General features: G+C 43.8%; 1 protein-coding gene and 2 non-coding genes across 8 annotated transcripts; all 3 read left to right on the top strand.

Moving 5' to 3' along the window:
• The first annotated feature begins 33,564 nt into the window (after positions 1 to 33,564).
• CKAP5 (cytoskeleton associated protein 5) lies at positions 33,565 to 115,397 on the top strand. 6 transcript variants are annotated; one of them, XM_073604315.1, is made up of 46 exons: positions 33,565 to 33,748; positions 62,023 to 62,119; positions 65,789 to 65,982; positions 69,424 to 69,630; positions 69,711 to 69,882; positions 69,990 to 70,116; positions 71,040 to 71,140; positions 74,554 to 74,667; positions 74,751 to 74,855; positions 75,060 to 75,149; positions 75,234 to 75,398; positions 75,769 to 75,897; positions 76,009 to 76,188; positions 76,299 to 76,403; positions 77,704 to 77,814; positions 77,907 to 77,999; positions 78,618 to 78,803; positions 79,126 to 79,220; positions 80,332 to 80,389; positions 80,468 to 80,593; positions 81,067 to 81,206; positions 81,535 to 81,709; positions 81,869 to 81,982; positions 83,315 to 83,443; positions 83,542 to 83,736; positions 88,629 to 88,764; positions 88,915 to 89,000; positions 89,681 to 89,770; positions 90,153 to 90,278; positions 90,952 to 91,101; positions 91,185 to 91,388; positions 92,313 to 92,448; positions 92,550 to 92,743; positions 92,842 to 93,008; positions 93,265 to 93,288; positions 96,014 to 96,190; positions 104,862 to 104,982; positions 105,065 to 105,244; positions 105,633 to 105,820; positions 105,895 to 105,970; positions 107,166 to 107,354; positions 108,006 to 108,143; positions 111,646 to 111,726; positions 112,543 to 112,699; positions 112,782 to 112,939; positions 114,687 to 115,397. In XM_073604315.1, the coding sequence occupies exons 2-46, from the start codon at positions 62,063 to 62,065 to the stop codon at positions 114,936 to 114,938; spliced, it is 6,198 nt and encodes a 2,065-aa protein (XP_073460416.1). In that variant the 5' UTR covers positions 33,565 to 33,748; positions 62,023 to 62,062; the 3' UTR covers positions 114,939 to 115,397. The 6 variants fall into 6 exon arrangements, with proteins under 6 accessions (XP_073460416.1, XP_073460413.1, XP_073460417.1 ...); XM_073604312.1 differs by having other exon boundaries at positions 33,566 to 33,748; positions 114,684 to 115,397; XM_073604313.1 differs by lacking the exon at positions 33,565 to 33,748 and adding an exon at positions 45,363 to 45,649 and having other exon boundaries at positions 114,684 to 115,397.
• On the top strand, positions 89,879 to 89,986 carry LOC141113108 (small nucleolar RNA SNORD67). Its single transcript, XR_012236735.1, has one exon. It is a non-coding gene; the product is annotated as a small nucleolar RNA SNORD67 (small nucleolar RNA).
• LOC141113109 (small nucleolar RNA SNORD67) lies at positions 91,425 to 91,531 on the top strand. Its single transcript, XR_012236736.1, has one exon. It is a non-coding gene; the product is annotated as a small nucleolar RNA SNORD67 (small nucleolar RNA).
• Positions 115,398 to 117,844: the final 2,447 nt, after the last annotated feature.

The raw sequence follows: 117,844 nt of genomic DNA, 5'->3' as shown, positions 1-117,844 counted from the left end.
GACGGGCGGGCGCCATATTGCCTCTACCCGTCCGGAACATCTCGGGGATATTCTGCCCCTGTGTACCGACAAGGTCTCTCGGGGACCTCGAGCGGGATGCAGATGAGGTCCGGGATGCTGTCCCCATGTTCTGTCGTGAGTACGGATCGAAATTACCTCACAGTATTGGTGGCTTTCTCCTGTGGCGGACGGAGCTCAGGAATTAAGCGACTGTCTCCATGCCAGGTTAGGCCACGCCCCCCAGGGCATAAGTGTTATAACCTAAAGCTCAAACAGCAATAATCTATCTCATGAATGTTTACAGCAACCACACTGGGAAACAGTGCCATCTTGTGGTACATACAAATATGACTAAAACTACTACAAATTTATTTAAAAATTCACAACACTTTCACTAGCAATTGAAATACCATATGTAAAAGGGAAGAAAACATCAATTTGGGTGTATTAAATGGAGGAGACAGACACGGGGTGTAGTGAATTCCCCACACCAATTAACTATTATTAATGAAGGAATTGATATCCCACTCGATGTTCATTCCATGTGGAGCATAACACTTAACCTGATATATCCACTTGGTTTCTAGACGTGATACTTCTCTTATCGTATTACTACCTTTCCAGTTAGTAGTAAATCTATCGATCCCAAGAAACACAGTACCTTTCGGATCTCGATTGTGGCATAAATCATAGTGTTTCGATAAACTGTGCTTCGGAAACCCTTTCTTTATGTTGGCCACATGTTCACTTAATCTCACATGAAGCATCCGTGTTGTGCGGCCAATATACTGGAGCTCACATGGACAACAAACAACGTAAACAACGTTCTTAGATGTACATGTAATGAAGGATTTTATGGGAAACTGCTCATTGGTGGAACATGACTCAAATGACTCGGTCCTTCTACTCATATGTGCATTGATTTAGCATATGGGGCACTTCCTTCAAGGGAAGAAGCCTTCCATATTTTGAAAAAAATAGGGTTTCTTAGGGGATTCAATGATATTCGGTGCTATCTGTAACCTCAATGGAGGAACGCCTCTAAATACCACACTGTTCCTGTGTGCTGTGTGTGTGTGTGTGTGTGTGTGTGTGTGTGTGTGTGTGTGTGTGTGTGTGTGTGTGGGGGGGGGTTGTCCATTTCCTCCAGTCAGCCCTCAGATCTCTCCTCACTGAGCTCTGCAGTGTGTAATTTCAGCTCTCCGCCCCCTTTTTTTCTGAATTCTCAGATACGATTTTTTTTTAATTCAGAACTTTGAACAGATGTAGAGAAGACTGCAGATAAACAAGTACAACTTATGTAGGATTTGTTTCATCTTTGTGTATCACCTGTGGTCGGTCACTTCACTGAGTATATGTAAGGGTTTACAACCACTTTAACCACTTCAATACTGGGCACTTTCACCCCCTTTCTGTCCAGGCCCATTTTCAGTCGCATTTTGATCGACAATTGCACGCTCATGCAACAAATTCAATTTTTATCTTTTTTTTTTTTAATTAGACCTTTTTTTGATGGTATTTAATCACCACTGTGTTTTGATTTTATTTGCTAAACAAATGAAAAAAAAAATTGAAGGGAAAAAAAACGTTTTCTTAGTGTCTGTTATATCATGTTGCAAATAAGTCATTTTTCTTCTTCACTGATGGCCGCTGATGGGGCAGTACTGATAATCAGGGCACTGATGGTCAGTGTTAACATTGTACTGACAGCCTTGCAGTTATCGGCTCTCCTTTCCTTACACAGGACTGCCGATAACCAGCAAGTCTGTTTACATGTGATCAGCTGCGATTGGAGACAGCTGATCACATGGTAAAGGGCCGCTGTGATTGGCAATGTACCCCGATTTGTAATCAGTTGTGTCTAAAGGACAGCTCCAATTCCAATTCTCAGCTCACTTACCAGCCAGCCTGCAACAAACTGAATTACCCTGTCTAACAGTTTTGTTTGCACACATTTGCTAATATAAGCATAAGATGGGCTGAGGGCTCATTCAGAGGGGTGCTGGGACCTCTCCTCTGTGCTAATTTGCTCCTGTGTGTCCATCCACCTTGAAGCTGCGTGCAGGCAGTCTGTATAGAAGTGGATGCAGCGGCTGCATGGACAGAGTCACATGTCAAAATTTGAGGTGCACAGATCCAAACGCAGAGTGCCTGCATTCAGATCCATGCACCCATTTCTACTTTCACTACACACTCTGACAGGGGCCTCTGTTGATCAGAACACTTACAGGCTTTTTGTCTTTCTCCACCTGCTTGACAGCCCCCCAGAGGACTCAGGATCGGGACCCCCCAGGGCACTGAGAGGGACCAAGCACATCCTGTGTGAAGATAGAAATTATCCCCACCAGCGATCAGAGGGTTTCGTGCCTTACATCTAGTGAGATTGCAGTCACCCCATGGAGTAAGTTATCTTGTTGTTTCTTTTTCTTTTTAAAAGAGAAGTATGTTTTGTTTTTGTTTTTTTTAAACCATACCCGGTCCAATGCTGCACTTGTCCCCCCCAAGCTCTAAGCCTGGGAACTGAGCAATCACTCAGTTCTCACTGTTTTGTTAACAGAGAGCTGGTGACTGTCAGTCACTGGCTCTCTGCTCTGCCCCTCCAGTTCTCTCTGGAGTGCTGGCCTGTTGGAGGGGATAAAAGTGGCTGGTTCAGGCTCCCAGCATGCACGTCGGACAGAAGCTGGCCGAACGCCCAGCTTCTGTTGGGCAGACCGACCTACACAAGGGCAGAATGCCAGCATTTTTTTTTTAACCGGAAAATGTCTCCCCACATTCTGCCTGTTTGTATGGGGCTTTAGAGTGTACACAGACTCCAGCCACAGGCCTTTTTAAAGTGGTTGTAAACTCAAAAAAACCTGCAAGACAAAGGCATAATGAGCTAGTATGCATTGCATACTAGCAGCTCATTATGAAATACTTACCTTAGATCAACGATGTTGCAGCGGTCCTGGCACACCACTGTGACGGGCGACATGTCTCTCGGAGTTATTTCCGGGTTTGCGGGCTCCGATGCTGTGATTGGCCGGAGCCGCGATGATGTCACTCCCATGCATTGGGTGCGGGAGCCGACGAGCACGGCACAGGCCCTCAAGAAACGGCCTGCTCGTGCTGTTTCTTCAGGGCCTGTGCCACGGTCGGCGGCTCCCGCGTGCAATGCGCGGGAGCGACATCATCGCGGCTCTGGCCAATCACAGCACCGGAGCCCGCGAACCCGGAACCCGGATGATGTCGGCGCAAGCGAATACAGTGAATATCTCCTAAACTGTGCAAGTTTAGGAGATATTCAGGGTACCTACAGGTAAGACTTATTATAGGCTTACCTGTAGGTAAAAGTGGTTTAACTAGGTTTACAACTGCTTTAATTGAGGCAATATAAAGAAAGCTGATTGCATGTCCAGGCACCCATTAACAGGAAATGCCTATACTTATCAGTCCAAGTCTTGCTCCACACCCTGAGAAAGCAAACAACCCATAAGGGTCAAAGGTTGCCTGATCAGCCACTGGCCAAGCTGGCTGCATCAGAGGCAGTATAGCAGGGCATAGCCTTTTCCTTTCTCATCTGACCGTACCTCAATGGAGTTTGAATTATGCACGGACTTCAATGATACCACTTTTCCCTTTGATGGGATTTACAGCTAATATGCCTGAGGTGGGACTTGTTAAGTACGTGTGTATATAACATATGTGGCTGAAGCACCCATTCTATAAGTACTCCATAAACGGCACTGTGATTCTGTCTTGGTCCTGTAGTGCATGGATCTTTGGGTGAATCTTCTGGTTTCTTCACTGACAGCATGTAATGCTTTTGGGATGAATTTTGAGTATATACCCGAAAATGGGGAATGGAACATATGCCATTTGATCCTTCATATACTGGGGTCCAGCATAGGGTATATACACAAACATTTCTAGAAGGTTGGCTATATAGGTCCCAGTCTTTACACGTATAAAGACCCATAGCACGAGAGCAGGGGCTGTGCCAAGTTGTTTTAACATTTGTTGACCAAGTAGTTTTATTTGACTTGTGTATGTTCCTCTGTGGATTCTATGTTTAAGAATTAAAGTGGTTCTAAAGGCTGAAGTTTTTTTTACCTTCATGCCTTCCATGAAGGTATAAAATCTACTGTGTGTATTCCTTACTAAACTTTCTGTATTATACTTTTGAGGAGGTATTGTTGAGTAGTCTTATGCCGTGTACACACGACCGGTTTTGCCGTCGGAATAAACTCCGAAGGTTTCTCCAACGGAACTCCGACGGAATTCCGCTCAAGCTGTCTTGCATACACACGGTCACACCAAAGTCCGACCGTCCAGAACGAGGTGACGTACAACACGTACGACGGGACTAGAAAAAGGAAGTTCAATAGCCAGTAGCCAATAGCTTCCGTCTCGTACTTGCTTCAGAGCATGCGTCGTTTTTGATCCGTCGGAACAGCATACAGACGAGCGGTTTTCCCGATAGGAATTGGTTCCGTCGGAAATATTTAGAACATGTTCCATTTCTAGGTCCGTCAGAATTTAAAAAAAAAAAAAAGTCCGATGAGGCATACACACGATCGGAATAGATGATGAAAAGCTTCCGTCGGACTTTTTCTGTCGGACATTCCGCTCGTGTGTACGCGGCATTACAGCATTACCTTATGCCTCACTACTAATGATGAAGGAATTGGTTGGGTTCCTGCAATACTTTTGGTGATTTCAGGTGTGACTTGCTAGATATCTGTGCATGAAGCCAAACAGATGTCTTCCAAGTCGCACTGACGTGCGGCTTTGAAAACGTGCGATTTCAGATGAAGTCGCACGATTTCAAAGCCGCAGTCAATGTGAATGAGGGGTGAACATAGCACCCCAATCCTATTAAAGTCTTTGGGAGCCTTGTGATTTTTTTTCTGCCCCTTTTTCAAGACCAATTTGCAAACTTTTGGAAAAAAACGGTATGGGTGGCTGGGTACTTACACAGGGGAAATTTGTCCGTGTAAAAATATTGTTCAACAGGGGCTTAAATTGCAGCATTAAAAATACATAATACATATAATTTCCTTAGAGAGGAAGTAAACTCTACTACTGCCTTTTACCTATAGCAGTGATGGCGAACCTTGGCACCCCAGATGTTTTGGAACTACATTTCCCATGATGCTCCACTACACTGCAGAGTGCATGAGCATCATGGGAAATGTAGTTCCAAAACATCTGGGGTGCCAAAGTTCGCCATCATTGACCTGTAGGTAAGCCTATAATAAGGCTTACTTACCTATAGGTAGTGTAAATATCTCCTAAACGTGTGCCGTTTAGGAGATACTTTACTGTACATGCAGCTAGTGACATCACTTGCACATGTGCTCTAAAGGAACGGCTGGCTGTGCCGTTTCTTCAGAGCCCAGTGCCGTGATGGCGGCTCCCACGCGTGAGAGTGACGTCATCACAGCTCCGGCCACTCACAGCGCCGGAGCCCGCAAACCCGGAGGAAACACTGGGGAAGATGTTAGCCGTCTCAGCGGTGTGCAGGCGCCGCTGGAGGGCTTTGTTCTAAGGTAAGTATTTCATAATAAGCTATTATGACTTTGTTTTACTGTTTTGTTTTTTTTCCAAGAGTTTACAACCTGTGGTTGTAAAGGCTGAAGGTTTTTTACCTTCATGCATTCTAGGAGAGTTCAGGAGCACCAGCAGGGGACCCGAGAAGAGAAGGATCTGGGCTGCTCTGTGCAAAACCACTGCACAGAGCAGATAAGTATGGCATGTTTGTTTTTGTGTTTTTTTTTTTTGTTTTGTTTTTTAAATCCGAACCATTAATGTAATTTTAAATAACATGCTTCTCTCTGCAGCAGCTGAAAGCTGGCTTTTCGTCTCCCTTCTGCCAGCTTTTAGCTGCTGCAGAGAGAGCCAAACAGGAGGTCAGATTTAGTAATTGCCCCCTCCTTGCTGATCAACCTCCCTGTGCACCATATGTTTTCCCCTGCTGCCCCCCTACCCTCACAGTGCTGCTAGCTCCTTCCTACTGGCAGCTACAGGCACACAATAGGTAGAGGGTCCAGTAAATATGTCACATTTACCAGCACCTTCCTTTCCTGAATGAACACAATGAGTTATCTGTACTAATCACTCACTGTGTGCATTCATATCTGAAGCATAGTAAACTGTGTATATTTGGGGGGGGGCCTGTCAGGTTGGCTGTATGGGGCCCCGTGGTTTCTAACAGCCGCCCTGGCTGTTCCTACCTGAGTGTGATAACGCTTTAAGCTTGTCGCTCAAAAAAATACATGAGCTTCTTCGAGCAGAGTCATGCACTTTTTGGTCCCTATGTGCTTCAATGGCAGCCCTGAAAAATGCCTAAATACGCCTCTCCTTCTAGTAAATAGCTTTCCATTGGCCAAAATAAAAACACTCAAACCGGAAAACACCTAAAATACAAGTGTACAAATGGGCATTAAAAAAAAGCTCCAAAAATACTTGAAGAAGCTCAAGCTCAAATGGGAACCTAGCCTTAAAGGAGCAACCAAGCAAGATGACTGCACATTGAATCGGCTTCATACCACCCAAGTGTGTGACTGTCAAAATGTTTGGGAACAGACACAACGTGCCTTCTCTCTTTTACAATGAGATACCGAATAGGACAAATGGGGAGAAAGTCAGCCACCACCAGCAACAACTCGTGAATCTCTTCCTTCATGGACAAAGCGGGCAATATAGCAACTCCACCACATGCTTTGGAGGCCCCACTCTCTTCACAAGAGTCTTAATGCAGCTTTGATTGCTCTTTCAGTGACAGTGCCCTATCATTTCCATGAGGTCAGCAGATGGAGGTCACCTGCAAAGATGCCATTCTGTGGAAAAATGTAAATTGCTATTACAGAAGGAACAGCAGCTACTGAAAAAAACTGATTTACTGGGTCTAAAGAAATTAGAGAGCTCCGGGTGTCTGCCTAGATGTTGTGGAGCACAAGATAGATGATGTAATAACAGTGGTTGATTCACTCGAGCAAGACATAGGGGGAGATTTATTAATACTGGTGCACACAGAATCTGGTGCGGCTGTGCATGGTAACCATGTTTTAGTAAATCTCCCCCATAGGCTCCCATCAAATTGGATCTGCTACACTGTCCAAATTAGAGGACTTGAAGAATAGAAACCTTAAGTGATACTAAAGACACACTGTTTCATTTACACCGTCCCTTCTATTTCTGTATGTGGATGATGGCACTGTAATTATTTTAATTAAAAAACAAAAAAAAAAACTTTTTTTTATTCGATATACAGCTGTCACATGACCAAGATCTTTCCCAGCCTGTCTGCGGGGAAACATAAGCAGGAGAATCTTCTAGTCTTCTATTCATCTGCTGCTGGTCACAAGTATAAAAAAAAAAAAAAAAAACAGCCTTTTATATAGAGAGTAAAAATGAATAAATAATAGCAATACACTGTTTTAACCACTTGAGCACTGGGCACTTAAACCCCCTTAATAACCAGACCAATTTTCAGCTTTTGGTGCTCTCACATTTTGAATGACAATTACTCAGTCATGCAACACTGTATCTATATGAATTTTTTGTCCTTTTTTTCACACAAATAGAGCTTTCTTTTGGTGGTATTTAATCACCGCTGGGTTCTTTATTTTTTGCGCTATAAAAGAAAAAAGACCGAAAAATCTGTAAAAAAATAAATTTTTCTTCATTTCTGTTATAAAATTTTGAAAATTAGTAATTTTTCTTCATATATTTTGGCCAAAATTTATACCGCTACATATCTTTGGTAAAAATAACCCAAATTAGTGTATATTATTTGGTCTTTGTGAAAGTTATAGCGTCCACAAGCTATGGTACCAATATCTGAAAATTGATCACACCTGAAGTACTGACGGCCTATCTCATTTCTTGAGACCCTAACATGCCAGAAAAGTACAAATACCCCCCAAATGACCCCTTTTTGGAAAGAAGACATTTCAAGGTATTTAGAAAGATGCATGATGAGTTTTTTGAAGTTGTCATTTTTTCCCACAATTCTTTGCAAAATCAAGTTTTTTTTTTTTCTTTTTTTTTTTTTTCACAAAATTGTCATATTAGCAGGTTATTTCTCACACACAGCATATGCATACCACAAATTACACCCCAAAACACATTCTGCTATTACTCCCGAGTATGGCGATACCACATGTGTGAGACTTTTACACAGCGTGGCCACATACAGAGGCCCAACATGCAGGGGAGCACCTTCAGGCGTTCTGGAGCACCCAGGCCAATTCTGACATTTCTCTCCTACATGTAAAAATCATCATTTATTTGCTAGAAAATTACATAGAACCCCAAAACATTATATATGTTTTTTTAGCAAAGACCCTAGAGAATACAATAGCGGTCATTGCAACTTTTTATCTCGCACGATATTTGCGCAGCAATTTTTGGAACGCGTTTTTTTTGGAAAAAAAACTGTTTTTTGCTTTAAAAAAAAACAAAACAGTAAGGTTAGCCCAATGTTTTTGCATAATATGAAAGATGAAGTTACGCCGAGTTAATAGATACCTAACATGTCACCTTTCAAAATTGCACACGCTTGTGGAATGGCGCCAAACTTCACCACTTAAAAATCCCCATAGGCGACGCTTTAAAATTTTTTACTGGTTACAAATTTTGAGTTACAGAGGAGGTCTAGGGCCAAAATTATTTCTCTCGCTCTACCGATCGCAGCGATACCTCACATGTGTTGTTTGAACACCGTTTTCATATGTGGGCGGGACTTACGTATGCGTTCGCTTCTGCATGCGAGCACACGGACAGGGGCGCTTTAAAAAATTTTTATTTTTTTTTTATTGTTCATTTTACTTTATTTATTTTAGTTTGACACTTTTTTCCAAAAAAAAAATTTTTTTGATCACTTTTATTCCTATTACAAGGAATGTAAACATCCCTTGTAATAGGAATATGGCATGACAGGTCCTCTTTACAGTGAGATATGGGGTCAATAAGACCCCACATCTCACCTCTAGGCTGTTCCTGAAATAAAAAAAAAAAAAAAAAAAAAAAGATCCTGGCTTCGATCATAGCGGTGAGTCGGTAGAAGCACCGGAGGACGGCGGGAGGGGGGGGCGTCCCCTCTTGCCTCCCGTAAGAACGATCAAGCAGTGTAACAGCCACTACGATCATTCTTATGGTGTAGGGAATCGCCGGCTGAAAAAGATGATATCTGAATGATGCCTGTAGCTGCACCCATCATTCAGATATCCCCGCACAAAGTCAAGGACGTCGTATGACGGAAGGCGGGAAGTGGTTAAAACGCTTTTTTTTTTTTTTAACACAAAGTTGTCCATTTATACAATATTTCTAACACATAGCATGTATATACCAAAAATGACCCCCCAAAATAGATTCTCCTACTATTCCTGAGTACGGCGATACCACATGTGTGAGACTTCCACAGCCTGGCCACATACAGAGGCTGGGTACGGCTGAGCATGGCTGGGTATTGCAGAGTATCGCCGAGTATGACTGGGTATGGCAGAGTATGGCTGGGTATCACCGAGTATTGCAGAGTATGGCTGGGTATCACCGAGTATTGCAGAGTATGGCTGGGTATTGCAGAGTATGGCTGGGTATTGCAGAGTATGGCTAGGTATGGCAGAGTATGGCTGGGTATGGCAGAGTATTGCGGGTTATGACAGAGTATTGCAGATTTTTGTGGGGTATTGCAGAGCATGGCTGGGTATGGCAGAGTATGGCTGGGTATCACTGAGTATTGCAGAGTATGGCTGGGCATCACTGAGTATTGCAGAGTATGGCTGGGTATCACTGAGTATTGCAGAGTATGGCTGGGTATTGCGGGATATTTCAGGGTATTTCAGGGTATTGCAGGGTATGGCAGAGTATTGCGGGGTATTCCAGGGTATTGCGGGGTATTGCGGGGTATTGCAGGGTATGGCAGAGTATTGCGGGGTATTCCAGGGTATGGCAGAGTATTGCGGGGTATTGCAGGGTATGGCAGAGTATTGCGGGGTATGGCAGAGTGTCGCAGGGTATGGCAGAGTATTGCGGGGTATGGCAGAGTATTGCGGGGTATGGCAGAGTATTGCGGGGTATGGCAGAGTATTGCGGGGTATTTCAGGGTATTGCAGGGTATGGCAGAGTATTTCGGGGTATTGCAGGGTATGGCAGAGTATTGCGGGGTATTGCAGGGTATGGCAGAGTATTGTGGGGTATTCCAGGGTATGGCAGAGTATTGCGGGGTATGGCAGAGTATTGCGGGGTATTCCAGGGTATGGCAGAGTATTGCGGGGTATTCCAGGGTATGGCAGAGTATTGCGGGGTATGGCAGAGTATTTTGGGGTATTGCAGGGTATGGCAGAGTATTGCGAGGTATTGCAGGGTATGGCAGAGTATTGCGGGGTATGGCAGAGTATTGCGGGGTATTGCAGGGTATGGCAGAGTATTGCGGGGTATTGCAGGGTATGGCAGAGTATTGCGGGGTATTGCAGGGTATGGCAGAGTATTGCGGGGTATTCCAGGGTATGGCAGAGTATTGCGGGGTATTGCAGAGGGAATTGCAGAGTATTGCACAGCATTGCAGGGCATGCAGAGTAGTGGGGATGGCTGAGCATGGATGGATGGATGGCTGGATGTCTCTGTGCAGCGCTGTGGGCACTACACATGTAGCCCACAACACTGCAGCCATCCATCCATCCGCCTCTTCGGTCACTGTGTACCGATCGGTACACAGGAGGGGAGGAGAGGGGGAGGAGAGGAACCGGCGTCATCAGATGACGCCGGTTTGTTTACATGTGATCGCTCCGTCATTTGACGGAGCGATCACATGGTAAACGGCCGCGATCAGCGGCCATTTACCGGGATCTGTGATGCGCCGGGTCCTGTGGACCCGGCGATCACGGATGCTCTCGAGTGCGCGCCCTAGGGGGCGCGCGAGAGCAGAATTCTGGGAGGACGTCCCTGGACGTCCTCCCAGAGTTAAACAACCACCCTGTGGCCGTCATTTGGCTATGGGCCGGTTGTTAAGTGGTTAATTAGCATACACAAATATATTTGAAATTAACTCTTTAATATTTTGTGGAAATACCATGGTGTGGGTAGATTTCTGCCAGTCACATGCTGTCATGTCCCTCCAGCCTTTTTCTTAGAATAAGAGGGAGGTGAAGCTTCCATCAATCTACATGTAATATCCCATCCCCATTGTGTTTAGCTGTTTCATGGGCGTGGAGGAGGAGGGATGGAAGTGTCATTTACCATTGTGTATACACCCACATGTGTGACTCTATAGTCACATGGGCTGCTCAGATGTGGTAGGGAGGAAATGCTTAGCATAGAAACTCACTGAAAACTGAGCATGTGCAGAGTTGCCACCACATCTGCAAAATCCCTAGCTGAATTGGGAACATGAACAGAAGGGGGAGAGAGCAGCAGGATCAACCAGGTTTTTAGCAGAATACAGAAAATTAATCTTGTAGTGATTGAGTATGAACAGCTTGTAATACACCATTTATTGATAGTTTTTTATGATGTGAGTTTAATGACATTTTAACGCTGGGTTCACACATGTGCAGCTGAGGTTTGCAGTCCTAAGCCTGATGCGTTTCTGTTCACCAATCCAGGTGCAAATTTTTTCCCTGAATTTGCACCTGAACTGGACCCAAAAATGCTCAGGAGCTTTTCAAAACCACATCGCGGCCGACCCACACATGTGTGAACTGGCTCAATCGAAAGCCAGTCACATTCACATGTTAGGTGAATGGGATGCAGTTAAAAATGCATCCAATTCGCATATATGTGAACCCAGCCTAAAGGTAATATTCACATTTGAGGCTCACCTGAGTTTATGAAGAACCTAAACTCTACTGTCATCGTTCTTTTACAGGAGCTCCTTCCATACTATTTAAATGGCTCAAATGTGACATCGCTTTATGGGTCCTAAGAAAGCTGATGGACCTTTAAGGGACACTATTACTAAGCTTACCTTCTATAAAACTAAAGAGGTGATAATGCAGGTGGCAAGTACCAAATTTATGCCAACCTGGCCCCGCAGACCATTCAAGAGTGCAAAACTTTAATTGTTCAGCCTAATAAATTACAATATTGTTTACAAATGGTGGTTTCTTTGGAAATTGATTTTAAACCACAACCGCCACTTGAAGAAGCCAAGGACCTTCTGAAGCAACTTTAATTGAGGTTGCCGACTAGGTTTGCACCGATACTGATACTAGTATCGGTATTGGTGCCAATGCCGAGCATTTGCACGAGTACTAGTACTCGTGCAAATTCTCCGATGCCTAATCTGATACCTGAGCAGTCAGGGGATGATCGGTGCAGCGGTGGGGGAGTTACAAGCACCGATCTCCCTGTATAGATTTCAGTAAAGCAGCTGACAGCCGCTTCTCCTCCTCTCCCTCTCTGTGGCTTTCAGCTGCTTTATTGAAATCTATACTGGGAGATCGGTGCTGTAACTGGCCTCACCGCTGGCACCGATCGTCCCCTGTGTCCTCCTTCGGTCTCCCTCCGGTCCTCCAAAGGTTTGTACTGCATGGAGAAGAGGAACTGGAGGCAAGGTAAGGCACAGATTTTCCTACTATGTAATATATACATATAGATATATTCTGTTGGAATGGACTTTCTTTATGTAAGCAGCAAAGGTTTTGTTAAGCAGTAAGACGCATTGATATGCATCAGTGCACTGTTTCATCTCTGACATCTTTGGAAATAAGGAAAACATTATCCCTTGTTTGTATAGGCATTGGGGTCCTTTGGGATTGGGGTGTTTTTTTGTCATCTTCTATAGACTAATCTTTTAGGTCCCTACATCTTATGGTATTTCCTCCCATTATATGTTGTGCAGGCTCTGCAATCTCTCACGTGGCATGTGGTGTACAAAGGCCTGACAGCAGCCGAGCAGATACTGTCCGTATTCCCGAATGAAAAGTGGGCATTGATTTAAGTGCCCACAACATGGGATTGTGGCAGGCAAAAGGATTTAAAAAAAAAAAAAAATTTGAATGGCATGTGGCTCCCGAGCGGGAAAAACGTGACTTGAAGCGGGAAAAACACGTGTATGGCAGGGGAATACACGTGTTTTAGGGTTATATAAGACCCTCGCATCAAGCCCCTGTCACAGTTGACCCCACAGCGGCTTGACGAGCTCCCCATCCCTCCCATCCTGTCGCAGCACCTGTTATGTGGTTTGTCACCCTTGGATCAAGGGGGGACTTTGATGAATGTTTTATTTATGGTACTCGCTCGAGTTCTATAACTGAGCGAGATATTGATATATGTTTTAAATAATTTAATAAATTAATAAAATGAATAAATAAAAAAGAAAAAGAAAATTTAAAAAATATTTAATTTATTGATGAATTACTTATAAGTTTATGTTTATACCAATAAAGATGCCGCTGCCATTTTATCGCCAATTTTAATTGAGTTTGAGTGTGAATTATTTCCTTTTCTTTGAATAATCTTTTGTACGGCCTACATTCCCATGACTTCCATCAGAACCTCAAAAACCTGCTGACCAAAATGATCCTGGACAATGTGTGAGCGTGGCTTCTTTTTCTGGGTGATATCTGGGCCATATTTGTTGCTTATTTCAGGTAGATGTAAACCCAAGCTTGTATAAGCTTTAATGTCATTTCAAAAGTTGTTGTCATAGATAGGGGTCCATATACACCGAAAAAAGGACAGTTTGGTTGACTGCAGGAGCATATCCCAGGGTAGAGAGGCAGCAGAGGGTACTGATGGTGGAACACAGCAAGTCAGAGAACTGTGTGGAGAAACTGGTGTCACGGAGGTGCACAGCACGCATTAGGAGTCATTAGAAGACACAGGATGCTCTGAGGTCCCCTGAAGTCACAGGGTGCACAGTGGCGCTCTGGGTTCACTAGATGAAACAAGATGCTCTGGGGTGCACTGGAGTCATGGGATACAACAGGGTCACCAGATAACACAGGACTTTGTGGGGTGCACTGGAGTCATTGAGTACACTGGAATCACCAGATGACGCAGGGTGCACTGGAGTGACAGGGTCCAGAGCAGTCACAAGGTGACACAGGGTGCTTTGGGATGCATTGGATTGACGGGGTGCACTGGAGTAACCAGAAGTCAGAGCATGCTCTGAGGTGCACTGAACTCACAGGGTGTACTAGGATCACAAGATGACACAGGATGCTCAGAGGTACACTGCCATCACTGGGCATTCTGGGGTCACCAAATGTCACTGGATGCTCTGGGATGCACTCTAGTCACAGAGCCTCCAGTGGCGGACTGACGTCACTAGATACCTCAGAATACTCTGAGATGCACTGAAGTCATGGGGTGCACTGAGAGTGACTGGGCTCACAGTAGCGCACTAGGGTCACAAGTTGACACAGGATGCTCAGGGTTGCATTGAAACCCAAAGTGCACTGGGGTTTCTAGATGACAAGAGTGCACTGGAGTGACAGTGCGCAGTAGGATCACAAGATGACAGAGAGCGCTCTGGGGTGCATTGGAGTCAAGGATTCACTGAAGTCACCAGATGTTACAGAATTCGCTGGAGTGTACTGTATTCACAGGGTGCACTAGGGTCACCAGATGACACAGGATGCTCTGGGGCACACAGGAGTCACGAAGGGCACAATTGGGTCACTAGATGCCAGAGGCCACACCAAGTGCATTGGAGTCTAAGGACACACTGGGGTCACAAGAAATAGAGTGCATTGAAAGAGAGGAGGTACTGTGGACACTGACAGCGGAGGAAGCACGGTGGAAAACACTGATCTGGAGGCAGGCATGGATGAATCACAAAAACTCTGGAGCACAGTGGGGACTCATGAGTTACAGAGGAAACTGAAACTGTAGGCACAGAAGACAGTGGGACATGAGGATGCAGGTAAGACTCTGGCAACACAGGGGCTTGGCTTAGATTTAGAAAAGTGTTTCTTGAACACTGAGCCACATGCCACTTCACAGCTTTTCTGAGTGGCCACGGTGCTGGAGCCACAGGTGAAAACCAAAACTGCCAGAGAGGAGACCCGCCACTGGATCAGAGAACAGGTGAGTGTAATGTCCCGTACACATGAGCGGAATTTCCTTCGGAAAAATCTTGGATGGTTTTTCCGACGAAATTCCACTCAAGCTTGGCTTGCATACACACGGTCACACAAAAGTTCTCTGAACTTTCGACCGCCAAGAACGCGGTGATGTACAACACTACGACAAGCCGAGAAAATGAAGTTCAATGCTTTCGAGAATGCTTCGAATTGTTTCCGAGCATGCGTGGTTTTTTTCGCGTCGGAATAGTATACAGACGAACGGAATTTCCGTCAAGAACTTTTTACTTTGGAAAAATAGAGAACCAGCTCTCAATCTTTTGCTGGCGGACATTCAGACAGAAAAAGTTGGATGGAGCATACACACGGTCAGAATATCCGACCAAAAGCTCCCATCACACTTTTTTTTGACGGAAATTCCAACCGTGTGTATGCAGCATTACTGCTATTTTCAATATCTCTAAATCTTCAGTATTCATTAAAATAAAATATCTGCTGCTCCTGCAATGAAGGTTCTTGTTAAGGTTTTTTTTTTTGTAGGGTGACAATACTCCCCTTGTCCCTATTTGCCAGTTGTGCCTCTGTTTACATCCACTGCATGTAGTAACAAGGTGACAATGCAAGAAACAAATAGAGAGACGGGGCAGACCATTGTGACCCTTTAAAGTGGTAGTAAACTCCCTTTTTTTTTCATTTTAAATAATTTAAAAGAAAATGTTATAATAAAGCTTACCTGTAGGTGAAATGAATATCTCCTAAATGTACACTGTTTGGGAGATATTCTTGTGAGCAGCAGCTGGTGACGTCACCGGCCCATGCCATTCCTTTAGAGCTGTGCGCCACGGTCAAAACTCCTGCACGCATGTGTGGGAGTGACATCATCCTGACTTAGCCAATCAGACGCCCGGAGTCACCCGGAAGGAAGACCAGGTGAAGATGGGAGCCTCTGCAGCTGTGACAGCGCACCACTGGAGGGCTTTGTTTTAAGGTAAGTCTTTCATAATGTGCTAGTATGAGGTGCATACTAGCACATTATGATATTGCCTTGCTGGTGGAAACTTTTTTTTTTCTTACAGTTTTCTACCACTTTAATAAGACGTGCCTGAACAAGGATCTTCATGACAGGACCACCAGGTCTTCTTGTAATAAAAGCTGCAGATTTTAAAATATTTGAAATTACATCAACATCTTAAAGCTTATATGAGTATTTCGTGTTTGGGTTTACATATGGCTTAATTTGAGATGTATAAAACTCAGTGTAGGTAGATTTAGGGCTCATCCACACTAGCTTTGCTTTCTGAAGAGTTATCTGTGTTCGATTGCCTTTCAGAGAGCATCTAATAGGTGGTCAGTAGGTGTTGTATCATCTCCCCGCTCTCTGCTTAATCCCCTGAAACCCTGCACCAGTGCACCACAACAATGTGCATTACATGCTGTTGCAGGGCGCTTTCGGAGCAGCCCCATTCACTGGAATGGTTTGTGTTTGGTGGGGTCAATTCCAATTTCATGTGTACACTCCTGGCCGCAGCCCTGCAGCTAAAGGGGTTGGCAGTTGAAGGGTGGTAAAAGTGTGGCTTTACCTCATAAACTAGAGGTACAGACAGGGAAATAAATAGGACATCCCAAATCGTTATAGTAGTAGGAAATACAAATCCCCCTAGGGATTGGGCCCAATTAGCCATTTCACCTCCCCGGTGTCATGTTCCAACTCGCTAAGTCTTCTTCAGGGAGTTATTTTAAACAATCTAGTAGATAGATTAATGTATCGGGTGGAAACCAAATGTATGCAGACACCACCAGGACATTTCCAGATAGTCTAGAGGCCAGGATGTGAAGGGACAATGGCTTGATGGATCAAGTAGACCACATGTGCCCAGACGGACAGGATGTTACATTATGTATAACATGGCTGAAGACAGATTGTGAAGGGAAAGGCAGTAGGTGAAGCCAGAAAGAATGTGGCAGATTTATCCCACTATACCATTCCAACCAAATATATTGAACGCACTGGTAAAAGGTTGCTGGAGAAAAGTTGTAGAAAAAAGGGAAATAGGGGAAGCCAGAGAAGATGTAGCAAGTTTATCCCAATATAACATAACAACTAAACATCCTGAACACACTGGAAAATCCCAAGGTGCTTAGCCCCCCTGATACAATTATCACCAGGACAGGTGTCCCCATTGGAAGATTTTCCCTCACCTTCTGTTGCTTTGACAGCCAGTCAGTTTTTATTTACCATCATTCCCATGTTTTGGATAGAGATGCACCTTAAAGTATATAAAAAAATATTCTGTTCAAGTATGTATTTATTTTTTTTAAACATCAACTAACCAAGTTTATTGGTAAAGGGGGCATACAATAGGTAAAATCATGGTACAAATACAAGCATATAAGATATCAATCAAGAAATGATGGCAAAGTAAGGGTACATCTTGGGTAAAGTGGTATATCTGAACAGTACAAAGTTCACAAGTGTATCACAGCAGATAAAATATGGGGGAAGTGCTAATAGCATGAACCAATTTCTTGTATGAGAGTGTAGCATTTATTTCTGAGATCCAAGCCTGGGTGGTCAGGGGAACCGCCTGCATCCAGTGACGCCCCACAAGTTTACGGGCACTAAACAGAGTTTCATGGAAGAAGGTGTCAGGAAGCAGTCCCACTATACATGGCCTGGGGTCTAGTTGTAGAGGGGAGCCCATGTTGTCATGAAGGAACTTGATTATTTGCCCCCAGTAAGCCTGAATAACAGGACAGCTCCATATTAGATGAAAGAAAGTACCGGGTTCAGTAGAGCATCTGGGGCACATCGGGCTCTGACTTGAGATGTATCTTGCTACTGTGATTGGGTTTAAATAGGCTTTGTGTACAATGTACAGTTGCTTCAAACGGTCAGAGAGTTTAGGGTAAACTAGTTTTGTACCTTCCAGCACCTCATCTCATTCTGATTCTTTCTAGAGGTCCAACATCTCTCATCCAGCGAGATTTGGCCCTGTCGGTTACTTGAGCAGAGGTGTGGGAATGCAGAGCAGTATACAGTGCTGATATTAGTATGGAGGGTTAGAAACTAGTGATGATGTCCAGCAGGGATAGAGTGCACATAGTGGGGATGGTCTCCGGGAATTGTGTCTGAAGGACATGACGTAATTGCAGGAACCTAAATAACATATGATTAGGGAGCTCAAATTACTCCTTCAGGGATTGGAAAAGTCTTACCCCTGTAAAGCCTCGTACACACGATCGGACTTTAAACAAACTTTTCCGTGGATTTCTGTCCAAAGGGCGTTGGCCGTAAACTTGGTATGCATACACACGGCAGGATTTTTTAGGCAACAAACACGAACATAGTGACATTTCAATGTACTGACGACACTTCAAAAGAGGACGTTCAATTCTCCGACGCCACCCTTTGGTCAACTTCTGTATTGTTGTCTGATCTTTTGCATTGGTTCTGAGCATGTGTGTTTGTACTTTGTAGTAAAGTCCGATGGTTTTGTGTACACACGATCGGACTTGCCGACGTAGGACTTTTGTTGCTGCCAAGTTTGTCTGTTCACACAGCCAACATTTGTCTGATGAAAACCAAAAAAGTTTGTCCATTGGAGCGTACACACTGTCGGATGTTGCCTTAAAACAGGTAATTTGCATGTTTGTTGTCAAAAAGTCCGATCGTTTGTATGGGCCTTTAGGGTGAGCACCTAATAAAGGTATACCATGCCCTTGGAAGCCCACAGGTCAATATCTGGAATAGAGGCAAGTTCCTGCAATTGGGAGTTATGCCACAGGTGTGTGTGTGTGTGTGTGTGTGTGTGTGTGTGTGTGTGTGTGTGTGTGTGTGTGTGTGTGTGTGTGTGTGTGTGTGTGTGTGTGTGTGTGTGTGTGTGTGTGTGTGTGTGTGTGTGTGTGTGTGGTAGGGTGGTGCATTAATTTTCCTAAAAGCTAATTCCCAAATGTGTCTGTGGTGTCTCAATAAGGGAACATGGGTAATAGCTGTCCCTGTTAAATATGTATTCTTAATTCAAAAAATCCTTTTCAACCTCCTCCAAATCTCCCAATTCCTTTTGTTTTGGTTGCTGTGATGTGACTTCCTGTTAGAGGGTGGCTACGTTCATTCTCCATGGTCCCAATGTATGTAATGGGGTGTACACATGGTCGGACTTTTCGGCTACAAAAGTCCGACGGACCAAATCCGGCGGACAATCCAATCATGTGTGGGCTTCCCCGGACTTTCAGCTGACTTTTCCAGTCGCAAATATGATGGACTTTAGATTTGGAACATGCTTCAAATCTTTACGTCGTAACTCCGCCGGACCCAGAAATTCGTTCGCCTGTATGCTAGTCCGATGGACAAAAACCCACACTAGGGCAGCTATTGGCTACTGGCTATCAACTTCCTTATTTTAGTCCGGTGTACGTCATCACGTACAAATCCGTCGGACTTTTGTGTGATCGTATGTAGGCAAGTCCGTTCCTTAGAAAGTCCGCCGCAAGTCCGCCAAAAGTCCGTCGAAAGTTTGTCGGATGGGCTGTCGGACTTTTGTAGTCGAAAAGTCCGACCGTGTGTACGCCCCATAAGAGCACAGACACCTTCTCTTGCTCTCTCCTGAGGTTCGCTATGGGATGTGTAGTGTGCCTAGAACAGTGCACATGACCACAACCAACTTGTCAAAATTGTGCTTCAAAATATTCCATATGTGGTAATGTTTTTATCTCAAAGATAGTTTGATTACAACATCCATTGTCTTCTCCCAGGTCCATCATCATGAAGAGGTGAAATGCGTGATAGTAGAACCCATGCAGCTGGCGCAGGAATTCTGAAAGTTTGATCTTGACAACCTGCCAGAATGTTTATACTGAAATATTAAAACAATATTATATTTATAGCATTATGCAAAATCTGTGGTTTAGGGAGATTTTCACATTTTTCCACAAATACAACCAATTAATTCAAGTTCGTTTATCCATGCTTTTTTGAAGACAAGTGGAATTAATTTTGCTTTCACATTTTAACCACATCAATACCGGGCATTTTTACCCCCTTCCTGCCGAGGTCATGGAACACTGGACTCAAACTAAATTTTTATCATTTTGTATACACAACCAGAGCTTTCCTTTGCTGATATTTAATCACCGCTGTGTTTTTTATTTTTTGCTAAATAAAGAAAAAAAATTAACTTTTGAACAAAAACATGTTTTTCTGTCTTTCTGTTATACAATTTTGCAAATAAATATATGTTCTTCATAAATTTACACCAAAATGTATTCTGCTACATTTTTTTGTGAAAATAACCCAAATCTGTGTATATTATTTAGTCTGTAGGAAAGTTATAGAGTCCACAATCTATTGTATATATCTGAAAAATTACCAATCCTGATGTACTACTGGACTAATCTAATTTCATGAGGCCCTAAAAGGCCAGGACAGTACAGATATCCCCCAAATGACCCCTTTTTTGAAAAGTAGACAGTCCAATGTATTTAGTAAGAGGCATGGAGGGTTTTTTGAAGTTGTAATTTGTTTCGAAAATGAGAAAACTTTCACAATTTTGTTTTTTCACATACTGTCACCAGTGCAGTACAACGTCATCAAATAACTGGTGTGATGTTGATCAGAGACACTGGTGATTGTACAAAAAAAAAAAAAATTATATATATATTATATTTTTTATACACACTGTGACCAGAGCAATATAATGTTATCATAGTAACATTGTACTACTCTGGGGAAGTGATCAGGATGTTTTTTTTTTACATGTTATGAGTGCTTATAGCAGTGAATTACATTGCTATAAGCAAGCATTTTACTGAATGAAACTGATTCATTCAGTTTGTTTTGTTGTGATTAGCTGTGATTGGCCAAAGCTAATCACATGGTACAGATGGGCTGTGATTGGTCCTGCCTGTACCGTGTGATCATATTGAGCAATCACAGCTAGCAACACAATTGTACACAATGAATGGCATGAAAGGAAGCCATCCGTTGTTTACAATTGGTCATACTGGTCACATGGTACCGCAGAAAGCCAGTACACTGATCAGTCATCGGCTGTATCCTGTGGACAGAGCCGGTGACAGATTGCGAAGCTTTCTGAGAGCACGTCATATGACATCCACTCAGAACAGTAAAGCCACCGCCTGGCCATCATTCTGCTATAGGCCTGGCAGGAAGGTATTAAAAAGCCTAAGGTATCAATACTAAAAATTATCCCTCTCCCAACAATAAGCTTGAACCTGCCATTGGAAGTTAACATTGCAGTGATTCATGAAATAACCCGGTGCCATGGCCCCTACATTGGTTTACTTATTTATAGTTTGGGATTCACCTCTAAAGAGTGACCAGATGTCTATAATCTCAGGGGTGACACCCTGAGCTGTCGAAGACTAAAATATCTTTCCGGGGAAAATAAAAGGCCTGTTCTTGGTTGCTTGGCTATTGATGGTGCAGACAGGGAACTTTTTTTATTTTTATTTTTTTATTTTAACTGGCTAATGAAGAAGGCTAATATATGAAAGTGGGGAGGCTGGAAGCAGAGACGAGATATAAGAGAGCTAGTACAACAGACAGATTGGGGTGCCCGAGAACAGGGAGCAGAGATAAGTGGTTGTATTTTTAAAATGGCTGCGAATGCCAATGCTGCCCATACACATGACATTTTTTGGGCAACTTCAACTAGCTTTTGCATTTTAAATAATTTAATGGATCAAGGCATCCTGCCACCGACAAGTGATTCCTTCACAATTTCCATGGAAACTGTTGCTAGTAGGCTGCCTTCATCCCTTTGGTTGTTTTTGAAAGTTGCAGAGAAGTATACCTGGAAGAATGGGAAAAATGCTCCTTACACTGGTGTTCAGTAGGAACAATGCATTTTATGATGGTGGCCAGTGGAAAGAATGCTCCTTACATTGGTGGCCAGTGGGAGAATGCTCCTTACATTGTTGGTTAGAGGAAATAATGTTCCTTACATTGGTGGTCAGTGGGAGAATGTTCCTTACATTGGTGGTCAGTGGGAGAATGTTCTTTACATTGGTGGTCAGTGAGAGAATGTTCTTTACATTGGTGGTCAGTGGGAGAATGTTCTTTACATTGGTGGTCAGTGGGAGAATGGTTCTTTACATTGGTGGTCAGTGGAAAGAAAACTCCTTACATTGGTGGTCAGTGGAAAGAATTCTCCCTACGTTGGTCAGTAGGAAGAATGTTCCTTACATTGGTGGTCAATTGGAAAACGTTCACCTTACACATAGCTAAAAAGATCAGTGGTTACATATCTAATGCCCTGTACACACGATCGGACTTTCCGACGGAATATGTGTGATCGGAGCTTGTTGTCGGAAATTCTGACCATGTGTGGCCTCCATTGGACTTTTTCCATCGGAATTTCCAACACACAAAGTTTGAGAGTATGCTATAAAATTTTCCGACAACAAAATCCGATCCTTTAAATTCCGATCGTGTGTAGACAAATCCGACGGACAAAGTGCCACGCATGCTCAGAATAAATTAAGAGACGAAAGCTATTGGCTATTGCCCCGTTTTTAGTCCCGACGTACGTGTTTTACGTCACCGCATTCAGAACGATTGGATTTTCCGACAACTTTGTGTGACCGTGTGTATGCAAGACAAGTTTGAGCCAAAATCCGTCGGAAAAAATCCATGGATTTTGTTGTCGGAATGTCCGATCAATGTCCGACCAGGTGGAGTCATATATATATATATATATATATATATATATGGAGTCAGGTGGACCATAAGAGTCATATATTTTGTCATTGTTCAAGGAACACTTAAAAACCTCTGGAGGAATCCTGGTTGAGAAAAGGTGATAAGGCAGAGGGATGTATAGCAAAAAGTGAGTGTGTGTAAATTGTTTAAAGTGGACCTTGAAATGCATGCAAGGTCCACTTTCCTAGTGTGACCTCAGCATAAAAAGTAAAAAAAGATAACACGGGGCAGGTGGGTTTGAAATTAGAGAATATCCTTACCTTTTCCTGGCTTCTATAGAGCATAGGGCGATGACGCTATCTTGCAAAGGAGATCCGAGAAAATTCTGCATATTCCGAATCCCATGAAAGGCTGATGCCGTCCAGAATAGTCTTCTTTTAAAACTTGAAGGTTGATTTACTAAAATTGGAGAGTACCCAATCTGGTGCAGTTCTGCGTAGAAACCAATCAGCTTCCAGGTTTTATTGTCAAAGCTTAATTGAACAAGCTGAAATTAGAAGCTGATTGGCTACCATGCGCAGCTGCACCAGATTTTGCACTCTCCAGTTTTAGTAAATCAACCCCACGGGCTACTCAAAATCCCCCATGGTCTTGCCAGAAGGAGGATGATGTCGCTTTCCTCTAGACTCAGTGAGCAGAAGCCAGGAGAAAGGTAAGTATATTATCTAACTTCCCCCCACATTTATTTTTAATAAGTGTTTATTTTTACATTTTAAAGGGGTTGTAAACCCTCGTGTCTTTTCACCTTAAAAAACACCTGGCAGTCACTGCCCCCACCCCCCCATTTTACTTACCTGAGCCCTGTAATTTCACTAATTTCACGTGGTGGAGACGCGCTCTTCCTTTGCCTGGGGTTCTCGGCTCTTGATTGGATAGATTGATAGCAGCGCAGCCATTGGCTCCTGCTGCTGTCAATCAAATCCAATGACGCGGGCGCCGAGGGGTGGGGCCGAGTCCGACATTCATGTCTATGGACACAAATGCTGGACTCGGGAGCGTGCCCGCAAGGTAAAGGAGAGCGCTTTTGCTAGGGGGTTATCTGATAAGAGGAGGAGCTGCGAGAGCCGTGGAGGGACCCCAGAAGTCGGTGTCCAGGGCCACTCTGTGCAAAACGATCTGCACAGTGGATAACATGTATGTTTAAAAAAAAAAAAAAAACACAAACCTTTACAATCACTTTAAGCAAGAGGAAGGGAGGCCTTATTAGAAAAGCTTTGCTTTAACATATAGTAAAAAAAAAAAAGGGACATATGAATGTGCACAGTAAAATATATGTTAAGCAGACATAGGAAAATGTGGAATACACTTGGCAAATAAGAACATTACAAGAATTACTTCCAAGATCCAAGAGAAGTGGTACCATGTAATGTCCATGCAGACTTTATACCATATAATGAGCATTATATCCAACATGGAATATAAGAGAAGTGCTATACAGCTACAACTGTGCACAGAATTTATTAGCAGATACTGAGAATTACACCCAGCGTACAGAACAAGAGAAGTGGTACTGTGTAGAATATATATATATATATATATATATATATATATATATATATATATATATATATTTTAAGAACAAATACTGAAAATTACACCCAGCATACAGGGCAAGAGAAGTGCTACTGTGCTGAGTCCATATATACAGAATAGGAACAGATACTGAGAGTTACACCCAGCATATAGGACAAAAGGAGTACTGAGCAGAGTCCATACATACAGAATAAGAAAAGATACTGAGAATTACACCCAGCATACAGAAGAAGAGAAGTACTACTGTGCAGAGTCTATAATGCCATGTACACACGGGCGGACTTTTCGACCAGACTGGTCCGACGGAACGAATCCGGCAGACAATCCGATCGTGTGTGGGCTTTATTGGACCTTCAGCTGACTTTTTCTGTCGAAAATCAGACGGACTTTAGATTTAGAACATGTTTCAAATCTTTCCGACGGACTTGAGTCCGATTGAAAAATTTGTTCGTCTGTATGCTAGTCCGACAGACAAAAAAGGACACTAGGGCAGCTATTGGCTACTGGCTATGAACTTCCTTATTCTAGTACCTTCGTACGTCATCATTTTGAACGGACTTTAGTCCGTTCGTGTGTGGCTAAGTCCAGTCGTTCGCAAGTCCGTCGAAAGACCGTCAGACGTTTGATGCTGAAAAGTCCGCCCGTGTGTACACGGCATTAGGTTTACATACTAACACAGCCTGTAATGCAAACACATCTCCAGTATGACACGTGTTCAGAGAAACAACTCAAATCACATGTTGGTGAAAAAACTGTTATCCACACTGTACTATTGGGGTTAACTGGAATCTACTGACCTGCACTGAACATGTATTTAGAACACAGGTAAACAAAGCCCATGTACACAAGTCCTAACTGAGGTTGCAGCAAAAATAACCCTCATCCTGTTTTCTGCGGTGGCTGCTGAAAATGGCACATACACAATTTTTGGTCCATTAGGGTATATTAGGCAGCCTATTCATATGAACGGGCTGCCCTAACACAGAGGACACAATGCATAATGTAACACGCGTGCATTTTATGCACCACAGCGGACCTGTCTGGCTACTTTAATGCGACATGCGTCAATGTATAACACAACATGTACTGAACCCACCGCAGTGAACCGGGCTGGTGTAAACCATAAACTGATGGGTTGCCTTCATGCAACATGCGCCAATGCATAACACAACATGCACTGAATGCGCTGCGGCGGACTGTGTTGGTGGTAATGGGTCAAGTATTGCAATGCTGAAAGATAATCGCATCGTACGTGTCCAGTGTATACTGGGGAGGTGCAGTGTGTTGATTTAAGAAGATATTGACTTGGAATTTATAGCCATTAATGAAACACAAATAGGAGTGCCATGAGTTCTACAGTCAGAGTACACTTTGTTTGTGTAGCTATCTTTGTTGTTAGAAGCGTTTGCTTTGTCTCAGTAAGTCGCTGGGCCATTTTCAACCACTGTTCCCAGTAGCAACACATTGGGTTTTGTGCCATGGTTATGCAAAGTTCAGTGCGGACTAATGACAAAGCCATTGTAATCCCAGCGCAGATATTATTTATTGGGTGCAGGTAATTATTGACTTTACACAGTTCCTGCCAAATCCCGGAATTATTGGGGACCCCAGAATCTACATAACAGGCACAAAATCTGACAGGTAATCACGGCTGAAAAGCGACTGGTGTGTGTGTGTGTGTATATATATATATATATATATATATATATATATCAGTTGTGCTCATAAGTTTACATACCCTGGCAGAATTTATGATTTCTTTGCCATTTTTCAGAGGATATGAATGATAACACAAAAACTTTTCATTCACTCATGGTTAGTGTTTGGCTGAAGCCATTTATTATCAATCAACTGTTTACATCATAATGACAACAGAAACTACCCAAATGATCCTGATCAAAAGTTTACATACCCCAGTTCTTAATATCTTTGTATTGCCCCCTTTAACATCAATGACAGCTTAAAGTCTTTTGTGGTATTTGTGGATAAGGCTCTTTATTTTCTCAGATGGTAAAGCTGCCCATTCCTCCTGGCAAAAAGCCTCCAGTTCCTGTAAATTCTTGGGCTGTCTTGCATGAACTGCACATTTGAGATCTCCCCAGAGTGGCTCAATGATATTGAGGTCAAGAGACTGAGATGGCCACTCCAGAACCCTCACTATATTCTGTTGTAGCCAATGACAGGTCGACTTGGCCTTGTGTTTTGGATCATTGTCATGTTGGAATGTCCAAGTACATCAAATGCACAGCTTCCTGGCTGATGAATGCAAATGTTCCTCCAGTATTTTTTGATAACATACTGCATCCATCTTGTCATCAATTTTGACCAAATTTCCTGTGCTGTTGTAGCTCACACATTCCCAAAACATCAGCGATCCACCTCCGTGTTTCACAGTAGGAATGATGTACCTTTCATCATAGGCCTTGTTGACTCCTCTACAAATGTAGCGTTTATGGTTGTGGCCAAAAAGCTTAATTTTGGTCTCATCACTCCAAATGACTTTGTGCCAGAAGGTTTGAGGCTTGTCTCTGTGCTGTTTGGCGTATTGTAAGCTGGATAATTTGCATAGTAATGGCTTTCTTCTGGCAACTCTACCATCTTTCTTATTGTGCATCTTGAAACAGCCCCACTACATGTTTTCAGTGTCCTGTATTTCACCTAAAGTTATTTGTGGGTTTTTCTTTGCATCGCAAACAATTTTTTCTGCCAGTGGTGGCTAAAATTTTAGTCGGTCTACCTGACCGTGGTTTGGTTTCAACAGAACCCCTAATTTTCCACTTCTTGATTAGAGTTTGAACGCTGCTGACTGGCATTCTCAATTCCTTGGATATCTTTTTATATCCCTTTCCTGTTTTATACAGTTCAACTACCTTTTCCCACAGATCCTTTGACAATTCTTTTGCTTTCCCCATGACTCAGAATCCAGAAATGTCAGTGCAGCACTGGATGAAAGATGCAAGGGTCTGTCAGGAGTCCAGAAACTCATTGACCTTTTATACACACACACTGATTACAAGCAAACAGATCACAGGTGAGGATGGTTACCTTTAATAGCCATTCAAACCCCTTTGTGTCATGTGTGCATGTTATCAGGCCAAAATCACCAGGGTATGTAAACTTTTGATCGGGGTCATTTGGGTAGTTTCTGTTGTCATCATGGTTTAAAAAGAGTAAACACAGCTGATTGATAATAAATGGCTTCAACCAAACACTAACCATGAGTGAAAGAAACATTTTTGTGTTATTATTCATATTCTCTGAAAAATGGCCAAGAAATCATAAATTCTGCTAGGGTATGTAAACGTATGAGCACAACCACAACTTTATATATATATATATATATATATATATATATATATATATATATATATATATAGTTTTGTAGAGGAGAACCGCACCCAGCTTTGAATTTAGTGCTAGCAAACAGGTCTTCCTACTGATCTTATATATAAAGAAGAAAATCCAAGAGGTTGCTGCACTTAAAAATCTTTGTTGCTTTATTTCATCAAGTCTTGAAAGAAGATTACAAAGCAGGTATAATCATTGCAGACAGTGTAGATATAAATCGATATGAATGGATTACGTTTCGGGCTATCTCGCTTACGCCCTTCCTAAGATCCATCAAGAGCACATCACAGCACATGTTACACGCTGCAGCACACAGTAGTGCAGCACACTTTATTATACACAGGACACAGTAATGGCTCATTTACACTTGAGGCAGCCTTCTGAAAAGTAATCAGCGGTGGATCACTTTTGCAGAGGGTGTTGAACACGTGGCTGGGAGGCGACATGTTGCTTCCTCGTCTCCAGCCACGTGTTCAACACCCTCTGCAAAAGTGTGCAGTTGTGATGCTGTGCAGTTCCTGTGTGATTCACGTGCAGTTCTGTGTGGTGCAAGTTCAGCCCATTGGATGGGCTGAAATCGCACCACACAACACCAAAGATAGTGCATGCAGTACTTTTAAAAACATACCATATCTGTACCATGCAATCTGGTGTGGGCCAACGCACTGCAATTTCAACTTGTCATTAACTTAATATTGACACCTGCTGCAGATCGCAACTGTAGTGCGTTTTGAACATGATATGGGAAACTTGCATGGAACACAGGTTTCCTGCACTACGTTGTTTTGTGAACCAGTCCTTACAGCTAAAGAACCTGAACCATCAAATGGCAACCTTGTGCACAACCTCGTTAACTTGAATGGGTGACGTTTGGTGGCATTAAAGCCCTCCTGAATGCAAAAAGGGGTATACTTTTTGCTACCCCAGTGAAAATGGACATGCAGCATTTTTTTTTGCAGCACACCATAACACATGGTAGTGCGTTAGGCTCTTTTCACGGATGGCATTGCACACTATTGCATTGGTGCATATATATATATATATATATATATATATATATATATATATATATATATATATACACATGTGTGTGTGTGGTGCGTTACTCTCAAGCTATCACTGTGTGTAAATATATATCAGACTGCTGCTAGCACTCTTTAGCCTATCCATGGCTAATGTGGTGAGTATGGCAAATGGTGAATGGTGCTGTGCTGTCAAAAAACAATTGTGTCAACTCTAGATTTGTAATACGGATATTAATAATAACATTGTATCCTGTGCAATTGCACTAGTACATATAACATGTGTCTTAAGGGTAGACCCAAATGTGTAATAGGTCCACAAAAAACTTGAATAAAGTGCCTAAATAAACAAATGCCATGAAGAATGAAACACATAAAAAAACTTCAATATTATGCATCCTTAATAAAGTCCTTAATAAATATTCGTGGTGTATCCCTTCACCATTGGCTGTAAGTGTCTATAATAAATGAATGACTTCTTTCTTCACGTGTCACCTCTGTGCTCTCTGGCCTCTCACCTGAAATTTTCTTTATATACAGCATATAATGGGATCTCTCAGATGGTGCTGTTATACTGTCAGGTCGCCCCTGGGGGTCCTCTGTATACTCTCCCAGGTCTTTGCTCTCTGTGATGGAAGTGTCGATTCTGTGGTGTTCCTAAAGAGTCCTTTCACTGTATCCTTCAGGTAAGGGTGTATAGAAAGATACTTCCGTAGTGCAATATCATTTAAACAAGTTTATTAAAATAAAACAGCAAAAACTCACATTTAAAAGCTGAAAACTGGTGGAAATCCACGAGTGGTGAACTCATATCTGTACTGACGTCACTTCCGGTATATCTTCGCTCACGCCCTACGCGTTTCATCCCACGTGACTTCTTCCCCTGAAGAATATAAATATATATAAATTATTATTTTTTTATTATTTTTTTTTATTGTAGAACTATTGTTCAGCAAAACTGCTTGTATATTTATTCTGTGTGAATGGGGGCAAAAACAAATGTTATTATTTTTCTCCGGGTTGAGTGTTATTCATTCATAAAGCGTAGAATTATTTAGGAAAGCACTGCATTATAGCCACTAGATGGAGCCAATGATCATAGGAAATAAATAATTATTTACTATGACTCTCAGTTCCCCCTAATGGTCATGGGGTATATTCCTGATTTACTCTTGTAAATTAGGAACATTTAACCTGGAAAGAAAATAGCCTAGTAACATTCGATTTTGTCCCATTCTTATAACAAGAATGTACATGCAGTTTGGCAGGATGAATAGCGCAGCAAATATTTTATTAATACACCCCTATAGGGTGTATAGGGAAGAAGGACTTTTGAGGGACAAAGAAATTTTGTTCAAATATAGGGACAGTCTCTACAAATTAGGAACAGTAGGGAGGTATGAATACCTAATTGTGCTTGCAGTCAGCAGTGGCTCCCAGTAATTAAATATAAGTTCCGAGACAGGTCAGCACCAGGGGCCGGGGATAGAGAGGGGATCAGTATCAAGTGAAGTAATATTCCATGCTGTGGCTCCCAACAGTTAAAGCAGAACTAAGCTGTCATCTTAGCTTCTCTTTGATTTACAACTGCCATAATGCTGCACATGTGATCCGTTATGATTCCAGCCATTTAATGGTTTGACAGTTTGGTTGGGAGCACAAGCAAATGTGACAGTTAGGCCCCTTTCACTCTGGGGCGGTGGGTGCGTCGGCGGTAAAGCGCCGCTATTTTTAGCGGCGCTTTATCGTCAATTTCGCTGCGCTATTCCGCCGCTAGCGGGGCGCTTTTACCCCCCCCGCTAGCGGCCGAGAAAGGGTTAAAAGCACTTGGGGCTTTTACATTGGAGAGACAGCAGTGGCTCTTTCAGGGCGCTTTGCAGACGCTGTTTTTAGCGCTGTGGCACCTGCAAAGTACCCCAGTGTGAAAGGGATCTTAGCATTTCCCGCGATGCCAGGAATATAACTATTTTTTGAAACTGTTAAGTCGATAGGTTTAGTTCCTCTTTAAGGGCTCGTTCACAACATACGTGCAAAAAAAAAGTGATGGGAACTGATGGGAAAACCGCACAGATTTCACTTGCAGAGACATCAGTTTACCTCAGTTTTCATGCACATGGACATCAGTTTTCATGTGCCCTTGTAGAACACTTGCAGAATAACTGATGTCTCTGCACCATGGTGTGAACCCCTATCTATGCGTCCAGCCCCCTGATCTACATGCAGGGCGCTGGACTATGGATTCCAATGGGGGAGGGGGTGTGTTTTATTGAAGCACGTGATTAGAGCCAGAGGCTCTAATAGGCTTAAGAAAAGGGTTGGCTCAAGGCGCAGAGCACTGCGCTCTGATCCCACCCACTTGTGTGACAATAGCGAATGAATATTCGCTATTTTCACACTAAACCTCCTCCCCGCCAATCAGGAAGCAGGACGTGAGACCCGTTTCCCGATTGGCCAAAACATGAGGCGATCCTATTGGACGCCTAGTGCCTAGGAGAAGGAGAGAGGAGACGCACTATGGAAGCCGCCATGCTGGGGAAGAGGACACCGGAGCTGCTGCGTGCCACCCGCCACCTAGATGGGGTCCGCCGTGCTGTTTCCCCATTGGCCAAAACAACAGGCAATTCTATTGGATGCCTAGTGCCTAGGAAGAGGAGAGAGGAAATGCACGATGGAAGCAGCCATGGTGCCATGCTGGAGGAGAGGACACTGGAGTCGCTGCCCGCCATCCGCCAACTAGATGGGGTCAGCCGTGCTGGAGGAAAGGATACCGGAGACGCTGCCCGCAGCCTGCCACCCACTACCTAGATGGGGTAAGTGCTGGACTGACCGGCAGACAGCGAACGGAGGGGTGTGGTTGTTTGCCGCCCCCCCCAGAAAAAACACAAGCCGCCACTGGTGTGAACGTGGCCTAAATTTCTTATAAGTTATGATCTGCCTTGGTGGATTGATTAGGAAAAATAAGCCGGAACTTTAAAGTAATATGAAAGCCAATGGCTTCCGCTGCTGAGATTCTTGTGCACATCGCTGGATCGCAATGAGGCTCAGGTAAGTATTAGGGGGGAGCTGGGGGGACTGCTACACAGAGATTTTCTTACTTCCATGCATAGAATGCATGAAGACAAAAAAAATTTTGAGCCTTTACAACCACTTTAATTGTTGGGAGCTGCGACCCAAGGGATTAATCCACCCGCTCCCAAAAATGAGTAAATAGTCCCCTCTCTGTTCCTGGTGGCCCCTGCTGCTGAACTGATGGATCCCAGGGAACTTTCATCAATCTGCTTTGAGCAACGGCCTGTGGGATTATCGTGCATGCACCCAAAGTTATTTAAAGTGTAAGTTCACCTTTACAGAAAACCTAACCTACACTGACACACACTGACCTACCTGACCTTCACTGACCTACATGACATAAACTGACATACCTGACCAGACTTCAGGTGTCCTCCTGCAGCTCAGCGGCGTGCCCATCACACAGTAGAGTAGACTCCAGAGTCCAGGCAGCCAGAGAGAGCCATGAGAAGGAGAGGAGAGCCGCCCGCCCGAGCGCCGAGTGGGGTCGGGATCTTCTGACAGTGGCGTGGCGGCCGCATTGTAATTCCCGCCTTCTGGAGCCTGCAGCACCTATGATGGACGTCACGTCCCACGGTCCCGGCATTTGACCAGTGGGATGTCCATCAGCACTGCAGGCTCCTGAAGGCGGGACCTGCTATTACACTTGGCCGCGCTCGGGATCAGATCGGTCCCCGCTCAGGGCTAATAATAAAACCGCGCCCACCCGAGACCCGGGGCTTTTTTGGGACCCACTCGGGGCTTCAGCCACTGTGAGCCCCCCTGCCGACGCCACTGGTTGTACCATCATCTGATCGTGTGTATGAGGCATTAGACTGGGTTCACACCTATGCAAATTGAATGTGGGTTTCTCCGCATTCAGTTCACATGACAGGAGATTGTGACTGGCTCTCTATGGAGCCGGTTTACATATCTCCATTGCGGCCGCAGAGTGGCTTGCACAGGAACGCTGTGGCTCCATTTAATGGCCAAATTCAGGCAAAAATTCGGCCCCAATTCACCCCTGAAATGGAGAACGGGGACGCACCCTGCCGTGGGCCGCATGTGTCGGAGGTGCGAACCCGGCCTGAATGTGTGTTGAAACCAAAGCAAGTGTAAATGAGCCCTTTGTGTATTGTGGTACAACCTGGGGCAGGACTGACCATTGAGCCACTCGGGCACTGCCCGAGGGCCCTGGGCCACTAGGGGGCCCCATCAGGGTTGCCAGCCTCAATAAAACGAGGGACAGTATGTATAAATCTGTTTTTTTTACATCTGTCTGTGTATACTGTGTGTACATGTATGTGTATACTGTGTGATTGTATACTGTGTGTGTGTATACTGTGTGGCCCCATAATCTCTGATTGCCTGGGGGCCCCATAATCTTCTATTGCCCGGGGGCCCCATGAGTTATCAGTCCACCCCTGGGTACAACGCATGTGCAACATCAAGTGCCATTCACAATAAGTGGCATTGCATTGTGCCGATGCACAGAATATGGATTTATATTAAAATGTGTTCTTGTGATTGAAAAAGTAAAATGGCTGACATCTTCCCAATATACTGTATATCAATAATAAAAATAATGGCTCGGCAGCCTTTGCCTTTTAGAACGCACACATAGGATTGTGTAATAATAATGGGTCACAGAGACATTTCGGGTGGAACTATTCAGAATCTTTAATTTTCAAATAATATAAGGACCATAACTGCAACCATCCTTCTCCTCACACACATTTCTGTTCATCGCCTCAAAGGCTAAATATATATACCGCCGGAGGAGAGGCCCCGCCCTGTTACCACTCATGCCCGCCCCGCCCTGTTACCACTCATGCCCGCCCCGCCGTCGCCCAGCGCACTCCGGGAGGAGGGGGCCCCGCCCATTGCCTTCAAACTATCCAACCAGCTGACAGCCGTAGCTGTTACTCTGGGAACCAATCAGGTTGAAGGATACTGCGCTGTTAGCCAGTTCAAACAAGGGTGCAGGAGCGGCTGGGAGCCCGGATTTGCCGGGTGTATCGCGATTCATCGCCGTTCTGCAGGAGGGTGCGGTGCGGGGACAGGTGAGAGGAGCGCGCTGTGTGCTGAGGAGGGGGAGGCTGGGGAGGCTGGGGACGTGCTGACTGCAGGGTGATGGGGAGCCCGGGGCCTGTACAGGCCGGGTGTCCATGGTAGTGTGTGAGCCGAGGGCTGTTATAGAGACACCGAGCTCACTCCCCTCTGTGCCTGCATTCCTATACTCACTGGGCTATATATACACCTTCATATCACACCAATGGCTATCACTACTCCAAATTAACTGGGATATACACATACACACATAATAAATACATTTTATTTATATATTCATCTATCTTTCTCTCTAATTATGTCTCTATCTGACTGGCATGTATACACCGATCAGCTATAACTTTATGACCACCTACTACTGAGTAGGTTCCCCTTTTGCTCCCAAAACAGCCCTTAGCAGGCACGGCCACATTGGTGAAGGTATTCTGTGGTATGTGGCACCAAGCTGTCAGTAGCAGATCCTTAAAGGGTAAGTTCACCTTTTTTACAGATAAATCTGTAAGTGGAACTTGCACAGGACACCCTCCGGCCCCTTTATCCTGGATTCCGCCGATCACCCACACTGACGCATTGGGTCGCCGCTGAACCGGTCCGGGGATTAGTAATCCGATGGGGCTCAAACTCCTAGACGTACCTAGGAGGCATACTATTGTTTGGCGCCGTCACATGGGTGGCGCCGACCAATCAGAACCTGCGCTACGTGAGTTCTGACTGGTCGGCGCCGCCCATGTGACATCCTGTCGCTGAAGAGGAGATAAAGCCGCTGGGATTTCAAATCTCCAGATCGTTAATGCAGCCTCCCACCCCCCTGGTTTTACTTGCCTGAGTCCTGTCTTTCTCACCCCACCCAGGGATGAGCACACCAGCTATGGCTGGTGTCTCGTGTCCTGATTGGATAGATCGATAGCAGTGCAGCCATTGGCTCCCGTGCTGTCAATCAAATCCAATGACTCGGGGGGCGGGGCTGAGTCCTGCTTTCTGTGTGAATAGAAGCAGGACACAGGTGCGCGCCCGCACAGGTGTCCCATAGGAGAGCGCTTCTCCGACGGGGCGCTCGAAAAGAGGAGACACCAGCACTGCTGAGGCCCCAGAAGAGGAGGATCGGGGCCACTCTGTGCAAAGCAAACTGCACAGTGGGGGTAAGTATGACACGTTTGTTTATTTAAAAAAACAAAACAAGGGTTTAGTAACCCTTTATAGCAGGGTTCACATTCCGACAACGCATGTGATTCGCACCGCACTGATATGTACAGATCACATGCGATGTCTGTGTGACACAAATTCATCCATACAGATTGTATGGCTGAAATGGCATTTGGACCAAAATCGTGCAGGACCCCCTTTTTCTTTTTTTTTTTTTTTTTTTGTCCGCACCAGAATTGGATCCACCTAGGCAGGTATGATTTATTTATTTATTTATTTCTGCAAAAATTAAAATCTCCCTCTACTCCAGGAAGGCCCAAATCACAAAAAACCCCAATTACCCCAGCGAACCCTCTTCGTCCATTAAAACGATTACCAGACCTCAGAGCGATGTCTGGCAGAGGGAGGTCCTCTTGAGTGTCCTTTTTGTCTTTTATTTATTTTTTATTTTTTTTGTGTGCCACAAGAGATTAGTAAAGCTTTCGTCATCAAAAATAAAATTAAAAAAAAAAAAAAAAAAAAAAAAAAAAAAACTTTCCTCAACTTTATGCTGCTTCTTTCAAAAGTATGAGAGGACTGCAAAAATCCCTGCCATCTGTTTTGATAGGTTTTTCTGACGTGCGACAGATTCTCAGTAGCAGCACTTTTACTGCACCAAATTAAAGTATTGCCTTCAATTCTTGGCCAAATAAACTGGGGTTAGATGGGACCAAGTGTTAGTTGGTGTACAGACAGGCAGTGTGCCTGTCTCTGCACGCTGTGTAGCCACTATGTCCTCCCTTCCCACCTGTCACTGGTCAAGGCCGCTGTTGCCTTCACAGCCTCCTAGAGCAGTGATGGCGAACCTTGGCACCACAGATGTTTTGTAACTGCATTTCCCATGATGCTCTTGCACTGTGCAGTGTAGGTGAGCATCATGGGAAATGTAGTTTCAAAACATCTGGGGTGCCAAAGTTTGCCATCACTGACCTAGAGATGCTGACAGTGGGCGGAATCTGATGGGGATGTTGATATATTGGTTCCCCATCAGGTCCCCTCTTTCCCTGCGATTGACAGCAGGGAGTAAGTGGTTTTTAAAGCCAATAGCAATTGGCTATGTGTGCTCCCACTGCCTGCTATCAGTCTCAGGGGGTGTGGACCTGATGGGGAACTAGTGTATATGACTCTCCGTCAGACTCCATCCACTTGGCTTTACAGCTTCTCACCTGTGGCACTGTCTGACAGTGGCGGGAGGAAGGTCAGCTGTGCCGAGGAATGAGGGTCTGCATGCTTCCAGTGCATGCCCCAAATTTTATATAGTGGTCTACAACCAGTACCAAAATTTGTCACCTGCATAGTAGAGCTGGGCGATTTTTCAAAAAAAAAATAAAAATCTGCGATTTAAAAAAAAAAACTCGATTTGACGATTCGGCGTCCGGCCTTGGGGACTAGGCTGAAGCTGCGGCCTCGCCTAAAAACTCCTGCCCGCAGCTCCTCAGGACCAGCGCGGTGAAAGAAATCTAAAAAAAATCAATTTGTTTAAATTTTGAATCGATTTGACCTCTCAACTCGATTCAGGATTTAAATTTTTTTTTTTTTCCCCAGCCCTACTGTATAGGCACTTGTCATGTGGTGGGACAGAGCAGTTCTAATGGGAGAACTAGATTCTTTAAGAATTCTCCCTGAGAATGATTTGGGGGGGGGGGGGGGGGGTGTTTAAGTCATTTTCAAGCTATAAATCTAGATTTTGAATGTGTGCAGAAAATATTAAAATTGGTGTGGCAGTGAAAGGGTTAAACTTTTTGTCTTCTAATATTGTACCCCTTTAACCAGATAGCTGCTAGCATACAAAGGACTCCACACAGACAGTAATGTAGCTCTTCTGTGAAAATACAGTCTAAAGTTGCATCTTTGTATCTTCTATGTTATCATCATGACTTGGTAAGAGGATGTCAAGAGACATTATACTGCAACTTCCACCATGTAGTTAGTTATAAGTAACACTTGCCAGGCGCTCAGACCCCACAATGGAGAAGAGGTCGGAGCACATTTAGTTAACCCTTCTGGTTCCTCATTTGCACCCTTTACATGTATTTATTTTTATTACAGGTACCTATATAGTGCCAACTGTTTATCAGCACTTGTATATATTGTACATTCACATCAGTCCCTGCCCTCAAGGAGCTTACAATCTAAGGTCCCTAACTCGCATTCATATGTACTAGGGCCAGTTATCCTACCAGCATGTCTTTGTACATATGACCGCATTAAAGTATTCACCTTCAGGAACATGTTGCATGTTCCACCAGTTTTTAGGATGTAACATGTCGTTCTAAGCCGCCGCCCCCCCCCCCCCCCTGCTACACAGGGATTGGCAAATACATACTTGCATTGGTCCAGCTTGAGTGAAATAAAATCCATACCTGCAGCTCAACTTTAAGCCCAACACCAACCGGAACACTTAGTTTTGGGTATATCAGAGAATGGTTGTCATGTTTTTATTGCTGTCCCTCCTAGTGAGATTCCTTCCACGCCTGTTGGGAAATGCTGGGAGACCTCTACAACTGTGATGGAGACATTACACATTAGTAGAGTGATGAAGGGTTATTATTCTGACAATGGCTTTATTATTGACCATGCCTTCTCTTTAGTAATGACTTAAACCCATTTTAAGGTGGCATAGGGAGGGGGTTCTGATGGGGGTCAGAACAAAAAACTTTTGTTTGAACACCAACCTTCCCTTCAGTCTTGCGTAGTTGTACAGGTTCTGAAATGGCTTACTTATTCACTGCATACTGTGAGATTCACAGTGTGCATTAGAGGCTGCAGAAAGTCAGCCTGGCTCATTTCCTTGCTGTGGGTTGTCAAGCATTCTCTAATCCTTTCCTCCTCAACTTGACAGTCCCTGCCCCCCCCCCCCCCCCCCCCCCATCCGGGTTTCATTTGACTTTTTAGTTCTTTCAATAACGGAGGCTTGAAAACTACCTAGAGTGATCTGCATGCAAATATAGTCTGTCTCCCAACTGGCCCTCAACCCATGAAGACGTTTTTATTATTTACATAAATCCTTCCACATGCTGGGGGCTCTTCACATTAGTGTTACCTTCATGCTGTCTTCAGGAAACTATGTACAGTACCCTGTCTGCCCTTCCCACCAGACATCTGCATATATTGCATAGAGAAGCACAGGGACCGATTTGATGTCAGTGCCAAATGACTTCTTTTGGAAAGAGGTTTTGTTAATTTAAAAAAATAAATTAGCATGTTGATGAAGGGGGAGATTAACCAGGGAAGGAACAATATAAACAGAATATATTTCAGCTTTTATGTAAAAAAATTAATATTTTTAGTTTGAAATCCGTGTGTGTGGGTTTTTTTTTTTTTTTTTATATAATATTGGTCTTAATATGATTAGCGTTTTGTTCTCTATTTTCAGTGGATTAGGGACATTGCAGGTTATGTCACTGACCATGTATACAAGAAAGTAATGTGCTGTGTGGAATGCTGTTCCAATACCTCCTGAATTCCTGTGTTTCTCGGGTTTGTTGTGCTTTGCTTTCATGTGTATTACTATAGCTTCTAACTGCCATTCATCCCTCATGGTGGCTGTTATGTTTGCAGAAATAATTGATTTCCGGTCTCTCCCCCCTGGAATGTGTGATGTAGCTGTGTGCCTGGGGAATGTTGTACATGATACACAGTGATTCTGTTTCATTGTTAACTTCTTCATAAACTGTGCATCATGGGATGTCGCATAAGAATTTGGGGGAGAGGCACCGCTGCCCAAACAGAAAATGAAACTCTGGTTGCCATAGGTTCTTTACTTTTGCGTCTCTTCCATGAGTTTTTCATTGATGGCAGGGCTGATATCAGGGGTCTTATTATAGACATGTTAAAGTGGTTGTAAAGGAAAAATGTTTAATAAAAAAAAAAATCAAAACAAACGTCTCTATACTTGCCAGTTCTGTGCAATGGAACTGCTCTGAGCCGCCCCAAAACCTCCTTTTCGGGTCCCCCCTGCTGTCCCTATTGACACACTTGGCCCGCCCCCAACTCCCTCTTTGGTTGACCACAGCGAAAGCCAATGGCTCCCAGTGCCCCATCAAAGTTAGTGAGACATGGAAGTGAGGGGAGAGAAGTGCTGCAGACGGGCACAGCGCTGGATCGAATGAGGGCTCAGGTAAGTAAGAGGGGGGTGAAGGGCCCAAAAACGATGCCTAAACATTTTTTTTTACCTTAACCGCTTGCGAACCAGCCGCCGCAGTTTTACTGCGGCAGGTTGGCTCAGCTGTGCGAGGTCATGTTATTGTACGTGTTCTTGCGAAGCATGGATAGCACACGCGTGAGCTCCGTGGGTCCCGCGGACTCGGTGTCTGCGGGGATACCCGCGGTCGTCTGATGGAGAGGAAGAACGGGGAAATGCCAATGTAAACAAGCATCTCCCCGTTCTGCCTAGTGACAGGACACTGATCACAGCTCCCTGTAATCGGGAGCGGTGATCAGTGTCGTGTCACACACACCCACACCCAGTTAAAATCACTCCTTAGGACATACTTAACCCCTGCAGCGCCCCCTCCTGGTTAACACCTTCACTGCCAGTCACATTCACACAGTAATCAGTGCATTTTTAATCGCAGTGATCGCTGTATAAATGTGAATGGTCCCAAAATGGCGCCAAAAGTGTCCGCTGTGTCGGCCATAATGTCAGTCAGGATAAAAATTGCTGATTGCCGCCATTACTAGTAAAAATGGCATAAATCTATCCCCTATTTTTAGACGCTATAACTTTTGTGCAAACCAATCAATATACACTTATTGCGATATTTTTTGGGGAAAAAAAAAATGTAGAATACGTATCGGCCTAAACTGAGGGGAAAAAAAAATTTATATATTTTTTGGGGCTATTTATTATAGTAAAAAATAATGCAAAAAAATAAAAACCACAGAGGTGATCAAATACCACCAAAAGAAAGCTCTATTTGTGGGGGGAAAAAAGGACGCCAAATTTGTTTGGGAGCCACGTTGCACGACCGCGCAATTGTCAGTTAAAGCGACGCAGTGCCAAATTGCAAAAAGTGCTCTGGTCTTTAGCCAGCCAAATGCTCCGGGGCTGAACATGTTCCTGACCTGGGAACAGCTGCCCGCTCCATCTCTCTATAGCAAGAGATTCTCCCCCTCCACTAGCTATTTAGAAAAAAGTCACACAGGGCTCAACCCACCTGGCCGTGTCATTAATTTACTGAAATCTGTGAATGGAAAAACTACAAGTAACGTCCTCCTTTGTGGCTGGCGGTTCTCTATGAACTACCAGGGTACAATTGAGCGCTGTGGTAGTGTATTGTCTCTTCCAGTGTGTAACTGCCTGCTAGTATGACATACAAGCAGAAAACTTACAAATCTGCAGGAGTCATGCATGGCACTCATCTGCTAATTTTGAGTGCAGTGCTTTCTAAGGGTGTTTCTATGGGGTGGGTGTGTGGGTGGGGAGGGGGGGGTTTCTTTTTTTTTTTTTTTCTCTCCTGCACTTATAAAGGTGAATGTATGCGTTGGGGGCACCTAACTTATAATTGGAACTACTATAATTTTTATTGGGTTCGTAGTTTCAGATGATTGGGGTTATTTAAAGTGGTAGTAAACTGTGGCATGGGGGGGGGGGGGGGGGGGGGCACCTGCACGGTAATTGCATAATGTGCTAGTAGGCATCACATACTAGCACACTATGAAATGCTTACCTTTTTAGAACAGAGATATGCAATTAGCGGACCTCCCAGCTGTTATAGAACTACAAGCCCCATAAGGCATAGCAAGCCTCTGACAGCCACAAGCATGACACCCAGGGGCAGAGGAATGATGGGACCACAGCTGGAGGTCCGCTAATTGCATGTCCCTGTTTTAGAATGAAGCCCTCCAGCATGTGTGGGAGTCATGGCACAGGTATGCCATTCCTTCAGAGTGCATATGTCTGTGGCATCACTGGCTGCTGCTTGCTTGAATATCTCCTCAACAGTACATGTTTAGGAGATATTAATTTTACCTATAGGTAAGCTTTATTATATGCTTACCCGTAGGTAAAAGGCAATAGGAGGATTTACTACTTCTTTTAATCTTCAGGCCTAAACATACGCATTTTAACTTGTGTAAAATGGTTTTGGCTGCAAGAGTTAGGACACACAGCACAGGGAGCGTAATTTATTGCTTATAAAAAGTCAGCAACATTTCAGGCCTTCCTGACCTTTGTCAGGCTTTTTTCATTGTGAATCCTATAATATACAAGGCAGGATACTCGAAATGATGAGAAATGGATACAGAGAAAGCATTGGATAATCCAACAAATACATTGTAACAATCCTTATAGCCTTCTTCACATGGCTGTTTAGCTGCATTGGATAAATTTACAAGTTATGCGCTGCGCTTGGGTGACCCCAAAAAACAAAGTTAATAACCAACTCTGCTTACTAGCACGATAACATAAAATACAAATAATATGAATGTTGAATAAATAAACAAGGTGTGAAAAAACAAGTGCTTGTTACACCATAAATTAGTGCTTGTTACACCATACATAGTGTCTTAATCAACATCAAAAGTGCTTAGTGCTCAATATAAAGTATCCTGCTTGTCTAAATGAATAAATAATGAAAAAAGTTCTCTTTAGCACTCTAAATAGTGCGTGCAAATAATGTCCAGCAGTGATAATAAAACAATGCGTGCAGGTGGTGTTCAGCTGTGAACATCCAACATCATGCCGAAGATATCCTGAGTGCTGCAAAACATGCTCCGGTGCACCTTTGTGACCCCCTTAAGCTAATGTGCTCACCTAAGCGTGCGACTCAGCTGCTACCCTGAGTCCAAATACGCTTTGGAGCCACCTCTGGGCTCAGTCTCAGTGTCTGCTGCACTCCTCCATCTGGAAACAGACACTGAGACTGAGCCCAGGGGTGGCTCCAAAGCGTATTTGGACTCAGGGTAGCAGCTGAGTCACACGCTCTGAGGTGAGCACATTAGCTTAAGGGGGTCACGAAGGTGCACCGGAGCATGTTTTGCAGCACTCAGGATATCTTCGGCATGATGTTGGATTGTTGTCACAGCTGCATGCATTGTTTTATTATCACTGCTGGACATTATTTCCACGCACTATTTAGAGTGCTAAAGAGAACTTTTTCATTATTATTTATTCATTTAGACAAGCAGGATACTTTATATTGAGCACTAAGCACGTTTGATGTTGATTAAGACACTTTGTATGGTGTAACAAGCACTAATAAATGGTGTAACAAGCACTTGTTTTTTCACACCTTGTTTATTCAACATTCACATTATTTGTATTTAATGTTATAGCACTAGTAAGCACAGAGTTGGTTATTATTTTTTTTGTTTTTTGGGGTCACCCAAGCGCAGCGCATAACTTGTAAATTTATCCTATGCACGTTATATGAAGCGTGATTAGCGCATGCAGCTGGAGGTAGCACAAGCAAGGCATAAGATTATTGTGGCTCACAGAATTTTTCCAATTTGATTTGTTTAGCTGCATTCACTGGATTCCAGCAGGAAGAATCAGTGGATCTTGTGGCTGGAATGACAAATGCATGAGAATGGCGGCTGCTGCTCAGCCTGTACAGAGTATTGACCAGCTGACAGCGGCTGTCGCTGTTCACATGTAGCCGTACATCAAGTGGTTGCTTGCAGTTAGGGACGGGTTTTTACAGCAACGGCCGCTGAGCAGCTGCCACTATTACCCATGCACTTGTCATTCCAGCCACTAGAATCCACCCATTCTTGCCACTGGAATCCATTGAATGTGGCTAAATGTAAACAAGGCCTTAGCTGCAAGTGTGACTAGTGAGCTAATTCTAATCAGTCAGTGGAATCTCTCCTACTCTGTCCATAGGTTTTAATTACAAACCTTCCCCAAATATGCAGCAGTCATCCTAGAGGGGGGCAGAGAGTTTATTTTAACCCATTATCGGAGAGTGTATAACTAAAGGCAAAACTTTTCTTTTTAAATGGAGAGGTGTTAGAACTTGGATTTTATTGCTGTCTGGGTCCCAATTAGGGAGAGTTGCCGTTTTGTACTGGTGACTGTAAATCAGTGAAAGAATATAAAATTTTGGGTTGGCGCTGGAATAGGAAGAGAGAAGGGGAAGCTTTCATATGGGACACTAGTAATGACAATAGATGACCTCATTTTGAGGAGATTTCCTGTCCCATAACAAAAAATGGGAAGAGGGGATCCATACAAATGGGACACATGGCAAAAATCCATGATGGATTATAAAATTCCCTTAGGCCGGCTACACACGGTTTGAATCTCATCTGGTTCAGCAGGCATCGGCCGAGATTTGAAACATTAATGGGCAGGCTGAATGTACCAAGTTGATGGTACAACCAGTCTGCTTAATTCTTAGATTATTGCTGTCTTCTCCTGGTGGGGGGTGGCTCAGGTTCCATTTATTTATTTTTTCTTGTGGCTGTCCAGAGATCCAACTTGGGTCCGTAAAGCTTTGTTTTTTTTTTTTTTTTTTTAAATGCAGAAAAAAGCTGAATTGGCAATGATGACCCTCTTATTCTGATCAGCAAGGGAATCCGCAAGCAGATCCCCCGTTGAGACCCAGATTGGAGGGTGCTTGTGTAAAAGAGGCTTTGGGGGACCCTCCACACAGATGCAGGGGGGCTTCTAGAGCAAGAAACCAGCTATTCTAGCTTGTCCCTAAGCTCTTATGTCTCCTCGGTCACATAGACATACTTAAGCATATCCCTGTGTGAGTGCAGAGGTTGCCTTCCTGTGTAGGCAGTCCCATTCATGTCAATTGGGATGTGGCCGCTGTGTTTTAGCTGACATGGATAGGATTTCCTGTATGAGGATGCATAGAACACCTGTGCATCCCCATAGGGGCAAACACTGCCCTCAAACAGGCATATGCATAAGTACCCCTGTGTAAATGAGGCCTTGCACTCAAACAGAAACTTCACTCAACCCCCAAACCACCATGGGCTGAGCTTCAATGGCTCTTTCTGCCCATGTGAATCTAGCGTTCTGCTGTGATCAGTCAATCCTGTGCATATTCCTTTTCTGACACCAATGAGAGTTGGTCTTTGCAGACAGCCCCCCCCCCCCCCCCCCCCCCAGATGACACCCTATGTGCAGTGTGGTGTACTGGCCTATACCAAAACTAATATGGGGAAGTATAGTCAAATAACTTTTGGCTGTACTTCTAAGGATTACAGGATAGCAGTTCGTTCTGCACTCCTGTGACCTGTTTTCAGCAGACAGTCGGGCTCATGTCACCTGGTTTAGGCTCTGAAAAGTTCCTGGCAAAATGGTTGGGATCCACCCAATTGCCTGGACTGGCAGCTGGCTCAGCGCCCCAGCAATTCGCTAACTGCCTGAGCCGGTGTTCTGTTGAATAGTGCCCTCTATCGAAAAATTCCCACTCCAGGCTGCGCATGCGCAGTATGAAATGGCACAGCAGCTTATTTCCCGATCAGGTGTTGTGATGGCGCATGCGCATTGTGCTGGAGACATTAGCCGACAAGGGACAGAATTATTCTCTGATTCTGCCTCGCACTTGTGGGGTGTGTTCAGTGTTGTAAAGGGCGGGGTTTTTTGTGTTGATGGGCGGGTTCAGTGCTGCAAAGGGATAATGTTCTCCCATTCTGCACACTGGACACGCCCAGTAAGTGCGAGGCAGAATTGGAGAATAACATTGTCCTTTTGCAGCACTTAAACCCACCAATCAACACACAAATAAAAAACCCCGCCCTTCACAACACTGAACACACCCCGCTAGTACAAGGCAGAATTGGAGAATAATTCTGTCGCACTGCACATGCGCCGTGACGCATTGGTTGGAAAATCGCCTGTTGTGCCGGAACGTACTACACGTGCGCAGCCTGGAGTGGGCATTTTTCGATAGAGGGCACTATTTGTGCAGGGAGCTGGTGATTGATCGTCACCAGCAGGCTAAAGACAGAGCTGAGCGACCAGCAGCATTTGATTGCTCAGTTCTCGGTCTTTAAATTGGCAGATGACTGATGCAGCTGGGCTCAGTGCTAGAGACCTCAATTTTTTTATTTTATTTTTTATAATCCCATTCAAGCTAATTGTTAAGTCAAAATGTATTCAAACTGTTTTGCTTGTCTTGCAAAACACTCAAACCAAGAATTTTTTTTTTTTTTTTTTTTTTTTATTCTCCTGCAATCTACCTGATCTCTCTGTATCCAATCAAGACAGGCACTTGCACTACATAGTTGTTGGTAGATTGTATAACCACGTTAGGTTGTACAATCTGGTTGTATATGTAGTCGGCTGATTTTGGGGATGCAGGGCTCAGGTGATTGCTGTCTTTGCTCCAATGTCACACGCTGCCTCCTATGATTGTAGTGGAACAATGACTGGGGGGGTTGCCATGGGAAACGGTCATCTTCCAGATCTCTGCAGTGATGAGTGGATGGGGTCATGTGCTGCTTTTGTTGGGTGGGTGTGTCGCCTAGCGATGTGCTGCCATCTCCACTAGTGGGCGGGGCCGGTAGGACATCTGCGGTCCAGCTCTGTGAATGGCCGCTGCCCGGGGACTGGGTACCCGCTCTGGGTGCGCTTTATGCTGATGTCCGGCAGCTCCCATTGGCCCGTGGCTGCGGAAGGGGCGGGCTGCGGATTTGGGCCGTGACCTCATTGGCTGCGCCGGAGTGGTTTGAGAGCTGCGATCTGACGGAGGATGCGGCCGAGTCTATTGTGACAGCTGGGCTTCCCGGGCCGCCCCGCCCGCCTACAGGTACCGCTGTGATCGGACGAGCTGTGCGGGATTAATGGGAGGGGAGGGGGGCTCCCCGGCCTTCATCCGGTGATGTCTGTCTGTCTGGCCTGTATTGCACTGTGTGTGTATTGCACACTGTATAACTGTATTGCACTGTGTGTGTATTGCACACTGTATAACTGTATTGCACTGTGTGTATTGCACACTGTATAACTGTATTGCACTGTATGCAGTGTGTGTGTCTCCCAGTGATCACTGCTGCTAGAAATCCTCCTGTGCCCTCCAACTCCATAGAGAATGGGATGTATTTCTATCAGATGACACTCTCTGCCATAGTGCTGTGTGCAGGGATGAGATGGTGGGAGGCTCCATCTATTCCTCTACAGTATCCATCAGACACAGCAGGAAATGTATCTGAAATGTAACATTGATTGCAACCACAAACTCCGACCCCTCACATATCTGTGGACACTTCCCATTCCTCCTGGGTGTCGGGTTCTGTTCTGCACATTCATTACTTGCAAGGATGTCTCTGCTGACCTTCTAAAAGTTGCGATGTGCCTGGCTGTCCTATCAGATCTCACTAGAGGTCTGTTTTCCTGAGGATTGGCATAACTGGCAACTAAATACTTTCAGCAGTCATAGAACCTTCACTTGTACCAATAGTGACCACATGCCTTACAATCTCATTGTACAATCTTCTTTAGGCCCCTTTCACACTGTCGGACCGTTCAGGTCCGCCTGTCAGTTTTGACAGGCGAACCTGAATGGGCGCTCCATGCTAGTCTATGGAGCGACGGATGTCAGCAGTGACATGTCCGATCCGCTAAAAGCAGACGGACGCCCCTACGTTCGCATCTGTCCCTATCGGATCGGCTGAGATCTGATGAAAATGGACATGCTGTCCATTTTCGTCAGATCTCTCCATAGGAAGGAGCGGCGCTCGACAGGCCCCTCCCTGCTCAGTGAACAGAGAGGGACCTGTCATGCGCTGGCTCAGCGGAGATCAACGGAGAGATCTCCAGCTGAGCTGGCGGACTCCGCGGCAGCAGATCCGCCTCGTGAGAATGATGCCGAATGAATGAGTGACATGTATAGCACTACCTATGCAAACTGAATCGCCTCTGGGCACTTTTTGCCGCCGGTGTCCATCTGCGGTATAGTGCGCTCCTTTGCCTCATGGGGTCCCGACACGCTTACAAACACTTACACATACAACATACACATTTGGCCAATTTTTTTTCCGACAGGATCTAATTAACCTACCAGCATGTCTTTGGAGTGTGGGAGGAAACCGGAGTACCTTAGGAAACCCACGCAGGCACAGGGAGAATATGCAAACTCCAGGCAGATGGTGTCATGGTCAGGATTTGAACCAGCGACCCTATTGCTGCTAGGTGAGAGTGCGAACCACTACACCACTGCCTTAGATCTTTCAACAGCTTTGTAAATATGAATATGAACTGGATTGCTTGGGGGGGGGGGGGGTTTCTATTTTGGTAAGTCTGAAGATTGCACACTCTGCCTGAAGTTAAGGACTTTAAAGTGGAGTTCGACCCATTTTATACACTTCCTCTCTGGTATCCCCTGTGAGCATCCTTTTCACAATGGAATTTTTTTTTTTTTTAAAGGAAATGCCTTTTTTATTTATCTTCTTTCTCCTGCACTTCTGGCAGTCCCCGCCTAGGCGATTCGCAAGGGCTCCTGGGATAGCGGCATCATTTATCCCAGGAGTCCTTGCAAATGGCCTAGTGATGTAATCACTAGGCCATGGGCGGGAGTGACATCGCACGGCTCCATCCAGTCACAGAGCCGGAGTCCGTGGCCCCCTGGAAGGAAGAGGGGCGAAGATGGACGCAGCCTGCACAGGGGACAGCGATGGACTAGTTTGCAGGTAAGTGTCACAAAATGGGCTAGTATACTATGCATACTAGCCCATTATGCTTTTAATTTGCAGGCAGCAAAAGAGGAAGTAAAACCCATCAGGGTTTACTTTCTCTTTAAGGGCCCTTTCACACGGGCAGACTGTTCAGGTCTGCCTGTCAGTTTTTTAGGCGGACCTGAACGGACGCTCCATACAGGTCTGTGGAGCAACGGATGTCAGCGGTGACATGTCCGCTGACATCCGACCCGCTCTGATCTGCTAAAGTGTGACGGATGGAAACCCTACTTCTCCATCCGTCTGGCGGAACGGATGAAAACTGACTCTACAGTCTGTCTTCAATCTTCGTCTTCGTCTTCAGTGTGCAGAGACGGGCCTGTCATCTGCCTGCTCAGCGGTCGGAGCGATCCCCTGCGGAGCAAAGTGGAGCCCGGACACGTCCGTGTGAAAGGGCCTAAAGTGTGACATGTTGCGTATCTATTTACTTGGCATAACATTTCACATTTATACAAAAAAATTGGGTTAACTATTTATTTTTACCGCTGTGCAAATACCGTGTGACATAAATTGCAACAATCACCATTTTTTTTTTTTTTTTTTCCCCTAGGATCTCTTAAATATATATATATATATATATATATATATATATATATATATATATATATATATAGTTTCTAGCAAAAACTGATTTAAACTTGTAATCAAAGTACCAGAAAAAGCTTCTATACAGTGGGGATCGAAAGTTTGGGCACCCCAGGTAAAAATGTGTATTAATGTGCATAACGAAGCCAAGGAAAGATGGAAAAATCTCCAAATGGCATCAAATTACAGATTAGACATTCTTATAATACATGTCAAAAAAGTTCGATTTTATTTCCATCATTTACACTTTCAAAATTACAGAAAACAAAAAAAATGGCGTCTGCAAAAGTTTGGGCACCCTGCAGAGTTAATATCTTGTACTGCCTCCTTTGGCAAGTATCACTGCTTGTAAGCGCTTTTTGTAGCCAGCCAAGAGTCTTTCAATTCTTGTTTGAGGTATCTTTGCCCATTCTTCCTTACAAAAGTCTTCCAGTTCTTTGAGATTTCTGGGCTGTCTGTCACGCACTGCTCTTTTTTAAGGTCTATCCATAGATTTTTCAATAATGTTGAGGTCAGGAGATTGTGAAGGCCATGGCAAAACCTTCAGTATACACCTCTTGATGTAATTCCCCGTGGATTTTGAGGTGTGTTTAGGATCATTATCTATTTGTAGAAGCCATCCTCTCTTAAACTTCAGCTTTTTCACAGATGGCATCAAGTTACCATCCAAAATTTGCTGAAATTTTATTGAATCCATTTTTCCTTCTACTCGTGAAATGTTCCCTGTGCCACTGGCTGCAATACGACCCCAAAGCATGATTGATCCACCCCCATGCTTAACAGTTGGACAGAGGTTCTTTTAATTAAATTCTGTTCCCTTTTTTCTCCAAACGTACCTTTGCTCATTCCGGCCAAAAAAGTTCTATTTTAAACTCATCGGTCCACAGAACTTATTTCCAAAATGCCTCAGGCTTGTCTATATGTTCATTTGCAAAGTTCAAACGCTGATTTTTGTGGTGAGGACGTTGAAGAGGTTTTCTTCTGATGACTCTTCCATGAAGACCATATTTGTACAAGTATCTCTTTATAGTGGAATAGTGTACCACAACTCCAGTGTCTGCCAGATCTTTCTGGAGGGATCGTGCAGTCAAACGTGGGTTTTGAATTGCTTTTCTCACAATCCTGCGAGCTGTTCTGTCTGATATTTTTCTTGGTCTTCCAGATCTTGCTTTAACTTGCACTGTTCCTGATGACTGCCATTTCTTAATTACATTCTGAACAGCGGATATTGACATCTGAAAATGCTTTGCTATCTTATAGCCTTCTCCAGCTTTGTGAGCGTCAGCTATTTTCAGTTTTCTAGACAACTGCTTAGAAGAACCCATGGTGCTGATTGTTGGGGCAAGGTCAGATGAGTCTGGCCATTTAAAACCTTTGAGATTGACATCACCTGGTCTTCCCAGACGATGATTGAGAACAATCCATGACACTGGCAGGTCTCAGCTTTGCAAAGGGGGCAGTGCATGCTATAAATTCTGCAGGGTGCCCAAACTTTTGCAGATGCCATTTTTTTGTTTTCTGTAATTTTGAAAGTGTAAATGATGGAAATAAAATCTAACTTTTTTTGACATGTATTATAAGAATGTCTAATCTGTAATTTGATGCCATTTGGAGATTTTTCCATCTTTCCTTGGCTTCGTTATGCACATTAATACACATTTTTACCTGGGGTGCCCAAACTTTCGAACCCCACTGTAATCACTTTGACCACTGGAAAGGTTTTACCCTCTTCTTTACCAGGGAATTTTTTTACTGTTCAGCTACCTTGACTGGCAATTGCTCGGTCGTGCAATACTGTACACAAACAAACAATTTTTTAATCTTTTTTTTTTTTTTTTTTTTTTCTTTACCCCACACAAATAGAGGTTTTTTGGTGGTATTTATTTTTTGCTATATAAATGAAAAAGTACCCAAAAATTCTGAAAAAAGAAAAAAAAGTTCTTGGTTCTACAATTTTGCAAACAAATCTTTATAAACGTAGGTCAAAATGTATGCTGCCACATTTCTGTGGTAAAAATAACCAGAGTATATTTAGTCTGAACTGTGAATGTTAGTCTACAAACTATTGTATGTTTATTTGAAATTCAAACACTTCTTGTAGCGGTGTTACTTGAATTTTTAGTAGCAGATGTTGGCTTTTAAATGGATCAAATGTGGGACACCCTTGCATTTGAAAGCCGACATCTGATTCTACTAGAAATCCAGGTGCCACCGCAGAGCCCACCCATCTCTATTTGCACGTACCAACAGCCCTAAAGAAGCAGAATAAAATTCTCCCCAAAACGCGGTGGCTTGATTTTTTTTTTTTTTTTTTTTTTTACACTCTAAAGTGTGGCATTACTCCAGAAACTGGGCGCTCCTCTTCTGCTGAAGCAACCTTAATCATACCAGTTAGGTAGCAGCCCATACCACCAAAAGGAAATTTCAACATCACCACTTATCTGTGGAACCATATATATTTGATCAAGAACCGTTTTTAACCAGCCCAGCACAGTCTTTAAACATACAGGTTTGTTTGAGCTAATGTCATGAAAAAAACTTCACGTTTGCTTCCTTTTTTTTTTTTTTTTTTTTTTTTTTTTTTTATGAATCTAAAAAACATAAATCTTACTATCCATAGGCAATGCTTTAAATTGCGTTACTGGTACTAGAATTACTGCCCATGATCAGTTTGCGGTGATGCCTCACTTGTGTGAAACGATTGATGTTGCGTGGGTGCGAGACCACCATGCACGTTTGCCTTTGCACGTGGGGGGGGGGGGGGGGTATAAACCTCTTGTGATGGGTACTCTTTATAGAGAGATCTTGGGTCTAGAAGACCTCAAATCTCTCCTGCCCATAAAAGCTTTCAAAACGCCAAGATCAGTGTTTTTGAACGCTTTAATTTTTTAAAAATGGCGCTTTTGATGCAAGCTAATCATTTGAGTTGCCAAGAGCCGATCAAAGCTGATCTGGGCTTTGTTAGGCTCTACTACCAGCTGGCGAAAGCACTGGCTGGTCGCTCGGGTCTCCTGGTGGGACAGGAGAACCTGAGAAAGCCACAGGGGGACATCCCCCTTCTGCTGCTTGTAAAAGCAATTCAGTGGCTAGTTGGCCTGTAGGATTGCTTTTACAAGGGAGTAGATTGCTTGCTTTGCAAAGCTCTAGCTGCTGGCGGCATCCCCATACAACCACTTGGAGTGGGTATGTTGCTGGTCCGTCGTATGCTCCCCTGTAGGTGGTAAATGGTTTGTCTGAACCTTCTAACTTGTTTTTTCTCAACTTTTTTTTTTTTTTACCTCTGGACCCTTAAATCAGTGTTTAAAGTGGTGTTCCAGTCCTTAAGTTTAAAGTCAGCAGCTACAAAAAGTGTAGCTGCTGACTTTTAATAAACAGACACTCGCCTGTTCCACAGTGCAGTGATGCTGCTGTTCAAAGCTTCGCTCCTCTCCCTCTCCGCGGCACCAGCATTGCAACTGTGGGCACCCAGCTGTGACCGCTTGCGGCTTCACAGCCAGGTGCGCTTGCGCGAGTCGTATTGTGCTGCCTTAGTGGCCGGGCAATCTTCTGGAACCTGTGACCAATCCCAGAAGATTGGAGAGGAGTTGTATAGGCGGCGAGTGCGGAAGTGGGAGCTGGGTACCTGTCAAAACTAGGTACCAGCCCCCCTCCCAAAAAAATTGCATGCCAAATGTGGCATGTAAGGGGGCGAGGAGCGCTTAAAGCTAAGTTCCACTTTTGGTTGGCACTTTGCTTTAAGGTCTCAGGAACTCCTGGTAAAATCAATTATTTTTATGTAGTCCTTGGGGAAAACACCCCCTACATTGATGGTCAGTGTTAAAGGCCATCCTTACAGGGATGTTCTCATAATGCCACCTTTACAGACAGCGGTGGCGTTGGCCCTGAAACTATGCAGGCGTCATCAGGTGGGAGCTCAGTTGGCAGACCTCAAGGAACCTCTAGCAAGTTCTGAAGGAACCCTTGGGTTCAATAGATCCCTGGTTGTGATTGGATGCTACAACTGCAGGACAGCTTCTGTTCAAATGCAAGACATACTGGCCAGATCACTACATGATGATATTGGAAAGAGAGCGCGGGGGAGAAAAAAAAACGAATGCAGCCATCGCATCTAAGGATTGATGAGCTGCAATATGTTTGCTTTTGGGCCACATACTGTTTTAGGTATCGGTGGGTCAGTTTTCTTTTACACAGACTGTCACTTTGCCGTATAGGTAAAGCAAGTGTCTAACACACCAGTTTTGTAGCCATTGGGTATGGGGCAGAGAAAATGAAAATCATTTATTGGCTGTTTCTGTCTGTCTGCAGACTGTCTAGGGATTGTGCTTTGTGTTGAATGTCTCCCAGGGCTGCAGGGTATCTCCCATCTCTGCATTATCCCTGCTGACATATAACTCATGACTGATGCTAATAGATGGTTTGCTTAATCTACCTACCATCCACCCTTCAGAAGTGCATGTCAGCATGTTTTTCAGAGTGCTGCTTAAATGCTCCTACAACAGAAGTATGCAATCATAAACCAGTTCTGCTGTGTGTAAGTGATAGCAGGTTTACAGACAGTCACACCCTTGGTAGCCAATGTTGGCTTAGAGTAGCTGTAACCCTTTTTTTTTTTTTTTTTTTTTTTTTTTTTTTATGCATAATTGTGAATTTTGCACCTGATATTATGTTGCGTTTGGATCTGCCGCTTCTGATAATTGCAGCTGGCTGTTAGATGTATCTGTGCACCTGGGCGACTTTCTGAGAACTGTTTTTTCAATTATTTAGCACTGCTGGCTTCCAGGTTCTTGGTACTGGTGAGTGTCTTTCTCAAGGCAGCCAATTGAATGTTTGTTTTCAGAGCAAACTTTTGTGAACTATTATGGACATACGCTGTATTGTCAAAAGTATTGGGGCGCCTGTCTGCACATGGGCTTTAATGGTGTCTTAGTCCGTAGGGTTCAATATTGAGTTGGTCCACCCTTTGCCGCTATAACAGCTTCAGATGTCAGGCACTGATGTCTGCATTTGATTTCATTTTTGCAATGAAATCAATGGGAGGTGTTTTTTTTTGTATCGAAGTCAGCGGGAGGCAGTTGCGGAGAGCCAAAATTGCACTTGTACTGAAATTGCACATAAACCTGAATGATATTGCAATTTCTGTACATATAGGGATGAACCCAGGCGCCAGGACACCATTTCTATTTGCCATGGCGACCTGGCTCCTGGGATTTGTCGAGCCCTGATATCGGGGTCTTTTTGGTCCCTCCTATGTGATGGATAAAGTTTTAGTGTTAGTGAAATAAAATAATAAGTTACACCCAAATATGAAGGAAAAATCTCAAACCTCCAGCATCATCTTGGGTCATGAAGGAAACCTACACTATATTACCAAAAGTATTGGGACACCTGCGTTTACACGCACATGAACTTTGATGACATCGCAGTCGTAGTCTGTAGGGTTTAATATTGAGTTGGCCCACCCTTTGCAGCTATAACGGCTTCAACTCTTCTGGGCTGTCCACAAGGTTTAGGAGTGTGGTCAAACATTTCAATAGACATTCTTCCAGAAGCGCACTTGTGAGGTCAGGCACTGATGTTGGACGAGAAGGCCTGTCTCGCAGTCTCCACTCTAATTCATCCCAAAAGCATTCTATTGGGTTGAGGTCAGGACTCTGTGCATACCAGTCAAGTGCCTCCACCCCACATGTGCTCATCAATATCTTTATGGACCTTGCTTTATGCGCTGGTCCAAATCATTTGGAGGAGGGATTATTGTGTTGGGTTGTTTTCTTTATCATACATCACGGGACACAGAGCCACAGTAATAACTGTATCGGTTATATGGCACCTTCAGGTGATGGGCACTGGCACACCCTAAACAGGAAGTTCAATTCCCGGTATAACCCCTCCCCTTACCGCGTGTACCTCAGTTTTTTTATTTTTTTTTGCCAGCTTCTTAGGTGTTGGTCACAAGTAAAGATGTGTTGTTGCGCTCTGCTCGAATATTCCTTGCTGAGGCAAGCCATGCAACCGGGTCCATTCAAAGTGTCTTTTACAGGCCAAATTGAATGGTACCCGGGCCTCGTGTCCGAAGAAACAAGGTTTTACCTGTAACGCTTCTCTTTTTAGAGAGCTGGACCCCGGGATCTAGTAGGTTTTTTTTGTGGGGTTTTTTTTTTTTTTTTTTTTTTTTTTTTTTTTTTTTTCTGCCATATTCCTGGCAGGGTGCTTTACAGGCCCAGGGCTGTGGATCCCCCTATTTAAAAAGGGGGCCCCAGTCCCTGAAGGTTTAACAGAGCCCACCGTGAGTGGTGAAGATTGGGTCTGTTATCACAGAACCCTGCAGCTGGATAAAGTAAGGGGGATTGCTAAGGAATTTTTCTAATTCTTGTGGGTTTTCTCCTTTTATGTAAATGTTATGCCTATAGTCCCCACTGGGCGCTGTCGAGAGCACGTACCTGTTCCATGCTTGTCAGTCTGTGTAACAAGCTGCACGCTTCCTCCGGCCCAAGCTGCAGGTAAAGACATGGGAAGGGGGGTTATTCTCCTAGGAATATCCCCCCACCTGGATAGCTTTACTCCAGGCAGAGGAAGCATGGCGTCAGTCGGCGGTGTGCCGCGCCGCTCCTGCCGCCATTACAGCGGTTCCAATCGGCAGCTCTCCTCCACCCCATGTGATCCGGTCAGGATCAGAGCCCACTCACGCGGGAAAACAATCTATCCTGAAATGGGGGGGCGCGGTGGGTGGTTGGGGGAGGGGGGGGGGCTTAGCGGGCTTGGCGTGCTTCAGCGTCCACAACGCGGGCTTTATAGCTAACCTTTTTTTCAGGTGCATACAGCTGAAGGAAGGACACAGAGCGGACAGGTGGCCTGTGAGTGTGGTAGTACCTCTGCGTTTTGTTCTCAGCACTATGACCAGAGGGGGTGGTACAAAAACCAAGGGCACAAAGGTGTCGTCTCTCCCCCCCCATCAGGCCCTAAGGACCCTTCCTGTGCAACACCATTCCCAACGGAAAGAACTATGGAGGCTGGTCAGGGTGAGCCATCGGGGTCATCAGGGGCTGCATTTGCTTCTAACAATTCAGCCCCTGTCTATATAACTTAGCAGGTTTTCTCCTCGGCTATGAGTGGATTGGAGGAAAGATTAGTGGCATAAATCACATCATCACAAAGTGGAAGAAAACGCATTAGGTCCCCTTCTACCACCCAGGATCCTCAAACAGAAGAACAGTGGGAGGGGGAAGATGAATCTCCCTCAGGGGACCGTGAAGAGGCTGATGATTCCTCTTCCGAGTGTTTAAGTGGGGAAGGACCTTCTTCAGCTTCACATGCTGAGAAGTTGCTGGTGCATTCGCTTACTGAAATGGTCCGCTCCACATTTAAGCTACCCTTAACAGAGGAGGTTGAAGAGCCCACTTCCTGTTTGGGTTCACTAAAGCCTCCTCAAGCCTTGCGTGCCTTTCCTGTCCATTCATTACTAGAAAAGCTTACGTATTCTGAGTGGGATCACTTTTTTTAGGAGGGAAAAAGTGCTTAACACTTTATCCTATGGAGGAAAAATTTACTAAGATGTGGAGTATACCAAGCAATTGACGCTGCTATATCCTCTGAATAAAAGTTTGACTTGTCCGGTTGACAATGCGCAAATGCTTAGGGATCCAACTGATAAAAAAATTGGCATTCCTGTTAAACATTTTTCTCCTTGGCAGGTTCAGTGGCTCAACCTGCAGTGGTGGCAATTGGGGTATGTCAGTACTTGAGAGACCATTTGAAACACGTGCTCAAGGTATTCCCTGAACAGCAGGCCCAGGAATTAGCTGAGCTGCCAGCGGCTTTGTGGTTTGCAATTGACGCAATCAGAGTTTATTCTTCAAAACTCTCGCCTTACGCTTGGGTTGGTACATATGCGTAGAATCTTATGGTTGAAAAGTTGGTCAGCCGAAGCAGCCATGCTAAAAGCTCCTGGCTGGTTTTCCTTTCCACTGTGAAAAGCTGTTTGGGGAGGATTTGGACAAAAACATCCAAAAAATATATCAAGTGGAAAAAGTACCCTTTTGCCAGTTAAGAAAAAGAGTAAACGTCCCTAACTCAAACGGGCTCTTTCTCCAGTGCCAGGGGCATTGGCCTCCACCTTCATGTTCAAGAGGTAAACCTCAGGGTCAACCCCCAGGGATAAAAAGTCCTGGGGGGGAAACCTGCAAGACAGAACGCTAAAGCCTCTTTATGAAGGGGTGCCTCTGCTCGCTTGAGTGGGGGGGAAGACTTTTGCAGTTCTCAGAGGTCTGTCAGGAAGAATTTTGGGACAGATGGGTTGTCTCCACAATAGCTCTAGGTTACAAACTAGAGTTCTGAGAATTCCAGTCTTCTCGTTTCCTCAGGTCAAATGTCCCCAAAGATCCAGAGAAAAAGGTCTCTTTCTAGCATTAGACCAACTTTTGTCGAAAAAGTGATCATGGTGGTCCCTGTGGAAGAGCAGGGGTTGGGGTTTTATTCAAACCTTTTCATGGTACCAAAACCAAATGGGGATGTCAGACCCATTCTAGATCTCAAAGATCTAAACCGGTTCCTGAAAATTCACTCTTTTTGCATGGAATCAATCCGATCAGGAGGAGAACTTCTGGCATCATTCGACATCAAGGATGCATACCTGCATGTCCCTATTATCCCCGCTCACCAGAAGTATCTGCGTTTCAAAGTAGAAAAACTTCATTTTCAGTTTGTAGCCTTGCCTTTCGGTTTAGCTACTGCACCTCGGGTGTTTACAAAACTTCTGGCCCTTCCTCTTGTCAGATTAAGGACTCAAGGTATAACAATAGCATACCTGGGCGACCTGCTCTTAATAGACCGGTCGGTAGTCCGCTTGGACCAAAGCATGGTCACCACAGTCAACTACCTGGAATACCTAGGTTCGGTCCTCAGCATAGAGAAGTCTTCTTTAAAGCCAGTAAGAAGATTAGAGTACTTGGGTCTGGTCATAGATACAGCCCAGAAGAAGGTGTTTTTACCCCAGGCAAAGATCAGCGCCATAATGGAGCTGGTTCAGGTTGGGGCAAAGAAGGGTCCTTCCATTCGCTTTTTGTATATGGTTGTTGGGGAAGATGGTGGCTTCATTCGAAGCGGTTCCCTATGCTCAGTTTCATTCGAGACTGCCGCAAAACAGTATCCTATGGGCCTTGAACAAGAAGATTCAAGCACTAGATTTTCCGATGTGTTTGTTGCCAAAAGTGTGCCAGAGCCTTAGTTGGTGGAGGATAGCCGAGAATCTGCAGAAGAGGCAATCGTTACTGGTTACCTGGAAGGGCGGTAACAGATGCCAGCCTTTCAGGTTGGGGAGCAATCCTTGAAGCGTCTGTCCAGGGGAAATGGTCCAGAACCAAAAGGACCTTGCCCATCAACATTCTAGAGATTCGGGCGGTGCGTCTAGCCCCAAGGGCCTGGACATTCAGGTTGCAGAATTCTCCTGTCGGGATTCAATCCAACAATGCTACAGCTGTGGATTATATCAATCACCAAGGGGGCACCAGAAGTCAGGCAGCCCAGGGAGAAGTAAACCATATCCTAACCTGGGCAGAAAAACATGTGCCGTGCATATCTGCAATCTTCATTTCAGGGGTAGAGAACTGGCAGGCAGACTACTTAAGTCGCCAGCAGTTGTTCCCGGGGGAATGGTCCCTTCACCCTGATATCTTCCTGGATATATTTCAAAGATGGGGGATCCCGGATGTAGATCTGTTTGTGTCCAGGTTCATCAACAAAGTTGACAACTTTGTCAAGAACAAGGGATCCACTCGCATGCGGTACAGATGCGTTGGTGACCCCGTAGGATCGGTTCTCACTGATTTATACATTCCCTCCTATTCTGCTGCTACCTCGACTTCTTCGCAGGATCAAGCGGGAAAGGAAGTCTGTAGTTCTTGTGGCCCATAAGATCTTGGTATGCAGAAATAGTAAATATGGTGGTAGGGGCCCCATGGCCCCTATCACCACGTCCAGACCTGCTATCGCAGGGACCAGTGTTCCAGCCTACTTTACAAATGCTAAATTTAACGGTTTGGCTATTGAAACCCACATTCTGAAGAATCATGGGCTTTCAGGCTCAGTGATATCTACCTTGATTAATGCAAGAAAGCCAGCTTCCAGATTCCTTTATTAGAGTCTGGAAGGCATATGTTTCCTGGTGTGAATCCAGGGGTTGGCATCCCAGGAAGTATGTCATAGGTAGAATTCTTGCCTTTCTGCAAATGGGGCTAGAGCTGAATCTGGCCTTGAGTACTATCAAGGGCCAAGTCTCAGCCTTATCAGTATTATTTCAACTTCTGCTTGCTTCGCATTCTTTGGCCCGAAGCTTTATAAAGGGGGTAACCCGGCTTAATCCACCTGTTAGAGCACCCCGAACCCTTGGGACTTGAATTTAGTTCTGTCGGCATTACAGAAACAGCCTTTTGAGCCGATACAACATATTCCTTTGGTCCTTTTGACAAGGAAGCTAGTTTTTCTGGTAGCCATTTCTTCTGCAAGAAGGGAATCTGAGTTGGCGGCTCTTTCTTGTAAAGAGCCATATTTAATCGTTAATAAGGATAGAGTAGTATTGCATCCTCATCCTAGCTTTTTGCCAAAGGTGGTTTCAGGTTTTCACCTAAACCAGGATATTTTACCTTCATTTCTTTCAGAACCCTGTTCTTCGGAAGAAAAGTCACTACGTTCTTTAAATGTAGTGAGGGCAGTCAAAATCTATTTGAAGGTGACGCCTCAGATTCGGAAAACAGATGTTTTGTTCATGTTGCCTGAAGGTCCTAGGAAAGAACAGGCAGCATCGAAATCCACTATTGCCAGATGGATTCGGCAAGTAGTTAGTCAAGCTTATGGCTTGAAGAGGAAGGTTCCACCTTTTCAAATCAAAGTGCACTCCACCAGGGCTGTTAGTGCTTTGTGGGCAGTGCATCACCAAGCCTCCATGGCTCAAATCTGTAAGGCCGCAACCTGGTCTTCAGTCCATACATTCTCCAGATTCTATCAGGTGGATGTAAGAAGGCATGAGATTATCGCCTTCGGGCGCAGTGTCTTACAGCCAGCAGTATAGGTCCTCATGTCTTAATTGCACCCAACTTTTGTTTGTCCCTTCCCTCAGGTGGCATTGCTCTGGGACATCCCATACAGTTATTACTGTGGCTCTGTGTCCCGTGATGTACGATAAAGAAAATAGGATTTTTATAACAGCTTACCTGTAAAATCCTTTTCTTGGAGTACATCACAGGACACAGAGGTCCCTCCCCTCTGGTTACACGTGCATTGCTTTGCTACAAAACTGAGGATCTCCTGGTAAGGGGAGGGGTTATATGGGGAATTTAACTTCCTGTTTAGGGTGTGCCCAGTGTCTATCACCTGAAGGTGCCATATAACCCATAGTTATTACTGTGACTGTGTCCTGTGATGTACTCCAGGAAAAAGGATTTTACAGGTAAGCTGTTTATAAAAATCCTATTTTTCAGGGGTTGGCCTTGGCCCCTTTAGTTCCAGTAAAGGGAGCTCTTAAGGCATCAGCAGACCAAGACATTTTGGACAATTTCATGCTCCCAACTTTGTGGGAAACGTTTTGGGGATGGTCCCTTCCTGTTCCAACATGACTGCGCACCAGTGCACAAAGCAAGGTCATAAAGACATGGATGAGCCAGTTTGGGGTGGAGGAACTTGACTGGCTTGCAGAGTCCTGACCACAACCCGATAGAACGCCTTTTGGGATGAATTGCAGTGGAGACTGCGAACTAGGCCTTCTAGTGTAACATCAGTGCCTGGCCTCACAAACATGCTTCTAGAAGAATGGTCAAACATTCCCATAGACACACTCCTAAACCTTGTGGACAGCCTTCCCAGAAGATGTGAAGCTGTTATTGCAATTTTATAACTCTATATTAAACCATACGGACAAAGACTGGGATGCCATTAAAGTTCATGTACATGTAAAGGCAGGCGCCCCAATACTTTTAACAATATAGTGTATTCATGTTTCTTTTTATATTCAGGTTCAATATAGGTTTATGCTGTTATGTCTAGCGCTTTGTGATTAGAAGTACTTTATGCTATTGGAGCTTCCTGTGCTTAGGCGTTTCTTGCATCTAATGTGTGCTTCCTGACTGGAATAGGGTTGCCACCATTCTTCAAGCCAAACCTCAATATTTTGGCAGCACACAGCATTTATTTTGTACTATACACTATAGGCTTGTGAAAGAGACCCTGGACTGCTGGGAGAGTAGTAATGTAGCATGCCATGGCGAACAGTGGGCATAGCCAGGTTGTGTTAATAGTGGGTGGGGCTTATGGTGCATAGTTAGTGATTGGTGTGTGTTTTTTGTTTTTTTGTTTTTTTTATATTAATATTATATTTTTTGTAAGGCTTTTTGGACATGTTGCAGCAATAAAGTCCCCACCACACACTGAGGCTCCTATGTATAGAGTGCTTGAAGTGGAGGTACATGCAGAGACCTTAATGCCTAATTAAGTTATCAGTTTAAATTGGCTACCTACGTTAGAGGGGCATCAAAACAAAAGGGGGGGGGGGAAGAGTCTTATCTTATGGATTTTCTCCTCTACAAAAGCAGCCACAGCCTACATAGAAAAGACTGTCTTCTGCCAACATGCTGCAGAGACTGACTGTTGCTCTTGTGTGAAAGCAGTGGTCTCTCTGCACAGTTCTGTAACATTCCCTCTTGAGTCAGATGAAGCTCTCCAAACGGAGCATGAGCTGTGCTGATTGTAGAGACATAAGTTTGACTAAACAGGGGGCACGTCTGACTTGTGTAGAGACCTCTGCTTCAACACAGTGAGTGTCCTTCTCTACAGCCTGCTGGCAAGGAACAGGCATTTTTACTCAAGCCATGGCTATTTTCGAAAGTAGATAGACTTTGCAAATTCCTTTCTTCCTGGAATATGTTTTGATTTTAAACCTAAAGAACTCCAGGATTGAGATTAAACATTTACCTTGGCCAATTTGGCTCAAACATGTGTATTTCAGACATCACCTGTGTGTGACTGATAGTGGAGCTGTAATTCACTGTTGTATCCCAAGCTACATACTGTCCCTTTTTCTGGTGGGTGCATAAGATTCCTCTGCATACTAAAGTCACTTGCTTCTCCACCGTTCAAGAAAAGCCTTTTATTTGGGGAGGGGGGGCTTTTTGTAATGTCCCCCCCCCCCCCCCCCACCACCACCACCTCTAATCTATCAGATTACTGCTGCTCGTCAAATCGTGAATTGTTTGAAGCGCGTGCTCAGTATTTTTTTGTTCAGAACTTCACTTCCGTTGCACAATCTGGGTAGCTTTAATCTGATAGAACACTGGATCGATGGACTGAACAAGTAATGTCCGGCGCACCCAGAAATGACAGCTGCAGTCAGGGCTTGTCACCGCCGGCCAGGGAGAAAACGCCAGGAGCAGGCCAAAGTACTCCACTAGAGCTAACGGATTAAGCATCGGAGCATTTGCACGAGTACAACTACTCGTGCAAATGCTCGGTATCGCCCTATTTAACATCCAACCCCGAAATAAAGATTTTGGCTAAATATTTTTAAATGGTGGTAGTTGGATGTAGATGGAAGGGTTGGAAATGTTACCCATTCCTATACTTAAACGGGTAATTCAGAATAAAGTCAGTCGTTTACGCCTGGAACTGAATGTATATAGATGACTGTCCTCTCTAAAAACCGCCACAAAAAGTCTGAAATGTTTATGGCTTTTGATAGATGTGAAGATCTGTTGACTATTTGAACCTCCTAATATGATTTCTGCCTTGTTTTTTGCGCATTTTTAAAAAAAAAATTTTTTTTTTTTTTTTTTTTTTTGAGATCTAAATCTAATAACCCATTACCTGCTGATGATCTTGGTTTTTCTAGCTCACCACTTTAGCACTGAAGAAGAGAAAAGGAAACTAACATGGCGGACGACAGCGAATGGATGAAACTTCCTGTTGACCAGAAGTGTGAACACAAGGCAAGTAGTGACTGACGCTGATTAAATATGATCCACTTCGACGTGCATGCTTAATGGAGTACTTGAACCCCCTTAACGCGAACCACCTGGTTAATGCCTTTTAGAGGTGGCGCGGCTTCACTCTTGTGACCATTGTAGGTTGCCCTCAGAGCTGTTGTGTGATCGGGAGCCCATCCTGATGACTTCCAGTCAAAAGCTGTGATCGAAAGCTGTCTTTGACAGCTAGATTAGTTTGCATGCTGTCGGCACACAACCTCATGCTGTTGTGGATGCATGTGCAGCAGTTGAGTGTTAAGGCCCACTTGACACTGTACATATGCGTAATGTGGTTAGCAAGAGGTGAAAGGGAGTTCCACCCAAAAATGGAACTTCTGCTTATCCGGTTCCTTAAATAATTAATTTTTTTTTTTTTTTTTGCACGTGAAATTCCGCTTTAAGTGAAGGGAGGATAATTTACAGCACATCCTCCATGTCGCTACCAATGTGACACGTCTTCAGCCGACTCTAGAGATAGGGCTACACACAGTTTCAATCTGGCGCTGCATACCCTTTACCTGTGTTTACTTGGCTCAAAAAGAGGAGTGGGCTTTAAAACCCATGTGTGGGTTTTTTTTTTTTTTTTCTCAGCAGGATTTTCCTGCACTGAGATGTCTTTTTATTCATATTTCAAAGGTTGTCTTCCAATAATCATATGAACAATAAAAGCCCTCCTGTATAAAACTCCTCCCTGAGGAATGGTCTGTTTGTTCCCATCAAGCAGCCTCTGTTTATTTCCTGTTGCCAAACAAGGTTTGTAGCGCAGCGGCAATCGAATTGGTTAGTAATTTTGATCTCTAGGCACACTTCTGAAGACCAAGGTGAAATGTGTATGGGAGCTGTTTTTACCTGGTCAAAGAACTTTTTTTCTGTCATTCACGTTCTAAGATCTGCACACTCTGTTAATAAAGAGAGGATACCAATGCATCCCTTCTATGGTCTATCAGCCTACTGAACACGAACACAAAAAAGCAAGAGATTGGTGGGATCATCCCTTTGTTCAACCCTATATGCATTTTCCTTGTTGCTGCATTTTCTAGCTCCACACCTGAATAGCTCCAGCAATGTCCACGAGTGTCTCAGCCATCTAAGATTCTCCTTCCTGACTGGCTGAGACACAGCAGTGGCGCAATTGTCACCCGCTGCTGTCAATCAGGGGAGAGAGAGGGTGGGGCCAGGTCGGGGCTCCGTGTTTTGATGGACTGAAGGAGCTGTGACTCAGCTCGGGTGCCCCCACAGCAAGCTGCTTGCTGTGGGGGCACTGAAGAGGGAGGGTCCAGGATCACAGAAGAGGGACCTGAGAAGAGGATCAGGGCTGCTCTGTGTAAATCCACTGCAACAGCAGGTAAGTATAACATGTTTGTAAAGGCTCTTTGTTTTTTTTTATGGGGGGGGGGGGGGGGGAATCGAATGCATTTTCTGCTTTTTTTTTTTTTTTTTTGTTAAAATCTTCTGCGCACAGGATCCATCACCCCCAAATATACTTGCCTGATCTCAATACAGCACTGTGCTTCCTACAGGACAAAGGCAGGAGCCATTGACTCCTGCTGCTGTCAATTAAATCCTGTCTGTGTCTATGTGCAGGCAGCGCGCCTTTAGGATTTTACCAGCTTAAGTGCACCCATAGCAAGCAGCTTCCTATGGAGGCACTCTTTGAAGAGGAACCAGGTGGGCTGGTGGGGGACCCCAGAAGAGGAGGCTAAGGGCTGCTCTGCATAAAACCATTGCTCAGAGCAGGTAAGTATGACATGTATTTTTTTTTTTTTTTTTTTTCACATTAGCAGAGTAAACTGACCTACTTTAAAACTCCATTCTTCTGTACTTGAGCTGACTTGATGCATGAAGTATAAGAGATGTGAAATTTGTAGCTATCACGGACAAACTGATAAATACTGTAGTCTTTTACCCTCTTATGGCTTGCAAACGACTGCCACACTGTACAGACATGCCTGAAACACATTTATTTTCTTGGTTCGTCTTCTTGGGTGTTCTTTGTGCCAAGCGTTTTTTTTTTCATTGTGCAAAGAATAAACATTCTCACGTGTCCACTTGGCAGACTGGTGATGAAGGCATTGATAAAGCTGGATCGGGACATAGATGGATGCACAGAGTGTCAAACTCTATAAATCACATTAATAGATTTAGGCCTCATGCACACGAGATGCTGGTGCAAACTCTGCTGAACACATGTTTTTAAAAGCTGAAACCGGCGTTTAGAAACGCCCGTTTTGCTGTGTTTTACCGCGTTTGTGTCTAGAAGCGTCTGCAGAGCAGAGAATGACATTTTGCATATCTCGGGGCCACTTGGTGCTAGGCACCCCAAATTTGGTGTGCTAACACAATGGAACTAGCACTACAGCATATCCAATTTGGGGTTCCTAGCACCAAGTGGCCCTGAGGTACGGGGCCCCAAAGTCGGGTCGCAAAATTCATTCTCTGCTGCAGAAAAGTGCTTGACATTTTGCGACCCGACTTTGGGGCCCCATATCTCAGGGCCACTTGGTGCTAGAAACCCCAAATTTGGTGTGCTAACAGACTAACACTATAACATATCCAAATTTGGGGTTCCTAGCACCAAGTGGCCCCAAGATATGGGGCCCCAAAGTCAGGTCGGAAAATGTCATTCTCTGCTGCAGAAAAGTGCTTGACATTTTGCGACCCGACTTTGGAGCCCCATATCTCCGGGGCCACTTGGTGCTAGGAACTCCAAATTTGGATATGTTAGTGTTGGGGTTCCTAGCACCAAGTGACCCCGAGATACGCGGCCCCAAAGTCGGGTCACAAAATGTCAAGCACTTTTCTGCAGCAGAGAAATTACATTTTGTGACCCGAATTTGGGGCCGCGTATCTCGGGGCCACTTGGTACTAGGAACCCCTAATTTGGATATGTTGTAGTGCTCGGTCCACCAAATTTGGGGTTCCTAGCACCAAGTGTCCCCGAGATATGGGGCCCCAAATTCGGGTTGTGAAATGTTCCTTTAAAAACGCTTCTAAACGCGGTACCAGCGTTTAGCCGAGTTTGGCGTCTGAAACGTGGAAAACTTTTGCGTCTGAACCCATTTTTTTTGCTTCTGGAAAAACGAGTTTAAATGCAACTGCCTAAATGCCAAAAAAATGAGACTGTGTACATGAACACATAGGTTAACATTGAATGGGTTCAGGGGCAGTTGAAAAAAGTGTCCTACTGCCTATGAACGTGAGTTTAACAGCGTCTCGTGTGCATGAGGCCTTATCTGGATGGTAGGATGGTGATTCTGTACATGGGTTTAAACTTTAAGGCCTCATGTACACTGCGAGTGGTAAACGGACGTTTAGGAGCAGTTGGGCATTTTTTCAACTGCTCCTAAACTCTCCTGTTATCTTAGCAGTACATGTACACAGGGTCATTTATAGTTGTTTCTAAGCAGTTGAGTGTGTGGGTGTTTTTTTTTTTTTTTTTTTTTTTTTTTAAAACGCGGGCTACTATCTGTCACGTTAAATCATTCAGGCGAGGCAGTAAAAATGTCCCATGTACATGAAGCCTTAATCCAGCTGTTTGCATGGTGTAATTTTAAACCAGTGGCTTGAGAATGGAATAGTTAGGTGTTTGTTTTTTTTTTCTCTGCTCAAAGTTTGCCTTTTCTCCTTTTGCAGTTATGGAAAGCCAGATTAAACGGTTATGAGGAAGCGATAAAATTGTATCAGAAAATCGTAGATGAGAAAAGTCCAGAATGGTCCAAATACCTGGGCTTGATCAAGAAGTTTGTCACAGACTCCAATGCTGTTGCCCAGCTAAAAGGATTAGAAGCTGCCCTGGTGTTTGTAGAAAATGCTCATGTTGCTGGGAAGTAAGTGCAATGTTTATCTGTACTGTGTGTGTGTGCACAACTAACACCTTATCCTTATTGATGCTAAAGTTATACGATTTGTTATCGTATTGGCCAGTTATTCAGACCATGTTCTAATCATTTTATGCTGGGTATCCTATGAGAATGGAGAATTGAGTGCTCCCTAGCTCCCTAGGCTGACTTGGTTCATGAAGGCTCTGGGACTGTCATTCTGTTCCAGGCTACGCTCCTTATCTGCCTCTGACCAGGAACAAGTATTCAAGATGGAGTTGTTTTTTTGTTTTTAAGGCTGCATGTCTGACCTAGATCAGTGTCTTAATGGGTAGTAAAGCTTCTGTCAGTGACAACTTTAGATCCTCCACTTTTAAGGGCCAAAACTATTAAATGTATTCGATATTTAAAGTGTTGTCTGGGCAATATATGTACATTCCTAATTATGTGGGGGTCTTGTGAGCCAAAGATGGACTGACGCCTCTGTGAGGTGAAACAAATATAGATAAGCTGCAAACACTAACCACGTTTCATTGCGTGCATAAACCAAAAAGTATATAAATAAACGTGCCTGCGCTGAAAAAACATATATATCCCAATAGTTGGGAGGTGCATATATAGTGTAAACCTATACTACAATATTTCAATAAAAAAAAAAAAAATGCTAGTAATATATAAATTATAAAATAAATACAATCCTTATATAAAAATATCCCATAAAGTGCAACATGCAAGAAAACAAAACCATATATATGTGGTTATAAATATAAGATCAAAGTGCAAAATCAAGTGTCCACATTTAAAAAGTTCAATTCATTGATATTAACACATAAAGTGCAAGTAAGTAGTGTCCACAGAAAACAGTGTTCCTCATGCTCCTCCTTAATGGTGTTCAAAATCCAGCATGCTTCAGTGCTCTCCTGTGACCCCCCCCCCCCACTTGTGCTTGCGCTCACCTCTGAGCGTGTGACACGGTAATTAAACGGTGTCTAAACACGCATTGGAGCCACCCCTTGGGCTCATATAGGGTATGCTGGTATAAACTCCACCACTCTCAGATGTCATCAGATAATTTCACATACAAGAAAGAAAAAGCTCCATAGTGTGATACAGTAGGGATTTATTTAAAATATATTAAAACTTCCCTCCAGAAGGGTACTCACAATATGTAGGTGCATGAGTGCACCAATCTTTCCAGAGAGTGTTTGTATAAAACAAGCGTTTGTATGGCGTGCGGTGTGTCGTTCCTCATCTACCTCTGTTGCTGTCAGCTCCGTCCTACCCCTCCCCGACGCGTATTCGGCACAGGGATCACGTGCCTTCCTCTAGGTGATCTAATTGCATTCTAAATGCACTCTCTGGAAAGATTGGTGCACTCACGCACCTACATATTGCGAGTACCCTTCTGGAGGGAAGTTTTAATATATTTTAAATAAATCCCTACTGTATCACACTATGGAGCTTTTTCTTTCTTGTATGTGAAACTATCTGATGACATCTGAGAGTGGTGGAGTTTATACCAGCATACCCTGTATGAGCCCAAGGGGTGGCTCCAATGCGTGTTTAGACACAGTTTAATTACCGTGTCACACGCTCAGAGGTGAGCGCAAGCACAAGTGGGGGGTCACAGGAGAGCACTGAAGCATGCTGGATTGTGAACACCATTAAGGAGGAGCATGAGGAACACTGTTTTCTGTGGACACTACTTACTTGCACTTTATGTGTTAATATCAATGAATTGAACTTTTTAAATGTGGACACTTGATTTTGCACTTTGATCTTATATTTATAACCACATATATGTTTTGTTTTCTTGCATGTTGCACTTTATGGGATATTTTTATATAAGGATTGTATTTATTTTATAATTTATATATTACTAGCATTTTTTTTTTTTTAATTGAAATATTGTAGTATAGGTTTACACTATACATGTACATTCCTGTTTTTATCCTACAAAACGTTACAGTACAGAGTTCCAGGTGATACTGTCAGGTCTGTTAAGTTCCTAACTTTCTGAACCCCCTACATCTGCTGCACTGATATCCCAAGCAGCATTAATCAGCCTTGCCCAAGTTCTCTCCTGCCGACCATTTCCTTTCTCCATTCCTCTTCACAAGCATACATTTAATAGAATTCCCAGCAAGTCAATGCACATGACTTGACTCCTATGAGCCTACTTGCCCACTGTGTAGGGAAAGGTTTCTTATGAGATTCAAGTTCTAGGAGGAATTGTCTACATCAGTAAGAACTGACCCAGGGCAGCACCCTGTTATTGCTCAGCATCTACCCGTGCAAGAAATTTGCAACCCTGTGTCCACCCCAGCTAGAATCTTACAGCCCTAATGATGCTATGGCAGGATGTAATAGGTTTTCTTGCTACAAGAATAAGGTAAAAGGAAATGAATACTAGGACATGCACTTGAGGTGAAGAAAAAGTGAGCTCAACCTAGAACAATAAACCTCATTAAAACTGACATAATGCACTCTCATAATTCCAAGCAAGTATGCATCTGTAACAGACTCCTCCATAGGATGTAGGAGCCCATCTCAAACAGTCCTAGCGCCAGCTGAGACACTTTTATGTGCAGCTTATCTTCCCACAGCTGTCCCAATGTATAACAGAGGAACAGAAGAGGTACACTGCCAGCAGCTAGCACTTGACTGGCAAAGGAGACCGGTAAGGTTCTACCTTTTTTGAAGTGGAGAATTGTACAGGTTACCGTGATCACATGACATTCAATTGCTCGCTGCGGATTCATTTGTATATGCATAATTCCTGGGAATTATGTGAGTGCAACATAGTTGTATTTTATGTCAGTTTCCGTCGATCCCTGCTGAGCAGGCAGATGACAGGTCCATCGCTGCACACTGTGCAGCGACGGACCTGTCGGAGTGCCGCTCTCCCCTATGAGGGATCGGATGACGACGGACTGTAGAGTCCGTCGACACCCGATCCGCAGACGGATGGAAAAGTAGGTTTTTCCTCCGTCACACTTTTTCGGATCGGAGCGGGTCAGATGTCAGCGGACATGTCATCGCTGACATCCGACGCTCCATAGAGGTCTATGGAGCGTCCGTTCAGGTCTGCCTAAACTGACAGGTGGACCTGAACGGATCGGCCGTGTGAAAGAGGCCAAAAGGTTTATTGTGCTACGTGTAGCTTCCCTTTTTTGTGCGGCTTGTCCACAATATCTTGTTCAGATAGTTGAATGGATAGCTGCACAGATCTTGGCTTTTTACATTGACATCGAAGTCTTTCTGGGCTGGATACACCTTAGTGTGCAAGTGGACGGTTGGCTTTATTGTAATAACCGATGTGGCTCAGCTGTTACAAGTAGCAGGAGGGAACATCTAAAATTTGGGTCATGTCTGAAGATCACCGTTAAAGTCATCCTCCTATTTGTAATGCAAGTAAATACTCTAATACAAAGGTTTCTTTACTTGCAGAACTGCAGGGGAAGTAACGTCCGGAGTAGTAAGCAAAGTGTTTAATCAGCCAAAAGCTAGAGCCAAGGAATTTGGATCTGATATCTGCCTAATGTACATAGAGATTGAGAAAGGTGAAGCTGTACAGGAAGAGCTGCTGAAAGGTCTGGACAACAAGAACCCAAAGATTGTGGTGGCCTGTGTTGAGACATTAAGAAGAGGACTGAGGTGAGGGGGCTCTTTGTGGTGTGTCTTTGTTTTTGGTTTTTTTTTTTTTGTCTATATAAATCCTATTTATTTTTATGCAGTGAGTTTGGTTCGAAAATTGTGCCCCTGAAGCCAATTATTAAAGTATTGCCAAAACTGTTTGAGTCTCGAGAGAAGGCCGTTCGAGATGAGGCCAAGTTGCTGGCTGTGGAGATTTACCGTTGGATCAGAGATGCCCTGAGGCCTCCTTTACAGAACATAAATCCCGTGCAGGTGAACGAAGTCTGGTGTATGGAGGATTGCAGATCAGTCCAGTTCATTTACATGTTGAAACCTTTCATGAAGGGCCATCCATAAGATTTTCTTCTATTACTCTGTAGCTTAAAGAGTTGGAGGAGGAATGGGTGAAGGTACCCCAGTCGGCTCCCAAGCAGACCCGTTTCTTGCGCTCCCAGCAGGACCTCAAAGCCAAGTTCCAGCAACAGCAAGCAGCTGGAGATGATGGAGGTGTGTTTTCAAAGTTTTATATATTTAAGTACTTGCTTAAGTGGGGGAGCTGGGGGATGTCGGAGTGCTTTCTAGGTTCCAGTTAGATTAATTGACTGAAAAGGATAATCCAAAGTTGCAAATTGAACAGGAACTTGGTGTGATTCCTGTCCAAATCGCATGCGGTTTCCCCCACCACGCCTGTGTGATCCCAGTATAGAAAACCGGGGAAGCTTCATTTAAGTGCAGAAATGGGCAAACAACTCGCATTTAAAAAGTACATAATATATCTTGCTTGTCAAATTCAAAACCACGGCCGCTTGTGGTGCTCACAGGGAGGAGATACATAGGCGATCCGCCCCCAGGCTGATGACATATATGCCCTATATCCACTGGGATCCCGGAACTTCCTGCATTTCCTCCAGCCCTGTGAGCACCACAAGCGGCTGTGGTTTTGTTTGACATGCAAGATATATTGTGTACTTTTTAACATCTGAGTTGTGATAAAATTTTATTTAATGGTTTGCCCATTGCTGCACTTCTTAGATGGCCCTTTATCTTTCTATACTGGGATCACACAGGAGCAGTGGGGTGAAACTGCTTGCGTTTTTAGACAGGAATTGCACTACATTCCTGTTCCAACCTCATATGATTCTTTGCAGTGCGATTTTGAGCCCATTAATTTTGTTTGGGCTCAAATTGCATGGCAAAGGTATTGGTAACCTGTATCGGCAAGTACATGACCGCTATCCCTACTCGCCGGTAGAAAACCGGTATCGTGGCAACCCTAGTGTATAGAAGTGAGGATAATTTAGGTCTTTTCAGTGAGACAGATGATTAGTTTTAAACATTCTCCACTGTATTCAGTGTTTTAAAATCTGTCTTCAAATGTAGGTTGGGGATGTGTCTGACCCATTAATTCTTTAACTTTTTTTCCTTTTCAGATGAAGATGAAGAGGAAGCTGCACCTCAGGTGGATGCCTACGAGCTACTGGAAGCTGTTGAGATTCTCTCCAAACTGCCAAAGGATTTTTATGAGAAAATAGTGAGTGACCTTCTAGATGAATCTGGTTTCAACTGAAAAAAGACCGTTATTGAGCAGAACATGCTTAAAGCGGAGCTAAACCCTCCTAAACCTTTCACCCAAGGAAGCTACCATCTTGTAATAGTTTGAGGGCACAAGCAAGTGTGACAGTTAGTCCCACCATGCCGGTAATAACTTTATTTTTAATTTTTTTTTAATTTATATCATTAAAATGATAGGTTTAGTTCATCTTTAAAGCTGAACTCCTGGATCAGCAAGTATTATCTATATACAAGAAGCATGTGTATTCCTATCTGCATATTGGTGTGCTTTTTGTTTCTTTCAGATCTGTGCAGTGATATAGCATGAAGCTTTGCCTCTATAGGAGCTTCCTATAATGCAGCACAGTGCTAACGCCAAATGTTTGCCTCGAGGCCCAATGTGATCTATAGTTCTATATAGTCATAGCAGCAAAGTCTCCGTCATGCAGCTTCTGCGCATGCACAAAAATCTCCATTCCTATGAAAGAAGCTGCCTGGTTGGGAGAGTGGTGGTGGTGCTGCTTCCTGTGGAGTGCACAGCAAATAACCTGGCAAACATGAGGACAAATGTGTCTGAAGGCAGTAGATTTCAATTAAAGTTCAGTTTCAACACTTAAAGTGATTGTAAAGGCTTGTGGGTTTTATTTTTTCCCCTATAAAAGTAACAAACTTGTTATACTTGCCTGCTCTGTTGCAGTGGATTTACACAGAGCAGCCTGGATCCTCTTCTTGGGTCCTTCTTCTGTAATTCTATCCCCTCCCTCCTGTTCAGTGCCCCCACAACAAGCAGCTTGCTATGGGGGCACCCGATCTGAGTCACAGCTTCCTGTGTCCATTCAGACATGGCGTCCTGACCCAGCCCCACCCCCCTCTCTCCCCTGATTGGCTAGCTGATGCTGATTGCAGCGGGAGCTAATGGTGCCACCGCTGTGTCTCACCCAGTCGGGAAGGAAAATCTCAGATGGCTGAGACGCTTGTGGACATTGCTGCACAGAGAGGGGCACAGAAGGCATTTTATCTTAATGCATAGAATGCATTAAGATGAGCCTTCTGCCTTTACAACCCCTTTAAATGTCCTGGACTTCCAAGTTATTAAGGCAAGACTAGAACTGCGTGATTGCTTTTATGGTACTGTGAAGGTGTCGCTGCTACCAGCCGTGGTTTTGGTGAGCCTGTGACCATGGTAAATGTTGTCAGGCTAGAAAGCGGGTCAGGCAGCATACATTCCCCTTTCTGCTGTTATCAGTGATTCTTGAAGTGTAACAGGTTTAGAGCTGTCAAACTCCTGGTTGAAAAGCTGGGTTAAAGGCCAATTAAGCACAATCCTGTGCTTAACCAAAGGGGAGGGCAGGGGAGACTTTAAAGCGGTTGTATGTAAACTGCTGAAGAATTAAAAAAAACCCTGTAAAATGATGCATCCTAGCACATTATGAAATGCTTACCTTGGAATTAAGCCCTTACAGCGGCGCCCGCTCGCTGCGGAGTTGGCTGACCTCTTCCCCCGGTGTTCCAGGTTCGCAGGCTCTGGCGCTGTGAGTGGCCGAAGCCATTCTGTAAACCGGACATTCAGAGTGTGTGTGTGTCGATAATGTCATTGGCTGCATGCACTCTGAATATTTCCTAAACTGCACGTTTAGGAGATATTCACAGTACCTAGAGGTAAGCCTTATTATTTATTAAGGCTCCATTCACACCATGGCGTTACATTTTGCGGCACAATCGTGGCCAATGATATACACTGTATGAAAGATGCGGTCATTGTATAGTGGCTGTTCATTCTTTCCACCCATGGGCAACAAACCTTTTTATTTGAAAAGCTTATCCAAAACTTTGGTACTTGGCTTTTGTCTTCCCAAATGTGTTATTGGCTTGTACCTTTTTGATCCCTGCTTCAGTTTCCTGACTTTTTGTCCCTTGGAGGATAGCCACAAAGCAAAAATGTAGAGGCTTTGTTCCTTCATGGTCTATACCTCCACTCAGGGAAAAGCCTTTTTACATGGTGCTCTAAGAGGGAGCAAACACTTAGTACTCACGTCGGTGGGTGAATGTTGCTTGCTTTCATGTGCATTTTGAGATCATTTTGACACGCTCTGAGATCATTCAGAGTTCCCTCTCGCGTGCTTTTGATCTATAGTTGTCCTGGCCTGCATCCACCTCCCAAAACTTATTGGACGACTTTTGCATTCCCTGTGGTTTGTATGGAAGCAAAGCTATTCTGACATTGAAAGCTTATATACACAGGCCTTTATACTTTTACATTAAGTTAAACCAAGTGTTTTTTGTATTTTTGACTCTCATGTAGTTAATGGCCTAGAGATTTGAGGTTTTATGATCTGTTCTTGTGGTTAATTTCAGCCACAAGCTGCAGAAGTCCGAACAAAAATGTTTTAATACTTGGTGCAAGTCTGCCAATTGCTGCAAATGGGGGGGCAGATTGTGTGCCGGGGGGTTACAGGTGGGATTCTCCTTAACCCCCCAGGCGGTATTCCCGAGTCTGGCTCGGGGTGGATTTTCAATACCAAAAGCGGTATCCCTGAGCCAGACTCGGGATCGCATTGCAGGATCCAGGAAGAGTTTACTTACCTTGTCCCCTGGATCCTGCGATGTCTCTCCGCTGTGATCGGCGAGCCGCCGCGTCTCGCTCGATTCACAGTGCCGAGCTCCGTTCCCTGCGAGCGTTGCGACGCACGGGGACGGAGTTCGGCGGCAAATTCAAAAAGTGAAACACACAGTATAGATACAGTAATCTTACAGATTACAGTACTGTATCAAATAATTACACATCCCCTTTGTCCCTAGTGGTCTGTCCAGTGTGCTGCATGCAGTTTTATATTATAAATACTGTTCTTTCTGCCTGGATACTGGAGATTGTCCATAGCAACCAAAACTGTCCCTTTACATCAAAAGTGGCTTTAGAGCAGCTAGAAAACAGCGATAATAAATTAGAATCACTTGCAGAATTGAGTGATAGTGATTTGTGGGAAAATCCGTCATCAAACACTAAAAGTAACGAAAGCGACAATTCTGCAACTGAGCAAATTTCAGTGTTTTTGATTTGATTACAATATTGAATAATTTTTATTATAATATTTGTTATAATTATTTATAGTTATTATATTATAATTTTTTATTTCGTTTTTCAAACTTCATCATACCCGGGATGTCTACTAGACTCTTGTTTGGACAGATTTAAGTGAGTTATTCCTAAGAATTACAGACCCACAATATAAAACGCCAAATTTCTGTGCAAAATAATTGTACTGCTTTCAGCACCTAAAATCTGAAATAATCATACCGCCAGGGAGGTTAAAAGCTACTACATAAAATGGTCCAAAGTGAGCAGCAGGTTTCACTTGAAATCACACTGACCTCTTTCCTTGTAACCTCACATAGGAGGCCAAAAAGTGGCAGGAGAGAAAAGAGGCTTTGGAAGCTGTGGAAGTCCTTGTTAAAAACCCCAAGCTGGAGGCAGGTGACTATGGAGATCTTGTCAGAGCTTTAAAGAAGGTAATATTCAGTAGCACACGAGAAGGATTTTATAGATATGTAAGGTCTTCTAAAAAAAAAAAGATGGTTCCTTTATCTTACAGGTTGTTGGAAAAGACACCAATGTCATGCTTGTAGCCCTGGCTGCCAAATGTCTGGCAGGGCTGGCTGCTGGTCTAAGGAAGAAGTTTGGTTCATACGCTGGACTTGTAAGTATTAATTGTACTACCTGTCAAAGCAATGGTCTTCTATGACATGTAAGATGATTTTTGGTATGTAAAGACCTGAGCTCCGGCTCTTTACTATAGTGGGTGGCCCTATCTTTAAGAGTTCATGTGTGTTTTTGCTTTTGTCAGTCATTTGTATAATAAGTAATTTTATTTTTTCTCTAAGTTCTTAACTTTCTTTTACAGGCTGTGCCAACTATTTTGGAGAAATTCAAAGAGAAGAAACCTCAGGTAGTCCAAGCCCTGCAGGAGGCCATCGATGCCATTTTCCTCACAGTGAGTGTCCATTAAGCATTACTCTAAAAGCTCCTCTATCATGATATTGTGTACATTGGTGTCATGCTTCCCATTTTGTTTCAGACCACTCTGCAGAATATCAGTGAAGATGTCCTGGCTGTTATGGATAACAAGAACCCAGCAATAAAACAACAAACCTCCCTGTTCCTTGCAAGGAGTTTCCGTCACTGCACTCCAGCTACACTACCCAAAAGTTTACTGAAACCTTTCTGTGCTGCTCTCCTCAAGGTATACTTTCTGATTTTCATGGCATAGCATCCAAGTCTTTATAGCTGTCTTAAAGCGTTACGAAAACCACAACCGTCAAATCAGTCTGTATATGCAGTAAAGCATGCTTGTTATACTCACTGTGGAACCTAAGACGTTCATCTTCTGCATGTTTGATAAACTCGCCAGTGCTGGATCCAGGCGTAGTAAATCTTTTCTCGGTTTTCTTTTAAAAAAAAAAAAAAAACATATCTGCCTGCAGTGTGTTTGCCCGTGTTATGGATCTGCTCCAAGAAAAGTGGTGTTAATACTTTTGTCGCCCTCCTAAAATATTAAACTAGACATCCCGGTTATTTTGCATTTATATGCAGTTTGTGTTGCTTCTTTACAGCATATCAATGACTCTGCTCCTGAAGTCAGAGATGCAGCCTTTGAAGCGCTGGGCACAGCACAGAAAGTTGTTGGAGAGAAAGCTGTTAATCCTTTTCTTGCGGATGTCGATAAACTTAAGCTTGACCGGGTATGACTGAGCTGCTGCCTGTTTATCCACAATATATGGAGAACTAGGTCTACTTTATGGAGGTTTATTAAAATTTTTTTTTTTTTTTTTTTTTTTTTTTTGATTATACAGCTCAAAGAGTGTGCAGAGAAAGTGGAGCTGGCCTATGGTAAAAAGGGAGGTGCTGCTTCTGGAGAGAAGAAGGAAACAAAACCTGCTTCCGCTCCTGGGAAGGCTGCTCCACCTTCAACGGCTCCTGAGCGAGATTCTGCCAAACCTGGCATGGCTCCCAAAAAGCCACCTGCAGCCAAGGTATGTTTAGTCTGTTTTCTGCAGTGAATTCAATACCTGACATCTCTCTGCTGCAATGTCTGCCCTGACTTATTATTAATTTTTTTTTTTTTTTTTCCCTCATTTTAAAGCCTGGAGGACCTGTCAAAAAAGCCAAACAACCCGCAGCTGGTGGTGGTGCTGCAAAGGGCAAGAAGGCAGCTGAAAGCAAAGAAGTTTTTGAGCAGGAGCTCTCAGTAAGTGTATTTGGAAGACCTTTTATTCAGCAGTTTGAGTGTGTAACTGACCTTCCTAGATATTTTATATTGAGATTGTTAGAAATTGCAATCTCAAGTGCTCTTTCTCTCTTGAAGACCAAATTTGTTTCCATGTGCTTTTTAACTGCTTCAATACTGGACTTTTACCCCCTTCCTGCCCAGGCCAATTTTCAACTGTCAGCACTGTCACTTTGGATTACAAATGAGCGGTCATGCAACACTGTACCCGTATGAATTTAATTTTTTTCACACGCATAGAGCTTGCTGTCTGGGGTATTAACTGCTGGGTTTTTTATTCTTTACAAAACAAATTTCAATTTTTTTTGAAGGAAAAACAGTTTTTCTTCATCTGTTATAAAATTTTGCAAAGAGAATAATTTTTTTGATTTAGGCCTAATGTATACTGCTACATTCAAAAAAAGTATTTATTTTTTAGTCTGTAGCAAATGAGTCCACAAACGTGGTGTGTGTGTGTGTGTGTGTGTGTGTGTGTGTGTGTGTGTGTGTGTGTGTGTGTGTGTGTATATATATATATATATTTATTTATTTTTTTTAACCAAACCATCCTCCTAAATGCAAGACTCAAAACAGCACACAAAACACATCACTTACCTTTAAACCCTTCTCTTCCTTTACCCTCTGTTCCTTTCCATTAGGAACAATGATAAAAATGGGTCCAGACCTGTCTTCCTCATCCTTCACTGCCGGCTTGCTTGGCACTTTCTTAGCAGACACAGCCTGAGGGGGAGGAGGTAGTAAAATTAAATCCAGTTATAGTGTAAACATGGGCAACGAATATATATAATTTTTCACAGCCTTATTACAAAATGAATTATATTCTACAAACCATACCCTATAATGACAATGTGAAAGAAGTTTTATATGAAATCTTTGCAAATTAAGAAAAAAATCCCATGTATTCGCAGCCTTTGCTCAATACAGAGATCTTCAATCGGGCTCTGACTGGGGCCACTCAAGGACATTCACAGAATTGTCCTGTAGCCACTCCTTTTATCTTGGCTGTGTGCTTGGGGTCATTGTCCTGTTGGAAGATGAACCTTTGCCCCAGTCTAAAGTCCAGAGTGCTCTGGAGCAGGTTTTCAAGCCAGAACTGAGTGGTGGCCGAATATGAAACTTCCTTTTTATAAGTTAAAATAAAACTGTTTTTTTACAGTGATATGCTCAGTCGCATCTAAGTCAAAGTGAATTTAGAGATGTTGGATGTTTAGAAGACTGGGTGATTTTTGCCCAGTTCTGAGACTTCTCATTACTCTTATAGCCTGAGGCCTGTGAAGAGAAAGCGGCAGCAGTTCTTCCTGCTTCATGTATGCAGCTGCTGGATAGCGGTAACTGGAAGGAAAGACTGGCAAGCATGGAAGAGTTCCAGAAGGTGTGTGTGATTTTTTTTTTTTTTTTTTTGGTGTATGCTTTTGAATGTTTTAACTTTTTTTGATTTAAAGGACTAAAACATTTTCTATTTAGGCTGTGGAGACTATGGAAAGAAATGATATACCATGCCAAGCTTTGGTCAAAATGCTGGCAAAGAAACCTGGATTTAAAGAAACGAACTTCCAGGTATGCCACCTCTTCTGTTTGGAGTAAAGGGGCTAGGGTTTTATCCTAACTAGTTATTAGCATGAGCAATATATAACTCTTAAATCCAACGTATGAAATGTTTGCAAAAACCCTCAACATGTAAGATCCTGACACAACCCCCATTTTCCCCCCCACCCCCTGGCTAATCACCTGAAGGTGACAGCATAACCCTATCCTCGTGGATATTAAGATATATTTTGTGTACTGTGATGTACTCCAAAAAAAGGATTTTACAGGTAAACCAAAATGCCAGGATCTCCATGAACTGTCCCCCCTGGGAGGATGCCTTGTTTTCTGTGAGAAAAATACAGGGTGTGTTGTCTGGCGCTTGTGCTTGGCTAATGTGAGCCAAGTTAGAGGAACAAATGGAGTATGTGCCCTCTCCCCAATTTCAATAATGTAATATGTGGATGTTTGTCATGAAGTAACTGGCTCATCCCTTAACTGTAAACTACATTATAATTGGTCTGGAATCCTTCAGCAAAGTCTCTATTTTTAGTCATTTTGCTTGTGAGTTTGGTTTCTAGTAGTTTTCTTTTTGCGGCAGTTTGATACAAGTTGTGTGTTTTTTGTTTTTTTTTTTTTTTTTTTTTTTAGGTGATGCAGATGAAGCTACGCATTGTGGCTCTTATTGCCCAGAAAGGCAATTTCTCCAAAACCTCTGCCAATGTGGTCCTTGATGGCCTAGTAGACAAAGTGGGAGATGTGAAATGTGGCGGTAATGCCAAAGAAGCACTTAGCGCTATTGCAGAGGCCTGTAGCCTGCCTTGGACTGCCGAGCAGGTAAGATGGCAATTGGTCACCTTTTTGTTGGATGTAGTAAATCGACCCACTTCAGTATTTTGAAGATGGGGACTGTACCAAAGAATGAACACGAGCAGGTATTCCTTTAGACTTTCTAAAGCGTTGCCTGTCCTTGTGTTTCACTCTATTCAGGAGCTCCCGCCTCACAGCAAAATCTTTGTTTGCCATGTTGTGGTTCATGCTGCTGGTCACTACAGGACTAAGCACTGTATTAGCCAACATGTACAAGGATCTAAAAAATGTTTTATTCTTTAATAATTGAGGTTGGCAGTAAAGCACAACTGCTGCTTTTCTCTTGCAGGTTGTATCATTGACTTTTGCACAGAAAAACCCCAAGAACCAATCTGAAACTCTAAACTGGCTATCAAATGCTATTAAAGAATTTGGGTTTTCAGGGTATGTATTAGATCTGCTCAGTATTAAACTAAACCTCAATTGAAAGCATCACTAAGACCTATAGACACGCAAAAATCTAATTCAATACCATTGTTTTTGTATTTGTTTTTTTGTTTTTTTTTTAATACTAGCATCTGTCAGCACATCCAAAAATCTGGTTTTAAAAGCTGCTGTGCTTTAAAGCAGAGCTGCACCCAAAAGGGGAAGCTCTACTTGCCTGACCCCCCCCCCACGTTTGCCACCTTTTTGGGGGGAGCGTGTACCTGGTTTTGGCAGGTACCCGCTTTCACTTCTGGCTGCTGCAGAGAACTAAGCCGGAAGTTCCAACCCTCCACCCCTCCCCATTCACAGCGCTTTGTGCATGTGCAGAAGCAAACGGCTGTAAAGCTTCAAGGCTTCCCTTAGTCAAGATGGTGGTGCCAGCAACCAATAGCCAATTACCGATAGCTGCTGACTGCCCCCCCCCCCCCCCTTTAATTTCTACATTATTTTATGTGCTATAAACAAAACCAAAAATTTTGCTAAACTATTTTTTACTTTCTACTGTAAACATGTCTAAATAAAAAAAATGTTAAAGTTTAAAAATTAAATGTCTTCATAAATTTAGGCCAATGTGTATTCTGCTACATAGTTTTGATAAAAAAAAGTGTGTGCCTAAGCAGTGTTTGCGTATACTATGTGAGGTTCTTTCACTAAGGAATGTGATGCTTTGCAGGGACAGAATCCATCACATCCCCACTGTCAGGACGAAGCTCTGCCTTGTTTACGTAGGCAGAGCTCCGTCTTCTATCTCTGCTTGAAGATCAGCGATTGCCGGCGGACATCATTGGCCAGTATCTGCTGATTAGCTTCTGCTGTGACCAATCACAGCAGAAGAGGTGTGCCCCTTACCAGGAAGTGCAAAGATATATATATTTCTGCACAGGACGGCTGCACTGTAGCTGTAAACCTACTATGGTGCAGTCAGCAACTGGATACGTTTCAAAGGTGGTTAAAAAGGTTGCAGCATGCAATGAGGTAACCTTGTCTTCCAGGAGCCCTTATTAATGTTTTATATGAATTCTTCACACCAACATACTGCTTACAGTAACTGATGCCAATTCCTTTTCAGGCTCAATGTCAAGGCTTTCATCACCAATGTAAAGACAGCCCTTGCTGCCACAAACCCAGTAAGTAAGCTGTAAGAGCGAGAATAAACTTCTAATGTTGGAACTACTTTTGCTAACTGTGTGATAACATCCTTACAGGCTATTAGGACATCTGCCATCACCTTGCTGGGTGTGATGTATCTTTACATGGGGGCGCCACTGAGAATGTTTTTTGAAGAGGAGAAACCTGCTCTTTTATCCCAAATTGATGCAGAATTTGAGAAGGTATGTTGTGTACCCACTTTGAAACTGGGCAGATCCACTGTCTCTAGTAATTGATGCAGAGCTTCTGGGTTACCTGTACTTCCCACACGCAGACGTGTTATATGTTTTATGTTCTGATTTAAGGCTTCTCATATTAAAAATATCTTGTGCTGCCATTGTTCGGGGAGCACAGCTGAACTTTTGATATAAGCCGTACCTTAAACAAATCAAAACTACTAACAATATTTTGCTGAATAGGAGGAGTTAAATGATACATTTTAAAAGCGATTATGCAGCAAGCAGAAGGATGACCTTATCGTAGGCTGGAGTTGTGGTGTACTTTAAACTGTTGCATTCAAAGTCAATGATTTGGTAATTTGATCAGCTGGGAAGTTTAAATCGTATTACTTCCAGTACAGAATGAGGAGTGCTTGCAGTAAAGTTACATGTGTCTGAATTTGTGTCAGATATTGGTATGATTTTGAAATTGATAGATGAAAGGACAGACCCCACCACCTTCAACCCGAGGATCTTCCAAATCTGGTGCAGGGGGAGACGAGGGTGATGAGGGAGAGGCGCAAGAAGAGGACTCGCCTGCTGACGTCATGGATCTGCTGCCCCGGACAGATATCAGGTGAAAAGCGCTCTTAAAATATGCATGTTTTACTGTAGGTTATCTTTTAATATATGTATGTATCTAACATTTTTCTTTTTAGAAATACACCTACAAAGCAAAAACTTTTGAATATATTGCCATGCGTTCTTCCTACTAGGCATACGGTTTTAAATTTGTTAATTGTGTAATGTCAAGCGTAAAACATACTTTTACAATTCGGCATTGGTTTCTTGTGTATTTTAGTATGTTGGGTAAAGCATAGCATTATATAAAGTACCTCACAGTACATTCCAGTAGGATTGCAGACTAAAAGTGTTCATATACCCCTTTTTTTGTTTTTCTTTAGTGACAAAATCACTATGGATCTCGTATCAAAGATTGGTGATAAAAATTGGAAAATACGCAAGGAGGGACTCGATGAAACGGCAGCCATTGTGAACGAGGCCAAGTTTATCCTTCCAAATATTGGAGAGCTTCCAGTTGCACTAAAGGGCCGTCTTAATGACTCAAACAAGATCCTGGTAAGTGTTTTATGTAACATTTGCATCGGTTTCAACTTGAAGAGCAGCATTTGTTGCTGCAAATCTGGAAGGATTTCTTGGTATGCCAAGTTTTTTTTTTTTTTTTTTTTTTTTTTTTTTTTTAATCTTTTTTTTTTTTTTTTTGTCTTTTTCTGACAGGTTCAGCAGACATTGAGTATCCTTCAACAGCTGGCCACTGCCATAGGTCCAAACCTTAAACAGCATGTTAAGAACTTGGGTATACCGATCGTAACTGTCCTTGGGGATAGCAAGGTGGGTAACCTGTGCTTAATTCTATAGCTCTCAGCAGCCTGCTGACCTTCAAATGTGAAGACTTTGTGGCAAGACCAGCTATTTCTTGGGATTTTGCAATACTGCAAATAAGATTTGTTGCTTCTATGGAATAGCTTCCTTGCTGGCTTAAAACACTGTAGTTTTTCTTGCTAGCAAGGAAATGGACGCAAAACAAGTGCCTTGTTAAAGTTGTTAGCAGCTGGATTGCTTGCGTGACATAGCTGCTGTCAGCCACGAACCAAATCTAGCACAGGTAATGCTGTATACCTTTTTATTGGGTGCAAAACTTTCACAATCCTCGTTTTAACTCTAAAGGTTCCAGTGATGGCAATCCTGTCTCTAGCTCTCATGTGATCACGTGACCCATAGGCTTGGTTCACACCTATGCAGTTTGCTTTTGATCTGTTTTTGCGGTACAGTCAACTTCTTTTTTTTTTTTTTTTTTTTCCTCAGACTAAAAACTGCAAATCGCTGCAAAAACAAACTACATGCTTTTCTGATGCTTATTCGTTGAAGTATATTGAACCACAAATGCACAGTTTTGCTTTTTAAAAAAAGCCCCTTACTCCTTCCAAAAAATACAGCGGCTGGAAAAAGCATAGATGTGAATTTGTCCCTTAGGAAACCTTGTTAAATGGACTGTAGTACATTTCTGCAATAAACGCATTGGTGTGAACCAGGCCATAAAAGCAGCTCAGCAGTATTCTCGGTCTTATGAGTGGAGAGGAAATGTATGCTGTTACCACTATTCTGACTGTTTTTGTAGCAAGTTCAGTCTTTAAAGAGGAACTGCTGTTTGCTCAAATAATTTGTAATAAAAACTTCTTTGCTTTTTTGAAGCTTTCCTCCAACCACTTTGCATATTATTTATAAAATGGTTGGAGGGAAATATACTGTGATTCTATACTTGCCAAATATGCTGCAGAAATCTCCCTCCACTGAGTCTGGCTGCATCCATTTTAACACTGGGCAGCTGAAGCTGCTGCCTGTTTACTTCCTGGATTTACACAAAGCGGCACACCACCAGCTCTGCAGCTCTCATTGGCCCCTTTGTGACTCAGCCCCCTCCTTCCTGGCAAACTCCCATGAGAGAGCTGTGGACGGTGTCATAAGCCTAGGCTTTTTTACCAGATAAGAAACAGGAAGTGGGCTGTATAAGGTATTTACTGACAGAAAAAAATGTTTTACTATCCAAAGTTAAAACAAGGGCAGAAGATTTAATAGATGGAAAGATGAAAAAAATGACTGAAGTTCCACTTTAAGTTTTAGATTTGTATGAGATTGAAACTAATCCGCTTTCCCTTTTTTTAGGCAAATGTTCGGGCGGCAGCAATGGCGACTCTTAATTCTTGGGTGGAACAGACTGGTATGAAAGAGTGGCTGGAGGGAGAGGATTTGTCTGAAGAGCTGAAAAAGGAGAATCCTTTCCTGAGGCAGGAGGTAGGATATTTGTAAATGTGTTTTATATATACAGGCAGAATTTTTTTTTTTTTTTCAAAACAATGTTACTAATGTATTTTCTCTTGTTTTTTTTGTAGTTGCTAGGGTGGCTGGCTGAGAAACTGCCTACATTGCGAACTGTCCCTTCAGATCTTCAGTTTTGTCTTCCGTATCTGTATGGCTGCTTGGAGGACCGCAATGGGGATGTACGAAAGAAAGCCCAAGAGGCCCTGCCCATGTTCATGATGCATATAGGATTTGAGAAGATGTCCAAAGCTACTGGAAAGCTCAAGGTATTTTGTTTTATCACCTATGACCAGCAGGCTTCTAGGTCACCTTTGCGATAGCTAATCCGTTTTCTAATCTGTAGTAGGTGGATGCTGTACAGATTTATCCCTCTGTTTCAAGCCAAGCTTCTCAGCCTAGGTTCACATATGTGCGATCTCAGACATCGCATGTGATTCGCACCCGCACTGCAGGTGTCAATCACGTGTGATGTCTGTGCAGTGCGAGTTCAGCCATACAGTTGTATGGCTGAACTCTCATTGGATTTGCACGAAAATAGTGCAGGGACTTTTTTCCCCTGCACTAGAATCGGATCGCATGGGTGTTTTCACCTATGCGATCTGATTCATGTGCGAGTTCGCACTGCGATCTGTGTTCCGATCTGGGGGTGTCATTAACAATATATTGACACCTGCAGCAGTTTGAGGAGGGCAGTGTGAACTGCCTGCGGGAGAGATGCGGGAAACCAGTGCTGTAATCGCGCTGATTCACGCATTGTACATATGTGAACCTAGGCTCAAAACTGTGAAATGGAATTCCTTCTTGGTCACTTTTCATTGATATTAGCGATCACTGGTAACCCAATCACCTCAGATGGGTACAACCAGTGTGTTTGCCAAAACGATGCAGCCCTGTTTATCAACTTGTGTTAGAGTTGTCACTTTTTGTACACTGCCACCATTAAAGTGGAAGGCAAGTCACTGCCACCAATAAATCATTTTTGGCTTGCATTCCAAGCTAAGCTTAAAGCGGTTGTATGCCCCGCTTTCACGTTTTTACCTACAGGTAAGCCTATAGGTTTAGGAGATATTCACCTTGCTTGCAGCTGCTGACGTCAGCGGCGCATGCACTCTGAAGGTCCGGCGGATGCTGCTGGAAAATCAGAGCTCCTTGCCGGAAAGAGGACTCCCGCATGGCTCCAGCCACTCACAGCGTCGGAGCCGTGAACCTGGAAGAAACGCCATGGGGAACATGTCTGCGGTGACCGGGAGGCGGTGCCGGCGCTTCATTCTTAGGTATTTCATGAGCTAGTATGCGGTGTCTCAGTGTCAGCTCTTGATTGGATAGATTGATAGCAGCGCAGCCATTGGCTCCCACTGCTGTCAATCAAATCCAATGATGTGGGGGGCGTCCTACTTTCTAGACTCAGGAGCGCTCCTGCAAGGTAAAAATTTTCAATAAACAAATTTTCGGCCGTGAGCACAAACGATAATGCCATCATGTAATGACCGATAAATCATTCAGCGAACATGATTGCATTTTTTGTTTTGTTTTTTTACATATACCTAGTGCAGACAGTTCGGATGGGAAACACATTAACTGTTTCAATTTATCGTTCAGCAGAAAATTTCCAAACTTGTCCTTTGTTTTTTCGGCTCAAACGTCCCAACGATTATCGATTTTGTGCCCATTAACTGGCCGAAAAACAAACGAACTGTCTAAATGACCGAATTTCGGCCTATTCTTCGTAGTGTATGGCCAGCATTAGTCTCTGGGTGCCGTTTTTCACTGTTTCTGCAGGGTTTTCTGCAAAAGGGGTTCAAATTATAGGACTGAGTGCAGCTGTCTTCTGCGTGGAACATGATGCGCTTTGCTTTTCCCACCATCTCTTGCCATCCATGGCTCAACTGTTACCAGCTGTCTAAGTATTGCACATCGGAGGCCCTGCCTCTTAGCCCGAGCCTGTATGTTGCCTTGCCCCCCACATGGATGCAACATATCTGTTTCTAGTCAAGTGTAGAAACAGTCCTGTTGTCCTGAGTGCCCCTAACTATACCCGATCTGTTCTGGGGCTGCTTGCAGCTTTTTAACTGACGGGACCAATATCTGCTTCCTCCAGTTCTCTGCTCAAAGTCCTCTGGCTCAGTCGAAATGTAGCTGGATCCTGTCCCCTTTTTAGCTGGGGTTTTGACCCCAGATTATTGGCTTCTGAACTGATGGCCACAGTTTGATTGTGAGTTGCTCCAGTCCTTGATGGATGAACTCATTCCAGAGGAGTCTGTCTACTGCTGTTTTATGCTGAATCTAGAGGATCAGCATGTGCATAGGACAGTGGAACCCCCTGTGTTTGTGTTTCATTAAAAAAAAAAAAATGATCCACATGGTTTTTGAGATGAAAAGTAATATCAAGGATGCTACTAGTGGCAAGAGTACCCATCTTCCTCAGCAGAAAAAGCCTAAAGAACAGACTGCGAGTTCTTCTCATCCCTTTGTTTCTCCATGTGCTGTACTTCCACTTGGGACCTTCAAGCTTGGCTCCCTGTCCATTGGAAATGTCTCCCATTTTGTTAACGTGTGGATGGCTTGCATCTCAGACAAGGTGTAGAAGGTGGTGTCCCAGGGCCACAAATGGCTATTTTGCCCCCTCCTTGGTCCCGCACCTCAAAGTCCGACGTGATTTAGTCTGTCGAAAGTCCGGCCGTGTGTACACGACATTAGGAGTACTCTGCTGTGTGTTCCTACCTCTCTTCTTGATAGTACTGACCCCTTCTTCCTTTTTTTTTTTTTTTTTTTTTTTTTTTTTTGGATATCTTTCTTCCTTACCCTCTGCCTCTTCTGAATCCTTTATTGGTCCTTATCGGTGAACTCCATCCTCACTTGAGTTGGAACTCTTACCATCAACCTGCCCAGTTGACACTTTGGCCAAAAGGTCCATGTCCTTCCCTTACCCCCTTTCCCAATACGTCATCATTCCCTCTACCTTGACTAAGGCCTCTGTTCCAGCTGAAGAAAAACCATGCCACCACCATGCTTTACTGTGGGTTTGGTGTTCTTTTGGTGATGTGCAGTGTTTTCTCGCCAAACATATCTTTTTTGGAAATATGGCCTAAAAGTTCAGCCTTGATTTCATCAGACCAGAACACATTTTCCAACATGCTTTTGGGAGACTTCAGATGTGTTTTTGCAAAATTTAGCCATGCTTGTATGGCTTTTCTTAAAGGGCTTCTTAAGCGTCTTGCCACTCTACCCCATAGCCCAGTTGCTGTAGGCCTCTTGGCAGCCTCTGTGACCAGTTTTTCTTATCTTAAAATCAATTTTGGAGAGCATTCAGTACTTTGTAATGTCACTGTTGTGCCATATTTTCTCCACTTGATGACTGTCTTCATTGTGTTCCATGGTATATCTAATGCCTCGGAAATTCTTTTGTACCCTTCTCCTGACTGATACCTTTTTAATGAGATCCCTCTGATGCTTTGGAAGCTCTCTACGGACCATGGCTTTTGCTGTAGGGTGCGACTAAGAAAATGTCTACATCACAGAAACAGGATAATATATATATATATATATATATATATATATATATATATATATATATATATATATATATATATATATATATATATATTCTCCTCCTATATATATCTATCTCTCAGATGTTGGTCTGGGAGTAGTACTGGGTACCTTCTTGGTGCAGGGGATTAGGTTGACATCAGTCTTGTGGTCATCTCATAGGAACACAAAGGTAGCTCTGATCCTTTTCTAGGCAGAGCTTATAGCCTTGTTCACTCCATTCCAGATGTGGGCAATTGTCAGGCAGACTTCACCTGCACCTGGGAGTGGTCCCTACTTCTTGGTGTTCCAGGATCGGTCAGTTGAGGGACCGCGATGTAGACCCTCCAGGTTCAACAAACTGGACAGGTTTCTCTCCAGGCACAGTTCTTCTCTAGCAGCAGTGGATGTGCTAGTGGCTCTGTAGGATCAGTACACCCTGATATGCCTTTTTCTCCCCTGGAACTTCCTGTCAGTTTCAGATGATGGAGCTGTGTAGGGCATTTCAGTGATCCTAGTATCTCTGGACTGGCCAGGGTAGATGTCTTGCATCAAACTGGTTTCTCCTGGCATATCTTTTATGGGCTCTGCTGGATTACCCAGAATTGAAATGGTATCCTGAGTGGCTGACTTTTTAATGGTGTGGCTGTTGAAGCCCAGCTTCTGCTGGACAGGGGCATCTGAGTTTGTAGTTCCTTAAAGGCTAATTTCACCTTTTTAGGACCGTATTGCATGTTTATGCTATAACATGCTTGTAGTGACCCGCCTCCAGTGCTCTCTGTTATCACATTTTAAAAGCTATGCGGTACTCAGTGCACACCGCCGCTTCAGTCATTCGGTTTCCTGTGAATGAATTGGACTACAATTGCCGTTGGCATCTGCTGCTGATGGCTTGTAGTTCTCAGTGAACTGCGGGGTGCTGGTGAGCATCCTCTTATTCCATTGATTTCTTCCTGCCATTCAGTAACTGCCTGCCCAATACGGAGGTACAGGCAGACAGGATCCATGCATTGCACCTGCGATCTACTGATCATGGATGCAATGCTTTTAAAGGCTACAATGTAAAAATTCACTTTTTGCAGAAGAGAAAAAAAATGTGCATTTTTATTTTTTTTCAAAAGGGAACTTATCCTTTTTTAAAAATGCTTAAAACGAGGGCATGGTGGATTAATTGTTGGATACCTGCCTAGTTTATGAACTGTGCAGGGTTTTGGCTTTGTTTAAAGAGTGTGGTGCTGAGCAGCGCTGCAGGTATTTACTCAAAGATTTCGCTGCGGAAGGAGGTTCATAATCAATTTCACTGAAAAAAGGATGTCTTTTTAACCATGTGCCTGGATGTAGAGCTAGAAATGTGTTTACAGGATTGAAATGTTACACCATTGGCCCCATGCATCACAAACTGTTTGCCCAATTCAAATATATATATCTATATCTCTCTCGCCTTGTTCCAGCTATTGAGTCAAATGAGGGAGATAAAAATGATGCCTCTGTTTGAAGTAACTAACACCGGCTACTGTTAATTGTTGTTTTAAAGTATGTAGAAGATGTACTTGGTCACTGTAGACAGATGTGCTAGACTTTGAAAGAAATATCTGCCCAGCTTCAGCATGTGATATACTTGACATTACAGCCAGCATCCAAGGACCAAGTTGTTGCCATGTTGGAGAAGGCTAAAGCCAGCATGCCAGCCAAACCTGCTCCTCCTGCAGGCAAGACCAGCACCAAACAGGCAGCTGCACCACCTTCAGCTCCTGCCTCAGCTGCAGGTAAGTGTGTAATATTGCAGTAGTTGACTCGCTGTAGTGTGTGTGTCTTCTACTTTTTGTAAAAAAAAAAAAAAATTTTGGTTCCTGTATAGGAATTAAAGGAACTGCATTGCCACTAACATATTTTTTTTTTTTTTTTTTCTGGACTAGCTGCATATGACGCCGGACCACCAGCGCCTGAGGGTAAGCCAGACCCCAAAAAAGGCAAACCAGGTGCCCCACTAGCTAAAGGAAAAGTAAGTTGCTTTAATGTTACGAGTTTTGTTGTCTAAATGTGCAATGTATTTAAGCGATTAGTGTTGCTTCATTTTATTTTTATATATTAAACAGGTTACGGACTTGTCAGATTTTTTTTTTTTTTTTTTTCTTTCCCCCGTGGTTGGCCAGGAAATATTAGATAGGACACATAACAATAAAACGCTGATAATGCTCTTAAAATTTCCTTGGTCTACCCAGAATTATGTTTGTGCTGTAGTGTTTAAAGTTTTTGGCTGGAGTTTGCCTTTCTTCAAAACCCTAAGACTTCCTCCTAAACAGAAGCAGTTTTATAACTCTTCTCCTTCCCGAAATCACCCCCATCTCCCTCCTTGTGGGTAGAACTACTATAGCTAAGAGTCTATGGACTTGGCTTCAGCTGTTGGAACTTAAATATAGCGACCATTGTAGGAGGCCTAGGCTACAGAGTCACTGGGCCTTCTGTTTGGATCCCAGGAAAGTAGAGAAACTAAAATTGCACGAAGAATGTGTTCCTGTACAGTGCTGGAAACCTTTTTTGCTTAATTTTGGGCTCCTCCGCATTTCCAGGTTCCCATGAGAAGGCCCAGTGACACCATAATTGTTAGAAGCTCTTTTTCAGGCTTGGACAGCAGTTTTGTGCATAATATCTTTGTGTAAATGTGGAGTCCTTTCTCTGTAGACCCAGTCTGTGTCATCAGAGGGTAATACCAGCATGACCCCAACGAAAGTAAACACCAGCATGTCCAAAGCCAAGACAGCTAAACAGGCGGTAAATAAAATGTCACTGGAAAGGATTGGATTCTATTATTGCACGTGTGTGTCTTCTGTCCTGCACTCTAGCTGTATTGGCGCACACACTCTGTATAGGTCTCTTTGGATGGAGGATGATGAGTTGCACTTATGGGTGCTGCGGTGCTGAGCATTGCACACCTTGCAGAGCCAGGCTGCTGACATAAGCATGTGCACAGGGGCCAGCTGACTCCATATTGTATCATATCACTTTCTCTAACTGATCTCAGTGCTGTACTAGGCATGACTGAGACCTAATCCACACATTTTCCTTGAGGCACCACTAATGAGAACTTTCCAGTCATTAGTTGCCCATGTTTACACTATAACTGGATTTAATTTTACTACCTCCTCCCCCCCAGGCTGTGTCTGCTAAGAAAGTGCCAAGCAAGCCGGCAGTGAAGGATGAGGAAGACAGGTCTGGACCCATTTTTATCATTGTTCCTAATGGAAAGGAACAGAGGGTAAAGGAAGAGAAGGGTTTAAAGGTAAGTGATGTGTTATTTTGTGTGCTGTTTTGAGTCTTGCATTTAGGAGTATGGTTTGGTAAGAGGAAAAGAAAAGTTACTGCGAGTACCCTGATGACTTTATTTTGTTCATCTGTGCAATGTCTCCTTGTCTAATACCAGTTGTGTGGGAGGGGGACTGCTCACACGAGGAATCAAATGAAATGCAGCTGGGCCAAATGGCAAGCAAGCATCTTGCAATAAACTGAAACCTAGACCCCTTGTACACGGGGGTGTCTAGCTGCTTTGTGTCTGTGTCCCTCCTGGTGTTTTAATTTGCCTAGGAGGGACAGATGTAGGATCCTGCTGCCTGCAACATGTCAGGCTGTGGTTGGACATGGCTAAGCATTTTACCAAGTGGAAGTTTTTATTTTTATCTTTTTTTTGGGGCTCTGTGTTCAGGAATTAATGCCTGGAACATGGGTCTTTGTTCCAGGCTTTTATCCCTGAATGTATAGACCTCTAAACATGCGTAAGATTTATGGTGGATTGCCCAGTTGGAACGATCAAAGTGTGTGTGTGTGTTTGTCGTCTCCCTACCAAACCCCCCCCCCATTCTCTTCCAGCAGTTTCAAGAACCCACTAACTATAGCAGGCTTAAATTTACTGTTGTACTGTGTTTCACATAGTCATTGAAAGTTGGCTTTTATTACAGGTCTTGAAATGGAACTTCCCGACCCCTCGTGATGAGTACATCGAACAGCTCAAAACTCAGATGTCAATGTGTTTTGCAAAATGGCTCCAAGATGAGCTTTTCCATGCAGATTTCCAGCACCACATAAAGGGCATAGCTGTGATGACGGAGGTGAGCAGAAATGCTTTGGTACAGAAACATATCATTATACTTGCAAATATACAAGCTTATTTTGGTTCTTGGTGTCATTTTAGCATTTGGAGAGTGAAAAGGAAGGTGTTATGAGTTGCTTGGACCTCATCCTAAAATGGTTCACTTTGCGTTTCTTTGACACAAACACCAGCGTTTTGATGAAGGCCTTGGAGTATCTGAAGTTAGTTTTTGCTATGCTTAGCCAAGAGGAGTACCACTTAACAGAGTTGGAGGCCACCTCTTTCATACCATACCTGCTGCTGAAGGTGAGTGATTTTCAGCAATTTGTCTGGTGGCTGCTTGTGGAGGATGATGAGTTGCACCAAGGGCTCCATGGTGCTGTGTAACTGTGGAGCTCCAGAGCCATGGTGTTGACAAAATCATGTGCACAGGGGCCAGCTGACTCCATAATGCTTCCACCAAAGTTCAGCCTTTCTGAAAAACTAAGAATTTTGAGGGTAATCAGTTTGAGCTCTGTATGATCTCTTGCCAGTTTATCAGGATGGCTTGGTACTCTAAGAAATGTTCTGGACATTTTGTGTGTTCAGTTTATGATGGTTCATAGTTAACATCAGTTTCTAGACAAAAAATTGTTAGTTTTTGTAATAGTTAAGCCAACAATGCTTTAGCTCCCTTTAAGTAGTGCTATCAATTTGGGCCCTTGTATGGGCACACAGATGGCAATTTATTAGCAGTAGGGATTTTGTTTTCATATGCCATATGAATAGGTGTTCTCCTTTATAACCTCACAGATGGTGCTTGGTAAAAAAAAAAAGCCAAAATACCGCTTGCTAATATGGTTTCCAATAGGACCATCTAGGTGACCCTATAAATTTTACAAGATGAAGCTTGGATCTGCCTTTCCCCAAACAGAAGTCCCAACCTTTCTTAGTCTGCAGTTACTTTACGTTCCTGCTACTTGCTAGGGAAATGGGTGTTGCCTCTTTTAGGCTCAATTTAAAGCGAGCGCCGGGATTAGGACCGTTCAAGTGTATTAGCTTGAACATTGGTCCATGTCTGAAAGCAAAGTTCATAACCTGTTAAAGAATTGTGCCCTTTATCACTACATGCAAGGTTCCCCTTAAAGTAATCTATAGTATTCTTGGGAGAGTTTTAGGTGTTTTTTTGTTTTGCTGTAATATGGTACAGGGTTATTGTAAGCTATACCTGACATATTATTCCACACTTAGGTGGGTGAGCCAAAGGATCTTGTGCGGAAGGATGTGCGTGCCATACTGACTAAGATGTGCCAGGTGTACCCAGCTAGCAAGATGTTTAATTTTGTAATGGAGGGGATCAAATCCAAGAACTCCAAGCAGCGGGCAGGTAATAAGGAGCAAACTTTTTTTTTTTTTTTTTTTTTTTTTTTAAATGTTGGGAGGAATATTCTATGCGCCACGTCTGCAATTGTTTTACCTCCTCTATAGAATGCCTAGAGGAGCTGGGCTGCTTGGTGGAATCCTATGGTATGAATGTTTGCCAGCCGACGCCTGCCAAAGCTCTTAAGGAGATAGCTACCCAGATTGGAGACCGTGACACGTCTGTACGCAATGCAGCACTCAACACCATCGTGGCTGTTTATAATGTGCATGGGGAGCAAATCTTCAAGCTCATTGGAAATGTGAGTTTATCTTTATGGATTGGTGTATGTGATGGTAGTTGCTAAATACCTAGCTGTGGATAGGTGTCCTTATTGATTATTTTTTATTCTCCCTGCAGCTCTCGGAGAAGGATATGAGCATGTTGGAGGAGCGAATAAAGCGTGCTGGGAAGAAGACAGTGGCTGCCCCAGCTAAACCAGTGGAAGAGAAGCCTCAGCGTGTTCAGAGCGCCAATGCCAGCCTGTCCAGGAAAGCACCACCTGAAGACATGTCTTCAAAACTCAAGTAGGTTCAGCTTTTGGCTTGCAGTACTTCCCTCTAGTTTGTTGTGATTGTATAGTAGTCTCTTCCAGTTTTTGATGTGCATTAAACCCAGTTTGTTCAGTTTATCTACATAAATTGTAGTGTAGTAATTGGGCAACTTTATTGGTTGTAGTGGTTTACTGTACTTGTCTGCATCCTATGTTTTGCTAAGCCATTGGGTTTTTAGTTGCATGCCTCTAAATACTCTGTTCTTCTATCACTGCTTCTCTTGGGACAGAATTATGTATCGCACTTATAGAATGTAAGTAACCTTTTCTACTTTTCCTTTTTCATCTATCTCTTCTATTTCACTAGTCATTTTTGCACTATGAAATTGGAGCACCTGTCTGTTTTCAGTGATCTACAGTTACGCCTGGATATTTTGTAGCGCTCACAAAAGTCATATTTTTCTTGTATAACAGTGTGCTATTTGCACAAAAAGATCGGTTAAATAGCCATCCTTAGAACAATGAGCCAATACGTTTGAAAATGCAGGGGTGAACCTGTTAGCAGATCTTCATCCTGCCCATTTACTAACAGTAGTTTTATTGTGAATGCCATCCCAATGTGTTGTGCAGTAGAAAAAAAAATGCATTGTAAAAAAAAAAAAAAAAATCCTGTGTGAGAGAGAGATAGAATATTAAAAAAATAAATATCTATTGTGCAAGCAAGCTTTTTATGAAACTTTCATAAAGCTTCAAGCAGCTTTCTCTCAGACTTAAAACCCCCCTTCAGCGCCCACTTTGAAACTTTATACACAGATCTTAAGTGCTAATTGTCACTTTAAACAAGCTGCTAGCAGTCTTCATCGGGTTTTCAACCAGCTTCAGGTAGTGCCTGTTAATGGCTTGCTTTGAAGTGGGCAATCGGCACTCCCATTAGGATCTGTAGGGTTTATTTTACCAAAGCTGGAAGCATAGAAACCTCAGCTTGTTCAATTAACCACTTCCGGACCGACTCATGCCGATATACGTCGGCACTTTGAAGAGAAATATCGTTATAGCTGCAGCTAGCTGCCATAACCCCAGTATCCTCCTTCAGTGAGCGGTCCGGTTTCAGATAAAAGTGGTCTCTGCGGCGCAAGATCACTTTTATCGACGGGAGAGTGCCTCCCCGCCGCTCTCCGGTGCCCTCCGCCTCTTACCGGAGCCGTCGGTAGCGGCGGAGGTGAATCGTGTCCTCTTCCTGGCTTGGTATGGAGACAAGTGAGGGGAAGATAGCCCCCACCTGTCTCCATACCATTGCAGGGCGGAAGCGACGTAAAAACGTCACTCCCCCCCCATAGCTCTTAAAGCAACTTTTTTTAAATTTTTTTTGCCATTACATGTTTTTTATTGCATTTTAGTGTAAATCCGAGGTCTTTTTGACCCCAGACCTCATATTTAAGAGTTCCTGTCATGCTTTTTTTTCTATTCCAAGGGATGTTTACATTCCTTGTAAATAGGAATAAGTGACACCATTTCTTTAAAAAAAAAAAAAAAAAGTGTAAAAATAAAATGAGGGGGGAAAAGTTTTTTTTTTTAAACTCGTCCCGCCAAGCTCGCGTGCAAAATCAAACGTATACTTGAGCAGCACCCGCATATAAAAACGGTGTCCAAACCACACGTGAGGTATCGCCGCAATTGGTAGAGTGAGAGCAATAATTCTAACCCTACCCCTCCTCTGTGACTCAAAACATGCTACCTGTAGAATTTTTTTAAACGTCGCCTATGGAGATTTTTAAGGGTAAAAGTTTGTCACCATTCCACGAGCGGGCGCAATTTTGAAGCGGGACATGTTGGGTATCAATTTACTCGGCGTAACATTATCTTTAACAATATAAAAAAAAATGTGGCTAACTTTACTGTCACATTTTTTTAATTCAAAAAAGTGTGCTTGTAAGACCGCTGCGCAAATACGGTATGACAAAGTATTGCAACGACCGCCATTTTATTCTATAGGGTGTTAGAAAAAAAAAAATATGTTTGGGGGCTCTAAGTCATTTTCTAGCAAAAAACTGTTTTTAACTTGTAAACACCAAATCTCAGAAAGAGGCTCAGTCCTTAAGTGGTTAAGCTTTGGCAATAAAACCTGGAAGCTGATTGGTTTCTTTTCAGAAGTGAAGCCTGATTTTGCGCTCTCCATCTTTAGTAAAACCCCAGTGTTTTTTTCATTTACAAACTGGAGCTGAATGAAACCACTGCAAATGCTTTGTTAAAAGCCTGCTGTTTACACTGCTCTTATAGAAGTTGAAGCTCATGTGAAACCGGCCTAAATGCTTTACAACATGGATCACTGAGAAATATGATTTGCAATAGAGTAGTCCAAGGCTAGGTATTGCTCTTTTACACTTTTCATGGACATGTTTTGTATGTTGTAGGCGGTTTTACACCATTTATTCCTAGTAGTATACAGAAATGGAGGTCACCCTGTGTTTTCACCAGGGACACGGCTCACTGGATAATGGAAAGGTGCACTCCTATAACTTTTTGGAACTGGGCTCACAGATAACTTGGTTTTTGACTTGTGCACCGCGCCCCCCCCCCCCCCCCTTGTGCTCCATTAGATGACCAGGCCTCTGCAAGAGGTGTGATAGTTTTGCCATGGCAGTGCATTAGGGCTACTGCCTATTAGACCAGTGGTTCTCAACCTCAGTCCAAGTACTCCCAACAGGCCATGTTTTGGGAATATCTCTTAGATAATAAAGCTGTCCAAAATACCAAGCTATTGACTCAGATTTAAGGCACCTGTGAAAAATAAGATAACCTGGAAAAGTGGTCCGTTGGGGGTACTTGAGGACTGAGGTTGATAACCACTGCATTAGACCACAGTAGGTCTGACATTTAAATCTCACATTATGGGTCAATGGGAGTGGGCCCTCCAAATTTGGGAAAGGGTTGCTCTGGGATGGGCTTTGAAAGTGTTAGTGCTTCCCTTTTATTCTACAGTTTAATACCAGAAAATCTTTAGGCTATTTTGATTGTCAATAAGTTTTGTGTTCCACACAGCCAAGCCCGTAACATGGGAGGACATTCTGAGCCTGCACATAATACCGTTCCACGAGAATTTCAGTTGGATTTGGATGAAATCGAAAATGACAATGGTACTGTAAGATGTGAGATGCCAGCTTTGGTTCAGCACAAACTGGATGAGATTTTTGAACCAGTCTTACTCCCAGAACCAAAGTAAGTGTCCCTTCAATTATTGCAGATGTTTTGCTGTTGGTTTAGCCGTACTTTGTAGAATTTTAGAATGTAGGGATCAAGCGCTGAACTAGTTAATATAAACACCTGCATATCATGTTTTAATAACGGTCATTTCCATTTGTAATGTGTTTTTTAGTTTTCACGGGCTGGCACTCATCCCCACTTTGCAGAGTGGTGGGGCATCTTGCAGACGCTTGAACATGCATCTCAAATGCATCCCCACTTTGCAGGTGGTGGTATCCCTGGGCTTTGTGGTTTTTCACCACACAGACTTGCAGATTTCCAACAAGCATTCTGGGGTTGCAATCTCATGGTATATCTATTGTGATATACTTGGGCAACCTCTTGTTGAGGGGACAATCGGTGAACTGTTAAATGATGTCTTGACCATCCAGATGTTAGCCATGTGGGTGTATCGTAAACTGAGGAATCATTGCTGGAACAGACCCTGCTTTGGAAATATCTGGATCTAGTCCTGGACAAGCCTCAGGCAAGTTTGGTGGTCTTCCCCAGTAGAAACTTCATACTCTTTTAGGTCAGGTTTGAACCCTCTAGTCAAGATGTCACCTGACTCTCCTCTTGCACATGAGTCCTGACCCTGATGGTAGCTTCCTTCAAGGCAGTCCCTATTTGTCCAGTTTGACTTAAGGCATCTGCAGCATTCTGGTGGTGGTGGTTCTGATCTCTGTAAAGACCAACTTGTTAGCCACCAAGCAAGGCGGGTCTAGGTGTCAGAGGACTCCCATCTGTCCTTTTTTTCTTCCATATTTTTATAAATTTTTACAACAATTCGATGTAGCAAAACATATAGAATGTACAGAATGAAAGGGAAGTAAAATGTAACCATCAAACGTATACAGATTCAAAAGAGGGCATGTCATAGGTCGCAGGTTACAATGAACCACATCATATGAACATTGTACAAGTAGAAAAAATAGAGAAGGAATGGTGGGCGGGGGGGTTAGAATTCCCATACTGATTAAATTGTTACTAAAGGCAATTTTTTAAAATGAAGTGTGCAGTGGTATTGCTCAGTGGCCCAGATCCTCGGGTCACTGGTGGCGATCTTGGCTCTTGGGGACAACCATAGCCAGCCGCTGGCTATGGGGAGAGCTTAGTCCCCATGCTCCATAGACTCCATACACAGCGGGACTTGGCCTGCCCCCACTTCCTCACTGCATTTGATTGACAGCAGCAAGAGCCAAGGGCTCCTGCTTCTAAAATGCTGTGAAGAGGAAAAGAGGGGAGAATAGATGCAACCGTGCACAGCGCTGATCTCTTCCCCTTCACACAGGGGAAAGGGGGCACAGGGAGACTGAAAAGGTTTTTTACCTTAATGCAAACAATGGATTTTTAAGGCAAACATTTTTTAAGTTTAGTAAGACTTTAGTGGAAATTCTTTCTTTCTTTCTCGAACATCACGGGACACAGAGCCACAGTAATTACTGATGGGTTATATAGGTATCACTGGTGATTGGACACTGGCACACCCTATCAGGAAGTTCAACCCCCTATATAATCCCTCCCCCTTGCAGGGATACCTCAGTTTTTACGCCAGTGTCTTAGGTGATGGACGTGTAAAGATGTGCTGAGCTCCAAAGGGAATATCCTAAGATCCTATACTGGGGCAAGCCAGGCGAACCGGATCCATTCAAAGTGTCTTTTCATGGCCGAATTGAATGGTACCCGGGCCTCGTGTCCGAAGAAGCGGTAGAGGGGGCGGGACGTCAGCACCGAGTGCTTAGACTCCCACTCAGGCCAGCTACAGGCTATTAAAGGCACTCTGTACAGGTGCACTCAGCCTTCTGAGAGACACAGAGCTGACGGTCGCATGTAAGGTGGGACACAGGCATTCTCCTAGGCAGCATTTACTGAAGTAACACCAGACTGAGCATTGGGTAGCAAGGCTTTTAGCCAGACTACATCGCTCAGCGGGCAGTGTTCATTTGTATACCTCACACCTTGTTGCTTTGCACTATGGGTAGAAGAGGTTCAAGCACCCCAGGAACCAGAGACACTAGGGGATCTCGTTCAGGTTCTGAGGGCCCCCTGTCAGCAGCATCCTCCCCCCCCTAAAGATGGGCCAGGGACGGCTAGCTGGGGAGAGCCATCGGGGTCAGGGGCTACACCTGCCTCTGGCACTTCAGCCCCTCTATATATTACACAAGAGGTTTTTTCCTCAACCATTAATGGTCTAGAGGAAAGATTAATGGCCGTGATTACGTCTTCACTCAGTGGAAGAAAACGCACTAGGCTTTCCTCTGTTCCCCAAAACCCTCAGACAGAGGAGCTCTGGGATAAAGGAGATGAATCCCTTTCAGAGGATCGGGATGGGACGGATGATTCCTCTTCGGGGGAATCAGGTGGAGAGGGACCCTCTGCGACTTCCCAAGAGGAGAAAGTCTTAGTGCAGATCCTCACTGGATTGGTCCGCTCCACATTTATGTTGCCCATACCTGAAACTGCTAAGGAATCCTCTTCTGCTTTGGGGTCACTGAAACCTTTCCAAGCAGCACATGCTTTTCCTGTTCATACTTTACTTGAAAAGCTCATTTATTCTGAGTGGGATCACCCAGACAAACGTTTTTTCCCGCCGAGAAAGTTTTCAACACTTTATCCGATGGAAGAAAAGTTTATTAAAATGTGGGGAATACCGGCTATTGATGCCATTTCCGCCGTAAATAATAGCCTGACTTGTCCTGTAGACGATGCTCAGGGATCCTGTAGATAAGAGGATGGAATCCCTATTGAAGGATGTTTTCTCCTTAGCAGGATCAGTGGCCCAACCTGCAGTAGCAGCGATTGGAGTCTGTCAATACTTAAGAGACCATGTTAAGCAGGTCATCAAAGTATTACCTGAACAGCAGGCCCAGGGGTTTGCTAACCTTCCAGCGGCCTTATGCTTTGTGGTTGACGCCATTAGAGATTCTATCGTGCAAACTTCCCGTCTTTCACTGGGGGTTGGTGCATATACGTAGAATCCTATGGTTGAAAAATTGGTCAGCCGAAGCACCATGTAAGAAGCTACTGGCTGGGTTTCCATTTCGTGGTGCAAGGTTGTTTGGAGAGGACTTGGATAACTATATCAAGAGAATCTCTTGTGGGAAAAGCACTCTCTTACCTGTCAAGAAGAGTAAGCGTCCCTCTTTCAAACGGACTCTTTCCCCAGCGCCGGGGGCTTCAGCCTCCAGGCAGTCTCGACGGCCGCCTCCATCGGGGTCCAGAGACAAGAGTCAACCCCAGGGACAAAAGAAGTCCTGGGGAAAGAAGCCTACTAGGCAAAACACTAAGACCTCTGCATGAGGGGGCGCCCCCGCTCACTCGAGTGGGGGGAAGACTGCGACAGTTCTCAGAGCTCTGGCACGAGGACTTCCAGGACAGATGGGTAGTCTCCACGGTAACCTTAGGGTACAAGCTGGAGTTTCAGGAATTCCCTTCTCGGTTCCTCAGATCAAATGTTCCCAGAGACCCAGAGAAGAAGCAGTCGCTCCTTCTAGCGTTAGAACGACTTTTGTCGCAGGAGGTCATTATGATAGTTCCCGCAAAGGACCAGGGATTGGGCTTCTATTCCAACCTTTTTACGGTCCAAAAGCCAAATGGGGATGTCAGGCCCATTTTGGACTTGAGGGATCTGAACCGATTCCTAAGGATTCAATCCTTCCGCATGGAATCAATTCGAACAGTAGTTCCCACCCTGCAGGGAGGAGAATTTCTGGCATCAATAGACATCAGAGATGCATATCTGCATGTGCCCATTTTTCCTGCTCATCAGAAGTTTCTGCGCTTCGAGGTAGGAGGGCGCCATTTCCAGTTTGTGGCTCTGCCTTTCGGGATAGCCACTGCACCTCGAGTGTTCACAAAGATCTTGGCTCCTCCTCTGGCCAGATTAAGGGCTCAGGGTATAGCTGTCATAGCATACCTAGACGACCTGCTCTTGATAGACCGGTCGGTAGCCTCTTTGAATGGAAACTTGAGGACCACGGTCAGGTATCTAGAACACCTGGGTTGGATCCTCAACTTAGAAAAGTCTTTCCTAAAACCAGTAAGAAGACTGGAGTATTTAGGTCTGATTATAGATACAAGCCAGGAGAAAATATTTCTACCCCAGGAAAAGATCACTGCTTTGAGAGAGCTGATTCTGACAGTAAGGACCAAGAAGGGTCCCTCAGTCCGCCTTTGTATGAGGCTACTAGGGAAGATGGTGTCTTCATTCGAAGCAGTTCCCTATGCTCAGTTTCACTCAAGAATGCTGCAACACAGTATTCTGTCGACCTGGAACAAGAAGGTTCAGGCATTAGACTTTCCGATGCACCTGTCGCATGCGGTGCGTCAGAGCCTCAATTGGTGGCTCATACCCGAAAACCTGCAGAAGGGGAAATCCTTTTCTACCGGTTACCTGGACGGCGGTAACAACAGATGCCAGTCTGTCAGGTTGGGGAGCAGTTCTGGAACAGGCTGCGGTCCAAGGGGTATGGTCCAAGACAGAGAGGACCTTACCCATCAACATTCTGGAGATCCGGGCGATATATCTAGCTCTAAAGGCCTGGACTATCAGGCTACAGGGTTGTCCGGTCAGGATCCAGTCCGACAATGCCACAGCAGTGGCTTATGTCAATCATCAGGGAGGCACCCGGAGCCGAGCTGCTCAAAAGAGGTGAACCAGATCTTAGTCTGGGCAGGGATGCATGTGCCATGCATATCGGCAGTTTTCATCCCGGGAATAGAGAATTGGCAGGCGGACTATCTAAGTCGCCAGCAGTTACTTCCAGGGGAATGGTCTCTGCATCCCGACGTCTTTTGGGCCATATGCCAAAGATGGGGGGTTCCAGATGTAGATCTCTTTGCATCCCGATTCAACAAAAAGATAGACAGATTTGTGGCAAGGACAAAAGATCCTCTTGCATGCGGGACGGATGCGTTGGTGATTCCGTGGCATCGGTTCTCACTGATTTACGCATTCCCGCCTATTCTGCTACTGTCACGACTCCTTCGCAGGATCAGGCAGGAAAGGAAGTCGGTACTTCTGGTGGCCCCTGCTTGGCCCAGAAGGACTTGGTATGCAGAAATAGTAAGGATGATGGTAGGTTCCCCGTGGACACTACCGGAACGCCCAGACCTGTTATCTCAAGGTCCAGTGTTCCATCCTGCCTTACAAACGCTAAATTTGACGGTTTGGCTATTGAGACCCACGTTCTGAAGAGTCGTGGGCTCTCAGGTCCTGTCATATCTACCTTGATTAATGCAAGGAAGCCAGCTTCCAGGATGATTTATCATAGAGTCTGGAAGGCTTATATAACCTGGTGTGAATCCAGAGGTTGGCATCCCAGGAAATATGTCATAGGTAGAATCCTTGATTTTCTACAGATGGGATTAGAGATGAAGCTGGCCTTGAGTACCATCAAGGGCCAGGTCTCTGCTTTATCAGTATTATTTCAGCGGCCACTTGCTTCACATTCTTTGGTCCGAAACTTTATGCAGGGGGTGATGCGTCTTAATCCTCCGGTTAAAGCGCCCCTAAACCCCTGGGACTTGAATTTGGTCCTGACTGTGTTACAGAAACGGCCTTTTGAACCAATAAGTCAGATTCCTTTGGTCTTGTTGACAAGGAAATTAATTTTTCTGGTGGCCATCTCTTCTGCTAGAAGAGTATCAGAATTAGCAGCTCTTTCCTGTAAGGAGCCTTATTTGATTATACACAAGGATAGAGTGGTACTACGCCCTCATCCTAGTTTTTTACTGAAGGTGGTTTCTGATTTTCATTTAAACCAAGACATTGTTCTACCTTCCTTTTTTCCAGATCCCTGTTCTCCGGAAGAGAGATCTCTACATTCGTTGGATGTAGTAAGAGCAGTTAAGGCCTATCTAGGGGCAACTACTCAGATCCGCAAGACGGATGTTTTGTTTGTGCTGCCAGAGGGTCCCAATAGAGGACAGGCAGCATCAAAAGCTACCATTTCTAAATGGATTCGACAGTTGATCATTCAAGCTTACGGTTTGAAACAGAAGATTCCTCCGTTTCAGATCAGGGCACATTCCACAAGGGCTATTGGTGCTTCTTGGACAGTGCATCACCGGGCCTCTATGGCTCAAATCTGCAAGGCCGCAACCTGGTCTTCAGTTCATACATTCACCAGATTCTATCAGGTGGATGTGAGAAGGCATGAGGATATCGCCTTTGGGCGTAGTGTGCTGCAGGCAGCGGTACAGGGTCCTCAGGTCTGATTGCACCCTACTTGGTCGTGGTCCCCCCCCCCCTCAGGTAGCATTGCTCTGGGACATCCCATCAGTAATTACTGTGGCTCTGTGTCCCGTGATGTTCGAGAAAGAAAATAGGATTTTTTAAAACAGCTTACCTGTAAAATCCTTTTCTTTCGAAGGACATCACGGGACACAGAGGTCCCGCCCCTCTTCTAATACACTATATTGCTTGGCTACAAAACTGAGGTATCCCTGCAAGGGGGAGGGATTATATAGGGGGTTGAACTTTCTGATAGGGTGTGCCAGTGTCCAATCACCAGTGATACCTATATAACCCATCAGTAATTACTGTGGCTCTGTGTCCCGTGATGTCCTTCAAAAGCAAAGGATTTTACAGGTAAGCTGTTTTAAAAAAATCCTATTTTTGGAGTTTATCCGAAGTTGAGTAATGATGCCGAGGGTACCACAATTTGTTTTTCCCATGCATCTAGTTCCATAGCTTGCTTCTTTCTTCTCCCATGAGCATGATGTAATTTTATTAAATCCACCTATATATTTAGGGGGTGTAGTATTGGATTTCTAGAACCTGGAAATAAGCTGTTAAAAAGAATCTGAGGAGACAAGCTATTAATATATTTGAGCTATAGTAGGGCCTGGCAAAGTAGAGTGCGATCTTAGGAGAAGGGATGAGAGACTCATCATAGATTTTAATTTATATTTGAAAGAGTTGTTTGCAGAATGATCAAATTCTGTTACATTACCACCATCTGTGCAAGTAGATTCCTCTTGTTATGTTTCCATATTTTTCAAATACTGACCTCAGCCTGTCCGACAGTGAGAGGACTTGGCCATCAGAGGAATCTTGTCTATTGATAAACACCTGGAGCTTAGGAAGTTTTTGAAAGTGTCTGCGTTGTTGGACCATCCTGCCAATGGGTCACCCAATATGCATTTAGTCAGACAAAAACCATAGATTGTGTATCGGGCACCAGGGAGGAAGCAGAAGTCCCTCTGTGGTAAGAGGTAGAGCTGATTCTGTCCTAGGAAGCACTGTACGTTAGTCTTCGGTGAGATCTGAATCTGGTTTGCTCTGCTTCAGAAACCACTGTTTGAATCCATTAAGAGACATTCCTCTGACTTTCTTGCAGCCATCACTTCTGAGAGGTTCTTGCAAAAAAACCTTTTGGTTTTGCACAAGGACAAGATGGTGGGACCTAGGATGTCTTCCTGCCTAAAGTAACTTCTGCCTTTCACCTCAACCAGGACATTGTTCTGCTGTCCCTCCGTCTGGTTTCAGTTCACCAAAAGCAAATTTCCCTGTTGGAAGCTACTGCTTCTTTGACTTTTTGTCATCCCTGGATAGTCCCCTGGCTTCTCATTCAATTTCTAGGTTGATTAGACAGATCATATTCAAGCTTTTGGTCTCATGGACCAGGTTCCACCCTTTCCTGTCAAGGCATACTCTAATAGATCAGTGAGTGCTTCTTGGGCTTGAGACATCAAGCATCACTTTCTCAGATTTGCAATGCTGCCACCTGGTTGTCAACATGTTTTCGAAGTTCTACCATGTATTTCTTTTGCCAACTTCCACGTTAAAGGGGTTGTAAAGGTAAAAATTTTTTCACCTTAATGCATTCTATGCATTAAGGTGAAAAAACTTTTGACAGTACCGCCGCCCCCAGCCCCCCCGTTTTACTTACCTGACGCCTCGAATCTTCGCTCCTCGTCCTCGTCAGCTTCATTGCAGCTCAGCCTGGTCGCTGATTGGCTGCAGTGGATGGATTGAAAGCAGCGCAGCCATTGGCTCGCGCTGCTGTCAATCACATCCGATGACGCGGCGCGCCGGGGGGCGGGGCCGAGTGATACAGCGAGCGGCTATAGCCGCCGGCTGTATCACGGGAGCGCGCCCGCAAGCACTCACCACCGTGCGAGGGAGCTCGCATGAAGGTGGTAAATGCTTGCGGGGAGGAGCTGAAACAGCCGCCGAGGGACCCCAGAAGACCAGGTTCGGGGCCACTCTGTGCAGAACGAGCTGCACAGTGAAGGTAAGTATGACATGTTTGTTATTTTAAAAAAAAAAAAAAAACATCTTTACAACCCCTTTAAGGTCCTTCATGCCACTCTTTGGGGCCTGTTTGCAGCTCTGTTTGGTTTTCTTGACCTTGTTGGCAATTGTTTTGCAATGGATCATCGATCAGTTGTTCTGCTTTTGGACGCCCCGAAAGTTGTCTACCTGTCTGTCAAAGGATTAGAGCATTTTCCTAAACTCAGTTGAAGGGCACAGGTTCCTCCCCTTTTTATAATGCTCTCTCAGTACTGTTTTGCTTCAAAAATGAGGCATGCTGGTAGTTGATTTTCTCTTTTGGTATCGGCACCAAATGGGGAACAATTCTGTAGCTTCTAAAGTCCCTATGAGGTATAACCATGTTTTAATTGATATATTTGTCCATAGGATCCGAGCTGTCTCCCCACACTTTGATGACATGCACAGCAACACAGCCTCCACAATAAACTTTGTCATCTCCCAAGTTGCCAGTGGGGACATAAACACGAGTATACAGGCCCTAGCTCAGGTAAGATTGAAGTCTACTATGTTTCATTCAGAGGTCGTGATCTGGTCTGGTGATTGAGTTTGCTGTGCTTGATTTCTTTCAGATTGATGAAGTTTTGCGCCAGGAAGATAAGGCAGAGGCCATGTCTGGACACATAGACCAGTTCTTAATTGCCACCATTATGCAATTGCGTCTGATATACAATACCCACATGGCAGATGAACGGCTTGACAAAGATGATATTGTACGTTTGTACAGCTGCATCATTGGCAACATGATCTCGGTACGTTTCTTTTTAGTAAACTGGTAGGTTTTAATTGTGGAAAGACTGTCCTGACTCCATTACATAATTAGTCTGAATCCAATCAACCCTCTGTCTTAGGGTTACCAGACTGAACTCTTCAGTCATTTTGGTGTTAATATTTGTTAGGAGCTTGGTCTCTGTTTAGCACCTCCCTGCGGCAAACGCCTCACTCCTGCTGCTATGTAGCATTAAGTCTTTAGCACGCCTTTTGACTTCCAAATATCAGAATACACTTAATTCTTGCTGTGATCTCATGCATTTTGTACAGTTCCTCCTGAATACATTTAAGATGAGAGTGGGAATGGTGTGCCTTGACCAGGTCTCCATATTTCTGCACAAGTGAATGATATCTGAAATCTGCTCACAGCTCTTTCAGATGGAAAGCCTTGCTCGGGAAGCTTCCACTGGTGTACTAAAGGATCTGATGCATGGCCTCATTACCCTCATGCTGGACTCAAGAGTGGAGGATCTTGAAGAAGGCCAGCAAGTGGTGCGCTCAGTCAACCTCCTTGTGGTGAAAGTGTTGGAGCGATCTGATCAGACCAACATTCTTAGGTAAGGCTTTGTGGCTTTTAGGTAACTCTGCTACAGATTGCTGTACATGTCCTAACCTGTGCCCTGTTCCACAGCGCTCTTCTGGTGCTGCTTCAAGACAGTCTTCTTGCTACAGCCAGCTCACCCAAGTTTTCTGAGCTTGTCATGAAGGTAAAACAATGTCTTTCAGAATGAAATATTATACCATTTTTCTTTCCTTAACTGCTTGCTGCCACCCACCGTCCAAATGATGGCGGGGCAGTGCAGCTCTCGTTCTGGGATGACATCATATGACGGCGTCCCAGAACTGCTGCTCTCACGGGGGTGCGCAGCGTTGCTGGGACACGAGACCCCGATCACTGTAAAGAGCCGCGTCCGCGGATCTTTAACCATGTGATTGGCTGTGTCCAATCACAGCCGGTCACATGTAAACGAGGAAGTGCCGGCAATCGACTCTCCTCTCTCTGATGGTGTGAGGAGAGCTGATCAGCGGCATCTCCTCACAGGGGGACATGTAGGAATGTAATCGGGGCACTGATCATCCAGTGCCCTGATTACAATAGTGCAATACACTGTCACCAATCAGTGTCCAACATTGCCACCAATGCCAGCTATCAGTGCCCACCAGTGGCAGCAATCAGTGCCCATTAGCGATGTCAGTCAGTGCCACCTATCAGGGCTGCCCATCACTGCTGTCAATCAGTGCCTATTAGTGCCACCTATCGGTGCCCACAAGTGCCACCTCATCAATTCCCACCAGTTCAGCCTATCAGTGCTGTCTCACCAGCGCACATTAGTGAAGGCGAAAAATTACTTGGTTACAAAATTTACTGACGGGAAAACAAAGTAAAACTTTTTTTTAAAGTTTTTGGCCGCCTTATACAAAAAAAATAATTTAAACCCAGCAGTGATTAAATACCACCAAAAGAAAGCTCTATTTGTGTGAAGAAAATGATACAAAATTTGGGTACAGTGTAGCGTGACAGCGCAATTGACATTCAAAGTGCCACGGCGCTGAAAAATGGCTTGGGCCAGGAAGGGGGTTTAGGTGCCTGATAGGCAAGTGGTTAATAACTAGAAACCTTTCACAGGTTTTTCCAATCTAGATAGCTTCTTTGGATAGGCAAAGTTCTGCCAAATGACAGTATGTTTGGAATACTTTTTACACCTGCATCTTGCGTTCACAGTGGTCTAAGTGTGGGTTTTATATTTTATTGTAAACTCTAATTGCTATATAACATTTTCTACCCTTTGGGATGTTCAATTCTATAGGTTTTCAAAATTCTGGCAGTGTTTGCTTGATGGATTTGGTGAATTCAGTCTCATGTTAACTTCACTATAATTTTTTTTTCCTTTTTGACTTTAGTGTTTGTGGCGAATGATACGGCTTCTCCCAGAATGCATCAATAACCTCAATCTAGACCGAATTCTGTTGGACATCCATAATTTTATGAGGGTCCTTCCTAAGGAGAAGCTGAAAGCACACAAGAGTGAGCTGCCTATGAGGACTCTGAAGACCCTTCTGCACACTCTCTGCAAGCTCAAGGGAGCAAAGGTGACCAGATGGGAGAGGCGGTGGCTGATTTATAGAACTGTATTGCAGAGGTGGTGGACTCGAGTCACATGACTTGACTCGAGTCAGACTCGAGTCACCTGTTTGAGGACTTGCGACTTGCTTGACAAAATTAAATAAATGACTCGACTTGACTTTGACTTGCCACTAATGACTTGTGACTTAACTTTGACTATTTGACTTGCAATGACTTGGCACCACCAGTGCTGTGTCTTGGCCTAGGCAAAAGCCCCCCCCCCAGCCCCCCCCCCCCCCCCCCCCCCCAAAAGAAAGCTCCCCCTGAGTCCCGGCTTCGGGGTAGATTGGTATTTTGACTTAATTTGTGACTTGACCAAAATAAATGACTTGACTTGACTTCTAGCAGGGACTCGACTTGACTTGCTTGCTTTTCGCCACAGTAACTTGGGACTTGCTTGTGACTTGAAGGTTAAGACTTGGGACTTGCTTGTGACTTGCACATGTGTGACTTACTCCCATCACTGCTGTATTGTGGCAGTATGAGGCACCAAATAGTTGCATTATAGTCAAAAGTTGATGGTTTGCCTTGTTTACGGCATAGTTTGATAGCAATTTTTAACTTCTAAAAACTTTTGGTAATCACAGCGAATAACTGATGTGATGAACCTCTTTCAGATCATGGATCACCTGGGGATGATTGAGAACAAGAATGAGTCTGAGCTGGAGGCTCACCTGCTGAGGGTTATGAAGCACTCTATGGACGGAATGGGCTCCAAAATGGACAAGGAGACTGAGAAGGGAGCATCCCGCACAGTGAGTTTCCTGCATTCATATTTCATACAGCTGACAATTAGCTGTGAGAAATGCTGAGCATTTCTCAGTGTTATCTTGTAAACTCTTTAAGTCCCTGGTCAGTAAAAACAAATGGCACTTTGTATGAGTCTGAACCCTAAAAGTTTTTACCTTGATGCATTCTATGAGTTTTGAGGTAAATCTTCTGTGCCAGAGGATCCCCCCCCCCCCCACATATGCTTTTTTGACCCAATCTCGATCCAGCATTGTGCACAGGAGGTGTGTGTGTGTGTGTGTGTCTCTCTCTCTCTCTCTCTCTCTCTCTCTCTCTCTCTCTCTCTCTCTCTCTCTCTGCTCACTGGGCAGATTGATCGCAGGGGTAGTCAATGGCTCCCGCTGCTATCAATCAGATCTTGTGCTGAGCCGCCGGTCCCAGCACATGGGTGGCCGTCCCTTCTGAGTACATGTGCCAATGACGTAATCAGAGGCATATAATTATCTCCTAAACCCATGGTTCTCAACCCTGTCCTCAAGTACCCCCAACAGGCCGTGTTTGCAGGTTTTCTTATCTTGCACAGGTGCTTTAAATCAGTCAATGGCTTGGTATTTTGGACCGCTATTTTATCTAAGAGAGGTTCTCAAAACATGGTACTTGAGGAACCCTACGGATATGGGGGGAGTGTCCCTCCCTGATCTGCAAGATTACTACTTTGCAGCTCAATTCTCCCATATATACCACTTCAACAAAGTGGAAATGCAGAGATATAGAGCCTTAGGGTGTAATAAACCGGGTCACCCAGCATTCACCCCACTCCAAGCTATCCTCCGAGAGAAACGAATATGGGAATGCTACTTCATCATCAGAGTATGGGAAATTCACGCTGAAAAAGCAAAACACTGGGAAAATTCACACCCCCACCATGGTTTAACAAACACCTACCTGAGCTAGAATCCATTCCAGACTCGACAGTATGGGATACACACGGCATAATGTATCTCCATCAAGTGTTATCTAATTCCAGACTCAAGCAGTTTCAAACACTGGAGGAAGAATATACACTCCCTAAACAGATGGCTTTTAAGTATTTACAACTCCGCCATGCCATAAAAACACAATTACCAAATATAGAGGTAGTGTCAGACTCTCCTTCAGCTCTAAGCATAATAAGAGAAGAACCCTGTAAACTCATCTCGAACCTGTATCTAACAATTAGAAATCGTAGGCCATTGCGCAAAAGGCAAAAGTGGAATGGGAACAGGACATAGGCCCCATAGAGGAGGAAGACTGCAATGAAATAATGGGAGGAATTAGACTGACGTCCCCCAAGTTATCTGACAGATTGACACAGCTGTACATTCTGCACAAAGCTTATCTAACACCTTTGCAAAAAGCAAAATTCCTTCGTACATCCGACCCGACATGCCATTTATTCCACGCAGCACCAGGCATGTTCTTCCATCTCATATGGAGTTGCCCAATTATTCAGACATCTTGGACGCAGATCGTCCGATTCTTACATGACAATATGGGATCCCCAGTAGTATCCGACCCCAAACTATACCTTCTGGGACTTCTACCAGACATAGAAATTGAGAAATACCAAACTACATTTTTAAATGAAACTCTGTTTATGGCACGTAAGGTAATAGCCAAGGTATGGATGCAGGCTTCGCCCCCCTCAATACGTCAATGGAAGAAAGACGTTAATGATGCACTACCATATAAAACTAGTCTATGCACATAGAGGTTGTGCTCATAAGCACTCAAAAGTGTGGGATAGGTGGCTGGAAGATGGGGAAACTTGTACCTGAAAATCCCCCGAATCCCACAGACAGGCCTGCCTAGATAAAAATGGCAATAGAATGTCTTATGAAGGTATTAAACATGGAAATCCTCATTCGGGAATATACTGGTAACAGAACCACAGGAAGTCTCTTATACAGTTAATGCATTTACTTTCGCAAACTTGTGCCTTATAATGTTTGTACAATGAAACTCGCACAAAATGTTTGGTGTAATGTATTATTTATTATTGTATCCAAGTGATTGCTTTGTAAAATGAATCTTATCCACATAAAGTTGGCTTTTTCCAATTTAAAAAAACATGGTACTTGAGGACAGGGTTGAGAACCACTGTCCTAAACAGTGCAAGGGCTTGCCTATAGGTACAAAAATACAGGGAGATTTACCTTCTCTTTTCAAAAAAAAAAAGTAAATTCCAGTATATATCCCATAATTTGTAGACCCTAACTTTCATGCAACCCAGTCAATATGCACTTTAACTGCTTGCCGACTAGCTGCCGCAGTTGTACTTCGGCAACATGGCTCGGCTGCGCGAATCGCCGTCATGTTACGTCTCTTCTGTTTGTGGCCACTAGGGGCATGCACCCGCTCCTCCCCCCCAGAGCCGATGCGAGTGCCCGCCATGCTCCCGCGATCGCTGGTGACACGGCGAGAACCGGGATCTGTGTGTGTAAACTGAGGGGAGAAGAGACAGATTGTGTGTTTGTACAAAGTATGAACACTTATCTATCTCCTCCCCTAGCAAGTCCCATCCCCCCTTCAGTTACAACACAGAGAGAACACAATTAACCCCTTGATTGCCCTCTAGTGTTAACCCCTTCACCCCTTACATTTTTACAATAATCAATGCATTTTTATAGCACTGATCGCTGTTTAAATGCCAGTGGTCCCAAAAATGTGTCATAATTGTCCGATGTGTCCGCCATAATGTCGCAGTCACGATAAAAATCAGATTGCCGCCTTTACTAGTAAAAAAAAATAATTAAAAAAAAAAAAAAAAAAAGCTACAAATCTATCCCCTATTTTGTAGACGATATAACTTTTGCGCAAACCAATCAATATACACTTATTGTGATTTTTATTACCAAAAATATGTAGAAGAATACATATCAGCCTAAACTGAGAAATTTTGCTTTTTTAAAAAAAAAATGGGGATATTAGCAAAAAATTGTCGCTCCTTTTTTTTTTTTTGTTTATGGCGCAAAAAATAAAAACCGCAGAGATTATCAAATGCCACCAAAAGAAAGCTCTATTTGAGGGGGAAAAAAGGACGTCCGTTTTGTTTGGGTACAATGTCGCACAACCGCGCAATTGTCAAAGCGACGCAGTGCTGAATCGCAAAAAATGGCCTGGTCATTCAGCAGCCAAATCTTCCGAGGCTGAAGTGGTTAAATTAGCGCAGTGCTGAATAACAAAATGGTCTGTTCATGAGGGATAAAACCTTCCGGCGCTGAAGTGGCTAACCTTCTGACAGCTGCCTGCCAACCTCACTACAGAATGCTGTTTGTAGGACCATCAACCCGTTCTTGGCTTTTCTGTTTTCTTAAATGAATAAATAGTCTCCATATGATATCCTTCTTATAGGATTTTAGGATCCTTGTATCTGCAATAATCCTGGGCCTATAAACTTGCACTTTATCTGCAGAAAATGTTATATACGTGAAATATTTGTATCTTGAGTTAACTGTGGGGTTTTTTTTGTTTTTTTCCCCCATGAAGGAAAAGGGGTCAAAACAAAATGTTGGAGATTACCTGGCAGAGATTTTCAAGAAGATTGGATCAAAAGAAAATACAAAAGAGGTCAGTGTGCACGGATCTCTGTATTTGACCTTTTTGTTTTTCCAAAAACGCACAATAAAAATTTAAAACATTTTTTAAAGGTAAAGTAAAGGTATTTTAAAGATTATGTAGTATACACTTCTGCCACGCCACCATCTTATCAGCAGCATACACAAATGAAATAACGGTAGCCTATCAAATTTGTACTTTCACCTCAAAAATATATGATTACATGTGCCTTTATTGGCTTGTCATCCCACAAGTAAATAATGCGCCACTCGCTCCCCTCTATACTCAGAGGGTGTCATAACTACCATTTTCTTAATACCTCTACCCTGGCAATATGACAATTCACACCTTCAGCCATGTAATTCAAAGGATTGTCACCTATGCAGACAATGCCAAAGGATGAAATTCTGTAACGGGAACAGGGTAGTTCCACAACTTTTACCCTCCCATTCTGCTCTTGGACAATTAACACCTGCCTTGACATATTCCATGGTGGTTGAATGTGGGTGGCTTTGCTATCTGTTGATATAAATGCTGGAGTATGTTCTTACCTCATTAGAACTAAAGTATATGATATTGTGTATATAATGTAAGTGTATATAATTTATATATAAAGAAATGTATTCAACACATGTCCAGTTGACTACTACTAGACTGTAGGATTCAACCCCTTTGTGGTAACACTACTTTTTTAGGTTTTGTTTACAATTTGTCTGACTACACATCTCCTCTTTTACAACTTTGTGTTGGTGACAAATGTACAGGAGTATAATCCCATGTAGTGCTGTCATTTTTAGCTGATCTGATTATAAATAACTTTCTCCGTAGGGCCTTGCTGAGCTGTATGAGTACAAGAAGAAATACTCTGATGCGGACTTGGAACCCTTCCTCAAAAACTCCTCGCAATTCTTCCAGAGTTATGTAGAGCGAGGCCTTAGGCTTATCGAGATGGAGAGAGAAGGGAAAGGCCGCATTGCATCTACAGGTGAATATCCTGTCCTGTCTGCTTCATTCAGCTTTATATCAAGGCCCAGGTCTAAACTTTTTTTTTTTTTCTTGGCTCGCAGGTATCTCTCCACATGCGACTGAGACTAACCCTCTCCCATCAGTCACCAGTGTGACCCAACCCACTATAAACACTACTAATGGGGAGGAGGTAGGACCCTCTGTGTACTTGGAGAGACTGAAAATCCTGCGCCAGAGATGTGGTCTTGATAATGCCAAGGTAATATAGAGCCATAGTATGTGGAAGTTGTAAGTGTTAGAGAAAGATGCTTAAAATGTATGTTAACCCAAGAATAAAAATGTATTGCTGCAGTTTACCTTTCCTTGGATGTGTGGCCTTCATATATCATGGAGTAAAGATTTCCTACAACAGTGTGGCCTGTATGTATAAATGGAAAATAAGATTTCCAGTAAAATCCTGCTCTAGGTTTCCTCAAGTGCTGCTCCATTACCAAAAGGTTTGACCTTGTTTACATGATCTGATCGGAAGGATTAGGGTTTACATTGTCTAATTGTTCCCTTCTGGAGAAATGATTTTGCCCAAATGTAATTTTTTGCATTTTCAGTACTTGGTTTTTATCCCTCAAAGTTAAAGAAATAATTTCAGGTTTCACAAAATAATAAAATTACACTCCCCTCGATCCCATGCTGCATCTGTCCCCTGCCACTTCTAAGACTGGGAACTGAGCGATCAGACTGCCGATTGCTCAGTTTTCTGTCTTCACTGAGCAAAAAGCCGATGACTGTCAGTCACTGGCTCACTGTACAGGGGGTGGGAGTGGCTGGCCCAATCTCCCAGCGGTTTGAGAGGTTCATCGAGCTGCTGGTTCAGGCATCTGAGTGGATCCTGACTGTAAAGTTGGGGGGGTCTTTCCCAAGCCTGGACTGGCTGACGTCAGGCTTTTTAAGTGTTTGTTTTTTTTTTTTTGTTTTTTTTTTACATGAGTAAGGTGTGACGAATGCCTGGCACTAGCCTAGGTACCCTCAAAACCATTCCAGCAGAACGAGGGCTAATACTAGCCCTTTTACCCCAAGAATCGTACACAGACAAGATGTTGAGGTAAAATCCAAAGCAATGACTGTTCAACAGAAATACAGGTTTTTATACACTTCAAAATGAGGTCAGTCACCAGATCAACAATAAAACCAAATATTTGCCCAAAACATCATACAATGGTTTAGATAATGAGCTTAAGTTGACACAAGGCTAATCCCATCATAATAACTGATGGGAGTGACAATAACCTCCAAGAGTTAGCCAGATTCACAGAAACAGACAAACAATAGGTGACTCAATTGACTCTAACACTATTAACAATGGGAATGCACACCTAGGAGGCACACAATGGGAGAGACACAAACTTGTGTATTTTGTCCACTAGACAAGTCATCAGAAGAAAAACAATGTTCCAGCAGTCTGATAAATTAAAATGTAATTTATCTTCATAGATTTCTTGAGGGAGATTGTTAAATATTTCTGTCCCAAATGAAGGGACCTCTCCAAGACAGTCTGCAGACGGACCACGATATTCTCTCTGATCATTACCCTGTACAAGATTATTAAACTTTCCATCCATTCCAGAATTAATCGCTCTGTGTTCATCACAATGTTGTCCATCAATGGAGAATGATCTGCACTCCCCATGGGCCATAATCAGTGGGTAGGAGGCAAGCCCCTAGTACTTTCAAAGTTTGTGTCTCACATAAGGGTTAGCCTGTTCATTGTCTCCTGTCAAGTTGCCTGTTAGGTAGATTAACCCCTCTTTGTTTTGTCCTGCTGACCATTGTCACAGAATGGGAGGAAATGGAATATGTTAGTGGTCTACCCAAAACTAAAGAAGTTTAGGCTTTATATACTCCTTCTTTTTTATGGACAATGAGAAGGTGGTTTGAGAATCTACAAGCTGTCTTGCATGTTGGGTTTTAGTAAGTGTTAGTCATCTCTCTTCTTTCTTCTCTTCCAGCAGGATGAAAGGCCTCCACTGAGCAACCTGCTGTCCAAGTCCTCTGCCCCAGGAGTGCTGTCCTCCACAGACATGCTGCACAGCAAGCTTTCTCAGCTCCGGGAATCTCGAGAGCAGTTCCAGCACTTAGATGTCGACTCCAACCAGACGCATGCCAGCACCACCACCTCATCCAATACATCCTCGGCCACCTCTGCTAACAACATAGATGACTTAAAAAAGAGACTGGAGAGAATTAAGAGTAGTCGAAAATAGTAACTCTTCAGCCCAGCGCTGCAGTCTTATATTTTTTTTTTTTTTTTTTTTTTTTTTTTTAACCTGTAGGAGCCTCCCGTCTAGCTCTGTGGCTCCTTCTAGGCCTATTGTAAACTATCATTTTATGTATCATATGTGTATTTTCTTTGATCCTGGGGAGGGAGAGCAACATTTACCGTGGCTGAGTATTTGTACATACGTTGCTGTTCTAACTCCTCCTGTGTGTTTTAGTGTACAGACTACCCTCTTGTCCTATACATAATCCTCGGCTATCTAGATCTTTTGTCTGGTTCTATTGGTCCGTTTTCATGGCTCTTATCTTTGTAGCTCTGTGGCTGTTTATTGACTTGCTTTTAATTTAACATAAAGCAGTGGATCGCTGATTCTGTATGGAATCGTAAGGCATGGCATGATGTTTTTGTAAATAAAGTTTAAAATAAACGACTAAAATGTAAGTAATTATAGACCCACTTTTTTATCATTTAAAACTGGTAAAATTGGGTGATATGTCACACCTCCTTGAAGACTATGGAAAGAGAACAGGCTTCTCTATTATTGATTTCTAACCCCAATAGCTGCCTTTTTTTTTTTTTTTTACAGTGTGAATTGTTTAGCCAGAAAGGGTAAAGTGACCAACTCTGGTTAAGAATACATACTTAACTAAAAAATGTACCTTCTATGACCTGATTTTCTATTGGCTGATGACTACATTTGTTCTCCATGGGCCCAATGTATGTAGGAACGTAGCCACCCTCCCCTGTTCACTCGCGAGAAGGACCATAGAACTTGTGTGGCTAGTTGTCATGTGCACTGCTATAATGTACACTGCTTGTTCCGAAACTAGCATGAAATAGAGGTTTGGGAGTTTACAGAGTATTATTGCATGCAGGCAGAACACTTTTTAAGATGGTTTTACTGCATTTTTTTCTTTGGTGTTCTGTTAATCTCTCAAAGTGATGACAACTTTTAGTTATTTAGAGCAGGGGTCCTCAAACTACGGCCCGCGGGCCGAATCCGGCCCTCCAGCTTTTTTTTATCCGGCCCGCGGACTCCCCCTGCCCTCTGCTACTTTTATCACACAGGACAGGAAACATGACAGGTCTGGACAAAGGACCTTTTGTGTTAAGAAGCAGGTGATTGGTTACTAGGCATCGGGGCAGTCCCAGGAATCAATCACCTGCCTTTCACTTGCAAAGTCCCGCCCTTTGTCCGGACCTACCATGCTTCGTGTCTTGTGTGATACAGGTAACAGAGGGGAGTGGGAGTGCTGTGTTATTATACAAGGGGCTGCAGTGTAATATCGATGGGGGGAGTCTGTGATATAGGGCGCGTAGTCTGTGATATAGGGCCGCTTTGTTATGGGGGGGCCTGTGATTGGGAGTGGTTCTGTAATGAGGGGAGTCTGTGAAATACTGATAAGGTTTTTTCGTGTTTTTTTTTTTTTTTTTTTTTTTTTTTACTACAAATAAGATGTGTGCATAGGAATTAGTTCATATTTTTTTTAAAACTATAGTGCGGCCCCCCAACAGTCTGAGGGACTGTGAACTGGCCCCCTGTCTAAAAAGTTTGAGGACCCCTGAGTTAGAGGAAGTAAACCCTGATGGAGTGACCTTTTATGCCCTTTGGGATCACCATGCCCCCTAACATATAAGGTTGTCCAATGGCTAGCTTAAGCCATCTCACCAAGGTACGCCAAGAGGCTCTATCACCTTCTTTAGCCCCTGCAATAAAACAAAGGAAGGAATCAGTTTTCCAAATAATTCCTTTCTTTCTATGCACGGATAGGAGCACCTTGGACACATCAAAAAGGAGGGGCTCCCACGAGGGCCTGCAAAAGTAAAAAAAAAAAAAAAAATCCGTCCCATTTGGGAAACTTCAAACCTTTAACTCAGGAATCTTCAAACTACGGCCCTCCAGCTGTTGCAGAACTACACATCCCATGAGGCATTGTAAAACTCTGACATTCACAGACATGACAAGGCATGATGGGAATTGTAGTTCCTGAACAACTGGAGGGCCATAGTTTGAAGACCCCTGCTTTAACTGGTCCAGCTGTTGTAACACTTCCAAACCTTGAGGTAAATGGAGGCGGTCTCCCTTTTTTACCCCCCTACACCACAGTGTGGATTTTACCCTTAGAAACCCTTAGCAACTATTCCTCAGGGCACTAGGTTCCACCTTGCAGCAATGCCCGGTGCCCTCAGGATAAAAAAAATGGCCTTTTGGGCCAGTGTGACACACAATGAGAATGAGGGAAGTGGTCTCTGTTTGAACTCCCTTAGAACCACCGGTATGTGTGCAGGGGGGGAGGGCGGCCTAGCACCTGGAGAAATGCCAGCTCTGAGGGTGTACACCCAAGAGAGCCTTCTCTTTTGTTCAGGGAGAAGAACCAAGTCTTCACGTACTCTCTGGAAGCGAAAAAGGTCCACACAGCTGCCACCACCCCCCTCCCTAATGAACCAACGTCCCTAGAGCGCTAGGCAGAAGTGCTTACCACTTAGCCACTGTGCTGCCCCAATTATCACTGAACTACTTTCTGCCCCTACTTTAGGGGCAGAAAAACCCCATCCTCCACCCTGACATGGTAAAGATCCATTGAGAGGAGGTAAGCGCCCTAAAACTGCAAGTAGATTGTCTCCTCGCCCTGTTTTTACTGCTAATCTGAGAAACTTAAAGTTCTCTGCAATCGAAATGTGCAGATGGGTATCTCTCAAATCCAATAACTTGCATTTCAAGGGCAATCCAGTATCGCCTCCAGCCCAGGACCCAAAGCAGGTCCCGTGAGGGATACTAGACAACAACCTTGGACACGCTGTTCCCCTGCCATGTCTTGAGCCAAAAAGCCCTCCTTGCCAAATTGGCTAAGGCCCCAGACCTGGCGGACATGCAGACCCACTGGTCTCCCA

The sequence above is a fragment of the Aquarana catesbeiana genome, linkage group LG11 (genome assembly GCF_042186555.1).
Source record: "Aquarana catesbeiana isolate 2022-GZ linkage group LG11, ASM4218655v1, whole genome shotgun sequence".
In the NCBI taxonomy this organism is placed as follows: Eukaryota; Metazoa; Chordata; class Amphibia; order Anura; family Ranidae; genus Aquarana; species Aquarana catesbeiana.
The sequence above is the reverse complement of the archived record's forward strand: the minus strand, read 5'-3'. Positions and strand labels throughout refer to the sequence as shown.

Bases quoted from the DNA above. Each gene is read 5' to 3' on its own strand.
- CKAP5 (XM_073604312.1), top strand. From the start codon at position 62,063: ATGGCGGACGACAGCGAATGGATGAAACTTCCTGTTGACCAGAAGTGT. The intron at 88,765-88,914 runs GTAAGTGTGTAA...TTTCTGGACTAG, and splicing joins AGCTCCTGCCTCAGCTGCAG to CTGCATATGACGCCGGACCA. The intron at 90,279-90,951 runs GTAAGTGATGTG...CTTTTATTACAG, and splicing joins AGGAAGAGAAGGGTTTAAAG to GTCTTGAAATGGAACTTCCC.